This window comes from Malaclemys terrapin, chromosome 17 (assembly GCF_027887155.1).
Source record: "Malaclemys terrapin pileata isolate rMalTer1 chromosome 17, rMalTer1.hap1, whole genome shotgun sequence".
Classification (NCBI taxonomy): Eukaryota; Metazoa; Chordata; order Testudines; family Emydidae; genus Malaclemys; species Malaclemys terrapin.
The window spans coordinates 5,326,106-5,464,800 of record NC_071521.1 but is presented as its reverse complement, the minus strand read 5'-3'; the positions used below and the strand labels follow the sequence as shown (position 1 = coordinate 5,464,800).

The 138,695-nt window shown below is 41.1% G+C and overlaps 2 protein-coding genes across 8 annotated transcripts; both read right to left on the bottom strand.

The window, feature by feature from the left end:
• Positions 1-19,121: 19,121 nt before the first annotated feature.
• Positions 19,122-85,463, bottom strand: TRAF1 (TNF receptor associated factor 1). Of its 6 annotated transcripts, none has more exons than XM_054007575.1 (15): positions 82,687-85,463; positions 78,194-78,507; positions 74,665-74,740; positions 71,968-72,066; positions 61,707-61,834; positions 50,270-50,491; positions 47,984-48,068; positions 38,168-38,266; positions 34,580-34,741; positions 29,150-29,221; positions 27,901-27,966; positions 26,541-26,987; positions 25,874-26,051; positions 24,463-24,611; positions 19,122-23,169 (listed from the first exon to the last, which is right to left on the bottom strand). In XM_054007575.1, the coding sequence occupies exons 2-15, from the start codon at positions 78,415-78,417 to the stop codon at positions 22,951-22,953; spliced, it is 2,226 nt and encodes a 741-aa protein (XP_053863550.1). In that variant the 5' UTR covers positions 78,418-78,507; positions 82,687-85,463; the 3' UTR covers positions 19,122-22,950. The 6 variants fall into 6 exon arrangements, with proteins under 6 accessions (XP_053863550.1, XP_053863552.1, XP_053863551.1 ...); XM_054007577.1 differs by having other exon boundaries at positions 50,270-50,488; XM_054007576.1 differs by lacking the exon at positions 82,687-85,463 and having other exon boundaries at positions 78,194-78,771.
• Positions 85,464-86,868: 1,405 nt separating this feature from the next.
• On the bottom strand, positions 86,869-137,447 carry C5 (complement C5). 2 transcript variants are annotated; one of them, XM_054007572.1, is made up of 41 exons: positions 137,347-137,447; positions 136,181-136,373; positions 134,906-135,068; positions 134,165-134,235; positions 133,094-133,185; positions 130,572-130,654; positions 130,266-130,356; positions 129,528-129,633; positions 126,692-126,818; positions 126,218-126,333; positions 125,808-126,008; positions 124,425-124,628; positions 123,026-123,235; positions 121,247-121,396; positions 120,154-120,283; positions 116,665-116,730; positions 115,753-115,953; positions 115,424-115,514; positions 114,158-114,234; positions 110,048-110,187; positions 108,407-108,628; positions 107,553-107,613; positions 106,861-106,950; positions 106,300-106,512; positions 105,760-105,835; positions 103,759-103,918; positions 103,081-103,176; positions 102,488-102,659; positions 100,115-100,320; positions 99,145-99,297; positions 98,658-98,720; positions 93,886-93,967; positions 93,293-93,344; positions 92,484-92,586; positions 91,870-91,944; positions 91,649-91,754; positions 91,343-91,429; positions 90,855-90,944; positions 88,537-88,620; positions 87,678-87,816; positions 86,869-87,366 (listed from the first exon to the last, which is right to left on the bottom strand). In XM_054007572.1, the coding sequence occupies exons 1-41, from the start codon at positions 137,409-137,411 to the stop codon at positions 87,237-87,239; spliced, it is 5,037 nt and encodes a 1,678-aa protein (XP_053863547.1). In that variant the 5' UTR covers positions 137,412-137,447; the 3' UTR covers positions 86,869-87,236. The 2 variants fall into 2 exon arrangements, with proteins under 2 accessions (XP_053863547.1, XP_053863549.1); XM_054007574.1 differs by lacking the exon at positions 123,026-123,235.
• Between the last annotated feature and the right edge of the window lie 1,248 nt (positions 137,448-138,695).

Here is a 138,695-nt window from a genome sequence, read left to right as displayed (position 1 = left end):
ACCTCCTGAAACACCCACTTCCACACACACACCCCCTCCCAGCTATGCGCACAGCAGTGCGGACAGAAACACACACTCAGATACACCTGTCCGCATCTACAGGTAGCTACACCCAGAGCCACACACCGAAACACATGGGCACACACAGCCATGCATACGGCAAACACAGAGCAGATATTTGTACGCACACACACACACACAGAGCGATGCACACAGCAGTGTACCCAGCAATAGACAGAGGGAAACACACTCAGATACACCTGTCCACATCTACAGGTAGCTACACCCAGAGCCACACCGAAACACATGGGCACACACAGCTATGCATGCGGCAAACACAGAGCAGATATTTGTACGCACACACACACACACAGAGCGATGCACACAGCAGTGTACCCAGCAATAGACAGAGGGAAACACACACTCAGATACACCTGTACACGTATACCCAGAGCCGCACACAGAAACCCATGTGCACCCACACCTATGCATGCTGCAAACACAGAGCAGATATTTTATACACACAAAGCCAAGCTACCCACAGAAATGCACTATCTCCTCCACTCAGACCTGTTTCTCCACCTGCCCCACACTAACCCTGTGGTGTAGGATGGAGTCATGCAAATGCTGTTGTTTTCTCTTTTGAGAGAATTTCTAGACTTTCGCTTTTTTTCTTTTCACCTTCCCTATATGTTAAAATTTAGCCTGGCCAGTCCACTGAGGATTTGAGTTCCCATCTGCTTGCACCCCCTCTTCAACACACACACGGCCTGTGAGTGGCAAGGATGTAGATAATCATAGAATCATAGGACTGGAAGTGATCTCGGGAGGTCATCTAATTCAGTCCCCTGCACTGGTGGCAGGACTAAGTATTCTCTAGACCATCCCTGACAGGTGTTTGTCTAACCTGCTCTTAAAAATCTCCAATGATGGAGATTCCACCACCTCCCTAGGCAATTTATTCCAGTGCTTAACCACCCTGACAGTTAGGAAGTTTTTCCTAATGTCCAACCTAAACCATCCTTGCTGCAATTTAAGCCCATTGCTTCTTGTCCTATCCTCAGAGATTAAGAACAATTTTTCTCCCTCCTCCTTGTAACAACCTTCTACATACTTGAAAACTGTTATCACGTCCCCTCTCAGTCTTCTCATCTCCAGACTAAACAAGCCCAGTTTTTTCAATCTTCCCTCATAGTTCATGTTTTCTAGACCTTTAATCATTTTTGTTGCTCTTCTCTGGGCTTTCTCCAATTTGTCTACATCTTTCCTGAAATGTGGCGCCCAGAACTGGACACAATACTCCAGCTGAGGCCTAGTCAGAATGGAAGAATTACTTCTTGTGTCTTGCTTACAACACTCCTGCTAATACATCCCAGAACGATGTTCGCTTTTTTTTGCAACAGCATTACACCACTCTGACCCCCAGATCCCTTTCTGCAGTACTCCTTCCTAAGCAGACGTTTCCCATTTTGTATGTGTGCAACTGATTGTTCCTTCCTAAATGGAGTACTTTGCATTTGTCCTTCTTGAATTTCATCCTATTTACTTCAGACCGTTTCTCCAGTTTGTCCAGATCATTTTGAATTTTAATCCTATCCTCCAAAGCACTTGCAACCCCTCCCAGCTTGGTATCATCTGCAAACTTTATAAGTGTACTCTGTATGCCATTATCTAAATCATTGATGAAGATATTGAACAGAACTGGACCCAGAACCGATCCCTGCGGGACCCCACTCATTATGTCCTTCCAGCATGACTGTGAATCACTGATAACTACTCGCTGGGAACGATTTTCCAACCAGTTTTGCACCCACCTTATAGTAGCTCCATCTAGGTTGCATTTCCCCAGTTTGTTTATGAGAAGGTCATGTGAGACAGTATCAAAAGCTTTAGTAAAGTCAAGATATACCACATCTACCGCTTCTCTCCCCTCACCCCCCATCCACAAGGCTTGTTACCCTGGCAAAGAAAGCAATCAGGTTGGTTTGACAGAATTTGTTCTTGACAAATCCATGCTGACTGTTACTTATCACCCTATTATCTTCTAGATGTTTGCAAATTGGTTGCTTAATTATTTGCTCCATTATCTTTCTGGGTACAGAAGTTAAGCTGACTGGTCTGTAATTCCCTGGGTTGTCCTTATTTCCCTTTTTATAGATGGGCACTATATTTGCCCTTTTCCAATCTTCTGGAATCTCTCCAGTCTTGCATGACCACTCAAAGATAATTGCTAATGGCTCAGATATCTCCTCAATCAGCTCCTTGAGTATTCTACGATGCATTTCATCAGGCCCTGGTGACCTGAAGACATCTAATTTGTCCAAGTAATTTTTAATTTGTTCTTTCCCTATTTTAGCTTCTTCTGATCCTACTTCATTTTCACTGGCATTCACTACGTTAGACGTCCAATCACCACCAACCTTCTTGTGAAAACCAAAACAAAGAAGTCATTGAGTACCTCTGCCATTTCCATATTTTGTGTTATTTCCCCCCCCCTCATTGAGTAACGGGCCTACCCTGTCCTTGGTCTTCCTCTTGCTTCTGCTGTATTTGTAGAATGTTTTCTTGTTACCCGTTATGTCTCTAGCTAGTTTGATCTCGTTTTGTGCCTTGGCCTTTCTAATTTTGTCCCTACATACTTGTGTTATTTGTTTATATTCATCCTTTGTAAATTTGACCTAGTTTCCACTTTTTGTAGCACTCTTTTCTGATTTTTAGATCATTGAAGATCTCCTGGTTAAGCCAGGGTCATCTCTTGCCATACTTCCTATCTTTCCTACACAGTGGGATAGTTTCTTCTTGTGCCCTTAATAATGTCTCTCTGAAAAACTGCCAATTGTCTTCTATTGTTTTTCCCCTTAGACAACATCAGGTAGAGGCTTGATGAGGGTGTGGGCAGTCCCCCACCTCCTCTAAAGGAGAGTAAGTGAACAGTTGCTTTTGACAGGAAGATTACAGTGCAGGGGGCTTTGGAGATGGTCCACAAGAACTTTCCTGGAGTTGAAGGCAAGTTAAACTGCTGCCCCTTTTGGAGATTCAATATAGATACACTCAGCACAGGCAGTGCAGATCACCTGCCCATTTGATTAACATCCCACCCCATGGTTTCATTTAACGTGTTGGTGATCTTGTTATCTAAGTCCAGTCTTGAGCATAAGTTGCAGGGACATCTCAGTGCATTTCACCTAACACTAAAACAGTCTCTTCTGCACAGCTCTGTTCCCATGGTCCTAATGCCACTTAGGGGACATTTCCCCCGCTGCTTGTGAATGGCATGCCGGTGTGTTCTGGAGGGGACTGAAACTTGCCCAATCACTTTATGGCAGGACGGGTCCGAGGATTCAGTGTAATATGGGGGCTGGGAATTCACACCTAGGTTCACAAGACCTGAAGTATCTTTAAGCTACAGGGAAGATGGCATCAACTATAACCTAAGGCCAAAAGTGCATTGATCTCACTGAGATGAGCCTTCTTACAGTTCTGTTGCTTTTAAAGTACGTTAAATAAACAAAATAATGGTTGGTTTAAGAAGTAAAGGTCCAGCAAACGAGTGCACTGTTTCACCTGTCCCTGCTGCGGCATCCTGTGTGATGTTTCAATTTGTGTTTATCAGAATTCCTAGAAATAGGTGTAACTTCCATCTGAATATGAATATACAGCCCTGGACCTCTATAAATACTATTGTCATCAATACCACAATGAAGTAATAAGGATTTGCTATTTAATGGAAATTGCTGCAAAAAGCAAATATTTTCAGAAGCCCCCAGTGTTATAACACTGAGCTGAGGATATGAACTTTTTGTTATTGTTACAATATTTGCTCCATGATCAGTTAACATGCAGGTATATTAAAAACTGGTTTTAACTACTGTGTGTAACGGATGTGAGATGCCTTCCAGTAGAAGGCTGATTCCTGACTTATGTCTTGATCCAAAGCCCACTGAGGTCAGTAAGTGACTTTATTGACTCAGTCAATGGGCGTTAGATCATAACACAGTAAGTAGGTTTTTCTCCAATATTATGTATTCCTTATCACATTAGAGCAAATGTGTGCATTTAAAACAAATAGTTCCTCCAGCCATAATTAAAATGACACATGGGGAAAATGACATTTCCCCCCTGTATTTCTGTGATCTTAGAACTAATTTATAAAAAGTCAGTTTTTCTACAAAATATTGGACTGCAAACATTACTCAATGCAGGTGTTGCCCTTTTTTACAGGTAAGTATTGAATAGTGTGTATGCAGGAAAATAACAGAACAAGCTTTGTTTAAAGTTTCATAGAACTAAGTTACAAAGCTTTAAAGGTTTCAGAGTAGCAGCCGTGTTAGTCTGTATCCGCAAAAAGAACAGGAGTACTTGTGGCACTTTAGAGACTAACAAATTTTCAGAAGTTATAATAAGAAGACTCGAACACAAAGTACAATAATATTACAGGCCATTAAATATCTTGGTGAAGAAAGATATCAAAGGAAGAGGGGAAAATTAAACCCAACCTTCTTAATGATTAATCACATTTTAAACATAAGGGATGTAAAAGCACTAAAGTCAACAGTACAAGGGATCAAAAAGAGTTATCCACAGAACTTAACCACTGCAATATAGAATTTTAAATCTAATTCAGAGACACTTTTAAGACCTTACAAACAGCCTCTTTATTGCTCTTTTGAGAGACAAGAAATTCCTTGCAGTCACTCTAATCAAAAGATAAATATTTTTATTGTCCTCGGACAGCCTAGATTTGTAGGATATAAAAGGGACACAGAATAACCTAATGCAATAAACTCTGTCCTAAGTGTTATTAATGTCCTTCTCTAGCCAAAGTGGCCTTAGAAATATCAGGAAAAATATGGATCCCACAATCAATAGTGTATATAAAATAATCCCTTGCTTGTTGTATAATTCTTTCCCTGTCTAACGCTGAGGCAAATAGTAAAATTACAGTGGAAGGACCACTTGGTATAGGTGGTAATGACATCTTATTGGGTGGCATGAGTACCATAGTGTCCAGAGAAGTGGGTAAACATATATATAGGTTTTTACAAATACAGATATTAATTCAGAAATGTCTTCCCCTCCAGATACTTCAGGTAAGTGCCACTGCCCTAGCTGTGATTGCTTTAAAGTAATTTTCAGAAATCCACATTCCTACCTACCTAAAGGAAGTCTCTGATCTCACTAGAACTGTACGCTTGTATTTTAAGTTGTTCAGATTCCAATTCTTAGTTTGAATTAAGTTTTCTCCCTGCTTCTTCTGTCCTGTTTTCTCTCGTGAAAAGTTGTCAGAAAGTGCCTCCAGCTTAGAATCAAACGCAGCTGATTCTCCCCTACAATGTCCCTTGAGCAAAGTGAGTGCAGAGCAGGTGTGCAGTCATAGAGCCTACTGCCAGAAGGACCCACCGGTGTATCTAGTTTGACCTCCTAGGGGTAACACAGGCCCCCAACCCCTACCAAGGGTAGGATACTACTGCTCTGATTCGTTAGTGCTTTGCACTCACTTTGCAGTGATGTAAACAACTGCTCAGACATAGCTAAACGGTAAATCCTCTGCCTGAGTACCCAGGCCTGGCAACTGGGCAACTGCATGGAGGAAGGACTGCAGAAGGAGGAAATTCTGCCCTCCCCTACTCCAGATTGCAAACCTGTTGAGGACCCACAGCATGGAGGCTAATTCTGGAGTAGCCTCCATGCTCCCTTATGCACCTATTTCATAAAGGTTGGACACTCGCCAATCTGCAAAGCAGCTCACCCAGGCCTGACCCCCTCTTATCTCCTGTGTGCTGCCATGACAGGAGGTGTCCCCTGGGAGCTGAACTCGGCATGACACCGTGGGATGGCATTGCCCCATGTGCCTGATCCCAGAATCATGCCCCACCTTTATGCCATGGTGACTGGGCCAGGATTAATCCCTAAATGCACAGCCTGTTCTCTAGGGTTGTCCCTCAAAATGTTCAACCCATGATTTTGCCAGTGAAACAATAGTAAAGTCGAGGGTAAATGTGGGTAAATGGAGTTTACCCACTTCTTATTTGGGGAATATGGTGTTTACCTACTTCTCATTGAGGAATAAAGCATTTACTCACACCAGCTCTCCTGTGATAAGCAAATCATGGCTCCATTCCTTTTTTAACAATTCTACGTAATTTACTTATATTCTGTAGAAAGTGTCACCAAATCAAATATTCTGTTATTTGTTGGGAAGAAACAAAATGTCTCCTCGACAAGTTCTGATTTGATTTCCATACAATAGGAATAGTTCCCATACCTATTGTAGCGTGTCTTCATATATTGTTGTTATTATTATACATACAAACTAACTGATCTTGTAACGATGCGGCACACCCTTAGTGCCTACCATGCCACTGCCCAGCCTGGAACATCTAAACATTTAGTTTAGCCACTTCTTTTTTTTACCACTACACTACTACAGTGAAACATTTGAAAAATGAGAGAGGCTCATTTTCCCTGAATTGAATGCTCCTCCTTTGGGTTCACAGGGAACCTGAAACATTAGTAAAACGGTCAAATGATTGAAATTCACAGTGAGTCATGATATATTAGCAGTGAGTCACAGCTGTGTTAAAAATAACACTTGCACCATATTCCTCCTCATGAAGGAAACATAACTGTTACTTTTACCACTTTTGTGGTTCTTATTTTGATCAAATGCGGGAAAAACGTGGCCTATTGAAACCAATTTTGGATCAGAAATTTTACCCCAATGCTCATTTCTACATGAGCTTTGTCAAGCAATAAACAGTATCGTTATAATACACTCCACCCTAGTTAATATACAAAGCCCTGTGTTTATGACAGCACAGTCTGTTGCCATGGATATAAATATAATGTCACATATTCAACACTATAGACCAAATTCACCACTGGTGTAAGTGGGTGTAACCAATGTAACGGCATCCAGTAACTCCAGCAGTGAATGACTGTAGAGTCCAGGAGATGAGGTGTTGGTTTGTACTTAGGAAGATTCGTTTATGAAACACATCTCTTTGTTAAGTAGGAAAAGGGGGCCTGGAAAATCAATGTAACCCACTAGGACGGTGAGTACACTGTATGATGCGTTGTGAAGTTTCCCTGGACAGAAAGCCCCTCTGTCAAGGGAAAAGGACTTTGAGATAAATTTTCTATTCGGTCCCTGAGCCCCAGCACAGATTCAATTAAGCTATTATATTTGCTCCCTTTTTCTGCAGAGCTGTTTTGACCATGTCCCTGGTCAGACATTCTCGTTTCACTTGAAATAATTTAGTGAAGAGCTCAAAGCAATTATTGAGCAAAACACATCAACAAAGTGCATTCTTCTCTAGCAATAAGCCTGGCTTTTCCTGCGACTCCTTCTATCGATCTGTAGCAGGGGTGCCAAACTGCTTGTTTCTTTGATGTCTGATGGAAAATAACAAGGGACGAAATGCCACCTCCTGTTACACCGAGTCCCGTCTGCGACTGAGGGCAGGCGTTCTTGCCATGGGTGAAATCCTCCTATCAGTTATGCAGGCGCAACCCTAATGAAGACACTTGGCCTGATTCTCCTCTCCCTTAAACCAGTTTCACGCCAGTGTAAGTCCATTGATTCGAATGGAGTAACTCCTGATTTACACCCGTGTGAAAAGAAAACCAGTAGAGTTTTTATAATTTATGTACAAAACCTTTTCCCCCTTTAAACCGAGAAGCGAATTTGGTCCACTGAGCCTGATTCTGATCTCACACTAGAGTTATGCCTGACTTACTCCAGGGAGAGGAGAATTTGGCCCAATGAGTTTTCTGTTTGAAATGGCCCTTGTTGAACTGAAGTTGAACTGAAAGGGTTTGTTTCTCCTTTCTGCTACGTCAGTGCAAATTAGGAGTAACTCCAATGAATTCAGTGGAATTGCACTGGAGACTCAGGCCCAGATCATGGGCTAAATCCTCAGCTGGTGTAAATCACCAGAACTCCATTGGAATCAACAGAGCTAGGTCAGTTTACACCAGCGAATGACCTGGCCCCATGCATGTTTATGAAGCCAAATCAATATTCCATTTGAACGAGTCCATTTGAAGGGCTAGTGATGCTTTCATGCTGTGATACCTGGGTTAAAAAACATTGCCCAAGAATCTTACTGTGAAAGGCTGGGTAAAAAAGATGGTGGAAGAGGAGACTTCCAGGTGGAATGACTGGATGTCCCATGGAGTTCCAGAATAAAAAGGCATATCCACATAGGGGTGTTGAAGATGTTAGGATTGTCAGACCAAAGCATTCTTGTTGTGCCACTGCCTAGCTTCAAGGTAACGCTCCATGCTGACCTGTAGGTAGTGGAACACCGGATGGTGGAAATGAACGAGAGGCAGAATGAAGCAGCAATTTAGAGGTAGTCGGGGCATTTTTTGTAAATAAATAATTTTTAAAATAACTGGCTGGCAGCTCAGCTCAGTGACACCAAAGAGATTTGCAAACTTACAATGACAAATGGCTCCATGATCAAACAAGGGTGTTGAAAATCGCCCTTTTCTTCCCTTGCTGGTCAAATTAATACTTGACAGTGTCAGTTGTAAGCAGATTCAGAACCTGCATCCTGTGACTGTAAATTACGGACTCGTTAGTATTGAATTTCCATGTAAAATGGTGTTTGCAAATTGTTTTGAACTAAGGGAGGGAGCATTGGAACGTTTAATAAAAATTAAACAACTTGCACTGGCAGACCACCAATCAGCAAAAGAATATGGGCTGGCAGTCTTTGTGTACCTAGAATTGCCAGTGATTTCAGTGGGAGGTGTTTTGCCTGAGTAGAGTCTGCAGCCCAAGAGGTGTTGGCTCAAAAGTGCCTCCAAATGTAAGTTTTATTTGGAGGATGCTTTTCAAAATCTTCTAGAAATCAGCAAATTTCTTTTTCCTGTTTGTTTTTCTTTCTGAGTAAATGGGAGTGGGAGGAGGGTTTATACACTGGCTTGTAGTCTTGGCAACCAAAGCATTAAGAATATTATACTAGTGAATGAAACCCAGCTACTAAATTGACTATAAACCAAAGCCTGATTCTGAGATATGATCTGTGTAAGTAACTTCCACAGACTTCCATGGTGCAAGATCAGTACATTGCAGAGTAAAACTGAGCCCTGTAGGGTTAGCACTATATCAGATCATTTGTTCCCATTGAAGGCCGGGCACAGAAAGACTGCAAGACCATATTCTTACCTTTTACATACACCTTTCATTAATTCACACCAATTTGAAAATGCCATTTTTCTCTGGCAATTCAAGATGAACAAATTAGTAACACACACTCATTGCATGTTAATAAAACTGGTTACAGCTAATGTCATTTGCTCACCAAGACTTACAGATAAATGAAACATGGAGCAAAGAAACCCAGTTCTGTAAAATGGAGCTCTATTCAGTTTTCCTAGGCAGTTTGGTTCAGATCAAATAGCTTATTTTGACAGTCATTTCCCCAACAAAACTGATTCGTTGGATTATTTAACACCTGGTCTTGTTTTGATTTTCTTTGTAAATATAATTGGTTTCCTTATCGAGAAACTTATGAGAACTAGATGAAAATCAGGAATCTGTTCCAGGAAAACACAAGTTGGAAACACAACCTCCTGTTTGGAATGCACCACTACTCAATGCATTCCATGTGGCCAGGGTAATGCAGCAGACATTGCTTCATGTACTACAGGATAGGGTGAACTGTTTCTTGTTTGAATCCTTTCAGAGCAGAGTAAGTGACATAGAGAAGGGCATACTACAGCAAAGGTATGGTTATAATTAGATCCAGTGTAGTTAAATCTGACATTCAGCTGTTTTTTGCCAGCTGTGCCTTTTTAAGGAAGACCATTTAGGCAACAGATTTCATGTATTTTTTTTGTTTATTTAATATGAGTTTAATCCAGAGTCCTTTTTTTAAGATTAACTTTCTTTGTGTGCAGTTATGCAATTGCAAAAGACATGAAGAGCTTGTAAGTGCCCTTCCAGCTGTGCAAGGTTTATATTAATGCAGCCGTTACATAATTTTGACACAGATACATTATGTACACGTCTGCAGTTCCTGTGCAAAGCTCAGAAAGGCCATTTCAAAACGGAAAAAAAAAAAAAAAAAAACCTCTTTCTGTTCCTGGAAAAGCCAGAGTAATTACTTGTGTTTAATAGGTCAAGTTTGGGAGGTTTCTTAGCCAATTATAAGCTTGCTGTAAGCTAATTAATTAATTAATTGTATTCAAGTAGCAGTGAGAGGCCCCAACCAAGATCATGACCCCATCGTGCTAGGCACTGTGCAAAAGTACTTACAGTCTCTGCTCCAAAGAATTTAAAATCAGAACAGACAAGACAGATGAAGGATTATGATCCCCATATTACAGATGAGGAGAGAGAAAGTGATTCACCAAAGGTCACATGAGAAGTCTGTGACAGAGCCAAGAACTGAACACAGATATCCTGAGCCCTAGCCCACTGCCTGCAGCACAAGACCAGGCTGAATTCTGATCTCATGCCCATGTAAGTCGGGAGGAACGCCTCTGAAGCTAATGGAGTCACTCCAGATTCATTCTGACATAAGTTAGGTCAGAATCTGTTTTAAGATGTCTTGTAGAGACACATGCTAGCACATGTGCGTCACTCAAGTGATCATGTAGTTTGCAGCCTTATGAAACACTCCCTTTCCACCCCGCAGGACTGGTAACGACTCAGATTTACAGATTCTCATTCTCTTTCTGTCCTGCAAGGCCACGGAGCAAAACCTCACTGCAGGCACAACTACTACATGCTCCACCTGTACCCTCATTGCCAGTGTGCTCCTAGTGCCCAGTCCAGCATGGCGCCGAGCATCCTCCGCTCCCAGTACTGGCAGGCTCAGACTCTCTCTAGCCTCTCCTGCGAGCTCCAACATCTTCTCTAAGCAGAGCCCCATGCAGGGAAAGGGAGGTTATTTTTAGTCAAAGTGCAGCCCTGCTTTGCTTTCCCACCACAGCCTGCGAAAAGAGGCCAAGAGAAGGTTTTTCTCAGAGGCTCAGATCCTCAAAGGTATTTAGGCACTAAATAACTCTGAGGATCTGGGCCTTAAAGCCTGCGGCCCCGAGTAACACCCAAGACTCCTGGCCCCTCAGCGACTCTCTCTCCCAGACACTGCTCTCCTCGCCATGAAGAGCTCATAATCATTCAAGCCAGCTTTGCCCACACAGGGCCCCATCCTGCAGTCCGTACTCAGGTGAGCTGCCCCAGTGAAATCTCAAGAAGGTGTTACACGTGCAAAGTTATCAGAGACCGCACAAGGAATGGAGTAATTGGAGATGATAAAGATCAGGAGCCTGTTCCTGCTCCCACTGAATTCAATGAGAGTTTTATGCTTGGGTACCAAGGCGATGGAGCAGGAGTGGCCCCAGACCATCTACACCCATCTCCCTGCTATAGCAGATCATGCTTTATCTTACCTTTTCCAGCACCTTGTCCAGGCTGGTTCTACCTCTCCCAAGCAGTGGTACTTCCTCCCTGTTCCCTGGGGAGAAGATTCTGCCCCTCTCTCTGCCAGGCCATCCTGGCTAGAGATCGACTGTTTCCCCAGTTGTAGCAAAACAAATCTTCATGCTGGCTAACCATGATTCTTCCCATTGAAATGGGGTCTGTCCACTAGGAGGGAGTCAAGGGGCTTTGGAAAGCTAAAGGAATGATGGACTGAAAGGGAAGCTGATCTCTGGAGGAGACGTGGGAACACTGTAGGTAAGATAGGGAGGAACTTGGAAAGAACACTTAAGTCTTCAGTAGTACCCCCAACGCCGGAGCAGGGAGAAACCTCGAGCAGCAGCTTGTGCTCTCCTGCCATTTGGTTTTAATTCATTATGATTGGATTTTTAATCTAAATCAGGGGTCGGCAACCTTTCAGAAGTGGTGTGCCGAGTCTTCATTTATTCACTCCCATTTAAGGTTTTGCGTGCCGGTCATACATTTAATACCTTCCTTCTTGGTCCAAGAGCTCTCCACGGGGCCAGCGAAGGAGCATGCTGGAAGGAGCCTGGCCAGAAGGCAAAGGGGGCAGGTGAGTAGAAAGTGCTATTAGCACTGTCTGCCCCCACCCCCTAGAAGGGGATCCTTCCTGCCCTGTGGGAACCCCTTGAGAAGGAGATCCAGGGGTAGCAGCTAGAGGTGGAAGCCCTGGCAGTGACCTATAGGTTCTGGGCACCAATCTCCCTGGTTGTAACCTCATACCCCGCCCCGTGGAGGAGAATCCCCCCCCCACACACCAGAGACCTCCAACCCGGCAGTCCCAGCCCTGGGAGGGAAAGATCTGGCCCATTAAAAGGAAGAAATAAGATGGGGAAGGGCAGAGCTAAACTGGAGAGAGTTCAGTGTCTGTGAGATGAGTTTCCCTGTATAACTGTAGCAGCTGGGAGAGGCTTGAACTCACTGCCCCAGGACCTGTCCATCAAGGCAGGGCATTCTCAATTCAGGAGTCCTCTCTTGGTCTGACAGAGCACTTCTGGGGCCTCGCAAGACCTAGCTACCCCGGTCTTCTCCTGAGTGGCTGGGCGGGGTGGTCGAGCCTCGTAGGCTGGGAAGAGCATTGACATCTTTGCCCGTCTGTTTTGCACCGCAGGGTTTGAAACACCGATTGCTCAGGCACCTGGTGCTTTGTGCTGGGCCCCTTGTACAGAGGAAGAAAATAAACTTAGCACTTCCTCTGGGTGCCTCCCCCCCCCCCCATCAGGTAGGCCCTTTGCAGTGAAGCAGGTGCTGCTGGCTACTCGCACCACTGCACTCCCCTGCCCCTCCAGCTGGCCTTTCCACTGCCAAGCCTCTGACAAGCAAACCTGGTGCTGAGCCTTCAGTGCCAGCCAGGGAAGAGGCCAAACGCTCCCTGCCATGTAGGAGTGGCCTTGCTACAGCGACCGAAGGACTGCGGCCCAGCACTCGTGGACACAGTTGCTCTGTATCTCGAAGAGCAGCCTCAAATTACCGTTGTCATGTACCTTCTCCTGTGTCGCCAGCTCGCTAAGCCTTCCACTCCTGCCCCCACTTCCCACCCATGATGGACTTCTCAGTCCAGCGCAGAGAGTAATATTCTGTGTACCTGAGCAACAGCAATATATGTCCTCGCTGGTTACTCAGCTTGGATCCAGACCTGGGAGTCTCTACTGCCTGGTAAAACAATCAAGCTGATCTTTTACAGTTATTCAATTGCCTGCCTTCCCCCCATGCAACTGGGGCTGGGAATGAGTCATCAGGAAACGTGTTACCCGAACAGAAAGTGAAGCACCGAGGTCCTGACTTACGCAGCCACGTCTGCTAAAAAACATTCCCATGTCTCTGAAATCTTATATCATGCAGGGTAAAAAGGAAGCTAACCCCATCTAACTCACTATCAGTATATGATGTGGAGACTGCAGAAGTAGGCACAGTGGGAGCTGCCTTCCTCCTGGATTGGGAAGAGTTTTAGCTCCTTTCCTATGGCACCAGAAAGGTATTTCCCGATAGATTGCTGAGAAGTTTCACATGTGCCCTAGAACTTCAATGTTGTGACAATTCCAGCATTCTGGATAAGACAGCAGAGCAGACAAGAATAATGTGTATTGGCAGAGAGGTGCAGGAGCCCTGGGTAGGACAGCAGAGATCAGAGGGTGCTGCAGGTCAGGCTAGAACTGCACAGGGGGAGGCAGGGGGAACTTCAGGTCACATTTGAGGGGCACTGGCAATGTTACTGGGGGCTACCCAGCCTAAAGAGTCATGGAAGCATTCAAGTCAGGCTTGACATGCGCGGGCAGAGTTGTGCAGAGATCAGGGCTGAAACAGCAGAGGACGCTGTGGGTCAGACTGAGAAATGTAGGTGGAGTTGGGGGTAGGGCAGAGGGGGACTGGAGTAGAGGGGTGCTGTACGTTATGGCTGCGTGGGGAAGCTTTCTCCCAGAAGTGGGTCTGGCTCTAGCCTTCACAAGCAGCAAATTGACACCAAGAAATGAATTGGTGGCCCATAGAAATTGGAGATGTTACAACCTGATTAGCTCATCCTGTCCATCCAGTTGCCAGTGCAGGATTTCTCCCTGCAATACATCTTCTAGTGCATTATCCAACCTAGATTTAAAGGTGCCAGCCAGGTGATGGGGCTCCCACCACTGGCATCAGCAGACTATTCTGCAGACTCACTGCCAAGAGGTTTTGATGCATTTGAGCTAAAATTTTCACTTCCTTTATTTTCATCCCATTACTCCTAATTCACCCCCCAGCCCTACATACCATTCGTAACAAGTCCTCTCCCCAGGGGTGCTTTACAGGATACAAGTATCTGTACATGGTTAGCCCTCACTTAGCCAAGTGATTCATACTTTGCTCTCTTAGCCTTTCCTTCTAAATCATTCCCATCTGCCCCCTAATTATTCATTCTTGCTTTTCTCCAATCTCCTTCTAATTCCCCAATATTTTGCTAGGGCCGAGGTGCTCAGAACTGTGAGCCATATTTCAGGAGAGTTCTCCAGAATCCCAGAGAACAACCAACACCTCCTCTATGCCACATGATGGGAGGTTTCAACTCTTGCAGCCCCAACTCAAATTGACCCTTTCCACTGCTTACATTACATTGCAAGTTTGTATCCCAGGTGCTTCCTCTACTGGCCCTCGTGGCTGCTTTCCAATGGCTCCTTTCCACTGAATATTTGGTTCAGAGTATTTTTCCTTGACATATGAACCTTCCTTTGTTATTTCCTGCCTGTTTCTAGCCTGTCTAGCCCCATTTTGTAATTTGTCCTCACTGGTGTTTGCACCACTACCCTCACTCACGTTGGTAACATCTGTGAATTTCATTAAGGTGCTGTGTGCCCCCTCTTCCAGGTAAAGAATGTCGATCTTACCCAGGTCCAGACCTAACACCAACTCCTGTGACACTGCACTGGAGGCCTCCCTAAAACTCCAGACGTTGCTGCTTATCATCACCTTTTGTTTATGATCCACTAGCCCTGACACTGCTCACTTCCAAGCCAACTGGAAGAGATTATGCAAGACACTAGCAAACCCTTCGCTAAAAGCCAGACATGAGACACCTACCGTGCCTCCTTCCAGCCACACTCACTTTCCAATTTTGTCAAAAGTCAATTTTTTTTTTTAAGCCAGCAAGCAGATCTGGCAAGATTTGTTCTGAAAAAAAGTTATCACAGTCCATTAGAAAAGAAAAAATAAAAGAAATCATAAAATCATCAGGCTATTGCAACATAACCTCCCCCCCACCTCTTTGAAACATAAAAAGCCATTCCCATGCCATATTCATTTGTTTCACTACGAAAAATAAAAAATGTTCCTTTGGCACTTTTTAGTGTAACTATGCAGAAGCTGTATGTTGTTGAGTTTGCTCCATACATCTTCCTTTCCCCAAATCAGTCTATTTCTGTAATATGTCCACCTAGCCTTTAAATGTCTATGCTATTCCTTCTGGCCTTACAAAGATCTCTATCCAAAAAGTGAAATACTAAAAGGTAACCACTTATACAAAGGAGTAAATTAGAAACTGGTGAACTGCATGCATGTGGAGAACAGTAATTCTTAGCATTTTTATAATACTTACATAGTACTTGTAACCATCAAAGAGCTGTACAAGTATGTTAATGCTGTGTGGTAGGTTTTATTCCCAGATGGGGAAACTGAGACACAAAGACTAACTGATTTGCTCAAGGCCAAAGGGCTGGAGAGCATCAGAACTAGGATTAGAACTCAGGAGTTCCCGTCCTGTGCTCACACCACTAGTAAAGTTTATGCTCCTGGAGTCTTAAAACAAACTATTAAACCAGCTCTTGAGAGTTCTAAAAAAATGTTGCTAAGATACATTGTGGTTCAGCTGCTATTTCATTCCTATTTTTTCCTTAGCGGAGTGGGTATTTTGTGCTTCTTTGATGTAACAGAGCGCTCACAGTCAGACTCCAAAGTTCCACATGACAAATGAGTGACAGGTCTTGACAACCATGATCTGCCTTGCCTCAAATCTATCGAAGCCAAAGAAGGAATGGACAGTTATTCCAATGATTCAGTCAAAAGTCCGACCATGTTTGCTCTATGTTGATTTCCTTATAATGTCAAGCCATCACTCAGCGATGTAACAGCACTGCAGTTTCAGGGCTTGACAGTGGCAAATCCCTCATCAGTTTCTACCTTCTCTCCACCTGATTTCACAAATATTTACCCCATATGGAGATTTCTCACCACTGGGGTCAGTTCTTCAGCTGGTGTCGATCAGAGTTGCTTCATTGAAGTCAACGGAGTTGTTACAATTTACACCCGAGGAGGGCCTGACCCACAATGTAATGAATGCCTGTTTACTATATTCTTGCAAAAGTTACCCTGAGGACCTGCGTAGTCCCACAAGCATGGGATGATATTGGTCTCGTTGCTTGCGATTTTTAAATTCGGGATGCACAGGAAGCATGCTGTAGAGGCCACGCTTCTACAGGCCAATATTTACCAGCCATTAAAAGCCACAGCTTGATCAGTGCTGAGAAGTTAAACAATAAGTACATGCTGAATACGCAGCCTGATAGCTTTTCCTATGTGTTAAGTCCAAGAGCACACCCCCAATTGGAAAACTGTAACTAGAAGTCAAATTAGAACTAAAATGCTTCAACAACTAACTTTTTAAATTGTTTTTAACCGATAAAAACTGAAAAATACTTTGGACATTAATTTAAATCCCCCAAATATACCTCTGGAAAATTAGCCAAAATAAACATTGAGTTTATTGAGAGAAAAACAAACATCAAAACCTAGAAGCCTTGTATAACCTATTTGTGCATTGCTTAGATGTGACAATTGATGACATATTAAAAGTTAATTAGCACTTTATGAATGAACCTGGCAAGAACTTCATTTAGTTAGAAGAAACTGGAGTCTTTTAATGTTCTCTCAAGGTTTTCATGGGCTCGTCTAGGAACAGATATTACTGTGCATCTCACTCCCATCTCCCACGCTGCAGAGATGAATTATATTGTTTCAGCCATTACAATCAGAAGTATTTAATTTATTTGATTTCTTGTGCCAGGCTATCCTGCTCCTGTGGTGTGAAGCTGTGGAAATATTCATGTGGGTTTTTTGGGGAAAACAGGTCAACATGTATCAGAGCTGACCATCAAATGTCCAGAATGCCAGACGTTCTCCCCCAGCTGAAGTGAGGCAGGGTTAAGTTTGGGCATGAGTGGAAAGTTTCACGCCACATGAGACAGGCCCCCTTCCATCTTGATCACCACTCTTCTCAGTGGCGAATAGCAGCTGACGCTCCCTTGGGGACTCACCCCCTGACCTCTCCCTACAAAAGCATGCAGAGAGCCATGGCTGAGTGCCACACACATGGGCTCCCACACCCCTGCCCACGTCCATTCTGTGGGACCTCCACACCCACAGAGGGGAGGGGTCAGGGTGGGAGGCAGCTGGATTTGTCTCTACAAGCAGGTTCCTTTGTCTACTCTCATTTATACACTGAAACCTATGGGGTTGCTCTGGTGTGCGGGGCAGAATCTGGCCCATAGGAGTCCCAGCCTGCCATTTCCCACGCTCCGGAGTATGTTTTCAGCTAGGTTTGGATGGCCCAGCTCTTGCAACTTGCTCTGTTTCTGTTTGATTTAATCTCCAATCGAAAGTAATTCTAGGCTCCTGCCATGAATGGAACGCTCACTAGTTATGTGATTTGGAAAATCAATATCATTTTTAATAATAAAATCATACGAGGCAAAGGCACAGAAATTCCAAGAAGTCATTCATTCTCTACCCTGTAGAGTCTATTCTGTCACATGCACACGCACAGGTCACTTGGCTGTTTCTTTTCATGCTGACAGCTGGACAGGGGAAATTTTTAAAAAGCAAAGTTAAAAAAATAAAAGGATAAAAAGGCAGCCAATCCTGCCTGAGAAATAACTGCCACCTCTACGGAAAAGCAGCAAGCGCAGCTAATTAAAAAGCCCTGGTGCAGAAGTAGATCCCTAATCAGTGAGGGCAAAGGAAGGCTTACACAGGTATGGAGCAACTTCAACTCCCATGGCAACCAAGCAGAGCTCTGCCATTATCTTTCTCTGCAGTAATTCTTGTAGGATCAACTGCTTTCCCCTCCCCCTCTGCTCCCACCACCCTTTCAGTCTACAGCAGTAGCAAGGAGGTTCTTAAAATATCCTGGTAAAGCCAAAGCCTGCAGTATTCCTGCAGGCAGCACTCACGCTGGACCAGCGTCTCCTCTCAGTTCCACCAGAGCAGCTATATTGATGTAGGTGGGGTTACACTGATTCACAGGGGAATGCAGCACTTCTTGGGTGGGGAGGGGTGTTTGCCTGAGTAATGATTTGTGGGCCGCCTGCTCCCCTATGTGCCCGTGGCCTTCAATTTGAACAGGAGGCATACAGGACGGGAGACAGCCGTCCATGCAGCATGCTTTCCCCTCCTCCTCAATGGACGCCCCTCTCCAGGGTGCTGGCTCCTTGGAGCTGGAGGGGGCATTGCAGGTAGCTAGGTTCCTCTGGGTTATTCCTCTCCCACCAAACTTGCTGGGGGAACTTGTGGAAGTCCATACACAGTCAGCCCTGACTGAAGCTGGTTCCCCTCACACTGCTGAGTAAAAGGGAGACAGAAGCAACATATGACCTTTTGTATCTTGCCTAGAATTATACTAGCTTAGAAAGACACAAAAGATTTCTAATATTTAAACATATCCAATATTGCAGCCAATAAAAATGTTACATGATGGACAACACCTTCCTGCATACCAATATCCACCAGAGGGGAACAGGTGGCCTGCCATTAAGGTACTGGAATGGGACTCTGGAGATCTTCTGGGGTTCGGTTTTCACCTCTGCCACTAACTTCCTGTGTGACTTTGGACAAGTCACTTCATCTCTTTGTGCCTCAATTCCCCAACTGTAAAAGGAGGAGAACAACACTTCCTTTCTCCCACTGACTGTGTGTCTGGTTCATTTAGATGTTAAGCTCTTCAGGACACAGACTTTCTGTTCGTATGTGTCTGTGCAGTGCCGAGCGTAACAGGAGCCTTCCTTTGGTTGAGGCCAGTTGGGGCTACCACCATGGAAATAAATAATGACAACATGGATGCTGAGCTTTGTCTGTAAACAAACTGCTATAATAATAACTGTCATTCAGTTGCCCCCCATTTTTTAAATCAACTCACACATTTTTTTAGATTAATTAGCTTTATTTAGGAAATAAATAAACAGCATGAAAATATGGATGGCTGATGTAAAAACTCCACTTTCTAAAATTACACAGGTAATTACAAAGAGTAATTTTTTCCCCACATACTACTTCACAGTGGTCATATGGACTGATATTACAGGAAAAATACTTTTTCTGCCCCTAAAAAAACATTTTTAACATGCTTGAAAATATTAAGCCTAGAAAAGAGAGAGAGAGAGAGACAGAACACCCAACTCTTTCATAAGCAAGCTTATTCAGTTATTTGTCTGTAGTTTTTGGAAATTTGATATTTCATTACAACTAATTATTGAGAAGGGCACTGGCAAGAGAAAAACAAGGGATTTGAAAAATCCACCCCTGGGTCAGCAAAGACACTTGAGATTATGAAGAGTAAAAGGACTTTCCATCATTTCTGCTGCACGTCTAACTAGGGTTTGTATTTCAGCTTGCACAATAAAAGCAGACTAACAGTTTCAACTGCTTCTCACAAATCAGGCACAGCACTGGGGGATTTGGGAAAATAGTTAACCCTGTTCCTGGAAGCTGATCTAATTCAGGATTGGGGGCTATATTATGAACTCTGTGCCCTTCTGCTGCCCAAACTCACACGTTAGGGTGCTGACAGTATCTCTTTAAATATTTTGTTTTGCATCTGAATTATCTGATTACCATTTTCTGCAAGGAGTGAATTTTAAAATAAATTTCTATAAAAAGTAAATGGCTCAGATTTTCCTCACAATATTAACACAAGTTGTTTTTAATTACAACTCAGAGCTATTTTTTCTGCCACCCTTCTGTCACGTTCCTAAGCACTACCAAAAATTCAGCACTTACAGGCAGTATTTTAAAGTCCATATTTTAAAATAATCATGTCAGCCAGACTCAGTCCTTATAAATCCCATGTAAAACAGTGCTGCTGGTTTACTGTGAATGAAACAGGCTATTCCACAGTGGCTCCAGAATGTCTTTCATTGTAAACTTCAAGTCTTGAAGCCCTTTAATCTATTGAATATAGATTTCTCTGTGGAACTGATTCACTAGATTAACTGATAAATGCATGACAACTTCCAAGCATCCCAAGTTCAGAGATGCTACTTACCATGTGTAACGTGGTACAGAGAAGTGGAGGTTGCAAAGAGATTCCATAGGAATACTCACTGGAGATTTTTAAAGGCTATAGTCTGATGTGCTTTGGCAGTTTGCTTTCTATACTCAAAGACCATCCCTGACAGAAGTTTGTCTAACATGGTCTTAAATACCTCCAAGAATGGGAGTTCTACATCCTCCCCAGTAACCTATTCCAGTGCTTAACTATCCTTCATCCTCCTTCACTTCACTAGTACTGTAAATAATGCACTGTCTATTAAGGCTTATTACACTGCTCTTTAGGTCGCTTTAGTGGAAACTTGACTTGCAGAGTTCAGAGACACTGTAGAAATCAGCAATCGAAAAGATCCATTAGTTTAACTATAGTTCAGTCTCCTGCCTGTGCCAAATTGTTCACTAGAAGATATTGGTAAATGCTAGTTTCCAATGTCCTAAGCAATGGGGCTTTGATAGGCTTCTCTTTCTGCTTTGCGGCACAATTTCCTCTCATTCTTTGAAGATTTCAGAATCAGTGGCAGATCTTTGGAATTACACTTCCGTATTCCAACATTTTCCTTCACAATCCCTGTCCATCGGATTTCCCATGAAAGAGGGTTAAATGACATCAGAAAGATTTTCCCAACACTTCTGACCTATACTGTAAAAGTTAATTCCCACAGCCCCACGGATGTCACAGGAGTGCACTGCAGTACCAAGCATAGACTCCTTTGCTGTGGCACCAGGAGGATCGCTTGCAGTATTTGGTCTTTCAAACAATTTGACAGGGACCTGAGTTACCACTGCAATCCTGCGAGTTACAGCATCAATCCAAAAATAATTCACTGCTCTGCAACCTATTGGAGAATTGCGGTCTCTCTCCTTCTCTTCCTCATCTTAAATGGAATTGTCTTCTCTGTTTTCCCTGGCTAATTGCTACCATGTAGTCATTCTTCTTTCATCATTGATGTTTTGCTCCCTCACTCCATTCTTCTCAGTGTCCATTCTTCAGTTTGCTCTCAGCAGGGAGTAACTGTAGCTCTGAGGGGTCTGTGAACCCGTGACAGGATTTAATCAGCGGTTAAAGTGTACTAGGTTCAAAATCCTCTCAGTGGTCCACTGAGGCTAAACTTAAACACATGAGTAACTTTACTCATATGAGAACTCCCATAGACTTCAAAAGGGTTATTCATGTGTAAAGTTACTCACATGCATAAGTATTGGCATAAGTCCCCAAGTGCTTAGATACTATAGTGATCGGTGCTACAGAAAACCCTAAGATAAACAGGCTGCAATGCTAGCATGGTTTTGGCTGAAAGTTCAGGAACTCATGCAACAAAAGCAAAAAGAATTGCACTGAATCCACCCAGAATGGCCCGTTAGAAGGGAAAGCAGGTGATGAGAAGGCTATGAGGTTAGGGGAGCAGGGACGGAGAAAGAATGGGGTAGAGACAAAGGGAGTGTTTGTAACTTTCTCTTTGGGATAAAGGGTTGTATTTCAACCCTACATACATATTATATAATAGCTGCCAGCCTTTACAATTTTTGTTATTCATTCCTTAGCTTTATTTAAAAAAATAAACGCCACAAACTTTGCTAGTGAACATTTTCACTGAAACATTTTAAAAATTACTGTGACCCAGAGGAAGGTCCCACCATCAGAGCACATTAAAAAATAAAGAAAAAAGATAAAATAAATAAATATTGTATAATAAAGTCACTTGCCCTGGAGTTTCAGAAAGTGATTGAGCACTTAAAAAACCCCACAGATGCAATTTATCTGCTGCTTGAACCAGCGGATGTGGGGTTCTTGATGCAAGTAGGAATGTATTGAGGGTCACGATGGGAACTCCCTCTTCTCACTTACTAGAGTCAAGCTCCTCCCTTTAGTAAGAGCAAAGGCTACTCACAGGATGCAACGTAATGATTCATATGACACAATAAAATCTGGCTGAACCCAACAATCACATGGCTAATGTGCAAGAATATTTATATAGTGTGTAAAATAAACACCAAAATCATATCATACAGTGTAAGGAATTCAAGTTATGAACATTCAGCCACAACCTACTGCTTTCAAAGTTACACACCCATTTATGCTAGCTGATGCGTGTGTCTCTGTGTGTGACTGATTGGAAAATCTGAATCCCAGTGCAATGACAGACAGAATACAAATCTTTGGAGAGGGTACAGCATACTCATTTCTCTACAAAGGGTTCAGAGTTAAGGCTCAGCCTTCACCCCTTTCTTTCCAGAAGTTGGGCAATCACAGGAGCACAAGAAAGGAGCAGGGACTATGCTCCACCAGGAATCTGGCCAGCCCCTTGGACAGGTGTGTATGTGTGTGGAGAGAAACGGGTAGGCATGGTGGAAGAAGAGGCTTGCTCCTTCTACCATCCCGACACGTGCACCTGTGCTGGGACTGACTAGAATCTGTCCCTCAGTTTGGAACTTAAGAGTATCAACTGGTTTTTTTTAAAACACTATTTTGATAATTTTCAACAACATACCACTTGCACTGGTGGCATGAGGCAATGTGCCTAAGACACTATGGAGAAAGTAAACACAATGGGTAGATCTGCAGCGGGTGTAGATGACTTCAGTGGAGCTGCAGGATCTGACTCACTGGATTTTGTGTGGGCATGAAAATACACACAAGGATTCAAACTGAAGGCTCTCCCTAGACAGACTTTGCATGGCTGTATTGGCAAGTACCCTCATTCCAGGGTTTATGAATTTGTTTCTATAATACACTTAAGGAAAAGTGTGTCTTCTCTGACATAGGCATATTTGGGTGACTGTAATTTGCACAAAGGGAGGAACATGGGACAGCCACTTGCAACATTCATGTCGCTCACTGGCCTTTGAAATGAAGCAGAAGTCAGATCTGGACGAAAAGCATCAATTACATGCTCTCTGTTGTTTTGGTCAAGCATCATAAACGTGACCTGAAAAATAATGGAGGGAAGACAGGAACAATAATCATTTCTTGCATTTCAAAACAATAATCAAAGTCACAAAAGCATTCGGACCCTGTGCATTTTGACAAGTGCAAATGTGCTGCAAAAAACATCTGGATGCTCTATCGAAAACTAAATGCAAACTAAAACGAATGTTTCCCAGCTGGCAAGGTCAGCTAATGAGAACAAGGGAGATTATAATGGTTCCCAGATCAAATGTTTAAAACTTTGCCACTTGTAAAATAAAACGAAGTCAAAAATTCTGTCTAGGTGGAGAATTACACGATGCAAAACCTTTCCCTCTCTCCTGACAATATGAACAATAACCCAGGAGTTTTGTTAAGACTGTTAAAGTAACTCTATTATTGTGGTTTGGATTTGAACTAGACACTCAACTTGCTGTCTAGGAGGGATGAACAAAGTAAACAGTCTAGAATTTCTCCTGCTCATTTTTACTTTTATTAACTTACTGTCATTTAGCTTGAAATATAAAAACACCTTTTAAAAGTGATATGAATTCTGAATGTTGATTCATTATTCTCTTTGGCTGGTTGGTTGGCACTATGGCTATTTATATGACAAGCTTACAGAACTATTGCTACACCAGAGTCAATGTTAAAACAGGGATCAGAACCTCATTAAACTTTTTCTTTCTTTCCTTTATTATTGTTGCTGATCATCAAGCTACCTGTGCAACTTGGGAAAATAAGACACAGAGTAGGTAAGGGACGTGCCCAAGCTCACCCAAGGGAGTTTATGGCAAAGATGGAAACAGAACGCAGATCTCCTGACTCCAACTCCTGTGCTTTAGCCACTTCCTGTACTATCTAGGTATATGGAGATATAGAAATGATAATGATAGGCTTTGGCTTAAGCACAGACAAAGCTTTAGATATAACAAACCCAGAGTTTCAAGATATATTTGAGCTTCTGGGTTCTTGCAAATGTTACAGAGCAGAAGCACGAAATCTCAATAGGAGCAAATCTCTTTGGGTACTATCCCAGCCTGTTTAAAGCTGAATTCTGCCCCTGGATTAGAGCATGGCTTGTAGTGATAGGAGAGGGGAATGAAGCAATGCTTCAGTTCCATTGAACTCAGTGGAAAGACTTTGCCTGACATCTGTGGGAGCTGGATTGAGCTTCTAATGTGGGATCAGGTGTGATCTACACAGGTGTGATCTACACATCAGAAAAAAAGCTGTGATACTCCACAGCAGAAAAACCAGTAAAGGGGAATTAAGCATCTGAGCATTATGAACAAGAGAAGTATGTTCTTTTTACCTTGTGTTTGAAAGGCCATGGAAGCAGAGCATCATACTCCCCTTTCATGACAACAAAGAAGAGAGAAACATGTGTTCCTTTCCCTGTTCCATCGCCATTCAGATAAATCCTCAGACAGACTTTGTAGCCATATTTCGCAGTGTAGAAAGCTGAAAATTAGAACTTGTGGTTAGTCAGGCCAGAGCCTACCAACAGTCTCTGAAAAAATCTGTATTCCTAGGCTCTCACATAGGCAAAAAGGTTCAAATGCAACAGGTGCTCTGAGACTAGGGTGATGAGCATGGCAGATTAAATAGAATACCCTGTGGATTTCCAGCTGCAAGCACTGAAGGTCCAGTGGGGGAAGCCCTTTTAATGACTCATAGGTTGGTGAAGCTGATCTGTAATTACTCACAAGAGCATGTTTTATCTAATCACTTCATTTCCCCTGGAGAATGATTGCAGTAGCCACTCAAGGCATTCTCAGAGTGACATCAAATGACTTTACTTGGGATGAAACAATGCAGATCCAGCAGATGTCACTGTAACTAGCAGCAGTTAGAGGGCAAATAAACTGAAATGAAAGCCATGTACAACAAACAGTGCAGCAACACAAAAACTTGTTGGCAATATCAGGCTTTACAGCGTATGTTTCACAACCACTTCTTAGATACTTTATTTGAGGACATCAGATCCAGCACTGTCCATATTATTTTTACCCTTTTATTTTCTGAACTAAATACTTCTAGGCCAAGTTTTTCAGCTGGGCTAGAGTGTGGCTTCCCTTTTTACAGGTCCAAATGGGGCTCACAAAATTCCATCGACATTTCTTTTGCCAGCCCAAATATCAGCATTTGTATCACTAAGTAACTGACTTGTGGCTGTAATTCAAACTGTTTCCAGCCCCACTGCTATTATTTGTGCCCGCGGTGTAAAAACAATTTTTTGCAGTGGGATTTAAAAAACAAATAAATCCCATTTCTACATATGCATTGCTATGGCTAACAGCATGCAGAAGCAGTTGTAGGTCAGCATACAGGCGTTTTAGAATTCAGCTCCGGTCAGACCAGTGACACTAGGCTGAAGTAGCCTCTAAAGAATGGCTGGACATCCGCACAGCCATCCATGCTGCACATATCCCAGCATCAAACATGGCTGCTTGGGTTAAGCACTTGGCACTGTATTTTGGCCTTTGGGCACCCTTCCCTTACAATCCTGAGACAGAGAGGGTCAAACTATAACTACAGAGCAGAAGTTGCCTTGTATTATAACAGACAGAACCAGTGTGTCCTTTTATAAATAGTATCTTAGATCTGGGCACTATTTTAAAGAATCACTGGTCAAAAGAACAGATAGGAGCATCACTCTTGAGACACTGCTGGGTTTTCAAGAGCTGGATTTTACTAGTGTGTGTATACTTGATGTTTTTTACCTGGGGAAAACAAACTGACTACTCTTCCAGTCACAGAGTCATGGTACTTTCTGTTGACATCTGTAATTTTCCATAAAAAGACTCCATCATAGGACGCTTGTTCGAAAGACTGGAGACGCTTATGGAGTTTGCTCAGGCCTGCATCTTTCTGTGTCAGACATCGGTGCAGCTCTGTAATCTGAAAAAAACAATTCCTGTTCAAACCCACTCTGTTGTCTCTACAGGACCTTCTGCTACAGAGGCAGTTCAATAATGCAAGGACTCTCACCTGTGCCCTCCACTATGGAGAGTTGTGTGTGTGCGCGCGCTTTTAAAAACACCTTGATAAGTAATTTTTAAAATGCACAATGTTGGTTTAAGAGGATCGTACTGTATCTGATTCAAGGTGCCTTGCTCTTTTATGACCTGAATCCAAGAAATGTTGAGCACCCATAATTTTCCATACCTTTTAGGTGCCTAAACATGGGTTTAGAGGTCTACTTTAGAAACCAAGGTTTGAAAACTTTATCAAAGCTATAGCTGGAGTTTTGGAGATGGGATTAGAACTAAAGAGTTCCTGGCTCCCACTCCTGTGTTTGGACCATGCCTACCCACTCTCCATGATTTCTGTGCATATGTACTAATTACACAAACTGTACACAGACACGTGGTCATAATAAATGTTTACCTTCAATTCCAGGCTTTGTATTACATCTTGATCAAGTCCACTCTTCGTCCGAAAGGCTGCGATCTCTAGGTTAGAGGTCTCCACCTCCTTATTGAGCACCGCCACAATATTCTCAAACACGTGCAACTTGTCTTCCAGTTCAGAAATCACTTTCTCCCTTACAAGCCGTTGCAGAATTGACTCCTCCTCACAAACAGATGAGCTAGGAAAACAGTCCACTTCCAGATCTCCACTGACTTCCAGGGCTCCTTGGAGCTGGAGATCGGAGACTTTTCTTTCCAAACCCTTCACTTTAGACTCTGCTTTGGCTAAGTGTGGGATGATGCCATTTGCAGCTCCACCAGCAGGGCACAAACTGGCCTTGAGTTGCTTTATATGCTGCAGCAGCATCATTAAGTGGGTCCCCACCGCAGTCTTTTCATGCTCTTTTGTCTTCTCTTTGCTGCCCTATTGGGAGGAGAAGACGCTGTCATTGAACTAAAGTAACTGACTTAGGGCCAAATCCTCATTTAGCCTTTATTCAGGCAAAACTCCCATCAACTTCATGGGAGTTTGGGTGACCAGATGTCCCGATTTTATAGGGACAGTCCCGATTTTTGGGTCTTTTTCTTATATAGGCTCTTATTACCCCCCCACCCCGTCCCCATTTTTCACACTTGCTGTCTGGTCACCCTAATGGGAGATAAACCTAAGTAAGGCCTTCAGGATATGGGCCTGACTCCATAGCACCAGGCTGCCTAGCTCCTGGGCGGTTGTGTGTGTATGACATGTACATATGCTACATTAACAAGAAAACAGTTGTTCAAAATCCCTCCACTTAACAAGGTGCCATGCAAATAAACAGCTAGATTCTCAAGTCGATCAATATTTAACACACGCACTGCACACAAAATATATGAGACGTCTCTATTTACAAGAGACGTCTTGCTTTTAGTAAGAGCACATTAAAATCCAAAGCAGATTTTAGAAACCAGTTAATGCTGTGGGGGATACAGTTACCTTGCAGAGACTGTTTGATACATGACCGAGTATCAAACCTGATATGGCTGTAGAATTATAATTACAGAACCGTCCCATTTAATCTGAGCGGAGGATATGCTGCAGGGGAAAAAGTGTCCCCAGCTGAATTTCACTCCTATGAATTGTGACAGTCAAAAGCCAGTTCCACACCCTTCCCTTCTTTTTTGCCAGGAGAGGTTAAGTTTTATCCCTTTACCAAAAAAAACAAAACAAAACAAAAACAACCAAATGAAGCCATCCTTGGTTGAGTGCCTCGGCTGGTTCATGCCAGCAGCTGGAGTGTACAAACTGTACATTACTGGAGACCTTCCAGATTAGGAGCAGGCAGCATTTTACTCACCCTAAACGAACAGCCGATCTCAGAAAACCGACAACCGTTTTTGCTGTTCAATGGCGTTGAATGGTTCTGTTAAAAACAGCCACAAAATAGTAAATACCAATTTCAAGGGTTTAATTATTTACTACAATCCACAAGGCCAGATCCTCAGTTGGTGTAAATCAGGGTAGTTCCACTGAACCTCACTGAGGGTCTGGCCCCACCCTGTATAGCAACACCAAAGGCAATTCATTTAGATACTGCCGGACAAATCACCAAGTCCTGAACTGATGACCAAGTGATTTTGTCATGCACTGCCATGTGTGAGGCCTGGGGTCTATCTCTAGTCACCAGTGTCCTGAAATTTGAACAGGTGGGCTTGCGACCACAGCCAAGGTCATATCTAGCCCAGGCTGACAGTAATTCTATTCTGTTGTGGATGCCTGTAACAATGGCCTGCCCTGCAAGCTTCTTAAGCAATGATGATTTTATATATCACTATGAAGGGCCACTTTCTACAGCACTCAAACCTGGGAAATCCACTAACACATGGGGCAAGAGGGATGATGGTGGATTGCCCCCAAGACAGACTTGCGCGCAATCAAGTGCCTATTCAAGCCCCACGTGCTGTACACACACTAAAAACAAAACAAGGATAAATGTCCTTTATACAAATACAAAGACTCCCACCCAAAAGTCTCAGTATAACACAGACCCTAAAATAATACAATATAATAAAACCACGATCATCAGTAGATGACAACTCCTGTAACACACACACACACCATATTAAAGAAACCCAGGAATAAGACCTCACGCCCAGTAACACAAAATCCTTCACTTCGCTGTTCCCAGAGAAGTACGGAGGAGGAGTGTGCCTTGCAACACATTCAAGGATGACCCATTCTCTATCACACCAAGGGGACTGAGATTAGAATCCAGCCCTCTCTCTCTGCACGCAAAGGTACATGACTTTTTAAGAAGTTATTTAGTGTCGTCTGTGTTGGAACAGCCCTTGTACTGCTCACCAGGTTTCCCCTGAGTGTTTGAAAAGGAAGTAAACAAACAAACAAAACTTCCAAGATTTTAGGAGAAATCCTAAATAAGGGGGTGGCGGGGAGGAATCAGTACAACTGATCTTAGGACGTGGAAAGCTCCCGGCTACTGTTGCCACATGGAGATGCCATGAAGTTGCCTGAGTCAGCCAGATGAAGAGCTGGCACTTCAAGGAACAGAACAAAAACAATACATTGCCCTTTCACATTTTACCTACCTTTTCCTTTGATGGTCCTTCTGTGTGCATCCGTTTTTGTTCCTTCAATGAGTTACCTTCACACGTATGCTTCTGTCATTAAAGTAAGAGGACAAAGTGTTGGGTACAATGCTAAAATGATGCTTCCTTACCTAGGTCTCTATGAAATACAATCTCTTTCTATACTATGTAATATTATCCCCATTTTACAGAAAAGTGAGCTCTGGTGAAGTTACTTGCTGAGACGCCTCCGGTCAACTGAATCAGGTCTGAGCTAGCAAATAAGAGTTGCACATTCAAACCCTGTTTCTGGAACAGATTTACTAGGAGGCCTCAGGCAAGTCACTTAACCCTGCACAGCCAAATTCAGCAGCGGTTTGTCAGCAGTAACTTAGATCCCCTTGCACTCATGTAGTCTTTCCTAGACCCACCAATGCCCACACATATGAAGCATAAGGGAATCTCAGGAAGTGTGATTTACAAGCCAAAGAGCTGGGGGGAAAAGCATAAATTAAAATAGTATTGACCTCTATTCACTTTCACATGGTTTGAGTGGGTTAAGTAGGTCTTAAGGAAACTAAACCTTTCTCCAAAGATCAGGGAAGTCCATTGACCTTAAGAATAGGCTTTCACTGCAGAATTAACCTGGGCTCTTATTTGGGTGTTACGTCTAAGCCACCCTCCCATCCACACACAAAAAACTCTGGTTCGAGTTTAGTGGTACATTCAGCCCGAGCTAGCTGGCCCACCCTAGGGTAGGCTGAAGGCCGGGTGAGACTCTCATTTAGACTGGTAACCTGTCCACCCACTTTGCAGAGAGGATGCAGGCTGAACCACTTAAGTGCTGATAGTCCCCCAGTGCTTGCCCACAGTTCTCCTGGGGTGCCCAGATGGACAGAAAAGTTCTTCCACCATTCACTGGAAAAGAATTAAAGAGCACCTCATCTTACTGCAACACCAAGAACCATGGGATATGCCCCCCTCCCCAATATAGTTGTAATGTATTTCTCTTTTTCCTTGTTATAGTTTAATGCCCTCAACCCATCAATAAAGCTCACTGGTTGTTTGCTACGGGGGGGTCTTTTCTGAACAAAACTTCTTTCTAACAGACAACCAGAAGGGAGGAGAACAGCACTAATTCCATATTATGGGAGAAAGATTTGCAAAACCTTTCTGAGTCTCTCTGTAGAGTTCTCAAGCTTTTCTTTACAGGGAATAATGTTCAGAAACTTGGGACTAAAGAACTAATATTAGTTGCTGCTGTCCACTGTATGATAAACTGCAGACCTAGAGATTTCCCAAGCTAAACTGCTAAGCCAATTACGCTTCTTCCTAGCATAGTAGGTAGTTTCAGTCAGGGAGCTCCAGATGTGATACCTGTTAAGTGAAAGGACAGAGTGTGATGGTTCACATGTGGTGCCCAGCACTTTCAGAAATGACTTACAGATGCTTCACACAGGCTTCCTGGAAAACTCAGTGTACGCAATGTATGAGTCTCACCCAGTTCAAACTCTAATCATTGCATTTAAATGCAGTGACATGCAGGTGAACTATGGACCAGAAAGCAAATATACATATGAACTCTCCATGCATTGGCTGCATATAGCTTGGGGTTACGTGCAGGGCTGTCTCAGATCTCATTCATTAACACACTGAAGGCAGGAGGCCAAATTTCCTGACATGATGTGCTAATGCAGAATGGGGGAAATAATCCCCTGCTGCTGGTTCATACCATGACTGTAGTTTGTGTATTTTAACATAGCGACTCTCAAGCTTTCAATTCAAACTATTCAGAGGTTTCATCTTTAATCTTTATAAATGCCTTTGCTTGCCAGTACGTTTCCTTTAGCAGTCTGGAAAGTTCGTATAGTATTGCAGTTCCAGAAACCCACAAAGTATCTTCTCTGCAAAGTGTCCTAAGATCTCCATTTCAGCTCCGCAAAAACACATCCAGAGGTCTTTCCTCTCCCCTCTGCACTTTCTGAACACTCTATATCTCAGACATTATTTATAATGTGCCTTTGTTTATTCTTTACCCTAGGCTGTTTGTTCATGCAACTTTGTCCTTTTCCTCTTTCTTTTTTGATAGGGTGGAACCCAAAATCAAATGAATATAAGATTGACATATAAAAGCTGCCATTAACACAAGTCTGAAAAATGCTTAATCAGGATGCTAAGAATTATACGGAGGAGAAAGTCGTGTATCTGATAGACTGCCCAGACTGTTCTATTTGCTCCTAGAGTATTCTGGGTAAATGCAGTTTGAGCAAATAAACAGAGGTAGCATACCACATAGCCTCAAATTTAGCTAATGAGATCATATAATCCATGAAATTTCAGTTTTATAAGTACTAAACAACAGGCTTTCAAAAAGCAAATGGGCCTGGTTCACGACATGGTCCAGCAAACATGATTTCCCATAGGACTAGTCTGTAGCCAGATCACAAATACTGTCTCCATCATTCCAGTAACAGACAGAGGTGATGGAAATAGGAAGGGATTCGCTACTGTAGATCAGATCATGGATCTATTCTATCCAGTCTTCTCACCTCATATTCAGGACAATGCCTGATGTTTCAAGGGCAGATCAAAAAATACCATAATGCATTAGGACAATTACACACTGTTGTGAGCAGGGTTGGCAGAACACAACTCTCCCCTCCACACAAGCAGAGGCTCTGAAGCAGAGGAGAAGCAGAGCATCCCTTTCTCCCCCCCCCCCCCCTTTTAATCTTTTAAAGCAGGATTCATGGAGTGTTGCGATGGTGACTGCTCTGGAGACTGGGGCACGCTAGTCACAGAACAAGCAACGCACAGGTGGTGGCTGAACAAGTGTCCACACCCTGACCTGCCTATGTACCAGCTCCCTGGCCCTGGTGGGACCACCTCTCTCAAGCTGAGACGGCGTTCCAGTCTCCATGGCTCATTCATTTCTTGAGTTCTTTGCTGAAACTAACACAGAGGTTGTCATTCGGGAAGGCATTTTTTGTGCTAGGGTTTAAGGGCATTAAACTCACTTCATATAAGCCACCAAGGAGTCAGCAAATGGTAGAAATGTTTGGTTGCTACTGACCTGCATTAAACTAGGCAGATGAGCTCCTATTTTATATTCCCTGTTGTCAATTAGGGTAAAAAATGGATTCCAGCTGCACTGAAATTGTTTTCAGTGGAAAATACTCCGGGTTATAAAAATAAAAGAGATGCAAACAGCTTCTTCTCATAGATTACATATTTGCAAAACGGAATACGGGAACTACTGATACACAGAAGGCAACATTTCAAGGCCAATCTCCCTATCAGGTTGCCAAGATATCCTAACAAAAAACCGTATTAGATAACAGATTAAACAGGACGAGGGAAATGAAAACAATTCTTCACCACGGGAAAAAGAAACCAAGTAACCTCTGAAAGCAAACCAACGTATCACACACATCTGAAGAGAGGAGCAAGGTGAATCAAAACCGTGCTCAGACCTCTCTCTCCAGGTAACAGAATATCAGTTTGCCCACTGCACTTTCAGAAGGGTTAAAGTGGTGAGATGTTTCCACTTTCAGTTATTTGCTCTTTTTGAAAGACACACTGAAATAATAGTGGTAAAAAGTGCCGGTTTGACAGCCCAACAGGCTGAGCTCAGCTATTCCCCTCCCCCCGCCACGGAACTGGGAAAAAATGAGCAGCAGCTGTGCAAGCTTCCCACACACTCGTTCCCAGCAAGTGGGCCTCATTCCTGCCACGGAGAGACCACTTCCATAGACATGAGAGGGGAGCTGAGTCTCCGTAACCTGTTCAGTTCTTGGCAAGACTGCAAAGGTGAGCAATTGGTGACCAATGTGACATGGAAACTTGCCCATCATTATTTTCCCCCTCATTATCCTGTTGGAGCATTTCACATTACAACTCTCCCACCATCTCTGTCAAAATGGTCGTCCTTCCAGGATGTAATTCCAAGCTTGACAATGATTCTCCTTAAACTACCTGGAGGGTCAACACTTTTCAGTCCTCCATCCCAACCTGGAAGCTGAGTGCTGCCTCTGCAGCCATAGGCTAAGAGATCACCGAGTCTAAAGCTGGAGAACTGAACTGTGTTTTGAGAACTTTCCCATCTCAAATCAAAGCAGTTACTGCAGCTTTAGCGATGATACAGGTGTGACATTTCTTATAGATGCTGCTACTGCTGTTGGCTTAGGAGTTTTATCATGAACTTTTACAATTAAAAAGACAATGATAAGATGTGTATCAGCTAAGCTATCTCAGATAATTCATCTGTATATATCAGCAAATATTTTCCTATCCCTTTACCTCCACCCAACTACACTGTTTCCTCCTTCAGCAACACAGTGTACTATATATCAGCTAGCATATTGTCTTTAGGCCACTTCCATCAGCACACACACAAAGGATGGAATCAAAGGAACTGGGATCATTTTTTAGAATTAACAAGAATGCAAGAAGTCGTTACAAAACCCAACTCATCAGTTACGGGTCTGATCTAAGGTTGCCCTATTGGAAGACATTCTAAGCAGGAAGTGAGAAATGCATTTCAATTAGAGTAATAGCAACCTGCATGGAGCTGGCAAAGTAATCAAAGAAAACAAGTGATCAGTTACCATTGGGGAAGGAAAATGTTTGTTTTGTTTTGTTTTGTTTTTTAACCTGGACTGACTTCAGATAGAAACATCTGGTGGGGAGTGTTGAGCTTTAGTCTTCATTTTATATGTACTGTAAGGTCCTCAATTACAACAGTGATAAGCATAATGTAAACAAAATTAAATATGCCTGAACAGTCCTAAATGCTACAGTTAAGAGAGAGGTTTCAGAATGAATTTACAATGTATTCATCGCATTGGGCTCTGCCTGGGATCCACTGATATGGTTGATTTGAAAAGTTAGTAGATTCCAAGGCCAGAGGGGACCATTGTGATCATTGAGTGTGACCTCCTGTATAAGGCGGGCCATAGAACTTTCCCAAAATGAAGTTAAAGCTGATGGCATCTAGTATAAATATTGTCTGAATAAAATCTGCTGTACAATCTTGCCAATTTATTGGCCAATTTTGTATTAAGTTAAAAAAAATCTATATTCTAGATCTTTCTGTGGTTTCTCTGGCTGCACATCTTGTCATCTTCACACTGAGGTGTGGTGGCTGAAAGGGGAGCTAGAAGAAGTGCTGCCCTCCCCGCAATGAAATGTGCGCACACATATACTCTCTCTTCTCATAGCACCACATAAGGATGGTCAACTACACCCCATTGTTTTTCCAGCAAATACATCATGGAACATTACACTGCAGTTGAAAAGTTAGCAAGGTCAGAAAAATGAAACATTCTCCAGCTACATAACTTTAACGAAACAAGGAGGAAATATTTAATCAGACAGCTGTGAAAACTGTGGAGTATTCAAGATACGATCATAAAACCCTTGTTTTGTTTTAAGGCAAATAAATCTTCTTACTTGGTACTCATTACTGGATAACCTCCGTTTACATTTCTGGCACGTGGTCATGTTATTAACACATCCATTCTCCAAATGATCTGCAAGTTTCTTTCTCATCACCATTTGTCCACAACCGGTATGGCAAGGGATTAAAGCGTATTCACATAGGCTCTGATGGTCCTGAAAGTTGAAAGTTATAAACCATGATGTAACCCTGCACAGATACACGTGTGTCTACAAATGCCCTCCATTCTGCCTGCATGAATCTTTTTTTGCACCACGTGGCCTCTGTGAATGGGCAAATTCCCAACCCCATTGTCTGACACAGAGAACTGAGAGTGTGATTCCCAGCTTAAGTACAAGCTCTTATCGAGCTCGTGCACTGAAAATAGAGGTGTAGCCACGGCAGGGCCGCCCAGAGGGGGGGCAAGTGGGGCAATTTTCCCCAGGCCCCCACGAGAGTTTTTCGGGGCCCCTGGAGCGGGGTCCTTCACTCGCTCCGGGGGCCCCGGAAAACTCTCCGGGGCCCGGGCCCCTGGAGCTTCTTCCGCTCCGGGTCTTCGGCGGCAGTTCGGCGGCGGGGAGTCCTTCCGTTCCAGGACCCACCACCGAAGTGCCCTGAAGATCTGCGGCGGGGGGTCCTTCCGCCCCAGGATCCGCCGCCGAAGTGCTGGGTCTTCGGCGGCAATTCGGCAGCGGGAGCCCCCTGCCATCGAAAACCCCAGGCCCCCTGAATCCTCTGGGCAGCCCTGAACCGCGGTATCACGGGTGGCAGTGGCACAGGCTAGTCACCCCCAGTACAAACCCCACCCTGACCCCAGGGGTACATACTCAGGGCAGCTAGTCCATGCCACCACTCCCCATTGCCTGTGCTACTGTGGCTACACTAGTACTGTTAAGGTGCTGCCTCGATGCCAACTCAGCTAGCAGGAGTGTGTCCAGCTCCAAGTGTTGACAGAGTCACAGCCAGGTGAATGTCCAAAACTCACCTCGATCCTGGGGCTTTGCTTTATTTTTTATTTAAAACAACACATACAAAGTTTAGTATGAGCTCTCTCCTGAGCTGGCTCTTTTAATGGTCTTCCTTTGTAAGACCTGCTGTCTCAGTACCAGCCTTTCTCTTTGCCTCAGAGACTCCCTGACTTTCATCTTCTCTAGTCAGAGAGCAAATGAGCAATAATGAGACCAAACTGTTCTGGCTGGCAAGATGAGCCAGCTGACTAGCCCTACCCCTCTATGCAGGGTACACGGAAGGTCACAGCCTCCAGGACACAACTGGGTCATGGTTCGTCACAGCATTCAAAAGAATTCTTAAATCGAGTTTATTTATCACTCTTTGCACTTCTCAGCTCACACAATGAAAATGAACTCTATTTAATTGTTGTCTATAGGGGAATATTTAACTGTTTAAAAAATATAATGGAAACACTTCTACTGGCCTGAAGTTTTGTAAAATCTTATTTTACAAAAATCTAAATTTTGAGGCCAAATGTTATCAACAGCATCCCTTTAACACTACCCTGATTATAACATCTCACTGCGACCATCACAATGTTTGTCCTCAGTGCATGGAGGGAAAGGGGGCAGAGTAGAAGTTTTAAGTCTACAATGTAGATAGTTTGAACTACTTTCAGTAACTATAATGGAGAGTAACAATAATTTATAAGGGGCCTTGTGCCCAAGGACTCTATAAAATCCTGTAATGCTGCTCGGCTTTAAAATAATCAGTGGTTTTGAATTTACAATCAACCTGGCTTAATTGTCTAAATCAAAAACCTTTTAGAGCCAGATCCTCCACTGATGTAAATCAGTGTAGCTGTACTGATGTCAAAGGAACTATGCTGATTTCCACCAACTGAGAATCTGACCCTAAATGTTCCATACTTATACAAAACGTTTATTGTCTAGACATTAAGGCCCGGTCCGATAAGGTACCAGTGACTCCAGAGGAAGTTAGCACATTCAACACATCCCTGGATGTGCTGAGCACCTCACGGAAATGGGCCTGACACATTATTTTTCCGATACGTCAGCCAGTGTTGAAGCAGGAGTAAAACTAGTTTATTACAGTTTCTTTCACGGAGGCTCTCCCACTGACCGTGTCACAAATGATTTATTTTTTTTAAAAGCAAGATGACTGTTCCAGCAGTGAACTCGGCAATGCCAATTTTAATCACATGCCTTGTTTTCAAATCCATTTTTCTGTGTATTCATGCCGAGAGAGGTCCTGGCACCTTTTGGACTCTCAGAACTCTGGCACTGAGCAAAACAGGGGAGAGTTTTCTTTAAAGGAGAACAGACAAACGGAAAATATGTGCAAAATGAGCAAAGAAAGGAAAAATATGACAGCAGCATCTCTGCAGTTCCTCATATACAGAGACCGACTGCATTCTGCTTCTAAACTGAGTGCAAAGAGGTCCTTAACTACAGCTCCATTTGACTATGAAGGCCTCTTTTGTCCTCAAGATTATACAGAGGGGGTCAAGCCCCTTCAGTGCTATTTACATATAGGCTTGAATTTTCTTTTTTGATTGTTGTACACGTAGCAGATTCTGAAACACTGTCTATTTCACCTTTATCATTTCACCTCGATTTTCAAAGAATGACTGTAACGTACTAAATAAACAGAAGTCAGACAGCTATGTTTTTCTTTCTAAGTCTGTTTTCTGTTTCCCTTGTTGTGTCAATATCTCCATGAGCGCTGCCTCCCAAACATTACCCTGGGAGATTTGTTTTTCTTACAAAAACATAGGAAGTACATTGCTCCTAATAATAGTTTGGAGATCAGGGTATTATGGGCTTCATTGAAGGTTACTTACAAGGTCCTTGCCCATAATGTTATACTCAAACCTACTGGAAAAATTACAGCTAACACATGCATTTTTAGAGAGACGAGGTGTGTGAAGTCACATCTTCTGTTGGAGCAACTTCTGTTGGTGTAAGAGACAGAAGCTTTTGAGCCACATAAAACTCTTCTTCAGGTCTGCGAAACTTACTCAGAGTGTGGCCACCAAATACAAGGTGGAACTGATTGTTTAGCATAAGCAGTTAACACATATTTCAAGGGACCATTCCAGGTGAAGGTATTACCTCACCCACTTTGTCTCTCTAATATCCTGGGACTGACACTGCTACAAAAACACCCATACATGCATTTTTATAATGTACGCTACACCGTCATTCAAAACATGTTGGGTCTGATCTAAACCCCATTGACATCAATGGGAAATTTTCACTGACTTTCATTCAGCACTGGATCAAATCCTCAGCTGGTATAAATTACTATAACTCTTTTGAGCTTCAAGGGAGCTTCATTGATTTACACCAGCTAAGGATCTGGATTCATTCTCTTTGTGACCCCAATACAGGAAAGCACTTACGCACATGCTTAACTTTAGGCATGTGCTTAAGACGCATACATTTATGCATGTGCTTAAGTGCTCTGATGAATAAGGATGGACTGCGGAATCAGGTCCTAAATCCCCATGGTCTTCTAACATCACAGGAACATGCCTCCCTGACACAATGTTCATTCTCACTGGCAAAACCCCACTGCACACTTATGAGACACAATATGGAAGATTAAACTGTCATCTTTAAACTTACTTCAAAATTTTTCATGATACCAGACCAACTGCATCCAGGGATCCCACAGTGCACTTTGAATTCAGAAATCTCTTTATTAATGGCAGCATCACTGAAAGCCTGGAAATTAACAACAAGATGAGCAGTCAAACACTGGTCAATAAAATGATCCAAACAGCAGCTATGAGATGGGAACAGGCTGGGACTTTATAGCTTCATAAACCTTGATTTTTTTTATTTTATGTTTAATCTTCTGCAAAAGTATTAGTTAGTTTAATGAGTATATAGGAAAAGACCAAAGGATTGTGAAATCCTATTATTTGTTTCGTATAGCTCAAAAACTAAATGCTTTGAGGTGATTTTAATTTATTAAAAATAAAAATATGCCTTTCCCAGTGAAAACTTTCAGTATAAAGTTTTTTCCTACTCAGAAACCTGAAAACAGGTGTATGCAAAGAATGTGCTGATGGAACCTTAACTATAGAGGGCACTACCTCATGCCACTCTAATGCAGGCATTTAATTATTGGGGTCATTAGCACCTCTTTTACCTGCTGCAGAGAGAATTTAAGACTCAACCTGAATGAGGGTACACCCTCTCAAACGCAGGCTGTTTCCATTTAGTTTGCCTAGTGTCCTTGAGAAATCCAAACCAGACACATACATTTTTTCCAGCACTATGCAGTTTTTTTCTTGCATTAACTGTGAAGAATCATGCAATAAATAAATAAAAAATGAATCACTGCAGCCTTTTAATATCACATCTTGCAAAAGCCCAATAGCACAGTAGAACAGAGACAAGTATTAAGAACACAACATGGAAGACTGCAGATTCCCCACAGAATAAAATATGGAAAATCCAGGGGAGGGAGTGCCCATATGAAATAGCTCATCACTATGCTGAGAATAATAAGAGGCCTTCCCTGCTTTCTAGAGAAAAATTACTCCCGTCAGCCTACAGCATCACTAAGAGACAGAGAAGGAAAAGTGCCACCAGTTCATCTACTTCTTCCTTCTTGATCACTATATTCAAACAGTGCTCTATCGTATCCATGTTTAATTAACCCAAGAACAGGGCTTCCACCTCTTCCCTTTGGAAAGATCCTTAGAAAACAATACAGCACTTATAAGGAAGTTCTAACCTGTGCATTATCCATGAGCCCAGGGAACAAAATTATTTGCTCATTTGGTAAAACCAATTAAAAGAAAAAAGTCACCAGTTCAGCAATGAACTAAAGAGATCTGGACTGTAAGACTGAAATGTCAAGAAACTGTGGAAAAGGGAAAATACTGCGGGGCTCATCCCTCACACTGAGGCAATTAGTTTTCATGCTGTAATTGTACTGTCCAACCTGTGTTATAACCAGTTTTAAAAAAACATGGTCCTTACACAATATCTTTTTAGACTGGTTATAAGACAGGTATCATTACAAAAGAGGGAATGTTGGATAATGAAGTCAGCACCAGACTAGCAAGAGTGAAAGAGATATTCTGGAGAGTAAACATCTGATGAGAAAGAACATAAATCTGAAGACTACATTCCAACTCTTAAGAACTCACATTTGGTCTGCGTGGTGGTCTGTGTTAAATTATGGCTGTGAAACATGGACATTCAAACAATTGATGATAAAGAAATTAAAATCCTTTGAATTATGGTGTTATAGAAAAATTCTGAAAATATAATGGATAGAGCAGGTAACCAATGAAAAAGAATTGGAGATTATTTGAACTCAGCAAATACCAGTTAGAGATTTTATGAAAAGAAAGATTAGATTTGCAGGGCACATTTTAAGAGGTTCAGTGGGCAATGCATGTTTACAGGCACTGGAAGAGAAAGCTGACAGCAGAAGAACATGAGGCAGAAAAAGATGACCTGGGATGGATAAGGTGGTATCGTGGGTGGATCAAAAGGTCTATTCATCTACAATGAGATTAGCAGAGGATCCTCCAGAATGGGCTACTATGGCTGCAAACCTCCAGTAATGGAGATGTCATGTAAGAAGAAAATAAGATGGTTTAGTTCAGTCTACACAGGTCAAACCAATGTTAAAGAACTATAGTCAATTTCATTGAATAGAAGCGATTACTGTTGTGAGACTCGTTTACATATAGATCTTCGTAATGATTAATATACCAGCAATGCATTGTCAGAAGTTGAAAACATCCTTAAAATATTAGTAAACTGTAAAACTATCGAGTCCTTTCATTTTAGAAAAAAATCCATTTATATTATTTTACATATAAAATATGTTTAGACTGCAGTCATAGTCAGTTCCCTTTTCTCTTTGCAGACTCTTCACCTTAGCCAGCAAGCTTCCCTAAAAGCAAATACTGACAGTGTTAATCTCTGAGCTGCAGGTAGAGTGTATGAAGGTTGGACCCATTATCAGCTCTCATGGTCTTTTTGTTGTGGCGGGGAAGGGGAATTATTTATAAGCTTGAAACAAAAATCTGAAATGGTTCCTATTCCGACATCCCTTTTCACTAATGCAGTTGATTTATGACACTTTGATGATGACGTAACTGGCAAAGTAGGACCCAATCCTGCAACCACTGCTCATGCATGTACCCCATTCAATTACAGTAAATGAGACTATTCACTTGAGTAAGGCTGCAGAATCGGGTCCCAAGCTTGTTAATATTGCTCCATGGCACATCATCTAGAGAACTACTTTCTGCCTCTGCTTCCACTTATAACTTCTGCAAAGGAGTGGGGAGATATTTTCTTGCTTCCTCTGAAGTTTCAGTTCCTTGGGAAAAATTACATCAAGTCTAGTACCCCTGGGTCTAGCATTTTACAGATGGGTATTGTGGAACATCAGGAATTTTTGTGACTTAGCCAGGGTCAGTCAGTCAGTCAATAGTAGACCTGGAAACAGAACTCAGGAATTGTAACTCCTAGTTACTTGCTCTAGAACGTTTACACTAAGGCTACATCTACACTACAGGGGGGAGTCGATTTAAGATACGCAAATTCAGCTACGTGAATAGTGTAGCTGAATTTGACGTATCGCAGCCGACTTACCCCGCTGTGAGGACGGTGGCAAAATCGACCTCTGCGGCTTCCCATCGACGGCGCTTACTCCCACCTCTGCTGGTGGAGTAAGAGCGCCGATTCGGGGATCGATTGTCGCATCCCGACGGGACGCGATAAATCGATCCCCGAGAGGTCGATTTCTACCCGCCGATTCAGGCGGGTAGTGTAGACCCAGCCTAAGAATCCTATTTCAGGGCATAAGATGATGCTTCAGGGCATAAGATGATCACTAGTTGGGGTTGGAAAGAATTCTCCCTTTTGGAAAAGAGCAGCACAATTAGGCTTATGATGGGTGTTTTACACTTTGTCTCTGAAGCATATAACATTAGCTGTGGTTGGAGACAGGACTCCAGACTTAATGGAAGACGGATGCTTTTTGGCATGGCTGTTCCATGTCTCTTGGATGAACAGTGCCCTCATATCTGATTAATTAGTTACATTTTCTTTGGTAGACTATTGGTTACATTATTACTGAACCCTGCAATGTCAGGCTTTTATACAGACATACCAAACTTTATAAATGGGGGGAAAAGAGTGGATTTAATCAGTACAAGCAACCTTTCAACAACCACCTCCTTGAAAATGACATTAATAAGTTAACAAATAGTCACAGTCTTTTAAATATTCAAAAGTTATAGGAAGGCAAAAAAATCATTTATCGGGATATAGGGATTTTTGCATTTTGTTGAACAAACATATTTCATGCTGTTTGTTTTGACCTTATTTGTCTGGTATATGTTCTTACATGTACGTGTATTTAAGCAAGAGAAGCAGTCTGTGCTTGGGTCTGTGTGCATTTGATGTCATAAATTGTCCTGTAGTGGTATGGAAATCAGCCATTGCTTGGAAACAGAACTAAAAATAAAAGCCTCAGTGGAATCTATTCCATGAAAAAAAAAACTAGAAAAACTAGAACATTTGTACCTTTGTCTGTACATTTAAAAATAGATGCTTACTGGTCAGTTTTCAGTCTGCTTGTAATACATAATCCAGTCTATATTTTATAAAAAGATGAAAGCTTGCAAACTGTATGTCCAGGTTCTTAAGAACATAGTTTTTTAATAGTAACACTTACCATTTACATAGTGTTTTTCATTTTTACAGCATTTTACATTGACTAATAAACCATCAAACCACACCCAAAGACATGTAAATATGAGGATCCCCATTTTACTTGCACAAGGGCACTGAGCAAGTTATTGTCAACAATGGAGTCAGAATTCAAGAGTTCCTGGCTCCCAGTCCCATACTCAGCACTCTAGGCCATGCCACCTTCAACAGAACTTCTATATACACGTTGTAGTAGACTCTGCATTGCATATATTTAAAGCAATCGTGTGAATTGCACAGGTGTGAATGAGTGCAGAATTTGGCCCCAGTTGCTTAATGTAGATTTTAATTCAACATTACAGTACAGTGCAATTCAGTACAATATAGTTACTCCTCTGAATCAACCAGCACCTGCCACTGAAGTCTTTCAGTCTAGTGCAAGCTGGGAAATGACCAAAACCAAAGAAAAGAAAAAGCAGGTTAACAACCCCCCCGTGGATTTTTTACTATGTAAAAACCAACCAACCAAACAAAAAAAAAACACAACTTCAGAATTTCCTGGCATTACAGAACAGATTATTATAAATGTATCTAACTTCAGAGGGACAGTCCTGGTGACACATGGGTTTCTCTAATGGTATGTGTGTCCTGTGTGCTTTCTGTTTCACTCTCATATTTGTTAATCATTATGGACACAGCTCAAGCAAAGGAGCTGTGCGTGAAAGAACTGCAAAGAGCAGGGGGTTCTCACCTTTTTTTTTCCACCCAGGCCACTCCCTCAAATGATCATTCACTTGAACCACTAGCTCTTGCCCCGCAGAACATCAATGGAAAGTCTGTCAACAGCAACACCAACGCAGAACTTTCCCACCCTTACAAAAGGGCCTGATCCAGAGCCCAATGAAGTAAATGAAAAGATTCCCATTGACATCACAGGGCTTTGAATCCAGTCCAAGGAGAGAGAAACATATATTTCATTACATTATGGTTAATCATCTCTTCTCTATCATTCTGGCCAACTGACAGCAATAATGTTCATACCCTGAAACTGCACTAAATCTTTGGTTTGACTCTAATTCTGCAGCAAAAGCTCTTAATTGCTTTGACAGCTCTTTCATCTCAAACATTCACATTTATGAATACCAAATATATTGAAAAGCCAATAAAACTATTCACTAGGTGAAATTCACCCTTATGCAGGGGGATACCACAAGGCCAAAGTACCCACCATATTCTGCATAAGGGATGACCTTCATCTTAAGAGAAGGAAAGACAGGCCTGAACCAACCTGCCCCAGACCCGAATATACTCCAGAACTTGGAGGAAGTTCTGATCCATAGCCAAATGTCACAGTTGTTCTCTTTTCTGCAATGAGTCCAAACCAAAATCCTGGACTTATTCTACAGGTCTAACTGTAGACTAAGCCAGAGGTTCTCAACCCGCAGGGTGGGCTGCATGCAGCCCAATTAGCACACAGCTTCGGCCCAGCTGTGTGCTAAAGGCCGCAGGCTCCCGGCTGCCCTGCCTTGCGGCGGGCTCCGAGCTCCCAGCTGCCTTGCCATCCGGCGGGCTCCAGGCTGCCCTGCCACGTTCTGGACTCCTGACAGCCCCACATGGTGGGGCTCAGGGTTCGGGCAGCTGGCTGCAGCCCGGCCTTCCACAGCAGGGCCCCGGCGGCGTCTGGGGGCAGGGTCCTGGCTGCCCCCCCGGCCCAGCATGCCGGGACTCTGTGTCCAGGCAGCCGGCTGCCGCACGGTCCCACACACCAGGTTCCGGGGGTAGGATCCTGGCTGCTGCCCGGACCCCTGCAGCAGGGTCTGGAGTCCAGGCAGCCAGCTGCCGCCCGACCCCACAGGTCTCGGGATCTGAGCAGCTGGCTGGCGGCAGGGCTCGGGATCCGGGCAGCCGGCTACTGCCCAGCCCCCCATGGCAGGGTCCGGGGTCTGGGCAGCTGGCTGCCGCCCAGCCCGCACACCAGGGCTCAGGGTCCTGGTACAGTCCGGGGTTAAGGTCCTGGATGCCCCCCAGCGCCTGTGGCGAGGTCCAGGATCCGGGCAGCTGGCTACCACCTGGCACCATACAGTGGGGTCCAGGGTCCTGGCAGGGTCCTGGGATGGGGTCCTGGCTGCCCCCTAGCCCCGCGAGGTGCGGGTCAGGGTCCCCACACAGCAGGGTCTGGGGTTGGGGTCCCTGCCCCCCACCCTATGCCCAGCTCTCCGCTCCTGGCCCCACTCTGTGGAGGGGTCTCTGGGCGGAGGGCGCTGAGCATGGGTGTTTGTGCAGGGGTTTAGGTGGGAGATAATGTGGTTCTCAACCTGCGGCCCAGCTAACACTAATAGGTTGAGAATCACTAGACTAAACCAAAATCTTAAGAGGGAAAACTCTTATCCCTTTGGGAAATTCTCGCAAGATACTGTTCAGGCTTATGTCCCCATTTTATATAAAGTCAAATTTTATTAAGAAGTAACCTATCCTATCATCTTACTTATTCCATAAATGTCTTAACCATTTGATATACCTGTCACACTGGAAAATGCCTTTTATCGTTTAACAGTTGGGAGGCAAAGCGAAGGGGAAAAGAAAAAACAGTAGAAATACATAGGCTATTGGTTTCAGAGTAGCAGCCGTGTTAGTCTGTATCCGCAAAAAGAAGAACAGGAGTACTTGTGGCACCTTAGAGACTAACAGATTTATTAGAGCATAAGCTTTCGTGGACTACTTCTGAAGTGGGCTGTAGTCCACGAAAGCTTATGCTCTAATAAATCTGTTAGCCTCTAAGGTGCCACAAGTACTCCTGTTCTTCTTTTTATAGGCTATTGGGTGCTTCCTGGTACCACTCAGATAAAACACACAGGGGCCATATTTTCTCTGCATTCTCTGCACAAGAAAAATGGAAGGCTTATAGACCTTTTAACAGTCTCTACTTGATGGAGAGGAGCAGATGTCACTGGACCTCTTTTGTCACATTATTCCCAAAAAATCAAACAACCTGCTAACCTGTAATTTTCAGGGCAGTCAGTTCCATGCCAGAGAATGCGAACACAAATGATATTTTGAAATTACTTTAAAAAAAACCTAAGAATGCTTAGACGAGTCTCATGTCTTAGCCTGGATCCCTTCCAAATCAAGTTTTTAATTTAATGAACAATTTTGAAAAAAAAAATCCAACATTGCACCTTTTATAATTCCAGTCATGGAAAGAACAAGAGAAAAAAAATCACATTTGCATTTTAAATACTTTTGATCTTGTTTCAACATCACCAAAGTTCTTCCTGGGACTTAGGCAAATCAAACCTAAATCAGAGGGATCTTAACACACTCACTCAGAGAAGGAAAGAAAGTTAACCAATGCCAGTCCCCAAGGGATGGGTCCGATTCTGCTCTCATTTACCCCCTTGTAACTGCACTGATAACGGTGTTCAGAATAAGCATCTGGCTGGAGAACTGGGCCCCACATTCTTATTTCCAATCAGCATATGACCATATACTGCATGGGTGTAAAAGAGAGCTAAATCTGGCCCAAGGCTTTTGCAGTCAATTCTAGCCTGTTCCTATGCAGCAGACGATGGTCCATACAGAGTGGAACCAGTGCAGTTCTACTGCACAAGGAGGGCAAGATGTGGGGGAGCCAGTGTAGAAGCCTCTTGCAGGTGAGCCCCCTGCATAGCAGTGTGTAGGAGATGGCAGCGGGTATAGGGGGATGCCCTTAGATCCTCCAGCTGAATTCAATAAATCACGCAGCTGCTCAACACCTCTCAGTACCAGGCTCTAAGTTAGTTGTAGCACAACGAGGGTCGTCAAACAAAGGGTGCATAGGGAAAGAAACAGCCCAGGAGGCCAAAGGTTACCACAGTACCAAATAATGGAATAAACTATTGTTGTTGTGTGGAAAACTTATTTTTCATATTATGTACATACATACACAGACATAAACAAACTAATAGTATGCAGGAGCAAAGTCTGACAAAAACACAGGAGAGGTGGAGTGGGGGGGCCTTGATAAGGGACAAAAGAGCAAACCTGCTAAGGAGTCTCTATCGTTCACCTTGTTTACAAACCCCAGCCCTGCAAGCTGATTCACAAGCAGAGTCCTCAAGCCTGTGTGAAGCCCCACTGAACTTCCGCAGGACTCTGTGCAGGCGTTAGGGTCTGCCCATGTGGATCAGCTGACAAGACTGGGGCTTTGGTCACCACATCCCACCTACAATTTTGCAGAAAGTCCCACTAACGGTTTTATAGAAGTCTCGCGCTAGAAAAATGCCAAGGTTTTCACAGAATTGATGTATATTGTGAGCAGTACAAAATGGTTTTGTTTATACCTGGACCCCATGTACTCTGCAATACTGTAGCTGTGGGGATTTGCTGCAGAACTGGACATTTTTCCAAGATCCTACAGAACTCAGCATTTTATCTCAAAAATATCGTTTTGTGGGTGCCTTGTTCCCAGTACCTTGTTTTCTTTTTCCTTTCCCCACTGAGATCTGGCTGCAGATGCCTTTTGCTCCACATCATTCTCCACAAGGGAGATTTAGTTGGATTACCAAGCATGCTTTCTTGCACTGTTCCATGAAACCAGGCGGTAGGGGATTTGGGAGCAAGAGCCAAGGTCCAGTTTGTAGCCACAGTGTAGGGGAGTGAACTGGTCCCCATGGAGAATAGTGCAACAGCTGGTACCTGGGGACTTGAACCACTGATGCCAGCTGTGAGCTCCCCCACTCCCTGGCACACATGAGGGAAAGGAGATTCTGAGTCAAGCTGTTCTGAGAAATTTTAAGGAGCCAAAACCCAAAATACAGTGAAAATATTCATCATCAAAAATATTCTTAATCAAAAAACCCCTAAAAATTTGTCAGTGAATATTTTTGTCTGATTACTTTCAACAATGAGTTTTTTGTGATGTTCTTCAGGCCCCCTGGCTCCCACAGTGTTCTCCAGGCAACACAGCTAGCCAGTCTAGTCTATTCTATTATTTTTGATATAGGTTCTCTCACCACACTCATCACTGTATTATCTGAGCCCCCTTCCAGGAGTGTGTTAGGTAATGTAACTAGCATCTGTCATGTGTGGTTTGTTCTCATCCTCTCCCCAGAGGGAGAAGCATGTGCATTGGAGTGTTTTGATTTGGTGTTGGCTTTTTTTTATATGTAAACGTATCTGTTGCTATGTGTTTGTATTAGAGAAGGCAGGTCAAAGAAAGGCACCTTCCACTTGGAGCAGAGAGTTGGGAGGTAAGTGATGGTCCTTAGTTCTAGGGGAAGTTCATTTCACAGTCTTGGATCAGCCCCTTTGTCTCCCACCTACACTTCTGCCTCCTTCTATTCGCTATGGATACATTTTCGTACAGTGCCTAGCATGATGGGGCACTGAGCTGGCTGAGGTCTGTCGGTGTGACCACAATATGATGTTAAGTAATAACAACAATAATAATTGAGGCTGTGTGTTTGGGAGTGGGAAGAGGGGAATGAAGGATACTTCATGCCCATAGAATACATTAACTTTGCAGCAGATTTTAGGGCTTCTTGATGCAGAACTTGGTGGAGTTCACAGTGTGCTACTTACATCCAAACACTTTTTTGATCAAGAATTGAGGGAAAGTCCAGGATGTTAAGGTATCTAGGTTAATATGCACAACTGTGGAATCAATCACTATCACTTTCTTTATTATTTCCTCTTCTAAAAAATAATACTTTAATGACTCTAGCATTAGCCCAGAGAGATAAATGAAACATTAATACAAACACAATTACATACCCTTTCTTCTGTCAATAAGCTTCCTTCATTTACAGTTCCAGGATCCTCTGCATTACATTTCTGACAAATTGGGTTTTTGTTGTTTCTGGTGGGAAAAAAATTTAAAAAAAAAATGATTTGTGAACTGCAGTTCAGAGAGCCTCTGTTTCAAGAATAACAAATTAACAAAAACAACAGAAGTATTAATTTCAGCTCAAGGTCAACACGCTTTATGGTAAAAGGGCCAAATCTTGGTCCCATTGAAAGTCCACAATTTTTAACCATCTATCAGCAAAATCTGAACCGTCATGACTATTCTGCTCTACAAAGCCAGCAATGCTGGGAATCTGCTTCTCTCAGTGAGGTAGGCACTAACTCCATGTAGTGCACAATAACCTGAAATCTGAAGTCTTTTTAACACAGAAGTGATGCCTTTTCTTCTCTGGTAGGTGGATAGGTTTTTAATTGCCAGGATACATCTCAGGGCTCAATCTTCTCTTCATTCACACAGGCCACCATTGGTGTGTTGACTTGTAAAATTGGCTACTGTGTGTACACATGAAGGGCAACGGCATAGCTGGTGCAGGAGTGAACTCTAAAGTGGCAGCATACTTTCCAGTAACACAGCCACAAAATGCTTTGGTTTTAATTTGAAATATTTCTTAAATTAGCATTTAAACTGTGCAATTAAAGGGAAAAAACAAAGCTTTGCAGGAAGAGGCAAGCACTTCTGTGACACTGCAATTACCATCCAGCCGAGTCATGTATTACCTCAGTTCAAGAAACCCGACAGAAAAGTGTCCTTATGACCAGATGAAGAGCATGACATTACTTCCTTCAGACTGTACTAACAGGTTTGCTTGGTTCCGTTTCCTGTTCCATTACAAGGTTGCCATGAGAAGATATAAGCAGACATAGCAAATTCTGTTCTTATTTTCAGGAGTGCAAGTCCTCAGTGACTCCACTGACTGCAGCAGAGTTACTCTGGATTTACACCAGTGAGAGCAAGCAGAATTTAGCCCAGTGGGCCACATGCATTCTGTGTAAAATGCCATTACACTGTAGTGCTTTGACCTGCCAGTCACATGTGGCTGGCTGACCGACTCAGCTTTTTGTTACAGTTTCATCAGGATATATACTTAGGGCTTGTCTACACTGGCAATTTACAGCGCTGCAACTTTCTGGCTCAGGGGTATGAAAAAAGCGCTGCGACCACACAAGGCATATTAAAGCGCTGCCACGGTAGCACTTTAGCATTGCCAGTGTAGACCAGCCCTTAAAGAGAAGAGGGGAGAAGCAGCTAACGAATTAAGAACAATATCCCTCTATCTCCAAGCAAAAAGGCTGGGATTGTTCTGAGGGTTGGTTCTTCGCTGGGCATTGACCCAGATTTTACATCGTGCACTTTATAATGTTCTAAAATAATAACACATTTTTAAACTTCCATAGCACCTTTCATCCAAGAATTGCAAAGCATTTTCATGTATTAAAGTAACTTCACAATAGCCTTCCTATGAGCTTTCAATATGATTCTCTCCCTTTTAGACTGGGAAGGGAAACTGAAGTATAGAAACAGACTTCAAAGAGAAACTGCAGCGCTACAATTCATTTGCAAACTTAACACCATCAATTTGGGCTTGAATAGGGACTGGGAGTGGCTGGCTCACTACAAAAGCAATTTTCCCTCTCTTGGTATAGACACCTTCTCATCAATTATTGGGAGTGGACCACATCCACCCTAACTGAATTGGCCTTGTCATCACTGATTCTCCACTTGTAAGGTAACTCCCTTCTCTTTATGTGCCAGTATATTTATGCTTGTATCTGTAATTTTCACTCCATGCATCTGAAGAAGTGGGTTTTTAACCACGAAAGCTTATGTCCAAATAAATGTGTTAGTCTCTAAGGTGCCACTGGACTCCTTGTTGTTTTTGTGGATACAGACTAACACGGCTACCCCTCTGATACTTGAAGTATAGAGAGGTAATTTGCCTAAGGTTATACAGCAAGTCAACAGCAGAGCCAAGAGGAAAACCTAGCAATCCTGACCACTAGACCACACTCAAAGCCTATAGACATACACCCTGAAAATAATACCACTGTAAGGAAGTATACATGGATGATAAAATTACTACTATCAACATCCCAGGTACTCTCAAACTCTACTCTAACACTTTCTCCCTATTTAGTAGATTATCACAACAGATCATCCTACTAGGGTTGTAGCTACAGAATCTGCCACTTGAAATCTTTCTGTCTTCTCGGCAGAAATGCATGATCACGTGGTCTCCTGTAGAAAGAACTTACCGTACAACCCATGACAAGCAAGCCGAGCAGTATCTATGCCCACATAGCGTTTGCTGGGCTTTCTTCAAGACGTTATTACAGCTGCTGCACAGGTATTTGTGATCGGGCACATTCTCACAGATGCTGGTGGGATAACCAAAGGGAAATTCGTTTTCATCAGGAGATGAGCCAGGGCCATCCGGAGAGACTCTGTCTGCCCTCTCAGCCATCTGAAGTAAACTGCTGTGAAAGATGTGGAACACACTAACTGCTGAAACAAGCAGACACCCGCTCCAGTAGATGTGAAATAATACATTGAGCATCAAAGTCCACAAGGCAACTTCAAACCTGTGTAGTAATCTAGCGATCTGTTTAATTAAATCTGTCGCTGACATGTGTGACTAAGTGTCATGGTGGGGTTTGACTAGGTACCAGCAGGAAATTACTGTACAGATTTAAAATTCCCCTGAATCACAAAATGAAAACAGATATATTATAATCAAGGGGAAGCTGGGGGGCTTTGCATAGTTTTCAGGTTTTTTTTTCAGGGCAAAGTAAATATTTCTGTTCTTTTTAGAACTAGAATACCATTGGTTAATCCTGCACGGCAGAATTATTTCCTGTAGAGTAAATCCCCAGTCTCAGAACTCTAGTTCCCATTGCACCCAAAGCTTGTCCGTGATTGCATTTTACAGATGTGGAAACTCCAGAACAGAGAGGTGTAATGACTTTCCCACAGTCATAAAGGAAGACAGAGGAAAACCCAGGAAAATACAGTCCATTAACTAATGCCACTCTCTAGCCACTAGATACATAGGGCCTGATTTGCTGAGCACCTCCAGCTCTCCCCCTGTAGTTAATGGACACTGTGAAAATCAGGCCAACACTGCCTCTGGAGGACTCAAGAACGGTTTGGAAAATTCAGGGTTTTATTACATATAGAACCTGAACAAATATAATTCATAACTGTACCCTTATGAATCACATTTTTCTCATGACAGCACTAACACAGAAGTACCAGTCCTGGTCCCAATGGTGACATTAGCAGAAACTGTTATTAACTAATGATCTGAAAAAACAGAATCAATGTTCATGTTATTAGCTCAGAGAATAGAATGCAATTTTTTCCTGCCCTAAAAACCCACACAGGCTCTGATCAGCCAGGAACCTAGAGGAATATAATACTGTACAATTATAAGGCCATCTTCTAGATACTCTGCACATTTTTCTGTGGTGATCACTGCCCTAGATTAGATATCCTGTAGTTCTTGTGCAGGAAAGTCTCCATTGACTTCAGTGGGACTTTTGCTTGTGTAAACAGCTGTAAGATTGTACTGTTTTCTTTTCTCTGTGGTACCTTGCATACATATTGTATCCCTAAATGGGTTACATCAGTAAAGATTAATACAAAACCCCTAAGAAAGGGAGGGAGAGTCTAACAGGCCTAGGCATCAAAAATAGGTTTTCAGTTAAGATTTGAAATAAGATGAAAAGTCAACAAGCTGGGGAAATAAAAGAAGGGTGTTCCAGATACTAGACACTGCAGAGAAGATTCTTGCACCAAAAGTGGCCAAAAAATACACAGTGGCATTCAGGAATGTTTAATTCAGCCAAGATGTTTTTGTAACCTACTACTGAGGCCAGCTAGCTAAATTCTCAAATACCTCCAAGTCAATCGTTTGCCTTTGCTGGATACCAGCTGCATTATTATTGGGTTGGCCAACACCCCCATCGATTTCCCTCCCCCAGGGTCTCCTATAACAAACGCACTACCTAAAGAATATGTAACCGAAACCATTACTGGCGTCTATACATGCTATAAAGGTGGCTTTACAAGATCTGCACAGGGCTTTTCCTTGACAGGGAGGGAGTGGATTATTTCAGTCAGTGGACCAGAAAAACCCACTACTGACTTTAGTGCAAGGAGAAAGCCACCTCTCTCTCTGTCTCTGCAATTTCAGAGTAACAGCCGTGTTAGTCTGTATCCGCAAAAAGAAGAACAGGAGTACTTGTGGCACCTTAGAGACTAACAAATTTATTAGAGCATAAGCTTTCGTGGACTACAGCCCACTTCTTCGGATGCATATAGAATATATATGTTATATGTTCCATTCTATATGCATCCGAAGAAGTGGGCTGTAGTCCACGAAAGCTTATGCTCTAATAAATTTGTTAGTCTCTAAGGTGCCACAAGTACTCCTGTTCTTCTTTTTGTCTCTGCAATGACACGTGTTTCGGGGGGCGGGGGGGAGACAGAGTTTAAGGCCAGAAGGGAATGGGATTCCAGATCATCTAGTCTGGCCTGCCGGATATCACAGGACACCAACAACCCCAGCACCTGCCCCGGGGAAACAGGATTACACCGTCACTGCTCTCACTAGTTTTGGCAACAGCTGCACCCGGGAAGGGGGATGGGCTGTGGTGGGGACCCAGGGGGATCGGGGTCCGTGGCCCGTGCCCCGGGGGGGGGGCTGAGGCCCCTGGCCCACGGGCAGGGTCGGGGGGGCGGTCCCTGATCCGCGATGGGGGAGATGGGGGGCGGGATTTCTGGCCGCGCTCGGCTGGGCGGTCCTGGGGTCCCTAGCCCGCGGGGGAGACGGGGAGGGGGGTCAAGGCAGTCCCGCTCGCCCAAGCCCGGCCTGGAGGAGTCGGGGGAATCGCGGCCCGGCCCGGCCCGGCCCGGCCGCCAACTTACCTGAGCCCCAGGCTGCTGCAGGGAGCCCCGCCCGGCGCGCAGCTCCCACTGGCCGGGGCCCGGCCTGACCCTCCAGCTGCCGCCTGCGGCACTTCCCTCCCCCGGCAGGCTGGGCCGTAGCTGGCGGCAGCGAGAGGCCGAGGCCGGCTTTGTTCCACCACAAAGAGAAACCAAAGCACGGGCCCGAAATCCCCGGGGGGCGGGGGAGTCACAGGGATCCCCAGGGGGGGCTGGGAAGCTCACGGGGATCCCCGGGGAGTGTGAGGGGGGAGGCTCACAGGGATCCGGGGGGAGGGTGGGGCTGGGGAGCTCACAGGGATCCCCAATGTGGCTGGGGGAGCTCACAGGGATCCCTGGGGTGTGTGGGGAGGCTGGGGGAGCTCACAGGGCTGTGGGGAGGCTGGGGAGCTCACAGGGATCCCCAATGGGGCTGGGGGAGCTCACAGGGATCCCTGGGGTGTGTGGGGAGGCTGGGGGAGCTCACAGGGGTGTGGGGAGGCTGGGGAGCTCACAGGGATCCCTGGGGTGGGGGTGGGGAGGCTGGGGGAGCTCACAGGGCTGGGGGGGGGCTGGGGAGCTCACAGGGATCCCCAATGTGGGAGGGGGGCTGAAGGAGCACACAGGGGATCCCCAGTGTGTGGGGGTGGGTGAACTTCACAGGAATCCCCAATGTGAGTGGATGGCTGGGGGAGGTCACAGGGATCCCCACTGGGTGTGGATGGCTGGGGGTAGCTCACTGGGGATCTCCAGTGTGGGTGGGTGGCAGTGTGGGTGAACCTCACAGGGATCGCACGGGGAGGGGGGGGGCTCACATAGATGTGCAGTATGTGGGGGGCCTGGGGAGCTCACAGGGATCCCCAGTGTGTATGGGGGTGAATCTCACAGGATCCTTAGTGGGGGTTCTGGGGGTACTCACTAGGGATCCCCAGTGTTTGTGGGGGATGGAGAAGCTCACACAGGGAGAATCCCCTCAGTATCTGGAGGGTACTCACAGAAAGAGATTCTCCTGCTCTTCGGTACCTAAATAAGAGCATAACCTAACTTTAGACTTCTATTTTTGAAAATTTTGACCATGATCCCTTCAGGGCAAAGATTATCAACATTACTGGACTGCTCTTTCAGCTCTTTTAATGGGCATTGACAGTTAAGTTACAGCCAAATTTAAGTTTGTGGGTTTTTTTAAAAGTCTTACAAAACCCAATATTAATAAATGTTTTTGCCAGTTGTTACATTTTATGACAAAATAAAAATAAACAAAAACCTGTTTTGGGGGGATGGGTGGGAGTGTTTGTTTTCATAGAAATGTCGGGCTGGAAGGGCCCTCGAGAAGTCATCAAGTCCAGCCCCCTGCACTGAGACAGCACCAAGTAAACCTAGACCAACCCTGACCTGTATTTGTCTAACTTATTCTTAAAATCCTCCAATGAGAATTCCACAACCTCCCTGGGAAGCCTATTCCAGAACTTAACTGCCCTTATAGTTATAAGATAAAAGACATTACCTTACCCACCTCGTCTTTTTAATATCCTTGGACCAACAGGGCTACAACACCACAAACAACTTGTAGATAGAACACTTTTCCTAATATCTACCTTAAATCTTCCTTGCTGCATATTAAGCCCATTGCTGCTTGACCTACCTCCAGCAGACATGGCAATTAATCACCAACCTCCTTATAACCGCCCTAAGCAGGTATCATGTCCTCCCTCGTTCTTCTTTTCTCAAAACTAAACATGCCCAGTTTTTTTCCTCTACCTTTTTTCCTCATAGATCAGGTTTTCTAAATCTTTTATCATTTTTGTTCCTCTCCCCTGGACTCTCTCCAACTTGTCCCCATCTTTCCTAAAGTGCAGCACCCAGAATTGGACACAGTACTCCAGCTGAGACCTCACCACTGCCAAGTAGGGCAGGACAATTACCTACTGTGTCTTACGTATGACATGCCTTTGAATACACTCTTTTGGAATTAGCCTTTTTTGCATCTGCCTCATATTGTTGACTCTATTTCAGTTTGTACTGCACTAGAATCCCCAGATCCTTTTCAGTAATTTCATTTAGACCACGTACCTAGGAAGGTTTCTTCATAAGAAGGGGGTTCTCTTTCTTCCCCCCCGAGGACCAGTTGAGAGAAGAATCAAAGTGGGAATTGAGGGCACTCCATACTTAGCAGGACTGGACCCTTACAGAGAAAGTTACAGGTGCAAATACTGCATCAGACCGGTGGTCCATCTAGCCCAGTCCTGTCCAAAAGTACTTCTTTGATTCTGCGTGTATTTTCTGTACTGCTTTATAGAAAGGCTGAAAGAAACATTTAGGTAAGATCTTGAACTTCCTGCCTCCCACCTTCCCTCCCCCCCATTATGTGATAAAACAGTGATATTCATGTGTTTTATGAAGAGCTCAGAAACATTCATCAGCTCCACTCACATGGCTGTTGTGTGACTCAGCTCTTTGGGTGCCTGCACAGTATAGTAATGTTCTTTTTTCAAGTGTTCTATCACATCTGTGATACAGGCCAGAGAAAATGTTCCCAAAAATCTTTCCATTAAACTCCCACCTCCCTGTCTTAAATAGACAATGTCAAGTAATATAGGAAAATATAGTATTTGTCATCATCTGGGAGATATGTTCTCTAGATTTCAAAAGAGAAGTTTAAAAATCAAGCACCCTTGGAGAGAACTATATCTAAAAAGAGAGCCACTTTTAATGTATGACTTACAATATTTATTCTCTCCCCTGAGCTGCACTAGTGGTGCTCATGCACTCACAATAGGACCATTTTTGCAAGCACCCACTACTGTGAGTATTCTGCACTATAAGTACTGCTCCTGGTAGTGTTTGCATAACACAGCCTATAGAAACCATGATTGTTTTAAGATAGAGCAGGAAATGTTTGGATGAAATTGTTGGAAACTAATTTTATTTTCAGGCTTCTGAGATATCAACTGAAAACAACCGGAATTAAACACACACTGAAAATCTGCTACAAAATGGACAGGGTCTCTTTATGTAACACAATAGATGGGCAGCTGCTCAGTTTTCTTTACCATTTCAAGCTCTGTTATCTGTAACAGAAAACATTTTAGCTCATTTTGTTTCATGGCCCAAGACTGTTTTCAAATCACAGCTGTCAGCTAATCTACTGATGGAATTTAGAGATGAATAACTAGCATTTTGTGGTGGCTGGTATTTTCAGAGAGAAGGGTCAAATTCTTTTAGGAGTTCAAGCAGTTGTTCCAAGAGGTTTCCCATATTTATGTTCTCAGCCCTCTAATTTTGTTCATTAAAAATCTCCTCCTTGGACCAAGTTCCTCTCTCAGTTACACCCATACAATTTTACTGGAGTCAATGGGGTTTCAGGAGTGTCACCAAGAGCAGAATTTGGACCTTTGCTTTGTCAGAAAATGATTAGCAGCTAAATAAAAACAAGAATGAGGAAAAGGAGATTGGGGTTACAAAGCTAGGTAAAAGTAAACTTCACACAGTGTAGTTTTATAATTAGAGCAGGAAACTAGGGGTCTGAACTTCTGGATTCTAATCCAGCTGCTGCCATAGCTTCCTTGTATGGTGCCTGGCAAATCACTGAGATCTGTGCATGAAAAGTGCTACATACAAGCTAAGTATTAATATTAATTACTATCATTGCATGTGCAAATGGCTAATTATAGCAATGTAGATATGCAATTACCTGATTTGTACATGCAGTCATGGTAATTGCATGTGTAACCTTTTAAAAATCAGGCTTCTAATTTTAATAAGATATTTGATGGCGAAAATGTGAAAGTGGCCACATGATCTAAGTTTTGGTAAGGTTAATATTCAAACTGATGGCCTTAAAAATAAGGGCCACTTAAGTGAATGGCAGTTTGGGTTGAGTAACAATTGCAGGATTGGCCCCTAATAGCATTTCATCTATACTTCCAGCTTTGATGTGGTGCAAGTTTATTCATAGATGTTCTGTTTTCTGAGTGCAGGATAGACAGCGTCGCATACCATAGCATTGTCCTTTATGCTACCAAAATTAAATATGGAAACACTGACACAAACAGAACTCGAGTGGTGTGAATGGCTAGTGGTAAAGATCAGTCAATGTTTCCATTATAAACCTCTGCTTTCATAGTTTTAGAACTAGGACCATAAAATTCACATTGGGTTGAAATATGACGCAGAAATTCTCAGCCAGGGGATGAATTACTTTTTTTAAGAAAATATGTCTGAGTGTGGCCATTTTTAAGTGGGAGTTCAAAGAAATAGAAGTTAATGTTTTCAGAGGGGAGGCCATAATACAGTTGGGTCAATTTCAGTTTCTGAATGAGAGAGACACAAAAAACCTCAATTTGCTAACAATACCGTACGTCTCTGCTGTATGTTAAGTGAGCCTACCCTTTCTTTCGCCTTCATAATTCTGTAAAATATTACACCTTTATCTTAAAAGGCACTGAATTACACAAAGAAACTAAAGATAAGTTTTTGGTACTTTCCAAACTTGAGATATTTCCTCTGGTAAATTTCCCCCACATGAGATCAGTTAACCGAAAACAGGATGTGGCTCACAAAGAGATTAAGATTTGAAGTTTAACTATATTATAGACCCATTGCACTGATGGTGGCTTTGCAGGGGCAGTGTATTAGCATATAGGCTGGCTTATCAATTTTATATCCAAGGGGAAAATGTAATGCAGGGACATATTTAGATTCAGAGTAAAATTTCCATTAGCACATAGATTACTTAAGACTTTCAATGATCCATGGATTCCTAAAAACAAGGAGTCCGGTGGCACCTAAAAGACTAACATATTTATTTGGGCATACGCTTTCGTGGATAAAAAACCCACTTCTTCAGATGCATGGTGTGAAAATTACAGATGCAGGCATTATTATACTGACACATGAAGAGAAGGGAGTTACCTCACAAGTGGAGAACCATTGTTGACAGGGCTAATTCAATCAGGGTGGATGTAGTCCACTCCCAATAATTAAGGAGGAGGTGTCAATACCAGGAGAGAGAAAGTTGCTTTTGTAGTGAGGGTCCTAAGTGCCTAAATCACTTTTGAAAATGGGATTTAGGCTTATAAGTCACTTTTAGGTGCTTTTGAAAATTTTACTTCAGGTATTTACAACATTTTCTGGGCTACGAGTCCCAGTTTGAAGACGGACACAAAATGAATGGGATCTGGATGCCCACTAAATGCATAGTTTTAAATTAATATAAAATGGCTGAAAATGTAAGTATGCGGTGGGAGGGATCCTGAAAAATTGTTAAAACTAGAAAAAAAAACTAAGTTAATAAAACAGGATCAGTCTCTCAATGAGACACAAAACTTCCAGTAATTACAGTTGAGGACTCAAAGTCAAGATTCTTGACTGTATTTCCTATTCTGCCACTGAGTTGTTCTTTAACTTTGACTACATCACCTCTTTGACTGACTTTACCCACTTATACAATAGGGGTACTAATAACTATGTACCTACCTTCCAGAAGTGTCGTGGGGCTTAACTAATTAATGTTTGCACTGTGCTTTGTGATATTCAAATTATAAGTGCTATAAAAGAGTAAAGTATTATTGAATACCAATCCAGAGCAAAGTGATAGCTTTGCCACCATCCCACGTCTGATCTTGGATGCATTCTTTTAGGTTGCTTTTGTTGTAATACCTCCCACTGTACTTACTGCTGGTTTTACTTTTTGTATGTTACATTTACACAGTGCAGATCTGGTCCAACTTTGATTGAAGTAGATGGAAAGATTTCCACTAACTTCAATGGAAGATGGATTGTACTCTGGCACAGATGTTGGGAATCAATATTTTTCCCTTGATCCACACTCTACCTCTGTATTTTTCCAGTTTATATTTACTGTAAAATACTATTATCCTCAGTTTACTAGTGAAGAAATTAATTTCAGTTACAACTGTTTGGGAACATCACTTTGGCACTTGTCAAAAAACGTAAGAAGTGTCCCATGCTAATCTTGTTTTAGTCATTCACTAAAGCAGTTTCAATGATACAAACCAAAGAGTCATCTTAGGCAAGAGAAGGTCCAAAGACTAAAATGTGCCTCCTTGTCATGATTTGCTCATTAACTTTTGCAAACTACGCTATTGCAGGACAAAAATTAACTGAGAAGAGTACCCAGCCTGCCTCTGGTTTTAAGCATCATGATTATTCAAACCTTGTCTACGCTAAGGAAATCCACAACAATGTAACTGTATTGCTGTCACTACTTCAGTGCAAACATCTAATGTAGACATGCTAAACTGGCACAAAGCTGGGCTTACAAAGTGCAGTTTACTTCATCCTCTCACCAGATTACACCATGCTTTGCACCGGTACAGCCTGTCTACATTAGGGGGTTTTGCTGCTTTAACTATATTACTGTTGTTACTATAATTACATTAATGTGTTTACACCAGTGTGAATTTCCTTAATGTACACAGGGCCTGATCCAGACTGGAAAATTCTTACCTGCTCATTTCCTTTCTAATTGCTTTGGAGGAAATACTGGGGATGTGGCTATGCCTACCTGGCAGGCCGTCAAAGAGTTCTTCCAAAGCTCTAGAGGTAACACTTGGAAAAACAAGCTAAAATGTAACATCTTCTCACTGTGAAACAGATGGCAAAATATGAACGTTCCATCTCTATATACACCAATTCACTGTTTGCTATGGAACCCCTCATTAACATAGGTAAACTTAGTGCTTTTGGTGGGACAGATTAGTGGAAACATTTACAGGAGAAAGGAAATGACATTCCCACTCTCTTACATAATGTCTCCATTAATCCTTACTGACGGGAAACAACAAGAAACAAATGGGGTAGAGGGTGAAGGCGATAGTAAACCCAGTGGTAGGGCTTTGGAGCTGTGCTCCGGCTCCGCTCCAGCTCCAGGCAAAAACCTGCAGCTACACTGCTCCTGAGCTGCTCTGCGCTCCAGCGCCAGGCTCTGCTCCAAAGCCCTGCCCAGTGGGACCCTTGATATTTAGCTGACTGGAGTACCCTTGTCCTCGAGACATCAGCGGGTGCTTAACGATGAGCTTGTAATCCTTGATGGAAATAGGAAGAGAGAACTATGTTGCAGCCTTGTATCTCTCTTCCACTGAGTAGCTTTAATGTCATTGGGATGGGTTTTTCTGAGGTTACAGCTATGCAACAGTGTATCCAGCTCTCAATAGACGGTTTAAAATGATATTTGACCTTTGCATGTTGGATGATATGAGAGAAATCATGCTTAAGCTTCCTTAAAATGTATCTAATTGTTTTAAGCAGTATAAGGCCCCTGCAGTCATCCAAAGCATGCCAAACTATTTCTTGAGGGAGTTTCTTTTATAAACACTTGAGTATTGTTTAATTTTAACTAAAGCTCAATAAAAACACCCGAAGTTAAAGTGAATCCACCTGATTGTACTGTCTGCTCAGTAGGGCTGTTTTTATCACACAGGGAGAACAGGATATTGCCCAGGGCAGCAAAGTGTCTAAGGACTGTTTATGTGAGTGACTGAGTGCAGACCATCAGGAACGTACACATTGTCCAGTTAGCCTAGGGTAGCAACTCCTGTAGGATCACAGCGCTGGCTTCTCAGTTCATCAGTAAATAACTCAGCTCACTACAGATTCTCAGCCTTGCTAGCTGCAGACCACCCATCGTGTGCAAAGTACTAACTAGATGCACTAATTGATTTCCTTGCCTTTTACTTTTCTCAGTTGAAGCAAATAAGGAAGACAAAGTCTTCCCTCCTTGCTCTCTTCAGTCAAACATCAACTTCTGGAAGAAGCCACACCCAGATGCTTTGATTCCTATGTTGTAGGATCACTCACACTCTGGTAACTCTATATATTGTTCTGTGAATAATGGTGACTTATGAATAGAGCCAGGATTTTCAAACATGACTGCCAACTCGGGGTGCCCGATGGGAGATGCCTTACTGTGGCCTGATTGTCAGGAGGCGGGTGCTCAGCACTTTCTGAAAATCCAGCTCCTTTAAAGAGTGTCAAGCTGGGCTCCCAAAACGGAGACCCTGACAATCACTAGTCGCTTTTAAAAATGTTGGACTAGACCATTATTATTATTATTTATAGATCACCCATACGCTCGTGTGGCACTTTCCAAAACACACAGAAAGAAAAGGGTCCATCCCCCTGCAGTTTATAATCCAACTCAAATTTTAGTGGCACATCTACAATGCTTTCCATAGGATGATCTCCAAGTGCTTTACCAACATGATTGAAATAAGCTCCACAACACCCTTCGCAATGACTAGTATCATCATCCCTATTGGACAGATGAGGAAACAGAGGCACAGAGAAGTTAAGTGAATTGCTCAAGGTTGCACAGGAGGACCCTTGCACAACTAGGAACAGAACCTGGGGTTTTTCTCCTCCCAGTCTACATGATCATGCTTCTTCCCACATACAGGCACAGAGACATGACTGATGTGAGGAAATCAAAGTATTTACAGAGTAAGAGGACTTTAAGGAGGAATTGGAAGGAGAAAGTAGGGTGCTTAGTGCTTGCAAAAGAGGAAACTTTTTCAAGCGTGGAGTGGCATGGAGAGTAAAAGTGAAAACGGGAGAAGGCGGGTGTGGAACAAGGCAAATCTGCATCTTGTCTATGTGCAAGCTAACTGTCTCCATGTCTAGATTCAGGAACAAAGTCATCTTGTGAGGTCAAGTAACTCGGCATCTTTGTCAATGACAGGCTCAAAAAGTACATCATTGTACACAAGTTCCCAGAAGCGTCCTTGGAACACAGCCAAGGAAACAGACCTTGAAACTCCATATGGAACGTCTGCATCTCGAACTGGACACTGGAACCACAGGGCAAATGGATGGGACATAAAGTATTTGGGAAACGAATGCTTCCGTCTGTTCCAGTTCGGTGTCAATGGGTCTTCCTGGAAGAAACAGAAACACAGACATGTTGCACAATCTAACGCAGCAATATTTTATCTGTTTAATTAAAAGCGTACCTCTTTCCACTATAATTAACTTTTGCTTCATAGGCGAGGATTGGAATGTATCACTTGTGAACAAGCTTATGGGAAGGAGTGCCCTCTACTGGGGCTCTCTCTTTAGGGAGCTGTTCAGTTCAGAACTAGTGACCAAAGAAGGAGAAATAACAAGCCACGTGTACTAGGTATGAACAGAGTTGTATGAAACTTGCTGGTTTTGGGTCATGGGGGTTTGGTTTCAATCCATGTTGGCTCAGACACCCTGCCCTAAATTCACCTGGTGTAAATCTATTTTCTCCAGCTGAGTTTTATGAGGGATGAATTTGACCTCCTGAGTTTCACTTTGAATTTTGGATGCTAACCCCAGACTCAAAGTGAAAGTTGATTCTGCCAAGTTTCTCCTAGTGTCATGTGGAAACTGTGCAAAATGGTGAATTTCACTCAGCTTTGATGGGAAGCCACAAATGGCACCAAGGTCATTCAACTGATTCACAGAGAGCCTGGCTCGAGTTATTTTTGCATAACCACAAGATGGGCAAGTTTCATACAGTTTGGGGTTTTCTTATGAAAATGTTGCAGAGCTCTAAATGGGAGAGGGTGCTCCCTATGGTAAAAGGGGCTATGTCTCACTCCTTCCCTTCAGCCATGATGCCTTGAGAGATCCATTCCAGGGGTCAATGTTTCTGTCACAAGAAAATCCAAAAAGTTTTGTTACGAAAAACATAATCTTTACAAGAAACCACAGGTTCTGGCCCCTCAGAAGGAACCATTCCAAGATGGTAGCTGCCAGCACCTCCTCTCAGATGTCTAGATGTCTTTATACATTCCACAACTGCTGGGAATAATAAATAATACTGCCCTGCTATAGTGCCTTCCATCCAAAGATCCCAAAGCACTTTGCAAACGTTAATGAGCTGAATCTCACAATAACCCCTCCTCCCTCCAGTGAAATAAGGCACAGGAAGGCTAAAGGCCAGGATTTCAAAAATGGCTTCTGATTTTGTGTGTCTCAAGATTGAGTGCCCAACTAGAGATACTTTGGGCTTGATGTTCAAGATTCTGAATATTCATAGCTCCCATTGACTGCAAATGGCATTGCAAGGGCTCAGTGCCCCTGACAAGCAAGACCAAGGAGGTGCCTCAAGTTGGGCTCCCAAAGTCAGAGACCACTGGATGAAGATAATTCCATAGACGACTTGTCAAAGATTATGCAGTAAGTCTGTGGCAGAACCTCAGCTTCCTGACTGCCAGTCCTGTTCTATAGCCACAAGACATGCTGCGTCTCAAGAGGCCCAACCCTCAATGGGAAACATTTGCTAAAACAGCTTTTCAATACATAATAATATGAAGATCTTAAGGTCTGATACATCACAAGCTAACCGGTATAGAAACTATTTATAATCCTTTTAGGACTTTAAATCTGTCAGTGGTCCAGGACTGAATGCTCCCCATTGTGGGCCTTGTCTGGTGTTATTTTGGGGAGAAATTTCTCATTTGGGAAAGAAACATCCGGTTGATTTTTAGAAATAAGTAAATAAAATAGTGGCTATTCAAGAGCTACTCACACTCTGGCAGTGATGGATCAGGGGTAGAGTGTGAGTGAGATCAAAAGTGCGTGATAAATGCATTTGTCATATAGCGCTGCAGTGTATTACATGGCTGTGAGCAACCCACGTGTGGTGGGTGTATACTGAAAGTCAGATCCCCGGCTGGAGTAAAATGGAATAGCAGAGCTGAGGATATGACCCTGTATGTATGTATAAGTTTTGTAAGAAAAAGTTTTCCTTTCAAAAGAGATTTCCAAATTACTTGTGTTTTTGTAAATCAGTAAAAGAAAAGTTAGTTACAGGGCCAAATCCTCAGCTGGTATAAATAAGTACAGTTCAATTAAAATCAACGCAGCCACACCTATTTACATTAGCTGGCTGGGGATGTGGTCCATAGCATTTCAATATACATTTTAGAGAGACTGTAATAGACTGTGGGAAAAGAATGCACTGTTGTGTTTACTCTCGTAAGGCCAAGCTAGACAATGCAAGTCCAAGAGCGAAATTCCTTGAAACCAACTTATAGCATACTAGAACCAGACACCCAGTCTTTCTGTTTCTTTTGGAGTTTTATTTTACCAGAATCAGCAGGGCTGCTGTTATTAAGAGTAAATTGATTTTCCATTGTAACCCCCAATTCCTGTGGTTTAATATCTCAGCTGATTCAAAATGCATCCCATGTAGTGTAATTTTATTTTTGTGGGTTTTTTTTTTTTTTTTGCAATAAAAACAAACCACCTAGTTTGGGATGTTAGTTACTGATTAGCAAATAAATAAATGAATCCTAATTTGAACCACAGCACTGCAGGGAAAGTATGTATTTAAACAATATTGGTAAATATAACTATTTATCGGTAAATAGCTACCTGTATATTAAGTATATTGCCTACTACTGTAGAGAGAGCGCTGGATGTGGCAGTTTTTATTTAATTTCTCTGGTATTGTTGGTCTAAACTTGAATGTTCCTTTCATGTAGATTATGGGGTTTGAGTTAAGTTAGTGTTCGCCAGGAAATCAGTTGCTGCTTAGATTTGTATCCAAATTCATTCCGAACTTGAAAAGCAGCCTTTATCACAGGGAATGGAACATTGTAATGACTTGGCAATTGGCAAAACCAAACTCTCAGCTCCCAAGATAGTGAAAAAGCCAAAACCAGATATTTTTCCTAATTAGAGGTGAAAACATTATTAAATATCTTAAAAATTGAAAGCATATGTTAACTCCAATAAGTTGGGTTTTTTACTGGAAAATTACTAGTGTCCTTGCCAAATTTCAGTGGGTTCTGACGTAGGATTCCAACAGGAGATTAAAAAACATTTTGCCAACAGACATACATAGTTATTAAAATTTGGACAGCCTGTAGATAAGCGTCTATAGGTGAGATCAAATGAAACGAGATTGATAGCAACACTGAGCTGGCAGCCTTTGGTGGTAGAATGATTGTAACATAGTGGTGCTATGTATGCCTTTAAAGATGGTGAGCAAATACCTCCCAAACTTTTTTGTCACTATTCACTCAAATAAAAAAAAAAAAAAAATAGTTTGCTTAGTCTGAGTTCACTCACCTTTCGTGTTCATTCCTGCAACTATTCTTGTGAAGGAGTTTACTGGCAGGAAGGTTTGTGGAAACAGCAATTTGGTAATATTTATGGAAAGTGAATTCTGATCTTATTAACATAAGGAATTTCACTGGGGCCCTGATTCTAAGATAGATGTTCATCTAGCCAGGGTACAGAATCAACACCATATAAATGTGTCTAGTGCAACCTAAACATTGCAGCATTGATTATGTACTGTTTATATACACCATCTACTGACCAAATATTATTCACAGAAACGATTTGGTTTTTGTAAGGTACTCGTGGACAGTTCATGAGCAGAAGAAAGAGACTACATGATGGGTTGAATAGATTATTCACTACGAATTATTTGCTTAGCTCTAATTGGTAAAGAAAATAAAATGAAGAATTAGAATAATAAAGGATACTATAATATTTTACATAGTGGTTTCATCACGAAGTGGTAACATTGCCCCCTGTGCAGAGAGTAGCACAAGACCTAAGTACTACTGAAGATCACAACACTGAGCTGAATTTCAGCCAAAGGAGTTCAAAGAACTTCACATTGCACCAGTGAAACACAGCCAGCTCCGGAGCAGACAGCAGTAACCGCATACAGCTCCCTACAAAACAGTGGAGAACCAGAATACTGGAGCAAACTTCTATTCTCCAGAAAGTGTCATGAATGTCATAGAGACCAAACTATGCTTCTGTAGTCTTACCTGAAGGACCTATTCTCACACACATACACAGGAGAGCCTGAAACATAATCATTAACATTAGTCATGCAGCTAGACAAACAGTGTCTAATATTCTGTTCCAGCTTCTTATCTCTGCATGAACAGGCTGGAAGTGCTATAAAGGTAGCATGGACAGAACCACCAGCAGGATCACCTTGGACTGTTCTCTAGCAACCTCTCTTATTTCACTGTAAAATACAAGACTGATTTTACCAAAAGGGAGAAGAATAAAAAAATTAAAAAGAGGTAGGTGGGTAGGTGATTCGTTATTTATTGCAGGGACATGGACAGCAGAAAAGTTATATAGTCACAGAACTACTGGAATGTGCCCAACTCTCTGAACCCTATTTCTTTCACGAGTCATCAAATCCTATTTACTAGGACAGCCTCTGAATCACATGATTCCCACTTTATGCTACTGCAGGACCATGCAAGAAATTGAGCCATCCTGGAAGAAACCCGGAGCAGCATGTTTGATGAAGTCTTGCACATGCAGTTGTCCAGTGTCAGGCAAAGAAATAAGAGCTTTGGGAAGTGGACGTATTTCCCTGAAGTAATGCCCATTATGGATTTTGGCTTTTGCAGCCACAGCCTCAAGAGGAGACAGGGAAGGAAGAGGGGCTGTAGCACTCAAGCAACTGTGGCTTGGGCACCGTGGCTATATATAAGAAAGACAGGCAAAATTCCACAGGGAACACTGGAGGCTCCTGTGTTTAAAGGAGTAGCATGTGCTGCCTCCAGTTAACTGCTGCCTAACTCCGGCTGGTATAAGAAAGGGGAGGGGCTTTATCCACACCCTTCTCCGGGTTGGTCGTTTCCCTGAGGGCCAGATAGTACAGCTAGGCTCCTGGCTCAGCCCCAAGCAGAGTGCTAGGGCTAGAGTCATCCCTGTGGTAGTGCAGGAACTAGGAGGAGTGTTACAGTGGGAAATGTTGAGAAGAAGTGCAGCCTAGGCAGAAAGATGCCCAGGGGCTGGATTACAGATGCAGCTTTGTGGATTTGAACCTCTGACCTTGCCCCCTATAACAGCATTGTCCTAGTTACAGACATTTTAGAATTAACAGTATTCAGTGTGCTGTGGAGTTTCCAGTCAGTGCAGTTTATTTGTTGGCTACAGGAGTCTTTTGACCAGCAGACGACAAACATTACTAATCTCTTTTATATTTACACTGGCGCATGGCCAAGGTTTTCAGAGAGTGTGACGATAAAGGGGGTTCATGCAGTGGGGGAGGATAGTGTAGTCAGCTAAAAAATACCAAGGTTATAAATGGTTATAAATACCACAGATGGATAGTTAGTAGGACACACCTATGAATAGCTAGACAGACACTTTGTCACCAGTACAGTCACAAGGCAGAGGAGGCAACCTCTAGGAGTGGGAGGGCAAAAGTGACATACAAAGGTGAGATCACAAACAATTGGAAGCAGTAGGTCATGGCTGTACTTTATCTGATTCCAAACTGGGAAAGCAAACTGACCGTGCTTACCCCGAAGAGCTGCCTCTATCACACATATATACAAGAGAATCATGGTGCATTGTTCTGGTTTTGCATTGACCCAATAGCCTGGAGAAATAGACACCAATGAAAAGATGGCCATTTCTCTTAATTAGGGTGACCAGACGTCCAGTTTTTAAAAGGACAGTCTCGTATTTAAGCCCTCCTGCAGGCGTCCCGACTTTTTCTTAAAAACGGGCAAATTGTCTTGTATTTTCTGTCTCCCCCCCCTCCGCCATCACTACTGTGCTGACCAGATCCCTGCTTGCCAGCCGCCCGCGATGAGTGGCGGGGTCCAGTGGCCAACGATGAGGATGGGTGTGCAAGGCTGGTGGCAGGGCGAAGCTGCAGCACGCGAAGCTGGCCACTCACCCGCGGCATTCTGGCTCTCAGCAGGGCCCCACCCCCCAACCCTGTTTCCTGCCAGCACTGGCTGCACACCGCAAGCGAGCAGGAAGGGACAAGCTCCCCTTCCTCCCCCACGCGGCTGGAAGCAGCTCCCATCCCTTCCCTCCTGCACAGTGACGAAGGGCTGCTGCTGGCCACATTCTGGTATCAACCCTAGCAAAAATCTGGGGTGAGAGGGCATGTGACCCTATGTGCTGCCCCTCCCCCACCACATGTTGCCTTGGGAAGACGTGGCGGCAGGTACTTGGAGAGGCGGATCCATCCCAGGGCTCAGCCAGGCATGGGGGGCAGAGAGCGCCAGGTAGGGCGGGGTGGGTTGGTCGGTCACCACCCATGTGAGAGAGATGTACAGAAGTGTGTGTGTGTTGTGTCACCGCTCCCTGTGTGAACCCTAAAGCCTTAAAGATAAGAAGGTAAATAAAAAGAATCCAACTATGCAGTATTTCTCTTTAACCAGGGCTCAGTCAACTTGATGTTAATTTGAACATTTGTACTGCATAGTTCTGACTGATTGCCATCGAAGTCATTGGAAGGAGTAATTTTACTACGTGTCCCATATTCAGCATAGGGAAATATGGTCACCCTACTCTTAATTCCAGATGGTCTCAGATTCCTTTTGATTCATCACAACAAAATAAAAATGATATGGTAGCTTAAACTTGAACCCTACTGTCTCAGACAAGCAATTTTATCCTTTAACTGGCACTTGGTCATGACATGTATGTCAAGATCAGTCAAGAAGGAATGACAATAGTCATGTAAAGATACGCTAGTTTAAAAAGTAGTGACTGTTAACTTGCTATCGGATCACATCCTTTTCTTTTGTTATTGCAGGAGATTCTGTAATTCAAAAAAAGTTCTGATATGGCACTGTGCTAATCCTAATTTGATCTGTGGAGGAGCCAGAAAGTGGTTAAATATACAAATGCGTTCTGCAGTGCTGGATGAGCAAAGACTGAGAGTGGGAGGAAGTTTGACTTCTCGTCCCTGATTTGTCATAGTGGCTAGACCCAGCAGAGTAACATTCATGAATATACCACGGAGTGCAAGTTTCATATGTCACTAGGCACAATTTGGTGGAATTTGGTCTAATCAGTTGTATATTAACTCGAGGCCAAGTAGATGAACTTGTTGAATGTGCCAGTATGAAAACCTCTCAGAATGAATTATCTGTTTAATAAGTCATTAAAATACAAATGGGGAAGTTCTAAAAAAAAGGATATCAAAATGAGGATTTAGAGGCTTATGTTGTATTAACTCTTAGAGATATTATTAGCTCAGTAATTCAGCCAATTCAAGCCTAACATATCTGCCAAAAGAGTTGTGTGTGAACTAGTTTCGAAAGGTCTAAATAGACAAAGGGAAAAAGTTTTCACTCTTAAGCTATCTTAGAAATATATAAAATAAGGATTTTAAAACAAATGGCCCAAATTCTGCTTTCTTACAACCTCATTATCTTCAATGGGACCCTTTGTTTACAGAGATCAGTGCACATCACTATAAGCACCTTTTTTTTAAATTTTAGAAATCAGTTTGACTTTAATGTGCTGGTATAGTGGGGCATGATTTTTAGAAAAATCCTGCTTATACAGCATCCTAGTCATCCTGCCAAGTTTGATGGAATCAAGTCCAGTCATTTGCTTTCTATCAGAGGCAAGAAGAAATTTTGACTAATTTATACAGCCTTCCGGGCACAGTGCACTACTTGTAATACATAGGTAGACTGGCAATCATGCATGCAGAGGTTGGCACTTGGGCAGAGTACAAAACTATCACATTCAAATGCCTGTTTCTTTGGAACCGCTAGGGCTGGGATTCAGAGTCTGAAACATCTGGAGACTTCTGGTGGCACCTTAAAGACTAACAGATTTATTTGGGCATAAGCTTTTGTGGGTAAAACACCCACTTCTTCAGGTTTTTTACCCTCGAAAGCTTATGCCCAAATAAATCTGTTAGTCTTTAAGGTGCCACCGGACTCCTCGTTGTTTTTGTGGATCCAGACTAACACGGCTACCCCTCTGATATCTGGAGACTTGCACACCCTGTATATAAAACAACCAGGGAACATAAAAATACTTTATGTAACTCTGGATATAAAAGAGTCTCTCTGATGTTCAGTGTCCCCAGTAAGAGTAAAACTATAGGATATGTTTCAAAATGAATTTGCATTTCCTAATCCAAATGGATCACTTTGGCCACTGAATTTGACAGAATATTTCATTCTCTAAGGGACCAATCCTGGCGTTGAGCACCCCCACAACCTCATTGACGAAGGCCTGATCTACACTTAAAATTTAGGGCAACATAGCAATGGTGCTCCGGGGTGTAAAAAATCCACACCCCTGAGCGCCGTAGCTATGCTGACCCAACCCTCAGTGTGGACAGTTAGGATGAGAGAAGAATGCTTCTTTTGACCTAGCTACCATCATTCGGGGAGGTGGTGTTCCTGTGGTGACAGAAAAACCCCTTCCACTGCTGTAGGCTACGTTACACTATCGGATTATGTTTGCATAATATATCTCTGTAGCTATGCTGCTATATTCCCCATAGCGTAGGCATAGCCTAGAAGTCACTGGGAATGGCTGGTGATCAGAATCTCTTGGGATAATGTCATCATAGGTGTCTGAAATCACTCAGCCTTCCTCTTCTTGCTTAACGAGCTGGAGACTATGGAAATTTTCTCATGTAATTTGCTCATTTTGAATGCATGAAGAGATGCATGCTAGTTCCCCCTGCACTAAATGGAGCTGAAGATGACGACACTTCTTGTTGGGAAGGTAACTTCCCCTAGATTTGCAACGTTTCAGATCCGTGCTTTTTTTAAATGGCTCACTGGCTTTACTATGCATTTAGAGAGAAAATTCTGGGTAAAAACAGAAAGCTACCAAGATTAACACTTTTAAAAAGTCAATGCCGGACAATTACATTAATCCTGAAGGGGCAGCAGAACTATAAACTCGGGGGTACAATTTTCAAAAGGGCTTAAGGGTATGTCTACACTGCAATGAAATAACCACAGCTCGCCTGGGTCAGCTGATTGAGGCTCGCAGGGCTGTAAAATTGCAGTGTAGAGGTTCAGGCTCGGGCTGGAGCCCAGGCTTCCAGCTGCAGTTCAAGCCCAAATGTCTACACCAAAATTAAACAGCCCTGTAGCCCAAGCCCCTGAGCCTGGGTCAGTTGAGACGGGCCAGCTGCAGGAGTTTAACTGCACTCTAGACATGCCCTAAGTGCTTTAGGAGACTACGTTTTATTGAAAGACAAGAGGTTTTATGCTCCTGAGTGCATATGTCACTTTGAAAACAAGACTTCAGTTCTAATGTCAGGTGCTTTTGAAAACTTTGCCCCAAGTTTCATTTCAGAAATTAGACTTGCGAATAGGACCACAGAATCCAACTAACACTCAATCAGGAAGGCCATATTTGTCACCACGGTTTCAGCTATATTAAGGCTGCTCAGAAGTTCCAAATTCCCTCAGCTGTAGATGCTTTTTATTAGCTCTCCAGCATTAAGATGTATTGATCTGTTGATTCTTAAAATAAATTAGTTGCCATTTTCCTGAGCCTGTTTGAAATAAAGGGGAAATGGCTTTAGGCAGCCATCTATTGTTTTTTTTTCCATTCCTTCCTTCCTTCTGTTTAGGGAGGTAGTGTAGTCCAGTGGATAGGATGCCTGATTGGGAATCAGGAGACTGGTTAATTTCCCTGCTCTGCCACTGACCTACTGTGTGACCTGGGGAAAAAATTACACAACTGCTCTATGCCTCAGTTTCTTTATTGCAAAATGCAGATTATAATTCTTTCCAATCCTTTTAAGATCTATAGATACTGCCAAAAAGATTCACGAACACAGTAATGTGGTAGTGTTGGTGGGATGGGGGTTGTCAGGTTAAATGCTATTTACATGGCAAATCCTGCCCCTGTGGGCGGGGGATGGGATGTACAATGCTAAACCTTATGCAAGGATCATTGTGCACAATGGAGCTGTGTTCTGTGACAGTCATTATGCTCCAGCATATAGATTTTTGGTTGTGGGGCCAGGGGTTCTAATGCTCCATATTCCCCTTGCAGAGATGGTCTAGAGGAGTTATAGGAAGCTACTGCAACCGTGAAGTTTCAATAGAGGCCATGAACGGGCTTTGAGGGAGGATTTCTTTCCCTTGGTCCTGACAGAACTCTCCAATGCACAACTTACTGTATTTGGCCCAGATGTATATAGATTGGTTAGAAGATTCTGTTGCAAACAAGTTCTTGCTCTTGCAAAGTCACTTCTCATAATCTATATTCTTATTTCTGACATGGCCCTTTCTTGACTTTAATAATCACTTACCTCATCTGGGTCCAGTGGTCCAGACTGAAGAAAACCCTCCCTCAGACCCTTGATTGTAAATCTTGCAATTTCCTTGCTCTTGACTTCATCTGGTTTTATCTGTAGCACAGTACGATGATTGAAATTGATAAAGAGAATGATGTAGAATATAACATTATATATGATCTGATTGCAATTTACATTGTGCAACCAGAATACTCAGAGGCAGCACACAGAGCTTCAGAAATACGGACAATGCAGGTGAGGAGTGAGAAAACTTTTTCGCGATAAGAAAAACAAATAACGGGCCTTGTATTTTCAGGCCAGCCTCAGCATAGTCATGCTATTTAGTTCTTTCAACATAATATCATGTTAACAGTCTTAATCATTAGCATGTATTTTTGCTTAGAATGCAAATGCATCAAGAACATTTGTGTTATCAGTACCCATGAAATGTGCTGGTCTAAGTAAAATGCAGTCTTCTAAGATTTTTAAGAGATATTTTGTATTGTATTTGAGATTTATGTAATTATCTCAAAAAAACCCCCAAAAATCTATCAAATGATATTGCACCTTCCATCTGTGGATCTCAAAGCACTTTACAAAAAATCATCAATTCAGCCTCACAGCACCCTGTAAAATAGGTAAACATTGTTACCCCAATTGTACAGAGGGGGAAACAGAGATGGAGATTTTTTATAGTGACTTGCCCAGGGTCAAATAGCAAGTCTGTTGGCAGAGCCAGGAATAGAATCCACAAAAAGAACAGGAGTACTTGTGGCACCTTAGAGACTAACAAATTTATTAGAGCATAAGCTTTCGTGGACTACAGCCCACTTCTTCGGATGCATATAGAATGGAACATATATTGAGGAGATATATATACACACATACAGAGAGCATGAACAGGTGGGAGTTGTCTTACCAACTCTGAGAGGCCAATTAAGTAAGAGAAAAAAAACTTTTGAAGTGATAATCAAGATAGCCCAGTACAGACAGTTTGATAAGAAGTGTGAGAATACTTACAAGGGGAGATAGATTCAATGTTTGTAATGGCTCAGCCATTCCCAGTCCTTATTCAGTGTACATGGCAGAGGGACATTGGCCAAACCCGACAGCCTCTACGCAAAAGAATGAATGGACACAAATCTGACATCAGGAATCATAATACTCAAAAGCCAGTGGGAGAACACTTTAACCTGTCTGGCCATTCAATGACAGACCTGCGGGTGGCTATATTACAACAGAAAAACTTCAAAAACAGACTCCAAAGAGAGACTGCTGAGCTGGAATTGATATGCAAACTAGATACAATCAACTCAGGATTGAATAAGGACTGGGAATGGCTGAGCCATTACAAACATTGAATCTATCTCCCCTTGTAAGTATTCTCACACTTCTTATCAAACTGTCTGTACTGGGCTATCTTGATTGAGCCTTGGCCTGCTAAACCCAGGGTTGTTAGTTCAATCCTTGAGGGGGCCACTTAGGGATCTGGGGCAAAATCAGTACTTAGTCCTGCTAGTGAAGGCAGGGGGCTGGACTCAATGACCTTTCAAGGTCCCTTCCAGTTCTAGGGGATAGGATAGGATATCTCCATTATCACTTCAAACGTTTTTTTACTCTTACTTAATTGGCCTCTCAGAGTTGGTAAGACAACTCCCACCTGTTCATGCTCTCTGTATGTGTGTATATATATCTCCTCAATATATGTTCCATTCTATATGCATCCGAAGAAGTGGGCTGTAGCCCACGAAAGCTTATGCTCTAATAAATTTGTTAGTCTCTAAGGTGCCACAAGTACTCCTGTTCTTTTTGCGGATACAGACTAACATGGCTGCTACTCTGAAACCTGAATAGAATCCAGATCATCTCATTCCCAGTACTGCAACCACAATACTGTTGTAACTTTCCTATATAATATGATAAACTCCGCAAGATCCTCAAAGCTTGTCATCATCATACTGAGTCCACATAAGCTGTTCTTACAGTGTACCAGACATTTACATGTATAATTCCTAATACTGATAATTTGGCTTATCCATGTATCACAAATGTGAGGAGAAAAGGTGAATTAGTGTGCTGATTGAAATGTTCAACATTATCTGTTTCCATGAGATGACAGCTAGATTTAATATAGACTTGCTTATCACATTACACACACACACAAACACAACGGGAGTTGCACTTACATCCACCAGGGCTGAATTTGGCCCAGTGATCTTAGTCCCCTGCAGAGCTTACCTACAATGCAAGTTAAGGGCAGAACCTGTAGTTAACTGATATTTTAGCTGTGTGTGCCACAGTCATAATGTTATTTGAATATAGTGTGTGGTGCTTTTCATATATTAATTTCAATGTGCTTTATACACATTTTCTAGGTTGCCATGTTAGAAGGGATGGCTGAGTCAGTGTTTCTTAGGCTTTAAAATCAGACGTGTGAAGAAGGAAGAGGAGTAAGGTGTCTGAGCATAGTCGTCATCACCCATATGAGAGAAATAAGTCTCTAATACCCAGTTACACTCACACAGCAACACATTAAACACTGCAGAAATAGAAAAGGAGCATTCAAAGGCAGACTGTTTAGACAATCCCATCAAATATTTTATTGCGGTTCTCTCTGCCATTTGAGTTTATATCCTAGTATTATTAGGATATAGAGTTTTCTTCTTATGTTTCTTAGAAAAGCTTTGGGGATTAATGAGCAAAATTACTCACAGAACCGAAGTTAAAAATTGCATCATCAGTGACTATTTTCTCTCCACACAGTAAACAGTCTGGATCAGGGATGTTTCTGAGAGGGAAAAAAAGCAGTTTTAAAAGTAAAACTCTTGGAAATGTCATTGAATTTGGGCAGCTAGTCAATGAAAACTAAAAACTCATATAAATTCATACTTTGGGCTACACTCTCCTCTCAGTTTTATCGGCGAATCAACTGGGTTTCACTAGTACCAGTGAAAAGGGAATTTGGCCATTCGCCTACCACCATTGAGGGGAAAATTCAAGCCTGATAACTAAGTTATACTATCAGAGGGGTAGCCGTGTTAGTCTGGATCTGTAAAAAGCAGCAAAGGGTACGTCCAGACTACCCGCCGTATTGGCAGGTAGCGATCGATTTATCGGGAATCAATATATCACGTCTCATTAAGATGCGATATATCGATCCCTGAAAGCGCGCCCCGTCAACTCCGGAACTCCACCGGAGCGAGCGGCGGTAGCGGAGTCGACGGGGGAGTCGCGGCCGTAGATCCCGCACCATGAGGACCCAAGGTAAATCGATCTAAGATACTTCGACTTCAGCTACGCTATTCACGTAGCTGAAATTGCATATCTTAGATCGATCCCCCCCCCCCAGTGTAGACCAGCCCAAAGAGTCCTGTGGCACCTTATTAGACTAACAGATGTATTGGAGCATAAGCTTTCGTGGGTGAATACCCACTTCATCAGACACATGTTATACTAGAGATTGATTGGGCCCACTCCGCCTTGAGCACAGCTACTACAGTGTATACAGTGTACAGACCTGGCATGATTTGGAACTGTTTGCAACAACCAAGCAAAGCATTAAAATATATATTAGTGACAGTTCAGCATCCATGGAAAGGAACTGGAGTGATAGCCCTGGAGAACAAAGTCCTCTGTTTATCCATAGAACAGGTATAGCATGGGCACTGGCACTACAACATTCTCCATGTAGCCATGCAAATGTGATTCTATCCTAGCATAAAGCGATGACCTCTGGGGTGCAGAGTCAGGCTGCCTTCATGCCGAGACCGAGAAGGAGGCCATTTAATGTCAGTTCTGATGCTGGTTTTTAGAATGTGGACACCTGTCTGGAAACTGGGCTGAGATCCAAACTTGTTTTGCTCACCATCAAGCAGCCATTACATGATAAATGCTTTTGATAACTACCAGGCTGGATATGAAGGGTGACCCAGAGGTGAAACCTTCCATTACTAGTCCATTCAACCTTTCAATTCCCCAAGGTAAGGTTTGGCATGGGTATACATATGGGACATATGGGAAGATGAGACTCTGGTCATCCTTTCCTTTTACTGGGTCTCCCACAAAAGTACCATCAAACTTTCTAAAGAAGGAAAAATATCTTGGCTTTGCTTAGAAAGCAAAGCATTAAAAACATATCACTAAACAGCTCCCCCTGGGCCAAAAAAGTGTCTGTGATTTTATGTGCTGCAGAGATGCTGAAGAAGAAGTTCCTCATTCTTCATGACCAGAATATCTCCACTTACGCCTACAGAAGTCTGGCCAGCTGTCTAAGCAATCATACCCTTGGTGATGCCAAGAAGCCATAAATTATACTAGATTTAGCAGGCAGCTAACAAACCAGGTTTTTCAGGGCCATTCCAGATTGGGGTTCTAGCCATGGTGAGCAGAAATTAACAAGCTGTATCATGAATTTGCTGACGCCTGTGCTGTCCACCAGGAGCCATAGAAATATGAGAAGGTTGGAAAACTGTATTCTGTACAACAGAATCGCCTCATAAGCAAGTCAATGACCACCTTTCAGTTCATTGTTGATTGGTTATGTGCCCAGTTGTTGCTATCATTTACAAGACCACCTGATAAATTAATACTTGGGTTCTAAGAGCCCCTGATCCTCCTTTTCAGAGTACTGGTGTTTGCTTGGAGGTTTCTGAGAAAAGTTTTCCCACCTATAACAAGGCTTTGAAAACTGCAGTTGTCCATTTTTAGGCCATTTTTGCCATTTCAAACAACACAATCAAGCTCTTCTAAGGGACTGAACCTGAGCCATCATGGAATCTTCACAATGTTTCTGTCTCCCTGAAAAAGATGCCAATGCAATTAAAATGAAGAATATATAGGCCAGCGTGCTCTGTGCCCCCAGTTTCCCTTTTGGTTACCCACGTACAATCCCACTGACTTCATGTGATCTATGTGAAATTCACTGGGGCGGGTGAGGGGAAGTCATGTATAGCTCTTATTTCCATGCCTTGCATTGTCATTTGCTGAATATATTTAACTCATTCTGCAGCTTTAAGAGCTATATATGACTTCCCCTCACCCGCCCCTGTGAATTTCACATAGATCACATGAAGTCAGTGCGATTGTACCTGGGTAACTAAAAGGGAAACTGGGGGCACAGAGCACGCTGTCCTATATATTCTTCATTTTAATTGCATTCTCTGGCCAGAAAACAGATACTGGGGTGGGGTAGGGAGAGAGATTTTCTCTGGTTCCCCTTAATCCCCACCTCTTCCCTTATATAAATCACTGGTTTACTATTGTTATTAGACAGAAGCAGAATTCAAACCCTAGATCCAAACACACATGCCAACTTTGTCCAAATTTGAACTGTGCCTGAGGCCCCTCTCTACAGCACCATCCCAAGATTGAACCTGATTGCCAAAACAAAATGACATCTTTGCATTCCATAACCTGTAATCAGACAGTGAACAATTTAAAACGAGACTGACTTAAATGGGTCAGTGAAAAACAACAAGGAAATAAGGGGAATGCGATATTGTGAGAAGCCACATATTTAGGCTCTGAGTAACAAAAATTCTATATTTTGGACATCCTAGTGAGGTGGTCATATTTGAAAACTGGGTCTGCAATCTAATCAAATAGGAATATTTGCTTTGGAAAGAAGTATAGATAATGATGCAATTTTTCATGCAAATAGAAATAAAAAAAGAAAAATCCCCAGTCTTGATCAAGTCATGGTCTTTGCTTCATACAAAGGAGATATTTTAATCACATTTATGTAAATACCAATTCCAGAGATGTAACAAATTTAAAATACAATATTCATTCTCTTTCCCTCTCTCCAAGTATGGATCTCAAAAATAAAAAGTAGTAAGTCTCATTGGCTGTCAGCCTGAATGAATGAAAGCCGATGGAAGTTGTGCTCCTAAATCACCTGGACAATTGTCAAAATCCCATCCTGACTCAATATCCAGTTCAAAGCATGTCATCATCTAACCCCTTAGGGATGCTGAGAAATATAATGTGGTATCTTAATAATAAAAAAAAAACTACCAACAAGGGGCCTAATCCCTTAACTCTCACTAACATGAGTAGTTCACAAGTGTAAGGATCACTTCAGTGGGATGAGAATTGTACGACAGGGCTCTGAGATCATATCTTTTTTCCCCAACAGAGACAGTTTTGCAGATATTGGATCTAGTTCCAGGTCAGTTTTGCTCATGAGGGCCGTAGTGATACTACCTAATCGCAGTTACTACGTTCAGTATAATAGGATTACCTTAATAACCATTCAACGCAAGACATGCAGTAGTTGTGACCACATGGCACCTGTGCTGGATTCTCCAGAAACATTTTGCAGAGAGGACAAATATATTTAGAGGAAACATCAGCCATATACTTCTCCAGGGCCTCTCCAGAAGTAGGTGAGCTACTCATAGTTGATGTACCGATGCCTGATGCCAAATCCTCCAAATGCTGGGGCTTTACAGTATGTTCTGCCATGAAGATGGTCTGAACGCTTCAGTCTAAAGCTGTTCCCATTAGTTGTGTACAAACTTCCATCTAAAAACTTCAGACTCATAGGTAATAATTCTGAGAATACAGAAAAAAATACATGAAAGTGTATTTTGGGGGTGTTTTTTCCCCTCTGAATTGCTTATTGAAATGATGAACTGCAGTCAGTCAGTCAGTCAATCTAAAGTATAAGCATTCAGAGAGGAGAAAATATTTCTGGATTACAGCGGGAGCCTGATTATCTAAACTAATTAGATAATGGGGCATTTAAGTATAAGATATATTTAGAAAAATCAATAATGTACTGTGGAATTTTACCATGGATAAGGCTGCTATACTATTTTGACCAAAATTGTGGTGTGAAACACTTATAACTAAAAGAATAAAGAAGAGACACAGTTAGGTAAGAACAAGGCTTTAAAAATGTTTTCCTTGTGAAAGGGGCAGTATGATGTTCATTTGGGACCCAAATTTCACTTTTATAAAGACAAGATTTCACAAAATCTAAAAAGCAATAGAAATATTTCATTAAAAAAAAAATTCAACTAATGAAAAATTTGCATTGTTTTAATGCATGACCATTCAGAAAGTGAAATGGACTAGTCTAGTATATTTTATAGGCTGAACAGCATGCAACATTTAAACAAATCAACAGGAATGAAGAAAAAGTAAATGCTTTCATTTTTTCATGCTTAATAATCTAAATTATTTCATAATACAGGTCACGGTTTTACAACTTTTATTTGTAATCCAACAGTGCCCTTTTATTAGTATTTTATAAATTAAGGGATACGGCTCTGAGGTTTAATGGATAAAGCACAAGGGTGGAAATCAGAAGACTTATGTTCCCAGTTCCATCCTTGACCTTTTGTAAATTACTTCATCTCCTCAGGTCAGATTTTTAAAAGTATTTAAGTGCCTAAAGATGCAGATAGGAGCCTAGACTCTTATCTCCCATTGATTTTAATGGGAATTGGGAATTAAGCATTTGGACACTTTTGAAAATACCATTAGGCATCTGTCTGCATCTTTAGGCACCTGAATACCTTTAAGAATCTGGCCCCTAGTGCTCAGTTTCCTCATATGTTAAATGGGACCGATAATGCTCACCTATCTTTGCAAAGTGCTTTTGACACCTATGGATGAGAAGTGTTCTATAAGGATTATTATTAGTGGTATTCATTTTAAAAAGACACCTTCACCAGTAGAGAAGCCAGAAACTCCAGAATGAACATTGTGTAAGTGGTGACAGCACTTCTAAACAACAAACACCAGTTACAGAAAAAGCTACTCTCAGCACTTACATACTGGCATCTCACCCTATAAACTTGCTGACTGCAGAGACTAGAGCCTCAGGCAAGCCTTTAAGGGTATGTCTACACAGCACGTAAACACCCATGGCTGGGCCGCCAGCTGACTCTGGCTCGTGGGGCTGTAAAATTGCAGTGTAGATGTCGGGGCTTGGGCTGGAGCCAGGCTCTGGGACTCTCCCCCTCACAGGGTCTCTGAGCTTGGACTCCAGCTGGAGCCCGAATGTCAAGCACAAGTTTACAGCCCCTCAGCCTGAGCCTGTCAGCTGACACGGGGCAGCTGCAGATGTTTAATTGCAGCGTAGACATACCCTAAGTCTGGCTCAGGATTCTTCTTCAATATAACTCCTCCAGTGATAGCCTTAGAGGGGAGGAGCCCCTTGGGCAGAATAGCAGAAAGCAAAACTAAAGACTCATGACGTAGCTCCTTCGGTTTTAGCAGCGGGCTGCACTTCCACTGCTCTGGATTTTGTTTGACTGTTTCTCAGTTCCTGTATCTGTCTCAGACAGTTGGTATCATTTCAGGTGTCATTTTCCTTGCCAGCTACTTTTCTAGGTTCATACACTCCCTTTTGTAAGGATGTTACACCATCCATTCTTATTTTCTAAATATAAAGGCTTCATGTGGTTTTTGAGAACATGATCCTTATTTCCCCATCCACCTATAAATATTAAGGGCCAAATCCTCAATGGGTGTGAATCAGTATAGCTCAATCCAAGTCAATAAGGTATTATCCAAAGCTCTAGGCACTTTTGTACCACTGATCAAGACCTTTGTGGGTTTTCGGTCAATTTTTTTTATTTCAAGACCAGCAATTTTGACGAATTCACATTGCTGTTATTGGCAGGATGTACATAGCAGTAAAAGGCTTTTGAAGTGAGCTGACTTTGTATAAAATTAAAACCACAGAACAACCTAATTTGCTGAAATATCATTAAGTGTCTGTGCTAAACCCACAAAAGCCAGGAAACTCTAAGATGAAAGAGGAAAACTACTGATAGACCATGCTTTAAATCACGCATCATGCCCAGCTCAAGCAATACTTACAACCAGGAACATTACCCAGTGCTCAAGACTTCTGCAACACCTGCTCATAAAAGAATTAAGTAAAGACATCTGGGACTTTTTCAGCCTTAATTCTGAATTTCCTGGGTTTTGTGGTTTTAAGTTGCAATTGGGTAAAATGTTTCAGCACAAGGGAGCCGAATGAGGAGTGATGGGCAGGTGCACCAACGAGGCACTGAGCCTCAGTGAGGAGCATGGCGGTTATACCATCTTTGGACAGGGTGCAGCTTCCCGATCAATTGGCAGCAACACTTACACTCGAGACTACAATGACAGCCATCAGAAAGCTCCTTGCACCCTGTATAGGGCTCAGCCACTCTCTTGCCCATTACTTTAACATAAAATTAGAGTTCCTTTAGGTAGTGTTAAAAAATTCACTGCCAAGTAATTTAGATGTAAAATCTGACCCACCCACCACCATTCTGCCTTGAGGAATAATACCTACATCCTATACAGAGCTTTTCATCAGTAGATCACAGAGCTTTACAAAGGAAGTCAGTATCATTACCCCCATTTTACAAAGGGAGAAACTGAGGTTCAGAGAGGTGAAATGACATGTCCAAGGTGACCCAGCAAGTCAGTGGCGAAGCCAAGAATAGAATACAGGTCACCTAAGTCCCAGTCCAGTGCTGTATCCACTAGGCCAGTGATACTCAGACCCGCAGTGGTTCAGGAGCCAAATTAGCAATCATCATTACCCAAAAGAGCCAGAGTAGAGAGAATTCATTGTTTCATTTACTATTTTATATATCTTTGCTTGGTTATTCTGACTAAGTATTATTATTTTATCAACTACAATTAGTTAATAACATAGCAAAAGCATCCTGATTTAATTATTAACCAATCACATAGTGTTTTAATATCATGTGTTGCAAAGAGCCACAGGAGACACATTGAAGGGCCACTTGTGGCTCCTGGGGCCTCAGACTAGAGTATCACGGCACTTAGCCATTAAATAACATGGCGGTCTTGCAGCTAAATAAAAAAGATCCCCCATGCAGGAAAGGTGAAATTTGAAGGATCTTGCACTGTACCATTAAAACCAAAACAAAAAACCCTTGCAATCTTGCAGGCAATGATCCCAGGAGTCTCAATATTTGTATGTTTTTAAAAATCCTTCTGTTTTGAGAAATATTTTTTCTCAAAATATTAACTGCTATTTTTATAGGACCTGCACAAAATAATGTCCTTCTGCTCCCTCTGCTGTTTCTGCTACAACAACAAGCAAAGAAGCCGTGATTCAAAAGCTGTACACATTCTTTTGGACACTGCCACAGACATTGGTGAATAAACAAAAAAATTGCATCATGTTTCTCCAGTAGAACAGAGGAACTGAGGAGAAATCAATATTTTTCAAAAGTAAAAGGAGAAATTTAAAAAAAACAAACAGCCAACCACACACAGCTGAGAAAAAAGCAATTGGCAGTGTCTCTCCAAAGAGTGACCCATGGATACAGGGTCTGATGTTAAAAAGTACCTTAGTGACTCTACAACATTTCTACAATCAAGGATCCACCCTCAGGCATACATTGATTCATTCTTTTCCCTGTTCAAGTACATCAGCATAATTTAATTCAGCAGGAGTTCTAAATTTTGTTATTGTTATTTAATCAATGCTGTTATCATGCTACGAAATATATAAACTCAATTGTTGAAAACATTTCTAGTAAGGAAAACAAAATCTGCTCTGTTTAAACACAAGCTGTAGGAAACGTTTTCCCTAATTTTAAAATAAAGATTGTTCCCCCGACTCTCCCCACAAATTGAAAAATATAATCAGCACTATCTATCAGAAGAAATATGATATGCAAGAAGAAAAGAATGTTAAAATTGGTTGAAAAATCTCTATGTAATAAATAATAATGTTTAAAAACAACTTACCAAACGGGTTAAGAACTTAAAATTCTTAGCATATCACCAGCAAGAGGAAACACTAAGTTCAATTTCTCTCTAAGTGGGATTCCCCTACATCACATGTTTTTTCATTACAAGCAGCATGCCTACTTTTTTTGCCTTTGTTTTGCACTGCTTTCTTTTAATTTTTGTACTAGGCACAATACCAAACCATGAAGTGACCTTTCTTGTCCCAAGCATTCTTCTTAGATTGCATAGCAACTCTAAAATTTGATACGGGATTACTGTTAATAATCTATACAGTTCTTTAATGCTCAGAATTTAAAAAGGCACATTTTATTGAGAAGACTACTCAGAAATATCATGGGCAACTCCATTTTTTGGAAAGTACTATTTTTCTCTGTATTAGTTTGCTGTTATTTTAAATGTAACAGCTATAAATATGAGCACATTGATCTTCTTACTCAGTATTTCAGAGCCTGATTTGGGTTTGTGCATACATAGGGATAACTGAATATCTCAAGATATCCATGATCAATACTCTTCTGTTTAAAGTAAGGAAGAAAACCAGGTTGCAGACTGCCTACTTTCTTTTTATACACAAAACACGCTTGACAAAATATTCTAAAGTTAATTGATTTAGCCTCTTGAGAGCTTGTTATACCGTGGAAAAATAAAATGTGAGTTAATAATGTGTGAGGCTGTTTTAATCAAAAATAGCTCTCATCTTGTAGCACACCCACAGCATGAACAAAAACGTATTAGAAAAAAGCCACATGACACATCGCACATGCTGCAGGTGCTTCTGTCAAGTCCAAATCCTACTGGCTGCTGCTGTTTTAAAATGTGCTAAAAAAATTAAATGTGTTATGCTTCTTGGACGGGTCTGTGAATTCTTTAGTGACCTGTACAGTGGGGAACACGCTGTCAACACTTTCCAGATAAGAAATCACTAGTGCAGATTCAAAAAGCATCTAACAAAACGTGACACACAAATCTGCTTGCTAATAATGACATTTTACAGAGCCCTGTCATTTGAAAAGATCCCAAAATGCTTTACAAACTACAGTACAGTCAGTGCACACAGGCATCACTTCACAACTTATTTAGCGTGTGCATAGTCGTCTAGCCAGCAATGGCATCTTCAGTGGCGTGATGCAGTTCTTCTAGGCCACCACTGAACCTAGTCAGCAGGCATTCATCGACAATGTGCATCATTGTCTGTGTCGCGCCGCAGTTGCACAAAGGGCTGTCACAAAGGCCCCCAAGATACTGATTGGCTGCATAGAGACCTTGCCCGGTCCAGAACCTGTTCAACAGAGACATTGGCGACGGGACAGGTCAAAACCAGGTGGGCAGATTGTGGGATCAACGACGAGGGATGGTTGGGACAATAACAGATATCCATTCCTCTCGCCAGAGGGTTTCCACCCTAACATCCTGGCGTGGCAGATGAGACCATAATGGGCAACGTGACGGCAAACGTGCAGCTGTGGTTTCAAAAGGTCATTGTGCAGTGGCAGGCTTGGGTTGGCGTGTACTTTCTCCAGTAACTTGCCAGTGGCAACCTCTCATCTGATATGAGGAGGAGCAGTATTGCTCAGACCGGGAAGCCATGGGAGTGGGGTCGGACACAGGGTGCCAGAGATGATGCGCATGGCAGCACGTAACTGCGTATCCACCAGTTTGGTGTGTGATGATTGACTCCAACTGGTGTGCAGTACTCTGCCACCGAATACGAGGTGGCAAGAGCTGACATCTGCAAAGTTGGAACACGAGTACCCCAAATGAACCTGCCAGTTTGCTAAGAAGGTTGTTACAGGTCTTAACTTTAGCTGCTGTCTTCTTCAGCTGGGTATGGTAACTCAGTGTGCGGTCTAAGGTCAGACCTAGATAGACCGGTTCTACTTCATGCTTCACCTTTTGACCATTCAGATAAACATTCAGTTCTTGGGTTGCGCTGGCGTGATGAAGATGGAACAAACGGGAAACTGTTTTTATGATGCTTGCCTGGAGGCGCCAAGTCTTACAGTAGTCAGCTAACTTTATCATATCTCGGTTTAAGGTGGCATCAAGCTCGTGAAACGTCCGTGCCTGTGGTACCACAACAGATGTCATCTGTGTAAATGAACTTTTGTGACTCTGTTGCTGGCAGGTCATTGATGTAAAGGTTGAACTGGGTTGGAGAAAGCACAGAGCCCTGGGGTAACCCATTGCTCTGTTGTCTCCAAGCACTTGTCTTCTCCCCAATATGGACTTTGAACTGCCTATCGCGGAGGAACAGTTCAACAACGCCTGTGACCCAAGGTAACAGGACCCATGATACCTTCACAAGCAGGCCAGTGTGCCATACCGTATCGTACACGGCTGTTAGATCAATGAAAGCAGTGCCTGTTTTCAAGTTTCTCTGGAAGCCATTTTCAACAAATGCAGTCAGTTCGAGTACTTGGTCACATGTGCTACGGCCTCGGTGAAAGCCGGCTTGGTCAGGGGTCAAATTCTCTCCACGTCAGGTAATATGTGCTGTAGGACCAAGCGCTCCAGTGCCTTGAAGCACACCGACAATAATGACATGGGACGATAGATTGATGCTTGACTTGGCTTGACTTCACAATTGAAATGCAGCCAGTCACCTTTCAGATGCACGGCTGCAGTCGGATGAACTATTGGTACACGCACACCATACAGCACAACAGTGGTGTGGGGAACATTTTGACCAAGGACAGCATGTTAACTATTACTCCTACAAAAGGTGTAAACAGAATACTGAATGTTCACATAGAGCATTTGTCTGAAAGATTTTCAAACAGTAAATAGCATGGAATTCAGTTTATATGGCTCAAAAAGATAAAGAGTTAAGTTATTCCTTCCCAGATTTGTACCTAAAGTTTTAGAGAGTCTGCACTTTATATTTCAAATCTAAGGCTTACTCCACTAACAGTATGTATTTCAGTGAATACTGTTTTCTTCACTTCCTGTTATAATGTTTTGCAGTGCACTGATAAAACAGCTGTATTCCACCCAAGAGATATCTGCATTTCAGTGTTTGGTGAAATGATTCCTATATATACACACAAAGATATTTGTGCAAAGCATTTTATGAGCCTTCAGGCTAACAGACATGATATAATTTATGAAATTAACAAATCCTCATAGGGATTGTTTACTTGAAAAATAAAGCCCAATATCAAATACTGTTACATACAATTAAAACATGACAGTCTCTCTCAAATTAAAAGGCCATTATGCCACTTAGCTTTCTGATATGTAAACCCATTTTCTGTTATTTACAAATTATGATGCTTCTATATAAATTCATGTCCCTCAAGCATTAATTTTCACAACTTTCTGGTACTGATTTCAAAATTGTCTAGTTATTCCCTATCTGAGCATCTGGAAAACCTTAACTGTTACTAACCATTCAGCAGAGAATGTGCCACTCATTTGCTGAGCTAGGTCCTAGATACTGGGAGCGAGATTCTCTGTTCCAACTAAGGCCGTGGCTACACTCGAAACTTCAAAGCGCTGCCTCGGGAGTGCTCCCGCGGCAGCACTTTGAAGTACGAGTGTGGTCGCGTGCGCTGTAGGTACTCCACCTCCACGAGGGGATTAGTGCTCCCAGCGCTGGGGCACTGTTTACACGGGTGCTTTACGGCGCTGTAACTCGCTGTGCTCAGGGGGGTGTTTTTTCACACCCCTGAGAGAGAAAGTTGCAGCGCTGTAAAGTGCCAGTGTAGCCATAGCCTAAAAGGTGCAGCAAAGAAATTACAGGACAGAGGGAAGGGTAATTACATCCTGATTCTGGGCTGCTCAGAGGGCTAGTGCAGTCCCTGGCATACTTTGAACATCTTTATGACATGTCTTCCACTGTTCCTGTACCAGGGGAATTTTCCCTGGCAGGATCCCAAGCTTTTAGAGCCCCTTTACACTTCACCTAGCATAGTGAGGCTGGTGCAGGGGTGAGGAACTTAGCCTAGGACTAGGTACTTCGATAGTATGGTGCTGGACCTGCTATAAAACCTCAGCAGACAGAGAGGTTACATAGAAATGTTTCATTTAAAAAGTAAACCCATTTTAAATAATTTTATCCCATAAAAAGAGATTGTGTGAGATGTAGCACTGTATATTTTAGTATCAATTTGTATGACAGAATATAAATGAAGAAATGAAGAACAGTATCTGATGAACAAAAATACAAGGAAAATAAAATTAAGGAAGGGATATGGTTTTAATAAGATATTGCATTTCAGTGGGTCCAACTGTTTTGGTACAAAGCAATATTTCTCTCTTTCTTTTTTTTTTAAATGGTGTTCCATTTAATTTCAGCGGATTTCAAATGTCTTTGCAGTATTTCTGGAATATTCCCCCCGTCCCACCTTAGCATCAATGCAAAAAGTTACAATTCTAAAATAATTATCTTAGAAAAACAGATGCTGTTAAATATAAGCAAATGAAGCTTTCCAAGTAAACCTAGCTATGAATGTTAAGTTTGGAAAGAATTACTAAACAGCTAAGAATACATGTTTTTAGTGAGACTCAATATGCAATTTTTACTCAGCAGAATTCTCACAAGGAAGTTAACAGCCATTGATAAAGAGTTCTTCACAAAATTCTTCCATTGTATCTACAAACTTTTTACAAGATGCACAAGCTGTATTTGAAGGCCACCATTCAATCCAAGTCATAGAGTCTAACGGATACTGGTATCTACACAGACAAAAGAGAAAGCTCATTAGTACATAAGGAGTGAAAAAAAGATAAACACAAGAGAAAATTATAATATTAAAGGGATTCCGTTGTGCTTATGTTCCTCTGTTTTAAATGTGGACAGTTGAAGAAGTGTATTAGCATAAAAACAATGGGTAACACAAAATGGATTAAACAAGTTCTTAAAATATTGAATCAATTACAATAAATGACATAACCAGAGGTGTACAAGAACTTTGCCACTGTTGATGAGAATGAAGCATGTCATGCTCTGGAGAGAGCTCAGCACATTCTGATAATAATTTACTTACTTGAAACTGAAACCAACTGTTATCTGAAAGGCCTCTTTTCCCATGATCAAATACTGATTTCCTGGATTCAGTCTAACATCAGTACAAGTCTTCTTTTTAACCAAGGTGATTTCAGTGTTTTTTTGGGCAAAAGCCTCTCCTGGAGTTGAAGGGAATGCAGTTATTACATTGGAAAATTTCACAGAAAGAATGATTAAAAAAACAACTGGCTTCAATTTTTCAGGGCTACACATGTTAATTAGGCATAACATACTGATTTGGTTTTACTATTTATCACAAGAGGGCAAAGCAAAGTCATCCATTAGTCACTAACTATGTAACAGGGAAATTCAGATAAATCGAAACGTGTTTCAAACCCTTTGGAATCAGTCTAGAAACATTAAACAGGTGGCAATTTGACATCCAAAAGCAGCCTTATACAAACCAAATGTGTTTACCAAGATAACTGCAGATGCAAATGGTAAAGCATGAGAAGACATGCAACTCCCACTGAATTGCTCAGCTAAATCTCTGCCAACTTTGCTGCATCCAAATTCTACTTTATAAAAGCAAGGATTATTGTTTCCTTTCCTTGAACCATTGTCTACTTGTTTGCCTTCTAGACTGTGAGATCCTCAGGACAGACGCCACCATAAACAGCAGCAATAACAACAGTTTTAATAAAAGCTTAAATACAGTGAAACTGGTGAAAGACAATAGCTTACAAATATCATCCCAAAGAATCTTCAAATTCATAGAGTACAATTATTCTCTACCTTTATTAGGAAACCACTTAGCACTGATTTTTGCCTGCTGCTTGAGTGGAGGGAGTCTTCATTGTAAATGAAATAATTAAATACATTCCAATTAGAACTCTCACCTCTTTTATAGAGATCCAGAAGAGTTGCAGTATACTTAATAAAACTACCTTCTTCACTGGAGGACAAGATGTTCACCTTATAGACTATAAAGAAAAAAAACAACAGTTGCTACTGTTTCAGGCAGAATTCTTCCTTTTGCTTTGCACTACATCCATATACCTCAACTACAGATGCTCAGATGGATAATATTATGACCATTTGTAAAATGTATTGGTGGTCAAACTGAAACTCAAAGCTAATCAAATCTCATGTTTCAGCATATCAGCTGATTACCCATGGATGGATGCACACCTAACGTACAGCATTTCACAATGAAGTGCAAGGTTTTTCCCCATTGTCCTCTGAAGCATCTGGCACTAGCTACTGCCAGAGATAGGCTACTGGACTTAATAAACCAGAAAGGTAGTTCCAGTGTTCCTAGATATTTTCCAGAAATCAACACAAACACACATATAATGCACCCTAATTAATTAATTAGAAGGGTTTCATTTATTTTTTGTATTACAATGTACTGCTACTATTTTACAAGGACACTGCATCTTTTGCACTAAAGAATGCCAAGAGCTTCAATACACACACACACTTTTTTAATCACAATCAAGGTTCTTTATGCTGCAATTCTTTAGACTATTCACATGTCATAGTATTATTCATCCAATGTCATTGCTCTAAAACTGGACTTGATTGTAAGTCTCTATTGCATCTAAATTCATTCAGACCTCTGCTACTCAAAACTATGTCTGAATTTTTAACCAATCATTAACAAACAAGCATTACAACAGTGTTTTTATTAGGCTAATAGCTTAAATAATTTAAAAATTCTGTAGACATATAGTCACAAAGGAACTGATGTAATAATTTCTGCATATTCAAATCCAATTACAAAGGATTAGTGTTGGGGGGAAAAAATTAATTGTTTTTGCCAGTAACAGAGAATACATGATTTAACATTTCACTAACACTTGCACAGAACTGTGCTAGCTACAAGCATATTTTTTTAACATGAATCTAGAATGAATTTCCATAACTAAAGTGGACAGGATTTTTTAAATCTGAGAACTGCCTTACAGAACCATGCAATAGACTAGCAAGAGGGTAGATGACAGGATGGTGTGGTTAGCATATTATCAGAAAAAATACCAATTTCACACAGCTGAGAAGTCATGCTACAATGCTGCTAGCCTAAAACATGGTTAAAGTCAAAATCCTTAACATGGTTCTGATCCCAGCACTGACAAGTCTTTAAAAAACAAAAAAAAAATGTTTAAATAACTCTATGGGACACGTTCCCTCTTTTTGTATTTGGGGGTAACATTTAAAAAGCAAACAACAAAAAAATCAAAACGTACATGATGTTAGGGATTACATTACATGCTTTTAACCAACAAATTACAGGAAACTCAATTACGTCTGATGCTTTGTTCACAACTTGCCTTATGTGTGCCTAAGTATGAGAACACATTATACAGCACATCAAATCATCACTGTTCAAAGACCCTTACAAAACCCAGAGAAACACAGTGTATGTGTGTGGGCGAGCACACTGTCCTCTGCGATTGGTGTAAAACTGTGCTTCTATTTTTGATTACCTTTTTTAATAGGGGAAAGGTTTCTCGCACCCTTTCCTGCCTAGTTTGGCCAGCAAAATGAGAAATCTATGTGTTGTATAGTTTCAATTCTAGTGTGATGCTGCTCTTTCACAGGAATGAAACAAGATTATCACAGCCTGTAACAAACCTTAAGCGCTGCAGACATATCTGAAATGGGGTAATTTACTTTGCAAAAGTTAGCTGAAAATAACCAAGGGCTTTGATATTTAATTCTGAAAAAAATTTGTTTGATTTTAAAAAATACTCAGTGAAAGATATATATTGAGGTCTGTCTTTACCCCAGTAGATCTACAGGCACAGTTTATGATAAAGTACTGGAACCAATCCTGAGAGATATTCAGCAACCTCAATTCCTATTGACTTGAGCAGGAGTTGAGAGCCCTCAGATCTTCTTAAGAGACAGGCAGCTCCTTCAAAGATTGGGACCATTAACTCTATGTAATTTCCACAGAAGTTGCCTTTGTTTAGGTTGAATTATTTTATTTTACAGGCACTAATGGGGGTATGTTCACCTCTATGAGTACATGTTGTTGTTAACAAGAGTCACATGCCTCCAACGTTCTTATAGGTATATTGAAAAATGCTGCATCTCTCAAAGCAACATATATAAAAATATAAAAGGTGCACTCTGTAGCATCTCATCATCACTCATCACACAGTGTTCATTTGTTTTTCAAAGTAATATGTACTGAGCATTCAAATCTTACCATATGCAATGACTTGCTGGCATGCAGCTTCTCTCCTCCTATCAGCAGTTATTGTCAGATCTAATTTCTTTTGCATTTGACTGCATTCCGCTATGTTTAGTGAAAGAGATATGATGTTAATGCTAGGAAGCAACATCAGCACAAGCCCTCTTTTAAAGTATAATTAATTTCTATTTGCTCACGGCAATTTGTAACACAGAAGCAAATTTTCAAATACCGGTAGTAGCAATGGAGCTAAGCTACTCAATTCCCATTTAGTCAACGGAACTAAAGTCAATGAGAGTCGTGCAGCTAAATTCCATACATCTTTTTTTAAAGTTTAAAATATAATGAATGTTTAATTTATTGCAAAGGCAACGTTTGCTGTTCTAAAATAGAATACATAGCTCCTTTCACTGCTATATAGTATTCTCATCCACAAGGATCCCAAAGCATTAAGCTGTATTCTCCAACTAACTGAAACAGAATGGCATTTTCACAAAGTTTACCTTCCATGCATTTGCACTCAGCTCCTTCACACAGTCTCAGAAGTTTGTCGTTTCCATAGGGGTTATAAAATATGGTGCATTGTTTATCTACAGAATTGAACAGGAAAAAATAAATGCATGTAAAAGTTGAATTCCAAGAGAGTACCATCCAGACTTCTTCAGCCAGAAAGATGGTGACTGTGACATAAGCCTTAATATAATGTAGGTTAAAAGTTGTGGAAAAGGGAGAAACTGTTAGTTTCTTAACAGGATTCAAAGAATCTTCTGAGAGCAAAAGATGTGAATTTGAAGAACTGGAACACATACCTGGTGCATGATATTCATACACAGTGAATGTGGCAGGGCTCCGCATTCCAACACGGTAAATCTCCCCTATTCGGAATGCAACACACAGGAATTTATTAGCTGGCACCTGTTTGAAGGATGCATGAATTAGAAAGACACCAAAAAGAAGCTCTGTGTTACCAAAGAAATAAAATAGTACTTCCGATTGTGAATAATCATAGGAAATAAAAAAGATGATCTACCGAGTCTATCTGTAGAACAATATGTCCATCTTTTATCTCATAATTTGTTATCAACTGATCAACTCCACTTGCAAGCTAGGGGGGGAAAAGAGAAAGGTTTTTATCAGCTAATTAAAACGATTTTACATGGTCTTCCATAAAAGTTTTATGCTTAATGGTTTTAGCATGGTTTTGAGGAGTAAAACATTTTCTACAAATGGATCTTCAGTTAGTTTAGTATTGCCATGTGATCCTAGTTATGAACGATTCCATACTTTAAGGGAACTGTTCTTTCATTCCCTTGGGATAAAAACAACAACAATAATACTTAGAGATGTACTAAAACTATGAAATCTCAACATTCTTGAACTTTGGTGAAGTCTGAGTCCTGATCCAAACTTCATATTTGTCTCCCATTTCTCTAGGGCATTGACTCCCATTGACTTAACTGGATAAGCCCATAATGGGCAAAACCCAGACTCTAGACTCAGGTACGCTATTCCAATTAGTATGAGGAAAATGCTTTGCAATAAGATAGAGACAATGTTGAAAATCTGTGCTACTACCATAAAAAGATATAAAGCAGAAGGACAATAAATACTGTAGGTAAAGGTAAAATGTTCTTTAATATTTACAGTAGATAAATCTTCTGTATTTGCTTCCACTCCGCTAACCAAAGTTATATCCATCACTGCATGGGAAGACCCTGACTGTGGTTCTCTCACACTAGGCTTGTACCTAAAATGGATAAAAAATTGAATATAGATAGAACGAAAACTTAGAACGTACAGCATGGTCCTCAGAAAAGCCTCTGGGCAAATTCTACTCGTACTTATGCCATTGTAAATCCATAACAACTTCACTGACTTCAGCTGACTTACTCCAGATTTACACCAATAAAATCAATAGAGATTACAATGATTATTTACATTACAGTAGTGGCCAGAGGCTCAAATCAAACATAAAACTAAAGGAGTCCCTAACCCAGAGCGCTTATAGTCTTTGACCCTGATCGTAAACATGCTTACACACATGCACATAAAAAGGGGAAGAAAGAGGGAAACAAGGGTCACAGCAGTAGTAGCACAAGGTGGCCATTATTAGCAAGTGGATGATGAATGTTTTAATCGCTTTTTTCCTTCTAATTTTGTTTTTCAAATGTGAGGGAAATTAATTATAAATGTGTGTACTAAAGTAAGTTAAGGCTACAGTTTTGAACATTCAGAAAACAGGAAATGCACAAGTAACCTCTTCATAGTAACCCTTGGCACTGCTCCAATGACTCAAGTGCCAGCTGGGAATTTCACCCCTGTGTAGGGAATCCTGAGTAGGCCACAGCTAGGAACCCAGGAAGTTTAGAGTTTGGATTAAACTTAAAAGATACCTAGACATGTAAAAGTATTGAAATGCTCAGTTATGTCACTGAAAAATCAATTGTACTTACTTGGCGCAGGCCTCTAAACGTTCAGGTTGGTCATCATCTTGTCTTCTTTCACCTTTTGTATGTTAAATAGAACAAATAATTTATAGCTCTTCAGAAGCAGCTGTCCAGTCCGCAGCATACTTATATGAATGGGTTCTCATGAAATATTTTCGTATTCAGGAGCCAAATACTGTTCATAAATTTCTTCAGCCAATTTTTAATGGGAACCCAGATTTTATTCATGAAAAAACAACATAAATTTTCATTTATACCTTAGCCAAAATTTTAGTTTTTATAATCTGAACCAGCAAAGTGCTTATACATCTGCTTAAGTAAATGAAACTCATATGGGTTAACTTAAGTGCTTAAATGCACAGTACTTGCAGAATTAAGCCCACTGACCTCCCCTCCCAGATTCTTCTTCTGCAAAGTAACAGCTGTGCACTGTTAAATTAACAGCTACGAATTACATCAAAAATTGATTGGGTTGAAGGTAAAGTTATGTGCCCAGGATATTATTGACCACTTTGTTAATCAAGACGCATTTTCCTGTACAGTCCTGATTAATTTAAAAAACAAAAACATGTTTTTAAAAGTCACCACTAGCTCTTTACCTTTATCTGTCAATACATTAACCTTCAACTCAAAGTTACATGTCTCCTCAGAAGTACTGAATTTATGATATACAGTCCTCACCTATAAATGTACAAATAAAATAGACAATTAACAGAAAACATGCACAGCAAACAATTCTCAAAATTGATAAGCAAGTGTTCACGTTTGGAGATGATCAAAGGCAGACAGTCATGTGCAGAATTAGATGTCAATGTCTGGGGGCTTATTTAAACCTTGGAAATTAGGTTTACCTGTGGTCATGTTCATGACCCTGGCAAGTAAGCTTTGGCTGTTACGGCATCCAGAGAAGCCCCTATGAAATCAAACCATTGTAGTGTACTGGGATCAAAATAGACTTTTTGATGTTGATGAAGACCTAATCTGTGGAATAGGTGGTTTGTACTGCGGAAGGAACTTCATCATACGACTGGCGCTTGAACAGCCAATCATTGAGGTAAAGGAAGATGATCATACCTAGTTGCCATAAGTGAACGGCTACCACCTGCCATGTCCTTTGAGAACATTCTGGGGTGGGGACAAAAGGAAGCACTCTACTGGTAGTGATTCTAGTCAACCGTAAAATGAGGAAACCTCATGTGAAAGGGGTGAATTGTGATGTAAAAATATACATCCTGAAGGTCAAGGACTGTGAACCAGTCCCCAGAATCCAGTGATAGAATTATAGCTGCAAGTGTCACCATCCTGAAATTCTGTAATTTCACAAAGGTGTTTAGGAGTCTGAGATCTAATATTGGTCTCCATCCCCCATTCTTTCTGGGGACCAGACAATACTTTGAATAGAATCCCTTCCCCTTATGCTGGGCTGGAACTGTTTCTATGGCCCCTATGCATAGGAGACAGATGACTTCCTGTCTCAGCAAATGAGCCTAAGAGAGATCTCTGAGAAAAGGAGGAGGACAAGGAGGGGTGGACAGGAGGGAATGGAGGTAAAATAGATGGAGTAACCTGATATTACAACTTCCAGAATCCATTTGTCCAATGTAATTTGTTCCCATGCAGGTAATATGTGAAAGTCCATCTCTGAAGAGTGGGAGGTGGGTAGGCTGGGGCAGCTGAAGATTCACATATCGATGATATTCTAGATCCCTGACCAAGCCATCAAAATTGACATCTGTTCTAAGACAATGATTGGGTAGTGACAGCAGTCATGGTAGAAGGTCTTTTCTTTTGAAAGCTTGACCTCTTTGAAAGCTTGATAGGTAGAAAATTGAACTGGTCGCTGTCTTTGTGTGGTTTGAGAGCTACTAAATTTTCTCTTATTTGGCAGGTGTGTATATGCCAAGATCTGAGTGTGGCTCTAAAAGTCCTTCAAGGTGTGAACAGATTCATCTGTGGATTCAGAAAAGAGTTTCAGTCCATCAATGGGGAGGTCCACAGTGTTTTGGATGTCCCTAGGAAATCTGAGCATTTGCAGCCAAGACACTCAATGCATGATGATGTCAGTGGAGACAAAGTGAGCTGCTGTGTTGGCTGCATCCAGAGAAGCTTGAAATGATACCCTTGCTAAAAGCTGACCGTCTGTTATGATGGCCTGGAACTGTTCTCAAAGTTCTTCAAGAAGTTGTTCAATAAAATTGTTGAATTTACTGAAGTTAGCGTGGTTGTATTTCACGATCGGACCTTGATCATTTGTGATCCTGAACTGCACGGTCACTGAGGGGTACCTCTTATGCCCAAAGAGATTGAGAAGTTTCTGGTCTTTATTGTAGGACATTGCTTGCCATGTTCATTAACAGCTTCCACAACTAAAGAATTTGGTGGTGGGTGAGAGAACAAATATTCTGAATTTCTTGCTAGGACATAATATTTCTTGTCTGCCCATTTATAGTAGGTGGTGCTGTGGCAGGAGTCTACCATATGGTCTTTGCAGGTTCTGGTAGAGCTTCATTCACAGGTAGTGACACTGTCCAGAAGTGGTGTAAAATATCCAAAAGCTTATGTTGTGACTCTTGAGCCTCCCCCAAAGGAATCTGGAGTGAATCAGCAATGCATTTCATCAGCTCCTGCAACTGGGGTTGAAATCATCCATCGAAGAAGGTGGTGGAGGCATTACAGCCTAATTAAATGATGATGATATGTTTGAGGTGTCACTTTCTTGTCTGCTCTGGCCGCTTGTTCCTCAAAGATCTTCTCTTGGGGTTGAGGAGGACTCAATGGAGCAGAAAAATGTATATCCTTATGCTCATCATCAGAGTAGCTAGGAGCTCTTGAAAACTGCTGGCAATACAGAACTCAAAGTCCCAATATGAGTATTGAGGGGAACTGTAATATAAAGGAGGTGGCATCCAGTGTTGGTCATATCAGTGAGAAGAGGCTCAAAATTGTTTCCCCCTTGCAACTTCCCTCTCAGAATGGATAATCAGGGAGATGTCTCTTCTATGGTAGGTAGGAAATCCCTGGACGGAGATCTGGGAATCACAGAAATCATCCTCAAAATAGTCCAATGGTGGGCAGACAATGAAGGTGAAGCTAGATGTCTGTCCGATGTGATAGGCACCAGAGAGTTGGGAGTCACTGGTGAAAGATAATGTCTCAGTGACTCAGCAGATCACAGTAACAACAAAGGTTCAGTACGCATTAGCAATGGAGACTCCGTTTCCTCTGAAACAAAAAGGTCACTGAAGTATCTTGTGGTAACAGGTGTATCTGAGCCAAGGTTGAATGAGGCCCTACAACAATTGGCTTTAATACCAAGGTTGCCGACTGCTTTGATAGTGCCTGTCTAGAAGATGGTGTTGGCACCGAAGGTGCTGATTGCTTCAGAGATGCATACTGAGTGGACAGCGTCAGTACTGAAGATGTTGATGGCTTCTGGCGCACTGGTATAGCAGTCTGGGATACCAGTTTGGGTACCAAGGTGGATGTTTCCCGTTTCCTAGAATCAAAATGCTTGGGGATCATAGGCTTCCCAGCTTTCTAGAAGCAGCGTACTTACATTCTCTGCTGGAATTATCATGTCTTATTGGCACCAATGTCAATATTGAAGCATGCTTAGTACTGCAACTCTTGAAGAACTTGAAGTCTTTGATGAGCTCCCAGTACCAGAGCATCATCTTGGAGCCTCAAAGGTACTCTCTCTGGGACCTAAGGTCTCTGAAACAATCATTCTTTGGAGCCTGTTGGTACCTTTGGTAACTTTATCCTGTGAAGATCCCAGCGCATGGGATATGGAGGTCAACAGGGCACTAAGTGCACTTGAAGGCCAGTGTACAAGGGGTCCTCTGAACCAAGATCTGATGCTGGTCTCAGGGCTTGCTCCATCATAAGCAATCTAAATTTGATTTCTCTGTTTTCTCTAGATCTGCTCTTAAAAGAAGTGCAAATCTTACACTTCGCCAGTATGTGGGTGTCTCCCAGGGAAGGCACTGAGAATGTCCATTGTTAATGGAGATGGACTTCCTGCAGAAAAAAGGCAGTGCATAAGGCCTGGGGATCCTGGCATAACAAATGATGACCACCCTTAAGACAGCCATTCAAAAGTGGAGGAGAACAAGGGTGTTCAACTAAAAAAATCCCAGATAAAAAATCCCAGACTAATAAAATAAAATAAACCAATTGGTAAACTCAACTATATGAAGACTAGGATAAAAAAGGCTAACCTACTGCTAGGCTGAAAGCAGGCATGCTAGATGCTCTGTCTCAGGCCATAGGGCAGCTAAGAAAGAACTGAGGGTGGTTCACTCATGCAGTTCTATGTATACTCTGTATGGCGCATGAAGATGTGAGGTGTGCACGCTGGGCCGAACAGGCACTGTTACCAAAAATTACTGATCAAAGGTGCATGGGGCACATGTGCCCTGAAGTGGCACACCCATAGGGACACTACTTGAAGAAGAAGTATACATCAATATAGCAATATTTCACACATGCAAGTTAATATATGGTTGTACAGTAATGACTCCTCTTAGAAAATTGCAGAGGAAAAGGGATAACGAGAGGACAGAATAATTGAAACGTACATTAATCCAGCCTGTGCATATGAGTCTAGGTTGTGGTCCTGTGTTTATATTATAAAAGAATAACAAATATCAACCATTTTACTGAAGTGCCTTTGTGAATTACGTATTGTTCTGTTCTGAAAGGTAGCAATCAATTATTTATTTGTAAAATTCCTGGAGGTACAGAAGCCAAAGGATAAATAGTATGCCATAATAGCATTGTAATATATTTATAAACAATAGTACAAAGCACAAAAAAATAGATAAAGAGAAGGCACATTCTCTATTACAAAGTTATTGAGGCAAAGTTTTTCAAGAATGTTCACTAATTTGGGGGTTCTCCATTTTTGGGTGCCCAATTTGAGGCACCTAGAAATTGGCGTCTCCAATTGCACACTCCAAATTAGTGAGCACTGTTAAAAATTTTGGCCTAAATATTTAGAACTATGGAACAAATAAGTCGGGGGAGCAGAGAAGAATTTCCATTGCTTGTCTCACTACAAATAAATCACCTGAGGTAATTTAATTATTTTTCTGCTGTCAAAATGTTCCAAAATTGGCCAATATACTTTAGGAGTCACATGACTTAAGACAAATGAGTTGAGTTGGTGTAAAAGCAGGTGTAACTAATGATTTCAAATGGAGCGGCACCTTCTTAGAGAAGATCTATATCCCAAATGACTTCTGCCACTCTGGTCCAGGGAACAGAAGTGGGAACGTAGAGGAAACCTCTCTGTATCCCTTTCATTGCCCATATTGACAAGATCAAAAAAAGGCTTCATTTCTTTAAAAATGTTTGCTTATCCACTTACATTTACTGTTGCTAAGCCAGTGCTACTCCCAGTGCTTACATATATGTCATCATACAAAGGTGCCTAAAGATGTAAACATAAATATGATTTGACATTAAATATAAATATTTGCAAAGTAATAGTTAAGATACTACAATTAGCAGTCAAATAGGTAGAAGTCATACACATCTGATGATCTTTTTTACATTTCTGATTACAAGCAAAGGGCCAATCCCACTGTTCACATTTGTGTAGTCCTACTGAATTCAATAGGACTTCTCATGTAAATAAGTGTTTCCAGGATGTGGTCCTGAATCAGTGAAACCTTTAATCACTTGCTGCATCAACTAAATCTTAGTAGATGAAGACAAAAGTTAATCAAATGCTATTTTTCATAGACATGTTTTCTTTTTTTAAAATGTGTCTAGACTTTATTTCTTTCTAAAAGGAATTTTTTTAAGTTATTAATAAGATTTTTCACTTTTCTAAGGTAAAACTATTCACTCACTTCCACAGTCCTTGCTATGTAATTTTCTTCTGTCAGTTTATAGTGCCGAATGTCTCCATAATTCTTGTAAGCCACCTTGACATCCATGTTCAGTGAAAGACGTTGAACGAGAAGGGAATATTCAGTCAAGGCTTCGAGGGCATTAATTGTGTCCTGTCAAAAATCAGTTAGAAAGAATTACTATTGGAATGGAAACAAAACTGTAACAAAATTGATTATTAAACATTTTACTCAGACACTTATTTAGGAAGACAGATAGTGGTAACCCTAACCAGCTAAGCAGTTTAATAGTGCTTTATTATACTCTTTATAAAACAATAGGATATTTAACACTACCTTTGTGGACATGTTTGTGTAATTTATTGTTTTATTAAAAGTTTGTAAATAAGTGCACAGTTGCTGGAAACAGATGTTTTAAAAGTAAGCAAGCTAGTAAATAAGCACAACTATTGCTGTGTGAAATTGCTGTATCATCGTTTTTCACTTCATAGATTGTTTTATCTGCGAAAACGGAGAGTTTGCAAGAATTAGCAAATTTGGCCAAGGGTGACTTTTTGTCAGAAAGCATATGGTAAAACACTGAAATTCCACTAATCATTTTTTAAAAACACAAGTGAATTTTTCATGGGTCAACACGGCTTTTCATTTTTTGTGAAAAACAGTGACAAATTCAGTGTCACAAAATATATTGGTTTTGTAGAAATTTTGGTCAACATGAGTTTTTTCCTGGTACAGTTTTTTCATCTGGCTGTAACTTACATCAATGGAGTAAGCCTGCAGATATACGAGTAATGATTTGCATGTACTGCTAAGGAAGTAATATTCCTGCAGCTGGAGGTCATGTTACTAACTTCCTTTGATTCCCACCCAACATACAGGACACACAAGTCGTCAGTTTGGCTCATGTATTACCTAAGGCTTCTCTGATTTCATCATTTGAAGAATGAGAGAGAAACATTTAAAAACACACCTGAGTGGAATAAAATCCACCACCATATCTTTGTTCTTCAGCCAACCATCTGATAACCGGATTAGCATAGACTTTGTCCCCACTCAGCAGGGTGGTTAGCAAGGCATAAGCAGTGGTTTCAACAATCTGCGCAGTGCCAGCATTAGGAACATATTTATCTAGTTTAGTGGAAGTATCCTTCCAAAAACGATAAACAGGAGGGTCACCTGGAAGAGTAATAAAATATTAGCGGGGGTTAAAGTAGATTGTAACAGGAGGGGAGTTCTCACCACACGAGCCAATCTGGAGAGGGAGTACTCCTTAACCAAGTCAGGGAGAGAAGGAGGAGCTCTCCCTCTGTTTTTATCAGAGATGGAGTTGTGCTTCCTTTATGCCCAAAGGCTATTTTAACCTCTGAATATAATGTGACCTGTGCAAAACACAATTTCATTCTCTAATAGGAAAAGTAGACACTATTCCTTTGTTGCTACCTTTGTTGTGAAACAGATGGTGGTAGATTTGTGTTCTGTTGACCTTGGAATAGAGGAGTTTGATGTATTACAGGATATTTACAAACCAGTAACAAGTGATTTTTAACTACCTTACCATTAATTTTCATGTTTTATACTTATATGTTGTACACATTAACAGAAACTAAATATTAAAAAAATGTTAAGATCAGCAACTTGTAGTGGAACTGAATTGTGCATTTTGAAATCAAAATGCTAAATAGGACCACAAGGCAAGAGAATTGCTCGTCTAGGTCCTCTCTGCATCCCATTGTTTTGTTAAGGCAGCCCTAATATCATGTACATACAAATCACTATGACAGTCATCCAGCTTCTTTTACACTATTCAATAAAAACCCTACACTGAATTTCTTGACAGGAGATGAAAATTCTATGGTTATATTAATTTTTTAAAGAAACAAAAAAAAAACAACGGTTTCCTACCTTTCATAACTGTTGTTGTTTAAGATGTGTTGCTCATTTTAATTCCACTGTAGGTGTGCGCACGCTGACATGCATGGTTGTCAGAGACTTTTGCCTCAGTAGTATCCGTACGGCTGGCTGTGGCGCCCTCTGGAGTGCCGCACTCATGCCGCGGTATATCAGGTGCCGCCGACCCTACGCCCTCTCAGTTCCTTCTTGCTGACTACTCTGACAGAGGGGCAGGAGGGCAGGTAATGGAATGGACATGAGCAACATATCTTGAAGAACAACAGTTACGAAAGGTAGGTAACGGTTTTTTCTTCGTCGAGTGCTTTCTCATGTTGATTCCAGTCTAGGTGACTTGAAAGCAGTATCCCCAGAGGTGGGCTTGGAGTTCACAGTCTTGCAGATTGGAGTACAGCTCTGCCAAAACCAGCGTCATCTTGAGCTTGCTGAATCAGCGCATAGTGCGAAGCGAATGTGTAACACGGACGACCAGGTCGCAGCCTGATTGGCACCTGAGCGAGGAAGGCTGCCAAGGACGTCTGCGCCGTAGTCAAGTGAGCCATCATGATCGTCAGTGGGGGCACCTTCGCCAATTTATAACAGTAATGGATGCAGGCAGTGATCCATGATGATAGTCACTGGGCAGACACTGGGTGACCCTTCACCCTGTCTGTGACAGCAACTAACAACTGCGTTGACTTACAGAACGGCTTCGTTCTATCTATGTAGAAGGCCAGTACCCTTCTGACTCCAATGAACTCTATGTGCTGGACTGGCGTTAACGTGGAATTTTCACTGTTTATTAACAGGCCCATGTCACTGCAGGTGGAACGTACCAGATCGAGGCTCCTTTGCACCTGCTCCGGAGACCTGCCCTTGATGAGCCAGTCATCGAGATATGGGAAGATCTGGATTCCCCGACATCTCAGGTAAGCTGCCACTGTTGCCACGCATTTTGTGAATACCCTGGGGGCTGAGGACAGGCCAAAGGGGAGCGCTGTAAACTGGAAGTGGCGTCCAGCCACTATGAAATGATTAATTATTTACAGCTAGAAGCACAAGGCTAGGATAGAAGAGAAATCACTAGCCGCTTGCGAAGCCAGTGACAGAAGAACTCTGACTGAACACTATGGGTGGTAAGAAGGAACTGAGAGGGCATAGGACTGGCAACGCCTGATATACCGTGGCATGAGTGTGGTGCTCCAGAGGGTGCCACAGCCGGCCCTACGGATACCACTAAGGCAAAAGCCTCAGACGACCGCACACCTACAATAGAATCAATATGAGCAAGCACTTGAAGAAGAACATGTATTGTAACTTATAACATATTTCAATTCATCTGAAAGAATATTTATGGTCAAGTTCCTCTGTGCTGCAAACTTTGCTTACTTACCTACAGACTATCTACTTCAGTAACAGGTTCTTTAGGTTGAAGAGAGAATTTACTGAGTCATACCTTTTACAAGAGCTTCCTTCTTCAGTGCAGAGAAAGCTGAGCGTGTACCAGGATGGTTTGAATCCATGAGAGCTAAAGCATAAGCAGCTATGGCCAAGGTAAATGTGCTCTGGGCAGCCTGCACATTTTTCAGCAAATACTCTTCTGCTGCATTTTTAGCTTCTTGGATTTTCTGAAAAGGTGAACAGGAGGTTATATGTATTGGAAGGATAATCATCTATTGTATTACCAAGACATTATGTATTTATATACAGTACCTTCTACAACCAAATCCCCAGGTAAATGATCTGGTTTGTTCTTTTGCTTATTTTGGAAGCTGCATCACCATTGTGGCTCACTAAAGGCTAAATCACCATGTATATATTAACACTTGACACTGGAAGTAACTCTTATGATAAAAGAAAAGAGCTTTGGTTTGTGGGTGGTTTTGTTTGAGAGAGAATCATAAATCCCCATGATCAATCCTGACTTGCCTCTGGGTCAGGGCTGGGGGGAAGGGTGAAGGAGAAGGGGGAAATCTAAGGACAGCAGAACACAGAAGACGAGACTATGATTGCCTGGGGCCTCATTGGAGAAATGAAAGCATTACATACCTGTGTTGGACATAAATGAATGGCCTTTGCAAGTCCAATAACAGAAAAGGCTGTGAGATACAAAGTTTTTTCTTTGGCTTCTTTAGGCAAAGTACCCTAAAAAAAATCCAAATACGTAAATAAAGCTAATTAGAAACAATGCGGTCAATTGATAAAAAGAATATTTTACAGTTTAGGTGAGGAACTGAAGAAAAATTTATGTAAGAAGTATCAGTTCAATAGCAATTTTATTTTTACACTGAAAAGAAGTGTTCTTTTGTGAAGAGGTTAATTTATTTAAAAAATACAAACAAACAGAACAGACCAAAAATACATGTAAAAGTAATGACAAGCCAATATTTTTTCAGGACTTTTATATCATGATTAGAAAAAGACAAAATACATGCTGCTTTCGCAGCATTTAAAAAGTAACATATTTGTAGCTGAAAAATATAGTGAAGTTTGAAAGACTGCGCTACTGTAAAAGTGATTTTAGAAGGAGAGATGTGTGAACATGTATTAGAACTCAGTGAATTATAGCAAAATTATCTGTAAATCTCTGATTCAGCATAGCATTTAAGTACTTACGTGCTTTGCAGAATCAGGGCCTAAAACAGCTTCTGTGTCAAATAATGGAGTACCTTACGGCAACTTCAGCCTTTAATATATGCACAAATAAAACATGTTCACTTGTCATACCTGTAGTTTTACTGGCTGATAACTTGAAAGTTCCTTGAATGACCCATCTGTCATTTGACAATTTTCAATCAGCCATATCAGTGAATTACAAACAGAAATTTGATCCAGAGTAATATACTGACTAACTTGTCCAAAAATCCTTAAGGCAAAAGCTGTCAACCTGTGAAGGAAATGGAGCAAAATATAGATGTTTTGTTCAGTGTGTGTGGTGATTTTTTTTTTTTTTTTTGGTAATTTAAAGTACCAAGATAGATAGAGAGCGCCTATTTAGGCACAAACTTGCATTACTCAAGATTTGGGTTTACTGTATGTTGCCATGGGTCAATTAAACCTTTTTGCAGCCCTTTCAGAATGGCTGGCCAAATGTATGACTGTGACAGGGCACTCTTAGTAGCACCCTAGTCACTGATGTGGCTACAGCATGAAAAAGGCTGCAGGCTACGAGCAATTAAACGCTTTCTGTTGGGGGATTATGAGCACCTGTAATCACTGGGCTAATGATGGGAGGATATAAGTGGAAGAAACAGGAAGCAAGGGGGAGCTCAGAAGGAAAGCTCAGGGGGTGACTGCTCCGCACTTTAAGTGTGGGGGGGAATTGTCTGGTTTGTTGGGGAAAGGCGTCTACCTCTTTAAGGGGTGGAGAGGCAAAGAGTGACTTTTGCCGCAGCTGCAGAGCAATACAGTGTGGGGACACTGACCCATCCCCCCCTTCGCCCCCAGGGGATGGGTATAAGTACAAACTAGACAGGTGAAACCCTCTTTTACCCAAACCGGATGGAGATGCACCCACTCTCCCATCCAGGGAAGTGGTGAAATATCAAGTTTGGTCAGGATCTGCTGTGGGCACTGCGCTAGCTGTTCCTTGCTTGGGGGGCTGGGAAGGAATTTTCCCCTCACCAACAGATTGACCAAGGCAGTGTGTGGTTTTTTTTCTGCCTTCTCCACAGCGGGTTGAGGGGGGACTTAGCTAGGGCGAACATGGAATTGGAGCTAAGCTATAATGCCGTAACTCATTATATAAATGTGGGGTGGACATCCTATGCAGATACAGAGAAGGGATACGGTGATCAGATAAAGGGATTAGTGAGGGATTTAAAGGAGATACATGTTGTTAAGGGAGTGGAAACAGGAGTGTTCGGGGCTCCTATGACTGGCATGGCAGGGAGCCAACCCTCCCTCCTTTATAGCCCACCTTAACCCTCATTTGGGGGGGGGTCAGCATTGCAAGGTCCCAGCAGTGGGTTGGCTGGAGACCAGGATGGGAAGGGGGGACGAACTGATGGAAGCCCCCAGGTGTATATTAAAATGATCACGGAATTACCCTTACTGTACACTTATCTGCCAGGTACACCCAGAAAATTAATAATTAAGCTGTGACCTAATTAAACCACATGCACTGTCTCCTGTTCTTTTTCCAATATAGCTGGACTATGAGACTGGGCTGAAGAGTGAAGGCTGTAGGGAAACCTCCTCTTCCTGTAAGATTGCAGCAGTTCACTGTTACACTTGCAAGGAAGGAATAAATACACATCTGGTGGTGAAAAGGTAACAACCTGGTGTGTGTGTGTCTGTGAGGCCACATGAGCTGGCCAGGCAGTGAGGTACACTGGGTAGCCACAGAGGATAGTATTTTTAAATTAGCATTGTAAAATAAAGTTAATCAAATCTCATGCTGCAGTGTGTGAGCTGATCTCTACAGAGCACAGGAAGATGATTTTCCCTTAAATATAATACTGTACAATAGTCTTGACGTATTGTGGGAGATTTTCCACCCTTCTCTGAAGCCATCAGCAATTAGTCACTGAGAGTCACTTCTTCCTTTAAATACTTAGGCAAAAATGTTGCCCATGATCCATTAGTGGAACTAACAGTGGCATTGATGGAGTACTGTGCACCAATTAATGGCAATACAAAATATGGCCCTTAAACATTAGTCACTGTGAAGACACAGGACGGAATCAAACCTTTCAAATCCACTGTAATAAAATCATTTTAACTCACCAAGTGCTGGATGTCCCGTCTTTCCACATGGTGTACGAGAAGTCTCTGTTTCTGAATGACAGGATGCTTACAATACCTAAGATATACATAAAGCAGACAGTGTTTCTGAAGCACTGATTTCTATTCAAATTACGCTTCTTCACTCAGAAGAAAAATTAACCTCTCCTGGATCACTGTCCTTTAATTGTTTTGTTTCTAAAAAAGCAGCAAATGGTTAACTTCCAACTCAAAGAGATAATATTAAATTATGCTAATTGTGCATATCAACTAAAATTTTACTGCTTCCAAATAAAAGATCATATTTTATAGGGTGTACAACATAGGTGTCAGTTCTTCAAGCAATTTTGTAGTTCAGCCACTACAGAAACATTATGTGAAACATAGCTAACCCCATAGTTTTAGTTAAAAATATTTTTTAAAAATACATTAGCTTTATTACATTTTCATCAAATATTAAACATTAACTTTCCTATCCAACAGTACCTACAAGTCCTTAGAACTTTCAAATGAAACCAGAAATTGGAGACCACATTTTTCTACCTTCTTTCATCTTCCTCCTCATGGTAACTCTTGATGTTATGGTTTCAGGGCCAAGTAAATTCCAGTTATCGGACTTTTCCAGGTAGTGAAAGACATAAAATACTGGAGCAATACTCATGAGCTCTGCCTCTGCACTGCCCTTGGGCAAATTAGTAAGAAACTGGACACCTTCACGTTTGAGAACAGCAGAGATTACCTCACCCATAAGCTGTCCTGTGAAGAAAAACAACATGGTTAATTGCTGCCTCAGAAATACTGTACAGGCATAACTCTTATTGACTTAATTGGGAGTTGTGCAAATATATCTGAGGGTAGAATTTCGCCCATAATATTTAGAGCTACTGTAATCATTTTCTATTAAAATCTATTAATAAAGATAGGATTTTAAGCCAAGATAATTTCTAAAGAAAAGGCTGGTCTAAATAGCCTTTTCTCAAAAGTGAGAGAACCTGAGAGTATAGTCAGGTGGGTAGAGCAGAAAAAAAAGGAAATTAAGGAAGAGAGCAAGCACGTATATAGAAACTAAATATAAAATACTGCATAAATTTCATTCCAATTTACCTTTTATACTCACAATCCTGTCAACTTTCGTTTTGGGGACCAGATCTAATGGTGTCCTGTGTCGAAATTCTTGTCGTCTTCTCATTACACCTGCAATTGGAAATAAATACATATATATAACAACATATTTATAGCTTTACCTATGTAGTTGCAGAATTTAGATCCCAGCAGCCCTGCTGGGTCAGATTTGAGGCCATAGCTATTTGCCAATTTAGCAAACAAACACAAAAAATCATGAAAACTAGAGTTGGGTCTAAAATCCAGATCCGAACAACTCTAAACTTTGAAAAAGTTCAGATCCAGACCCTAATTCCATAATGAATTAAACTAATACTTTAGAAAAGTTCTAATCTTGATCAGAATTTTGGGGTATAGATTAATCTCTGATTAAACTGGATTATTTTCTATTCCAGGGAAAGCAGCACTTGGTAGTTGGTTTTCCTGCACAACTAAATTTAGAAAAATCTCAAGTCTGCATGCCATATAAGATATGAGTAAATGTTCCTCTAACCATTCCAATTAATCAAAATGGCTAACTACTTTGAAAGGGACTCCATTACTGTGTGCTAGGGCATGCAATTTCACAATAGAGATATGTGAATGTTGTGCCATGAAGAAGAATTGATTTTGATGTTTGTCTGAGATTGCAGAGTAAAAGAGCAAATAAGAAGATACAAAATCACTTTCCATACCATAAACACCTTGTGGATCCAGAGAAAAGCCTGCATGAAGTTCTCTTTTAATACCTTCTGGCTGCAATCAAGATGAGGCCAAAACTAAGCAGTACATCAAAGTACTTTGTTTAATTTAACACATTGACTAAAGCAATAATTTTAAAATATCATACAATCAGACCCACATAATCTTTGTCTAATTCTCAGTTTAAAGGTTTTATGTTGCTGCTGCCAGACATTTGTTTTCAAAACAAAATCTTCAACCAAAATTAGCAACCAATGTAAATAAAGTTTATGGGAACTATAAAACTCTAATAAATATATCTTTACAATAAATGTATTTAAGGATTTGAAGAACTGATGCAAACTACATCATCAATATTCTATACTCTATTTGCTTATTTTAAGTCACAAGCTACACACATCATATTTACACCTATTTGCTTGCTAGTTGTCAACCACTGTAATCCATACATTTAAAAAAGTAAACACATAAGGGCCCAATCCTGAAGTTGCATCATGGCATAACTCTCAATGAAGTCAATGAGAGTTTTATATGTGAAAGGACTGCAGGATCAGGCAAATATTTTATGCCTTTATATACACGTCAGAATAGAGATTGTTTAACAACAGCTGCTACTGATAGATTTGTTAAACAGAATGACAAGACTATTTGCAGGTGTATTATTTGTTATTTTACAGCACCCAAAAGAATGATAAGCACTTTTTAACACAAGTAAATTACATATGATCCCTGGATTTCATAAGTCATGTTTATATTCTGATTTCATATATTTATAAAATACCATCAATTTATTATGACTGAATCTATTCAAAAAGAGCAAGAGTTCTAAGGAAGGTTTTGGTCTTACCACCACACGCAACGTTTTCACTAAAACTTCACTGTTCTGTTCAGCCAACAATGTAAAGTTGATTGTATGAAGACCTAGTTCCAGAGGGAGTATTCTGAATGTAACTGATGCGACAGAATAGCCACCTAGATTCTGATATTTACAACTCTGTAACCCTTGCTGAGCACTTGCAGAACCTTTGAACAAACAGATTCCATCTCCAACTGTTGCTTTAACACAGAACTGAAACATCAGAGAAGATTTAAAAAGATTAAAATAAATGTTACATTGAGTGTTAGATTACACTAAACAATTTTACTATTGTTAGCAATGTGTAAAAGTGATTAACTTTATTATTATTAAAAAGAACAGGAGTAACAAATTTATTTGAGCATAAGCTTTCGTGGGCTACAGCCCACTTCGGATGCAATTATTGTTATTATTTGCATTATAGTAGCGCACAGAAGCCCTAACCAAGGATCAGGGAGCCATAGCGCTAAGCATCGTATATACATTTGCATATACTTTTTCTCTGCAACATTTTTCTGTAAAATTTCACTGTTCTGTTTCAGTGTATTTTTCACCACTAAAATTTTGCTTTTCTATTAAATCTCCAGGCAACATTATTTATTTCCTTTCAAAAATGTGTAACCAAGAAAACCACCCTCCATTTGAAATTTCAAACTCAAATTTTGAGCAGAAACAGAAGTGTTCCATTATTTATTTTTTATTATTTATATTAGAATAGAACACAAAAGTTGCTACGTAATTTCAAAACAGAGGAAGATGCAGTCCCTATGCCCCAAAGAGCATGCAGTTTAAAAAGACAGACAGACAAAGGGTAAGGAAAAGGGATACAACATCCAAGCAAGGAGATGAGGGTGATAACTGGGACATCCTATTAGTACAGCAGCCATCTTTAAAAAAATTATTTTGTGCACTGTACTTTTACATGAGAGGAGAAGGTGGATGCTACAGAAAGAGAAAACTTTATTATGTTGCTGAATGCTTCTGCTGCTACTACTGAACTGACCCCTTCTTTCCTGTCCTGTCCAAGATTCTTTCTACCAAACCTAACACTTTGGGCCCTCCAACATGTAGTCTGTGCCTGACCAGCGGGAGAGAAGGACTAGAATAGGGAGTGAAGCAGAAAGATGCAAAGATTAGTGCATTTCTTGATGTACAAAATTGTTTATTCTTCAGTCTTAAAGTTTTTTCCAGATTTGATCCAGAGCGCTGCCCTCTCAATTCAGGAAGCTAATATGTAGAAACTCCATCCATGATTATATTCACTAGAGTCCATTGGTAGCTGGCTTCAGAATTCAGTGCAAGTCATTTCATGTGTTTGTTCCACTTATGCCATTTTGGCTTCCCTTTTTCACCACCTCCCATTGAGAACTGGCTAGGCCACACACCAGGATATTCTACAAGCACAGCTATTGTTTCTGCCTGGGTGCAGAACTTTCAAACTGTGCCCAAATACAATGTGATGGGCGCTATAGGAATAAAATAAATTAAATTATGAAGTACAATGCTGCATTTTGTAACAATTGGAGAATCCTGACTCATGCATATTGACTGGATACTTGCAGAAACAAATCCTTTGTCAGTTCATCATAATACTGTACTACATATATAAAATTCAGAAAATCCACAAATTACCATCGTTTTGGAATTTCTGTAGTTGTAAACAGATCCTTTTAACTCAATTTGTTCTCCACGCACAACAGAATAAGGTATATGCATGCTCAGGAAAACATCTTTTAAAACCTGCACTTGGAGTGCATCAGCAACACATATACCTAGGAAGAATTAAAAATATAATAGCACAATATGATATAAGCAGAAGTACACATTTGATGCAGACTATTCTCTCATTCCAAGAAGCAGGTCCATATCACTCCTCACACCCATGTCACCTTTCTGGTTTCCTATCAAATTACAAAATCTACTATGGAATTGTCAGCTTGGGTTTTCTGAAATCATCAGGGACTCGCTCCACTTTCTCTTTCTGAGTTGCTATCTGCCTAATTCCTTGTGCTCACTCCAGACCTCCTACTCTGTCTTCTTCTCAGTTCTCTCCTTCCTAGTGCTAGGATTTTCTCTTTCAGCTGTACTACCCCACCTATTACAAACTCTCTGCTCCTCCCTTTCTTCAAGCAATTAAGTCACTTCCTCTCTTGAGATCTTATTGTGGAATTTTCCTTCTCTCTTTAGCCTCCTATATGACAACTGTAAAACAGAATCGCAGCCAAGGCAGAAGTATTAACATTTTTTTAAATCTTTAACTTCTGAGAAGAACATAACAAATATTCAAACAACAAGCATATTGAAAAAAATATTAAACTACATGACATCCTTTAAAATCCGATTACTCTGATTATGGTCTTTCTTTCTGGCCACCCAAAATTAATTTCCATGAGGCTTTTGCATAAAAGATTCTCACAGATTCCTAGCATCAAAAGTTGATGCTTTATTCCATTTGACAAATAGGATTAGAAGTTTTCAGATGGTGTATAAAATTGGTTCTGGTGCTTACAGTTTTACAGATAATGGTAAAATCACGCCAGAATTAAACAAAAAGTAAAGACAAAAGAAGGTAACCAAAATATGACAATTTTAATGTATGATATTTCACGAACCAACAGGGCTAAAGAATAGCACTCTCTTGCTAATAATACATAGTATTAGTTCCTGTTCCTGGCGTTCCAAGAGATAGCTGGCCAGCAAACAGATAGGCCAGGATACTTTCAGCATTCCAAGCCTCTAGGACCAGTTTTCCCATGATACTGATGGTCAAGGGGAAATGTTCAGCTAAATTATATATTAGTGGGGAAGGAAAAGAGAATCTTGGATCTCTCAAGACATCTAGATAGACCTATGTGTAGTGCTGAGGAGGAGCCGGTGGTCATGGTACATGTAGGTACCAGTGACATAGGGAAGGATAGGAGAGAGGTCCTGGAGGCCAAATTTAGGCTGCTAGGTAAGAGATTGAAGTCCAGGACTTCCATAGTAGCATTCTCTGAAATACTTCCAGTTCCACACACAGGCTAGTTAGACAGCCAGAACTGCAGGGTCTCAATGCGTGGATGAGACGATGGTGTAGGAAGGAGGGATTTAGAGTTATTAGGAACTGGGAAAACTTTTGGGAAAGGGGGAGCCTATACAGGAAGGATGAGCTCGACCTAAACCAAAATGGAACCAGATTGCTGGCACTTAAAATTAAAAAGGTCATAGAGCAGTTTTTAAACTAAGGGCTGGTGGAAATCCGATAGGTGCGGAGGAGCACGTGGTTCAGACAGCGACATCTGTTAGGGGAGGATCTGTTGATGGAGATTCTCTATGTCCTAGTAAAGAGGAGAGGATGGAAGATGATAAAATACGAGTAGGATCTGATGAGAAACAGTCAAATGAAAAAAATCCCATTCAATTGCATCATGTAATGGCAGACAGCTAAAAAGTGACAAGTTTTTAAAGTGCTTATTTACCAATGCTAGGAGTCTAAATAATAAGACAGGTGAACTAGAGTGTCTCGTATTAAATGAGGATATTGATATAATAGGCATCACAGAAACTTGGTGGAATGAGGATAATCAATGGGACACAGTTATACCAGGGTACAAAATACATCGGAAGGACAGAACAGGTCGTGATGGTGGGGGAGTGGTAGTATATGTGAAAGAAAGCGTAGAATCAAATGAAGTAAAAATCTTAAATGAACCGAACTGTACCCTAGAATCTCTATGGATAGTAATTCCATAATCTAATAATAAGAACATAGCAGTAGGGATATATTACCGACCACGTGACCAGGATGGTGATAGTGACTGTGAAATTCTCAGAGAGATTAGAGAGGCTATTAAAATAAAAAACTCAATAATAACAGTTGAAATCCCCCATCCCCATATTGACTGGGTACATGTCACCTCAGGATGGAATGCAGAGATAAAGTTTCTTGACACCTTAAATGATTGCTTCTTGGAGCAGCTAGTCCCAGAACCCACAAGAGGTGAGGCAATTCTTGATTTAGTCCTTAGTGGAGCACAGGATCTTGTCCAAGAGGGGAATATAGCTGGACCACTTGGTAATAGTGACCATAATATAATTAAATTTAACATCCCTGTGGTGGGGAAAACACCACAGCAGCCCAACACTGTAGCATTTAATTTCAGAAAGGGGAACTACACAAAAATGAGGAGGTAAATTAAACATAAATTAAAAGGTACAGTGCCAAAAATGAAATCCCTGCAAGCTGCGTGGAAACTTTTTAAAGACACCATAACAGAGGCTCAACCTAAATGTATACCCCAAACTAAAAAACATAGTAAGAGAACCAAAAAAGTGCCACTGTTGCTAAACAACAAAGTAAAATAAGCAGTGAGAAGCAAAAAGGCATCCTTTTAAAAGTGGAAGTTAAATCCTAGTGAGGAAAATGGAAAGGAACATAATCTCTGGCAAATGAAATGTAAAAATATAATTAGGACGGCCAAAAAGGAATTTGAAGAACAGCGAGCCAAAGACTCAAAAAGTAACAGCAAAAAAATGTTTAAGTACATCAGAAGCAAGAAGCCTGCTAAACAGCCAGTGGGGCCACTGGACGATGGAGATGCTAAAGGAGCACTCAAGCACAATAAGGCCATTGCGGAGAAACTAAATGAATTCTTTGCATCAGTCTTCACGCATGAGGATGTGAGGGAGATTCCCAAACCTGAGCCATTCTTTTTAGGTGACAAATCTGAGGAACTGTCCCAGATTGAGGTGTCATTAGAGGGGATTTTGGAACAAACTGATAAACTAAACAGTAATAAGCCACCAGGACCAGAGGGTATTCACCCAAGAGTTCCAAAGGAACTCAAATGTGAAGTTGCAGAACTACTAACTGTAGTTTGTAACCTATCATTTAAATCAGCTTCTGTACCAAATGACTGGAAGACAGCTAATGTGATGCTAATTTTTAAAAAGGGTTCCAGAGGTGATCCCAACAATTACAGGCCGTTAAGCCTGACTTCAGTACCGGTCAAACTGGTTGAAACTATAGTAAAGAACAAAATTGTCAGACACATAGATGAACATAATTTGTTGGGGAAGAGTCAACATGGTTTTTGTAACGGGAAATCAGGCCTCACCAATCTACTAGAATTCTTTGAGGGGGTCAACAAGTATGTGGACAAGGGGGATCCAGTAGATATAGTGTACTTAGATTTTCAGAAAGATAAGAGGGAAGATCCTCTCAAGGACTGGTAACTGGTTAAAAGATAAGAAACAAAGGGTAGGAACAAATGGTGAGTTTTCAGAATGGAGAGAGGTAAATAGTGGTGTCCCCCAGGGGTCTGTACTGGGACCAGTCCTGTTCAACATATTCATAAATGATCTGGGAAAAGGGGTAAAGAGTGAGGTGGCAAAATTTGCAGAGGATGTTGTGAAGGCCAAAACTGTAACAGGGTTCATAAAAGAACTAGATAAGTTCATGGAGGATCGGTCCATCAATGGCTTTTAGCCAGGATGGACAGGGATGGTGTCCCTACCCTCTGTCTGCCAGAAGCTGGGAATGGGCAACAGGGGATGGATCACTTGATGATTACCTGTTCTGTTCATTCCCTCTGGGGCACCTGGCACTGGCCACTGTTGAAACACAGGATCCTGGGCTAGATGGACCTTTGGTCTGACCCAGTATGGCCGTTCTTATGAAAGGAAAAATGTCTTGCAAAAGAAAACTAAATCCAAAAGCTCACTAATTATTTTGGTTACCCTTAGTGAGGTCCTAATGCTTACCTTTATCTGAAATGCCAACACCTTGTATTTCCCATGTAGTCAGAGAATCAGGCAGAGTCACTGAAAGGGCCTTTGATCTATATTACAAATGGTTTTTGAGAGTTAGTAAATTTTATAAATTATTATTATTACTTTGTTAATACCAACAATTGGCTCAGCACTATACAACACACAGGGTCAAAGATTCAGGTAAGCTGTACAGGAGACCTAGAGCTGTTGACTTAGAACACTGAACACATTTTTGTCTGATTAGGCTTGGTATTGGTCAGCCTTCCAGAAATCAGTGAGTTTTTAGAACTAATATGAATAAAAGGAGAGCTGGGGCCTGACACTCTAGGAATAGGTGGTCAGTTTCCTGCACAGGGACATAATGGAAAAAAATGTCAAGGGGAGTCGGGCCCAGCCCCACCAGAGATTTATCATCTACCTTCCAACTGAGACTGATCAAGTGAATATAAAAGCAAGCAAGTGGCTCAGTTGGGGAGAGGAACTGTGGAAAGGAGGGTGATGCCACTAGCTGGCACTGAATGGAGAGACATACAAGGAAAGGACTTTGGGATCCAGCAGCCTACTTTGGTCAGGGGAATAGCTTTGTGTTCATATTCCTGGAGTGGGGAGACAGGCCACTAGCCTACAGTTCTTATAGTTAAGGGCAGTATCATAATGCATATGCACAAGAGGATAGAATTTAAGTTGCACAGACTTAATTCTGGCATTTCCTAACTTTGGAGTGCTTTGTTTTGAAACCCTAATATTCTCTTAACAATATTTTTAAAAATTGAATAAATATACAATTCTAAAAAATGATATAAGAATTCAGATCATAGGAGGAGGGCAGGAAAACTAAAAAAAAATCTCTTAAAAAAATATGGTCAGTCTAAAAACCCTGCAAATTCATAGCAAAGGTATTTGCCCCCTTGTGAGTCAATATTAACCCTCTCCACCGAGGGTATGTCAACACTGCAAGTGAAAGTGTAATTGTAGCACAGGCAGGCACACTTTTTTTTTTTTTACTAATTTTAATCTAGCTAGCATGGGTATGCCTACCCATGCTTCAATTACACCTTCCACCAGGACTGAAGTAGGCAGCATGATCACTTCCCTCAGTCAACAGTAGGGGAGTGAATTAGGGATTCTTTCTCTGTATTGAGAAGGGCTTTCAATAAGAGATGGATATCCTAGTTCAGAAAATGGGGCACTTCAGATTCTAGGCAATAGCTGAGCTCTTGCAAGTCAGATGACATTAAATGGTTCAGAGTATAGTACCCTGGAGGAACTTGGTGGACTTCCCATAACCAGCTTTCAGGGAAGTAGCTTCGAATCCCTGGCTTGTCCAATCCCAGTAGAGCCTTAAACTCTGAAAAGGAGAAACAAATAAAGCAATTCAGAGATTCCTAAGGCTTTCCACTCACAACCTCAAAAATCACTGTTTTTGACTTCTGTGATCATACAGCCTAGAATCTTTGCTTCTGTTTTTCTTGTAAAATTAAAAAAATGGGTTTTAATGTTCTTACAAGAAGGCTGTGATTATCCGAAAACAACCATATACACCCTCATAAATGTATGTATAAATTCACAGACAGTTTGAAACTTACGGATTCTTGCCAATATTAAAACTTTGTGGGTCTCACTCTCCCGTAGTTTTGTTGCAAATTTACAGCAATCCTTGAATGCGTTTATGCACCTAGGAATACTCTTAATACGCTCAACTCTCTGGTCGCAAGTTTCCCCGAGAGGAGATTCTTTTACTCCAGCCATACAGCACTTCCGAATCTCTGAATTCAAATATCTGGATGCTGAAATAATAATAAAATATCTTACATAATCCCTTCCTTGAGATAAAATACTTTTAAATGAATGGCTGTAACTGGTCATACTGAAGTAAATTTTCAATCATGATAAAGGTGTAGCTTTCAGGAAGAAATTAAATTTGTCATTTTAAAAATCCCATGTTCAAAGTGACCTCTCCATATTATTGTGAATCAAAATTCTAAAACAAATAAGGAAAAGGATGGAAATGACATTTCAAAAGAAAAAGTCAGCCACAAAAACCATAACCATGTTTTTCTCCCTCTCAAGGCCTATGTTGCATGAATTGGTGGTCTCAGTCCAATCCTTAAGGGATCATATCCATATTAGAAATGCCAGCAGTACAACTGGCAGACTTGTGAACACAGAAGCCAAAAATTAAAAGGACAAAAGCACTCTTCCGCCCCTACGAGTAGGTCAAGGTTGGGACAGATTGTCATGTTGTTAATTTGTATTGTGGCCATGATTCAGCAAGGAACTTAAGCAATTGCTTAAATTTTAAGAATGTGCTTAAGTCCACTGACTTCAAGTGAAGCATGTGTTTAAGAGCTTTTCTGAATTGGGTTCTCTGACAAAGCTGAACAATGACATTGCAATCTAGCTCTTCTTGTGCACACTCAAAATTTAAACCTTCATATTTCTCATTTCTAAAGTACAGCCTCTTTTTTTCATATATTCAAACAAAACTTTTGGAGCACCTTTGTTTTTTATTTCCTCTTCAAAGCTGGCTCTTCTTGGTCTTACAATTGCTTTACAACTTTCGTCTGTTAAAAAAAAAAAACCCAAGACATGTTATAATATTTTTTCCACTAATTTTTTCCACTAACTCATCCCAGAATTAAAATAAACCAGTGAAAGTACATTATAGGATTGATCTGTGAATTTGGCAAGTTTTGTTTTGCAGAACTACTAACTGTGGTATGTAACCTATCATTTAAATCAGCTTCTATATCAGATGACTGGAGGATAGCTAATGTAATGCCAATTTTTTTAAAAAGGCTCCAGAGACAATCCCAACAATTACAGGCCAGTAAGCCTAACTTCAGTACCGGGCAAATTGGTTGAAACTACAGTAAAGAAGAAAATTGTCAGACACATAGATGAACACAATTTGTTGGGGAAGAGTCAACATGGTTTTTGTTAAGGCAAATCATGCCTCACCAATCTACTAGAATTATTTGAAGGGGTCACCAAGCATGTGGACAAGGGGGATCCAGTGGATATAGTGTACTTAGATTTTCAGAAAGCCTTTGACAAGGTCCCTCACCAAAGGCTCTTAAACAAAGTAAGCTGTCATGGGGTAAGAGGGAAGGTCCCCTCGTGGATCAGTAACTGGTTAAAAGATAGAAAACAAAGAGTAGGAATAAATGGTCAGTTTTCAGAATGGAGAGAGGTAAATAGTGGTGTCCCTCATGGGTCTGTACCAGGACCAGTCCTGTTCAACATACAGTAACTCCTCACTTAAAGTCGTCCCGGTTAACTTTGTTTCGTTGTTAAGTTGCTGATCAATTAGAGAAAATGCTTGTTATAAGGGAGCATTGCGGAACTTTAAACATTATTTGGCAGCCGCCTGCTTTGTCCACTGCTTGCAGAAAGAGCAGCTCGTTGGAGCTAGTGGTGGGGGCTTGGAACCAGGGTGGACCAGCAGCCCCCCTATCAGCTCCCCACTCCCCTAAGTTCCCTGTGCAGCAGCTGCCCTGCAGGCTATACATTGCCCAGCAGTCCCTCGCCCCACTGCCATGTGCTGCTTCTGCCCTCTGCCTTGGAGCTGCTCCCAGGAGCCTCCAGCTTGCTGTGCAGAGGTGGGGGGGAAAAGGGGTGCTAATGTCAGGGTGTCCCTCTCCCTCCTTCCTTCCTTTCAGGGCCGGTGCTTCCATTTAGGCGACCTAGGCGATCGCCTAGGGCACCAGGATTTGGGGGAGCGGCATTTTGCCGCCCTCAGCGGCAATTTGGCGGCAGGGGGTCCTTCCACGCTCCGGGTCTTCGGCGGCAATTCTGCGGCAGGTCCTTCACTTGCTCCAGGACCTGCCGCCGAAGTGCCCTGAAGACTGGGAGCACAGAAGGACCCTCCCACCGCAGAATTGCCGACGACGACCGGGAGCCCAGAAGGACTCCCGCCTAAGGCGCCAAAAACCCTGGCGCCGCTCCTGCTTCCTTTACCCCATCTTCATAGAGAAGGGGACGGGGAGGACACATGACAGGGCTCAGGACGGAGGGAGCTTGCAGCTGCTATCTCAACTTGCTGATCTACTTAAAAGGGCAGTGTACTTAGAGTGGGCTCAGCATACTTAAAGGGCAATGCGTGTCTCTCTCTCACACACACACAGTGTATGTCTCTGTCTCTCTCTGCCATGCTGTCTCCCCTCCCTCCATTCGTGTTGCCTTGTAGAGTGCAAGGCTACATTAACAAAAATGTGTTAACCCTTGAGGGCTCAGTCGAGTGCTAGTTCATCATTTAGCAGTTGGCATTCCCTGGGAAATATCCCACTCTCTTCCACCCTCTAACTTCACCACTCAACCAAGCTTCACTATCATCATTGCTGTGTACAGTATTAAATTGTTTGTTTAAAACTTATACTGTTTTTATATATATATATATAGATAGATAGATAGATAGATAGATAGATATATATAGAGAGAGAGAGAGAGAGAGAGAGAGAGAGGGGGGGGGGGGGGGGGAGGAGGGGGAATTAGGTTCCAGGGAAACTTTTTTCGCCAGAGAAAAGTCTCTCTCTCTCTCTCTCTCTCTATATATATATATATAGTCTTTTCTCTGGCGAAAAAAGTTTCCCTGGAACCTAACCCTCTCTATTTATATTAATTCCTATGGGGAAACTGGATTCACTTAACATCGTTTTGCTTAAAGTTGTATTTTTCAGGAAAATAACTACAACATTAAGCGAGGAGTTACTGTATTCATCAATGATTTGGAAAAAGGGGTAAAGAGTGAGGTGGCAAAATTTGCAGATGATATAAATCTACTCAAGACAGTTAAGTCACAGGCAGACTGTGAAGAGCTACAAAAGGACCTCTCAAAACTGGGTGACTGGGCAACAAAATAGCAGATGAAGTATAATGTTGATAAATGCAAAGTAATGCACATTGGAAAACATAATCCCAATTATACATATAAAATGATGGGGTCTAAATTAGCTGCTACCACTCAAGAAAGAGATCTTGGAGTCACAGTTCTCTGAAAACATCCAATGTGCAGCAGCAGTCAAAAAAGCGAACAGAATGTTGGGAATCATTAAGAAGGGGATAGATAATAAGACAGAAAATATCACATTGCCTCTCTATAAATCCATGGTACGCCCACATCTTGAATACTGAGTGTAGATGTGGTCGCCCCATCTCAAAAAAGATGTACCGGAATTGGAAAAGGTACAGAAAAGAGCAACAAAAATTAGTAGGGGTATGAAACAACTTCCATATGAAGAGAGATTAATAAAACTCGGACTTTTCAGCTTGAAAAAGAGACGACTAAGGGAGGATATGATAAAGGTCTATAAAATCATGACTCGTTTGGGGAAAGTAAACAAGGAAGTGTTATTTACTCCTTCTCATAACGTAAGAACTAGGAGTCACCAAATGAAATTAATAGGCGGCAGGTTTAAAACAAACAAACGGAAGTATTTCTTCACACAACACGCAGTCAACCTGTGGAATTCCTTGCCAGATGATGTTGTGAAGGCCAAGACGCTAACAGGGTCCAAAAAAGAAATAGTAAGTTCATTGAGGGTATGTGTATCAATGGCTATTAGCTAGAATGGGCAGGGATGGTGTCCCTAGCCTCTGTTTGCCAGAAACTGGGAATGGGAGACAGGGGATGGATCACTTGACGATTACCTGTTCTGTTCATTCCCTCTGAAGCACTTGGCACTGTCCACTGTCAGAAGACAGGATACTGGACTAGAAGGACCATTTGTCTGGCCTGGTATGGCCATTCTTATGTTCTTGTTTATAACTTCAGTTCATTTTATAATTGCAATGAGGCACTCTAGGCCCTAGAATCTAAGGTATGTATCTTTTTACCATAATTACAATCCTTAGAGCATTTGTATTTATGAGACAATGATTCCAACATTATTCTTCCTCACTGTATAATTAAGCTCCAAAATAATAATTGTGAGCTATGCTACTCGTAGAAAAACAGATTTGAACTTGCATGTTTAAAGGATAAGTACCTGCTACTTTAGAGTCATCTGCATTAGCATTGGTTAGAAATGTAAGCCCAGCTGATCGGAATACATCAACATTGTTCTGCCCTCCTCCAGCACCACATCCAAGATCACTGTTTTCCAAATCTAACATTACCTATTGAAAAAAGTAAGCCAGGAGCTCATTTCAATGTGAAATATATTATATGACTGAAGGGAGCATTATGGACCTGTGAGGATTAACAAGCCATTTAGCCAGTAAAATGATATAAGACTGACACAGAAATACATTGTATTCAGTGTTGTTATAGTCATGTCAACCCCAGGATATTAGAGAGACAAGGTGGGTGAGGTAGTATCTTTTATTGGACCGACTTCTGTCGGTGAGAGAGAAAAGCTTTCAAGTTTACACAGAGTTCTTCTTCAAGTCTGGGAATCTTACTCATCTTGTATTTAACTGTGACGCTCTGAGTAAGATTTCCAGTTCTGAAGATGAGCTCTGTGTAAGCTTGTGTCTCTCACCAACAGAATTTGGTCCTATAAAAAAATATGACCTCACCTACCTTGTCTCACAAAAATACATTGTTATTTTTCTCTTCTTGTACTAAACTGTTGTGTAGTGCTGTTGTAAAATGTTAAACAGCAGCTACATTTCACCACCGAAGTGGCATTCTTTCAGCTGCAGGTGAAGTGAATTCTACATAAATCTGTGAAAACAGAAATCCTAGGTTATCTACTGAACAAGAACATTACATGCAACAGAAATATGAGCTCCCACATTACTACTCTAGCAGCGTGCCTTAAAAACCTGACCTGCAGGAATCACTACTAGGACTGAGGAGGGGAGTTCAGTCTCCACGCCTGTTCAATCACAGAGCTCTCCAAAAACAGAGCCAATCACTGTGGATTTTTTGATGACTGGAACTGGGCTAAGCCCCACAACTCATTTCCATAGGGCAAACAATAATTGAAAGACAACTACTTCTGATTACTACTGACCTCAGCTGGATTTGACCTAGTAACCTAGAGGTGAAAGACTGTAAATCCCATCACCAAGCCTTCTGAATGCATGCAACACAAATTTTTAAACTGCCACTATATTTTGTGACTATTACTTAACTCTTTCCATAGACCTCTTTCTTGTTCCTGTGATTCCATATATTGCCTCGTCGATAGATGACAAAGCAACAAAAGAACTGAACTGGGTTTTCATGTTAATTGATATAACCGTGCCCGGCTTATGAGAGTCTTCTTTTGATAATAACTGAACCTATAAAAGGAAAACAAATATTGGTTACTGAGATGCATGGCCAGAAAGGGTTAAGCATCCTGCAGGAATAATGACCCAAATTCAACCTTTAGAGACATGTTAGAAAAGTATCTAAATGGTAATTAGGGCCATTCCATGTCAGATAGGCTAGAACTTTGAAATGCAAACCTATATTGTTCGAAATTAGAGGTGATACTAATTGTATGTGTGTAATTATATCTTGTTAGAAGTTAACAATGTAACCAGTCTCTGTCTATGCTGTATTCTGTTAATTCAGAGCTCAAAAGGAACTCTTAACATTTAAATGAACTATAAATATAACATCACTGTATTCATCTTTCTTTTAAATGTCTAGCAAATCACCTATGAATGGTGGAAAACGGGCAACTGCCTTATGTTAATTCCTGTAGCTAATTACTGATGCTTAGGAAACAGGTCTACTTCAAAGTTTCCATGATTGCCTATTGTTCACTTAAGGACTCTGAGCTGTCAAGAGAAGGTCTGGAACTGTATAAAGGTCTCTTGGTTCCTGATTCTTTTTATCTCAGATCCGCTTGATGCTTTATGCAGAGGAAGCTTGAGTCATAACACTGAGCTCTCCAGACCCATCTGGATCACCCTGAATATAAACATTGGACTATAATCTATGGACTAATTCTGAAAGAACTCTTTGCAACTACAAAGCTCACCATCTCTACTATGAATCTGATCTCAGAACAGTACTTATGTCTGTATGCATACTGCTCTTTTAACCAATACTCACTCTCTTTCTTTTTTAATAAATTTTAGTTTAGTTAATAAGGATTGGCTCTAAGCATGTATTTGGGTAAGATCTGGAATATTCATTAACCTGGGAGGTAATGTGTCTGATCCTGCTTTGAGCAGGGGTTGGACTAGATGACTTCCTGAGGTCCCTTCCAACCCTGATATTCTATGATTCTACTGCTTCTCAGTGAGGGTGGGGTTTCTCTCACTTGTTAAATTTTTTTTTTCAGGGGAGGGATAGCTCAGTGGTTTGAGCATTGGCCTGCTAAACCCAGGGCTGTGAGTTCAATCCTTGAGGGGGCCACTTAGGGATCTGGAGCAAAATCAGTACTTGGTCCTGCTAGTGAAGGCAGGGGGCTGGACTCGATGACCTTTCAGGGTCCCTTCCAGCTCTATGAGATAGGTATATCTCCATATATTATCCTTTGCGATTGGTAGAATTTATATGATGAATTAGATTTTCAGTAATCCTCATCATATTTGACTTGGGTGTCTGGGTGGAGGCCTAAGGCTGGGTTACTTTAAGGGAACTGTGCTGTTGGCTTCTGGGTAACCAGTAAGGTATTACAGAAGCTGTTTTGTGCTGGTTTGGTAAATCTAAGTATAGGAATATCCACTAGCTTTAGAGATCGTCTGCCCCATTTGCAGTTTGTCCAAATTGAGTAACCTCAGTGCAGCTCCCCTGGGACTCCGGTCACAGTTACTTAAAAAAATTAAGAGATTTGAAGGCTGACACTTTAATGTTTTGGGAAAACACTAGAGAATCTGTGCAGCTCTGAGAGTAGAATTTTGATGATAAAACAAACGCACCACTTAACTCGAGAATGTTTATGGAATTTTTAATACACAGACTCATACACTCACCTGGAGGCTATTGCCACACTTCTGTTCTATATTCAGCCAAACTGAATCAGCTACTAATTCTGCAGTTTCCTCTCCAGTGACAATGTAGTAGACAAGGAGACGTGCTGAAGGAACCATTTCTTGCGTTAGCTTAAAGTTTAGATTTTCATAATCTGAGCTCATAATCCTTTCCTGAGTTCCAAAACTTACTATTTTCCCTTTGGATAATATCTATAAGATGAGGGCGGGGGGGGGGGGGGGGGGAAAAAAACAAAAAGAAAGTAACTAGTCCCAGGAAGTGTTCCTGACTCCCTAGAAAGTCACTTTGGCAAAGAGAAAGATTTCTAGATAATATACTATTTGTGTATCTTAACTGGTGAACAATAACAAAAAGGAAATTTAAAAAGTTAAATTTTACTTTTAGAAATACTTTTGCCCTTTTGTATTGATTTTTTACATGAACTCAAACCACTTTGTAAACATTAAATTAAGCCTCACAACTGCATGTAAAACTGGCATCTTTATCTTGAATTCAGAGCATACTAAGAATCAAGCATTTGAGATGTTTAATGTAGACTGCCTTAAATTAATGTAAAAGAGAGTTGTGTCAATTGAAATAGTATTGCTTGTTTTAATATGAACAGATTGTAATATAACTGAAAGTAGCACTTTTTTATACCATACGACATCCTGTAAACCCTTAGATACAATGTAATAGTGTACCTGAAAAAAATTAGGAGTCTAATATATCAAGTATATGCTGGCACCATGGGGAAGTTTATCTTCCCCTATTCAATGGACCAAATTTAGACCAGTGCAAGGAAAAGGACATAACTCCCCATTCCCAAACAGAAGTGGATATGCACTGCAAATGCTGTCTTGATGAGTGCCCATAATCTTGCTCTAATCAACCATATACATACACACAGCGCTCCTCAGAAGATTCTTGGCGCTGGGATCATGAACAATTTCCCTACGTGAGTGTACGACTTCCAGGAGAAGTAAGCATGTGTCTTAGTGTTTGCTGAATGAGGGTCTTCAATCAGGAAACTGTCAAAAAATCAAGTCTACAAGCCCTTTGCTGCTGACCACTGCTGCATTTCTTGTCTAGTGGTACCATTCTTTGAAATGTTGGAGTTCTGCGGGACACTGACTTCACAAGGGACTTAACAGGTACTTGAGACTGCTGACAAGCAATTAACACAATGCTGATGCAAAATCAGTCTGCATTTGTCTCATTTTTACAAGTTCTCTCCATGTCAAAATTAATACAGGAGCAATGGGGGAAATGTGTGTTGCTGTCTGAGCGGAACCTGTTCTACGGCTAAATATAGGACTTTGATCTCTCTAGTGTTGTTGAACTGGCACCTTGTACTAAATTACAAAACAATGTTTTTATGTGAAAATACATGTTACTTACCAAATAGCTGTAGCGATGTATTTTATGAATATAGTGGCTATGTGGATACACCTTAATGCTCATATAATCCCCTACATGTAGTAGTTTATAGTTTGAAGCCCAGTCAATGTACAGATAGCTTTTGCTGAGCGATGAGTATGCTTTTGCTTCATAGTTTCCAGTTGCCTGATTTTCTTCTGATAGACTTGTATCTGCAGTTTTTAGCTAAAAATGATACAAAGTGCATAAGAAGGTTTAATACCAAGAAACATTCTGATAATGTTTTGTACAATGCCTTTTATCCAGCATCTGAAAGCCCTTCGTAATTAATCAAGTAAACTTCACAATACCCCTGTGAATCAGGAATTATTAAAGTAATTTTGTAAATAGGTAAACAGAGTCCAAAAGAGGCTCATGGCCTGATTTCAAGAGAACTAAGCACTCACAGCTCTCTAGTCAGTGATAAAGGAAGGATCAGAAGTCAGGCATGCTGACTCCCAAATGCATTCTTTAATTATGAAATTATACTTTCTCCTATTAAATAAATATTAAAATTAAAATGTAATATAATATGTATACAGGATGGATTAACTGGTTCTGATAAAATGACAGCCAACTCAAGCTTTTGTCTGAAATATAACTCTGCACATTTTGGTTTCAGACAGATGCTGAAATCCCAAAATACCATGAGACACTATTTTGTCCCTCTGTTTGAGATGGTCAATGAACAAAGGGAAATTCTATTAGAAAGCCTGCTTTGGGTAATTTCTAGGTCGAGATAAATTGGTTCATGTACATTTGGATAACCAGTATCTGAAGTTTTAGGTGTTTATATGAACTGAACCTTTTGAATTAGGTGATCATCTTTAATATATAGACAAATCAATTTCAACCATTTCACATTTTCTTTTATAAAAAACTGTCAAATCCAAATAAGTAAAAAAAACCAAACCAATAGTAAAGATGTATATATGTATACATATAAGTAGAGAGGAAAAAGGTCAACAACATATTGAAAGCTACTGTCATTTTGATCAGATGCCTCCAGAATGAGAAAAAGCACTTTGAGGATTTTTATTGTTAAGCAATTCATTTGGATTTTTTTATTTTGATTTTAAAAATCTATTACAACTAATTAGGATACACACCTATATCTGTATTTGGATTTGTTTTGTTTTCATTTCCTCTTTTCTTCACTGTTGTCAACAAGGGATTAGTTTCAAAATAGTTTAATATACAAGTAACTTTCCTCTAAAGCAGTCTTATTCTGTAGTATTGAATATTTGTCACAATACCTGGTTTCGTGTGTAAAAACTTCCCATCTGTATTGCAGACTGGCCAAAGTAAACAGTCAGAGAGTACATACTGCGCAAGAAATACAGGAGTCAGAAGAATTTAACTCACTTGAAATTCCAGTGCTTTGCTAGCAGATGGAATATTAACCACAAATAAAGCAGTTCCATCATTCACGCTTGTTTGTCTTGTCCCAGCATCTGAGCCTTCTTGTACCAACTTAGTTGAATCCATTTGCTCATCAAATACATTTGCACTGAGAATTACAGGGAGGTTCCCCACAGGCTGATCCAATGTATCCTTTACCTGAACCTGATCATTAGAACAGAGAAACTTTGCAATAAAAATCCTATATAATTATTCTTTAAATGTGAGCATGAGCAGGAGTACCTTGGCAGAAACAGTCTGTCCACCTGTCACAGTAATTCAAGAGAGTAAATGGGCAGGCAGATCTCAAGTAACATGCATTAAAAAAACATTATATGTTATAGCATACAACCATATTGCTTATGTTAACTAACCTTGATGAAGAATGGAAGACCAGGCTTCACAAATAGAGGCGTAGCAACCAAGTTCAATTTGTAGGGAGATAGCGCATATCTGACTCCAGCAAATTCACTTTCTTCGTTAAGTCCACCTAACAAAAAATATTTTTCTTTTGAGAAGTGTCTTCCAGGGATCCCATTTTCTCCCTCAAAAGTCCTATTTCATGGCAACCCATGCCATTTGTTATTCTCAGGCCTGAGGAGTCTTTACACTCAAGGATCAAACTTTTATCAATATGAAATTAAATGAATAAAAACCTTAAAAGCTTTTAAAAAAATATGTAAAATTGTGCTAGTGATGTTAAGTCATGCTTCTCATATCCTTTTGGTAAAGGAGATTTCTGAACACAAAAGAAGATCTTGGGCCAGGAACCATGCCTAAACTTTGTATTTTATTCAGATTTTCACATAAGTATGTTCAAATGAGGGACTAAAAAACCAAAACCCTACCTGTAGATTCCAACACTGTTACAGTAATATACAGGTATGACCCATCTAACTCTTCTAGGCTTTGGTAGTCTATTTCCTTAACTGCATTTTTACTGTTAAAATCGACCTCTGCAACTCCATCAACTATCTGGTAATAAAACAAAAATAAAGATAAACAAATTATGCTGCTGTGCATAGTTTAAAAATAATCTCCAAAGACATGGTTTACAGCATCTGTCTCAGATGTGGACATGCACAAAATCTATATACAGCAGAGACCAAGGATAAGAAATTCTAACAAAGGAGAACAGAGTTGCTCCCCTGAAAATTAACCAAGCGATAGCAGATGTTCCAAGTTGTGTCCTTGAAGCCAGCAAGAACTAAGAGCATTACATATCCAAGCAATCTTCTCTGAGATCCTTCCTGTCCCATGAGCAAAGGAAGAAAGAAGGCAGATGATTCTGGAAGTGCACCAAGAGCTAAGTAAGTGGAGGGCTTTGGTTTTGTGGAACACTGGTCCACCTTCTATAAGGAGAGGGGGCTGTATAGTTTGGATAGCCTCCACCTCAATAGAAGGAAGACCAATCTTCTCAGTGATAGGCTGGCTGGAATAGTCAGGAGGAGATTAAATTAATAACAAAAGGGAAAGGTAAGACATGAGCACTCAGCACAAAATCAAGATATTGAGAACAAAATTAATCAAGGAACCAAAGGACATCAAGAGAAGAATTTTTTGAATTGCCTATACACCAATGACAGGAGCCTGGGAACAAACAAGAGGAATTGGAATTGCTCATTTATAAGCATAAATTTAATCTAGTTGGTATTACTGAAACCTGGTGAGATGATTTGCATGACTGGAATGCTAAAATCAACGGTTATAACCTATTTAGGATGAAGTGGGCAAAAGGGGAGGGAAAGTGGCACTCTAGGCCCAGGCCACTGTGGGAAACTGCAGACCCTCCACCTTCCCTGGGCAGGGGACCGGGGTGCCCAAGAGCAGCCCCCAGCACATGTACCCAACCCCCGGGTCATGCCACCCAGGGCAGGTGGAGGGTCCGGGGCTCCCCACAGCAGCCTGGGCTCCCTGGGCGGCTTTTACTATGGTCTGTCTCTGGCTTTCAGCCTGGACAGGGGGAGGGGCCTCAGGGGAAAGAGGAGGAGCAGAGGGCGGGGTCCAGTGGTGAGGGGAGGCTAAGGGCCACCTCAGTCCCCACTTCGGAAAAGCTGGTGCCACTACCAGGGGCTGCACTTCGTGCACCGTCACAAAGGGCAGCCATTGCTGCCATCACTGCGCTGTGCCTGCCCAAGGCTACTATGTCCATGTTAAAAAGAGGGAAGGCATGTCCCTCCCATTTTTAAAAGGCGGGGGCATGGCCCCTTGCCTTCCCTCCCTCAGTTCCGGAGCCCCTGTCTCGAGTAGGAATAGAGAAGTTATTTTACCTCTGTATTTGGCACTGGTGAGACAATTATGGAATACTGTGTCCAGTTCTGTTGCCCACAATTCAAGAAGGAAGTTAATAAATTGGAGATGGTTCCGAAAAGAGTGATGAGAATGATTAAAAGATTAGAAAACATGACTCAAATTGCGCAGTGTATTTAGCTTAACAAAGAGAAGTCTCCGCCTCCCAGAGTCCTGACTTGATTACAGTAGGGCTCTTCAATCTAGCAGATAAAGGTAGAACATAATCCAATGGCTGGAAGTCAAATCTAGACAAATCTAGATTGGATGCAAGATGTAAATTTTTAACAGTGAGAGTATTTAATCATTGGAAAAAACTTACCCAAAGTTCATGGTGGATTCTCCATCACCAATATTTATTAAATCATGACTGAATGTTTTTCTAAAATATCTGTTCTAGAAATTATTTTGGGGAAGTTCTATGGCCTCTGTTTCACAGGAGGTCAAACTAGATGATCTTGGCCTTGGAATCTATGAATCTATGCAGAGGGAGCATCATCATTCACTCAAGGGAGAGACTGATTTGTTTCACAACTGAATGACTGAACCAAAAAGCTAGACTAACCTGAGAGGAGAATGGCTAAATTTGGAGTTGTCTAGGTCTTGTTAAAAGATTAATATTATTACAATTAATTCTGTATTGTATTTCCTTCATTTGCTTTTCAATCTTCAGTGTAAATATTATTTCATGGAAAGTTATAGTCACACATTATTTACTTAAATGGCCAATTGAGCCAAACTGAAACTGCTTTCTGTCTGTCTGAGACATCATCTGTTAAGTTTCAGTCCAAGGTGAAGTTTTATGCCTCTGATAACAGGGGTGTTAATGGATGTTAGGGATGTAAATAGGGTTTAAAAATAGTAACCATTTAACCTATTAAAATTCTATTGGTTAAACGGTTAACCATTAAGGAGTTCACATAGGTGGGGAACTAGGGGAAGGAGGGTGCTGCAGCATCAGTTTTATGCGGGGCTCCGCTGCTGCCTGCGCCCGGCATCCCGGCCCAGATCTCTGCTGCCTCCCTGTGCCTGGGGTCCTGGTCCCGCCTGCCGCCTCCCAGAGTCCTGGCTGCCAGCCTGGCCCAGGTCTCTGCTGCCTCCCCACGCCCGGAGTCCCGGCCACTGGACCACACCCAGAGGCCTGGCTGCTGGGACCCCAGATGTGGGGGGCAGCGGAGTTTAATTGTTAGCCAAAACCGATAACAATGTGCTTATTGGTTAACCAGTTAAACTTTTACATCCCTAATGGATGTGTTGACTTTAAATAACTGAGAGTGCAAACCATTGCATTGGCTTGCAGAGGCCTACTTCAACTCCCACTCAATTCCATGGAAAGACTTCAATGGAAGCTGTATCAGGCCTGAACTCAATAAAAATGGCTTAGCTTTTTCTTACCTCAGTTACGTGCATTGCTCTTTTCATCATCCTTTTTTCAGTTCCTTCAATTATTCCAAAACGCATATAAACATCTGCCCTGGCGACCTTCTTGTTATAAAAATACCTTGCGAACAATAAAAATACTCCTTTAAAGTTGTTATTGCAATGGACGCAGAAAAGCTGAACATAAAATATCATATGCACTTATTTTTAATAAGCAGTCAGGCTCTGAACAGGTGGCATGGGAAAGAGATGGTCTTGTATGTATCTCTGTCAAACCGTTCTGACCAACATACAAACCACTGTTGATAAGTATTGAAGGAAAGTGCAGCCATTCCTCTTCCACTTCAGTGATATGACTTTTTGAGGAGAAGGTAGTCAAAGGGAAAAAGATGGGAGGACCTTTCAGGTACATCTAGCCTACAGCTGGGGCCAAACCTCTCAGCCTGGGTATACAGACATGCTCTAGCTCTGCTCAAGCTAGTGAACTAAAAATAGCAGTGTGGACACTGCAGCATGGGCTTGCCAAATAAATATTGATCCAGCAGGTCAGGCAGGCTTGTACTCAGGTGGCTAGCCCCTGCTGCAACATTCATGCTACACTAGATTGAACAGAGGTAGCACATTATCTACCCAGACTGGGCGGCATGCTCCCTGCTGAAGTGTAGACATACCCTTAGAGACTGGGGGATTCCTTCCACTGAAGTGAAGAAAAGACAAAAAAAAAAAAAGAAAATAGAGACCAAATCTCCTTACCTAGCTTTAATAGTAATCCTGAATGTCTCAAATTTCTCAGAACTAATTATGTTCTTTTCTGGTTCTATGGAGATGAAAAAGCTTGGCATTGCTGAAAATTAAGCAGAAAGTTAAATATAACAACTTAAATGTAATTTTAAATATTAAGCAATATCAACATGAAAAGATGTAATTGAAAATGGTCCAAAGAATCAAATGTATGTTTAAAAAGATTTTAACTGCATACTTAAAGGGATTGAAAAATAAGGCTATTACTTTCTTACTTAATATTCAGAATTGAAAAACCTAGGAAAAATCATATATTACCATATTCTTTGACTTCAAATTTTGCAACAGCAGAAGTTGTGAAACTCTTTTTGTACTTGGCTTCAACCTTCCAGATACCATACCTATAAAAAAATTATGACATTTTAAAGATGAGAATTAATGTTGTCATCCAATAATATACTTTTTATGTTAATAATTCTAATTTGGAGACTGCTTCAATAAATAATCTACAGTTTTGAGTGCTTTTTGTGAGAGAAAAGCCTGCACAAAGCTGCACATATGTTCCTATCCTAGTCATGCAGGCAAACCTTGACTAGGTTCCTTTTTAACCCATGTACTACAACTCCATTGTCTTCAGTAAAGTTGTAACAAGGGTTAGTTACCATATGTTAGTTTAAGATGGGTTAAAAGTACATCTTTCCACAGCCTTAAGATATATCTACACTAGATTTTTTATTTAGAGTTGATTGATTGCTAATTAACTTGAGGTAGTTGTAATATTTGTAATGCCTAATTTGGACACTCCCCAAATGCTTGCACTTTATCCTAGAACAAACATTTGGGGTTAGAGCTGGACCAAAGCATCTGTGTTAAACTGTATCCATGTCTACCCCAGGAAAATGTGTATTGTTAACACATGTTAAAATCCTAATGTGGATAAGGTAAGTTGTAGTAGCTGGTTGAGATGTTAAAAATACACTTTTTTCCTTATGACGACAAAGTCTGTGGGTTGATCTACTAATAAACAATTCTTGTAGAGAGACTGCATCTTAAACTGCAAGCTGTCAGTTTTTGGTTAAGAGTGTTAGGAAAAGATGTATTTTTAACACATTATCTGATCAAGTAAATCCTCCAAAGGGAACTTGTAGAATTCCAGCTGGGTCTGGTACATGTCTGGGGCTTGCAGACACTAACACAACACAAACAAATAATTAAAAATAATAAGTACCATAGAACCTAAGTTATGAACACCTCAGAAATGGAGACTGTTCGTAACTCTGAAACGTTCGTAACTCTGAACAAAACATTATGGTTGTTCTTTCAAAAGTTTACAACTGCACATTGACTTAAGACAGCTTAAACCCTCAATTTAAACTAAACAAGCACAGAAACAGTTTCCTTACCTTGCCAAATCTTTTTTTTAAACTTTCCCTTTATTTTTTTGTAGTTTACGTTTAACACAGCACTGTACAATATTTGCTCTTTTTTTTTTTTTGGTCTCTGCTGCTGCCTGATTGCATACTTCCAGTTCCAAACGAGGTGTGTGGTTGACTGGTCAGTTTGTAACTCTTGTGTTTGTAACTCTGAGGTGCTATTGTACATAAAATCAGTGTCTGAAATCATTGGGGTTTATGTTACCCAGTCCAAACGATGTAAGGCTAGTGTTATGAGAAACCCAAGACCTGACAGGGATGTGAAATCAGTTTTTTTAAATGACTGAAAATACTGTTCACTTTTTCTAGTGGAAAGAAAATCGGTTAAAACATTCTGCTCTAAAAAATCTCCATTAGTACCACTTTGCTCACCCAGTGTACTTGCAGCACCCCCTACAGGATTCAAGGAAAATGATGAGGCATTTATTTTGGATTTTATTACTGCAAAAATATATCTATTCTTGCCACATAATATCTTTCTATCCCTACTACACTCACACAGATTATATAGAGAAAAAACAACAAATTCCCTGTTTAAATGTTCATACATACTTTCAAACTATAACTAGCACTAGTGTTTGAGTGTATCTAAAAGTTCTCCCTCCTGGAAATCGTTGGGTCTTTGACCTCATGCCTGACTCGGAGCGGAGAGAAGTCTATAGTTTTTTAAAATTTTCTCAGGCATTGGAACATGACAGGGCTATCATTGTGCTATAATTGTAGCTTTATCCATCAATATCTTCACCTGCCACTTCTCCCTACTCCCTGTTTCCACTGTGGCATTTTCCATATATATCAGAAAGACCAGAAAGTGAGCCTCCTATATGGCTACTGTTAATGTTGCTTTCTGATCTGACTGGTAGGAAGAGAGAGTATGGCTATTATTACCCTTATAGCATGGCTGATATACACAATACCAAAAACTCCTCCTCCTTCCCTTCCCATTTAGCAGATCCCCCTCCTAAGTAAATTCACCCGCCCCCAAAAACCTCTGCCACAGAACTAACATGACATTTGCTGCCATCATATAGTTGACTCTGCGTATGTTACAGCCATTCTCCCACACAGTCTGTCTTGTCTATTTGGACAATATTGTCTCATTATTTCCTTGTACTTCTGTCTGTAGCCATCTGTGGTCTCTTGTCTTATACATAGATTGTAAACACTTGTGGGCAATCAGTGTCTTTTTGTTCTGTGTCAGTACAGAACCTAGTACAGAGGGGATCCATGTTTCAGGCTCCCGGGCACTACAGTAATACAAATAATAAATAATAACAGTAATAATAATAATGATTTGAAATTTCCAGTTCCATGTAACTCGAGTACCCTCCGTATCAGTAAAATGCAGTTTCAACATCTTTGAGAAATGGCATTAACAAGTAATGTTTAAAACAAACATAAGTCTACTTAGGATTAGAAGGAATCTTGAAGTCAGGAAAAGATAAAATTCCAGTAAAGTCTTCCTCTTCTATAATATCCACTTTTACTCCTTCTGGATCCTTTAGATCAAAGCAGAAAAAAAAAAAGTTACAGACAGTTGAACATCACATGCTCATATGGCACATTTAGAGGAGAGTTAGTCTTTAGTGACTTCAGTGGGAGCATGATCAGGATCATTTTTTCTTCAGATTTTGTCCATTTCACAGAACAGAAAACAAACCTTTTTCTGAAACAATTCATATGCTGAAACTGCATCTTCATTTTATAGACTCTTCCACCAACATGTAAAACTCCTCAGTCTGATGCATTGAGATTTTAACTACACAAAATTAAGACCTCATTCCGAAAAACAAATGCATACAAATAATTTTACACACAAGGGTAATCTCACTGATATTAACTGGACTGCTCCCAGGCATGAATTTAATCATGTGCTTAAAAGTTTTCAGGATCATGCCCTAACTTGAAATTGAATCCTCTGATTAAATGTGTGATACAGGAGTTAAAACAGCAGTAAACTGTGAACTTGGGAATGACTAACGCACCAGAATTTGAAACTCTGGCAAAACATCTGACTTGGGCTCCAATAATTAAATTAATTTAAAAGAGATAGTTATCACATGATGCTCAATATTATCACTATTATATTACTGTGGTAATGACACTAAAGCAAATATTGAGACTATTGATTCCTTTGCATTTGAAATGAAAGAAATGGCAACACCAAAAAACAACTTATATGCAATGAAAGCTCTCCCACAAATCCTTTCCTTAGAGATAAGTGGTAAATCAGTTTTTTCCACTGAGGCTACTCTTGAGATAAGACTTACAAGCTCTGTCCAACTGTGCCAAGTCACTTTTAGGACTTCCAAAAGGTTATTAAATCGCAATAGCAGTTCCCTGACAAGCACTGTTAATTTTCTAAAATATTTGGAGATCAATCATTTTCCATACTACAGCAGAGTGGTTTACTATTTAGCTATAGTCTCTTTATGGTCTCCAAAATGCCAATATTAAATTAAATTACAACAGACTCACCACAAAAGTTAAGACAGTTTCTCTTCGGGCTGGCTTCAGTTCTTCATCCAAAGAATAAACCCTGACTTTCACTGTAAGAATTATTTATAATAAATTTTAAAAAGTTCAAATAACCTTAAGCTTCTATACATAGTTATTCCTAAAAATCTTTAGTATTAAAAGGATATTCTTGATTTGTTGCATATCTGAAACCCCCACTACAGAAATACATTGAGCCATTTATTCATGCTATCAATATAAATAGATAGATTTTGCACTGACAACTGCTTCAAATTAAATAATTAAAATACATAATAAATTCTTTAACTTCCATGATCCCAGCATTTCATTTTTCTGTGGGAGGAGACTGCTATAAAGTCAATCTCGACAAAGATAGTAATCCAATTCATTTTTTTTCAATGAAGTATTTCTTCAATAATATTTTTGAACATATGTTCAGCAAAGATCTTTCTCTTGTCCTATGTGCCTCAGTTTACTCATGTGTTAAACACTTCATGATGTAAGGTGGAGAGCAGGACTGAAGGAAGGAATTTTGCAAGAAATAATTAGTTTATAAAGTGCTAACACACTGTAAATTATTATTTTGATGTTCAAATACACTGTCTGCTTAGATAGTAAGCAACTGGTGAAAATCCAGCAATGTGTTTGATTGTTTAAAGTAAATTTAAATCCTAATTCCTTGGCAACATAGACTAACTTTTAAAGCTTTAAGCCAAACAGAAAAAACAGGCATTACTGTACCTGATTGATCAGGAGTATAAATGGGTTTGTCTGTCTGAATAAAGAGAAATCCATTTTTATAGGTAACTGGCATTTTTTTCTCTCTTGTAAAATGTGAAGAACTAGCTTCCAGATACACATACAGGACTGAACTCGCTGATCTTGGCAAATCTTTTGGTTGAATCTGCCAGGGATTGTGGGGAGAGACAAATAAATATTGGTAAATATTAAAATAATCAATCTATGACTTCCCCCTGCATTTTTTGTTGAATAGAATATCTGAATTATAATTAGCATTCTGTTGTTAATTATTTACTAAATATGTTCATCAACACCAACATCATGAAGGAATTTCTTCTCCATGTACACAATGTATAAATGGTCATGAGCATTACATTGGGGTTCACCTTCTTCTGAGGCACCATTTACTGGCCTTTCCAGAGGTAAAATATGTGACTAGAGGCACCAACATACAGTTACTGTATAACTCATTCAAATTCCATTTCACTCCAAGGGTGAAATCATGGCCCCATCAAAGTTAATGGGAGCTTTGCCACTGACTTCAACGGGGCCTTAATTTCACCCCTAAACCAGTCAGCATGCTTTCTTAGATTGAGCACACAATTAATCAATCTTGTCCATATCCATTGTTTCTCCCTTATTTAACTTTTCCTTTTTTTCCTTTTTAAAGGCTTAGTTAGTTGGATGCTTTAGTATCTCTCATACCATTAGTTCAATAAAAAATATAGAACACAACATATCTGTCTGGTCCATGGAAACAAAGAACATGTTTGGATAACTGATGTGATCATCAGCATGGTAATTAGACAATTGAGAGATATGACCATAGGCATTAAAGATAATTAAAGCAATAAAGCAATATTCTTTTGGAGCAATGATTCCTATACTAAAACGAATTGTTTTTTATATTAAAACTTGAACAAACATTTTTTCTTGCTGATTTTTTTATCTCCTTGTGCTCAACTGCACCAGTGGAAGAAAAGGTGTGACTACACTACAGAAAAATGTCACTTTGAAAGAACAAAAATTATATTCATACTTTGTTTTCATTTTTGGCACCTTATTCTCCACTCTATTATACCAGTTTTACACTTTCATAGCTGAGGATTTCAAAAGAATTACACTTACACAAAATGGGTGTAGCAGACTGAAGAATCAGGCCCTTTCTCTTAACAATTAAAGAAACTGGATACTCAACATAGTGGAGTCAATCCAACCTATTTTTACAGTCAAATGCAAGCATAAGAGAAAACAAGAACTGTTCTGAATACATACTGTTAAGGTTACAGAGCCTTGGAATTTGTTGGCTGGAGATAACTGAGCGTGGCCAGAAGCATAAGTAGTCCGCTTATCTGGAAAACTTTTAATAGAGATGCTGACAGGAAACGCAGCCTCATATCCAAAAGCTTGAATTACCACTTTCTCAGATGCTGAAACGCGAAAGATCTTTGGTGCTGTAATAACATATCTATAAAATAAAAAAAAAAACAGACAATAGGACTGTCAGTTTCTTTTGTGCTTATTATTTTCATTTAAAATTAACTTAAAGGTATACAGCCAAAGCTGAGGGCTACAGATTTGATCTACTTCTATTTATACTGACATTTTTTATTAAAAATGTTTCCTGGATAGTAAACAAAAAAAATTACAAAATAGGGATTCAACAAGAGATCCACATTTATGAAGAGTTATCATTTCCTTCAGTATGTGCCTGGTTGTGGGAAGTTCAGTATGCTTATAACGCAGCACACAGCTAGTTCTTTCTAAAAAGAAACCCCTGACACAATTCTAAAGTTCACCTCTGCTATCAAACAAAGCCCAATCCTTGTCATCAGACGATCTGGTAATTGCAGTAGATTTTATTAATTATAGACAGGAACAATGTTTGAAAGGCTGATCTTCTGCTAAACATTTTTTTTAAATGCAAATTATTTTTTGTGATAGAGGTTCCTTCAGCGCTTTTGAAAAAGTAGATTGTATACGTGTCAGACAAAACTATTCTGATTAGAACTCTCTTTGTTTCAAGTCAATATGCATTGAGATATTTAAAATAACCTGATAAAATAATCAGTGCAAAAAAACCTCAAACAAACCCCAGTCCTAGCCTGTGACCTTACACACATGATTAACTTTACTATTTTGAGTACTCCTGTTGAAATCAACAAAACATACTTGAACGTGTACATAAATGTTTGCAGAATCAGTACCTAAATTCATACAGTTCTTTTTAAATTGGAATGGCTAGCATTCCAGAGCAGCACATACTGCATTCAGTATACGTAAGCACAGTAAGTCTGTTTATTGAGAATACTTCTGAAATTTGTTGAACAAATATTCTATGCATGTGCAGTAGTCATCTCCTTTGTTTTAAATATCAAAACCATCATCAAGGCTACCATCATCAAGCAGTATTTCCAGTAAACAGACCGTGTTTTACTTACGTTTGCTCCTGACTCAAACTTCTTCCAGAAAAAGCTAAAATACAAATGAAGCTTAAAGTATTCATGATTGGCACAAGTACGAAACCAAAGACACTAGTGAAACTTTGGTGAAAGGGTATTTGGCTTCTGCTTCACTCAAGTATATTTGTGTTATCTGTATTTATCTAAAGATTAATCATTAACATCAGATCTCTGAAAATGCTGCTTTAACAAAAATCACACCTCAGATTAACCTCATTAGCTATTGATACTGCCACTGCACATAATCTGTGAAAATTACAGATGCAGGCATTATTATACTGACACATGAAGAGAAGGGAATTACCTTACAAGTGAAGAACCAATCCTGACAGGGCCAACTGAATCAGGGTGGATGTGGTCCACTCCCAATAATTCATAAGGAGGTGTCAATACCAAGAGAGGGAAAATTGCTTTTGTAGTGAGCCAGCCACTCACAGTCCCTATTCAAGCCCAAATTAATGGTGTTAAATTTGCAAATGAATTGTAGCTCTGCAGTTATTCTTTGAAATCTGTTTCTGAAGTTTTTTCGTTGAAGTATGGGTACTTTTAAATCTGTTATAGAATGTCCAGGGAGACTGAAGTGTAATTTTCACTCCATGCATCTGAAGAAGTGGGTTTTTACCCACGAAAGCTTATGCCCAAATAAATCTGTTAGTCTTTAAGGTGCCACCGGACTCCTCATTGTTTTTGCATATACTGGTTCAAACTGGATTCTGTAGAGACCAACAGACAAAGAAAGGACTTTGGGATAAATGGCCTAAGTTTAAACTGCCTCAGGGCCTTCTTTCTGATCCAGCAAATGGACAGGACCTTCTGTCCAAGAGGAGGGACCCAATCCTTAGGGAAGGGTTGGAAGGACTGATACCAATCAGAGCCCTTGCTACAGATGGGAAGGTGGGGTGTTCTCTGGTAAGCTTAATAACTTGTGTGTAGGGTTTTTTGTTTTTAATCTTTTTACCTAAAGAATAAATGTGCTTGCTTAGAAAATCTGCAGCCTAAAACTGTAGGTAGTTACTCTCTCATAGAAAGAGCATATGAGAGATGCTGACATGTTTAGGCACTCTGTCTTGCTGGGGTTAGCTGTGAGCTGTGCAGCCTGGAAAAAACACGGTGGGAAGGGAAAGAGATGCATGTCCCCCCAAAGAGATGTGATAGCTGAGAAGCCGGGAGCCTTGCTGGACCACAAGGGGAAAAATGCAGGTGCAGTTGCTTCTAGAAAAAACAAAACAAGAAAATATCCCTTTTAAATTTTTCTATGACTTGTGCATGTAATGGAATTTCTACAAATCTAGAAGAATACCCAATGGTATATCAGATAGAACTTTATG

Bases quoted from the DNA above. Each gene is read 5' to 3' on its own strand.
- C5 (XM_054007572.1), bottom strand. From the start codon at position 137,411: ATGAATACTTTAAGCTTCATTTGTATTTTAGCTTTTTCTGGAAGAAGT. The intron at 130,357-130,571 runs GTAATATATGAT...CTTAATTTTCAG, and splicing joins ATTTGAAGTCAAAGAATATG to CAATGCCAAGCTTTTTCATC. The intron at 91,945-92,483 runs GTAAATATTAAA...TTCCCCCCCTAG, and splicing joins ATACAGAAGATTTATCTACT to CTTGCAAGTGGAGTTGATCA.
- TRAF1 (XM_054007575.1), bottom strand. From the start codon at position 78,417: ATGGCAGAACATACTGTAAAGCCCCAGCATTTGGAGGATTTGGCATCA. The intron at 27,967-29,149 runs GTAGGTAAAATG...TGTTTTTAACAG, and splicing joins AAGGACCATCAAAGGAAAAG to AACCATTCAACGCCATTGAA. The intron at 24,612-25,873 runs GTAAAAAACATC...TCTAATTTTCAG, and splicing joins AGTCAGTTTGTTTTCCCCAG to CTTTCTACACTGCGAAATAT.